This window comes from Saccoglossus kowalevskii, chromosome 15 (genome assembly GCF_978046115.1).
Source record: "Saccoglossus kowalevskii chromosome 15, keSacKowa6.1, whole genome shotgun sequence".
Taxonomy (NCBI): domain Eukaryota; kingdom Metazoa; phylum Hemichordata; class Enteropneusta; family Harrimaniidae; genus Saccoglossus; species Saccoglossus kowalevskii.
Window position 1 is genome coordinate 9,957,868 of NC_140655.1, and position 144,179 is coordinate 10,102,046.

General features: G+C 35.7%; 7 protein-coding genes across 11 annotated transcripts; 2 read left to right on the forward strand and 5 right to left on the reverse strand.

Moving 5' to 3' along the window:
- Nucleotides 1–317: 317 nt before the first annotated feature.
- LOC100375588 (MORN repeat-containing protein 1-like) lies at nt 318–26,655 on the reverse strand. Of its 5 annotated transcripts, XM_085508689.1 has the most exons (14): nt 26,518–26,655; nt 24,546–24,617; nt 22,923–23,132; nt 22,099–22,189; nt 20,861–20,948; nt 19,062–19,269; nt 16,817–16,931; nt 15,983–16,152; nt 15,483–15,575; nt 13,835–13,950; nt 12,531–12,657; nt 5,970–6,017; nt 3,759–3,875; nt 318–1,692 (listed from the first exon to the last, which is right to left on the reverse strand). In XM_085508689.1, the coding sequence occupies exons 1-14, from the start codon at nt 26,579–26,581 to the stop codon at nt 1,529–1,531; spliced, it is 1,683 nt and encodes a 560-aa protein (XP_085364815.1). In that variant the 5' UTR covers nt 26,582–26,655; the 3' UTR covers nt 318–1,528. The 5 variants fall into 5 exon arrangements, 4 of the variants coding, with proteins under 4 accessions (XP_085364815.1, XP_085364817.1, XP_085364816.1 ...); XM_085508691.1 differs by lacking the exons at nt 5,970–6,017; nt 12,531–12,657 and adding an exon at nt 11,750–11,897 and having other exon boundaries at nt 3,759–3,860; XM_085508690.1 differs by lacking the exons at nt 5,970–6,017; nt 12,531–12,657 and adding an exon at nt 11,750–11,897.
- Nucleotides 26,656–30,297: 3,642 nt separating this feature from the next.
- LOC100375437 (translocation protein SEC62-like) lies at nt 30,298–46,845 on the forward strand. Its single transcript, XM_002737953.4, has 8 exons — nt 30,298–30,369; nt 38,223–38,340; nt 38,722–38,827; nt 40,856–40,994; nt 41,300–41,398; nt 42,043–42,103; nt 42,625–42,744; nt 43,584–46,845. The coding sequence occupies exons 1-8, from the start codon at nt 30,334–30,336 to the stop codon at nt 44,021–44,023; spliced, it is 1,119 nt and encodes a 372-aa protein (XP_002737999.3). The 5' UTR covers nt 30,298–30,333; the 3' UTR covers nt 44,024–46,845.
- Nucleotides 46,846–47,991: 1,146 nt separating this feature from the next.
- On the reverse strand, nt 47,992–69,639 carry LOC100375285 (pleckstrin homology domain-containing family M member 2-like). Its single transcript, XM_002737952.4, has 17 exons — nt 69,437–69,639; nt 66,194–66,300; nt 65,512–65,621; nt 64,071–64,170; nt 63,429–63,516; nt 62,103–63,307; nt 59,637–59,706; nt 58,538–58,628; nt 57,391–57,455; nt 56,958–57,046; nt 56,500–56,632; nt 55,400–55,578; nt 54,878–54,943; nt 54,563–54,722; nt 53,864–54,046; nt 53,017–53,139; nt 47,992–52,119 (listed from the first exon to the last, which is right to left on the reverse strand). Exons 1-17 carry the CDS (start codon nt 69,500–69,502, stop codon nt 51,985–51,987), a joined length of 2,970 nt encoding a protein of 989 aa, XP_002737998.2. The 5' UTR covers nt 69,503–69,639; the 3' UTR covers nt 47,992–51,984.
- A 16,610-nt stretch (nt 69,640–86,249) lies between these two features.
- Nucleotides 86,250–91,714, reverse strand: LOC100374992 (uncharacterized). Its single transcript, XM_002737950.4, has 8 exons — nt 91,629–91,714; nt 90,702–90,846; nt 88,687–88,749; nt 88,479–88,596; nt 88,164–88,326; nt 87,476–87,744; nt 86,935–87,166; nt 86,250–86,583 (listed from the first exon to the last, which is right to left on the reverse strand). Exons 1-8 carry the CDS (start codon nt 91,712–91,714, stop codon nt 86,373–86,375), a joined length of 1,287 nt encoding a protein of 428 aa, XP_002737996.2. The 3' UTR covers nt 86,250–86,372.
- Nucleotides 91,715–106,259: 14,545 nt separating this feature from the next.
- LOC100374842 (solute carrier family 25 member 35-like) lies at nt 106,260–111,426 on the reverse strand. Its single transcript, XM_002737949.4, has 3 exons — nt 110,829–111,426; nt 108,757–108,975; nt 106,260–108,605 (listed from the first exon to the last, which is right to left on the reverse strand). The coding sequence occupies exons 1-3, from the start codon at nt 111,204–111,206 to the stop codon at nt 108,291–108,293; spliced, it is 912 nt and encodes a 303-aa protein (XP_002737995.1). The 5' UTR covers nt 111,207–111,426; the 3' UTR covers nt 106,260–108,290.
- A 2,744-nt stretch (nt 111,427–114,170) lies between these two features.
- On the forward strand, nt 114,171–131,865 carry LOC100374693 (receptor-transporting protein 3-like). The gene is made up of 4 exons (XM_002737948.4): nt 114,171–114,449; nt 128,342–128,486; nt 128,586–128,789; nt 129,389–131,865. The coding sequence occupies exons 1-4, from the start codon at nt 114,211–114,213 to the stop codon at nt 129,551–129,553; spliced, it is 753 nt and encodes a 250-aa protein (XP_002737994.1). The 5' UTR covers nt 114,171–114,210; the 3' UTR covers nt 129,554–131,865.
- A 4,924-nt stretch (nt 131,866–136,789) lies between these two features.
- LOC100374540 (beta-1,3-galactosyltransferase 5-like) lies at nt 136,790–138,142 on the reverse strand. Its single transcript, XM_002737947.2, has one exon. It carries the CDS (start codon nt 138,140–138,142, stop codon nt 136,790–136,792), a length of 1,353 nt encoding a protein of 450 aa, XP_002737993.2.
- Nucleotides 138,143–144,179: the final 6,037 nt, after the last annotated feature.

Below are 144,179 nucleotides of genomic sequence, written 5' to 3' on the forward strand. Positions count from 1 at the left end.
CATTTAATTATAATTATTCACACTGGAAAATCACAACGTGTGATTTATTGTCAGCATTGTGTGTTAAAATGTTATGGGTGAATAAGTAAAACAGAGTATCACAGAATGAACCAAGGCAGGATCTTTCAACAACAAACTTCACCTTTCCTGGGACTATCAGAGAAAAAGGTTCAATTTCATCACAACAGTGACTAGACAATCACACACATTTAACAAAATGGTCAGCAATGAGAAAAATCTTCTAGAATTAAAGTCACACTGTATGTTTGTAATTTATAATTGTAAGACAGAATAAAAATAAATTATATCAGGTATAATTTCTTTGACAAACCAATTTGACAGTTTATTACTCAGATCCAATACCTCAAATAACATATCTAAAAAGTCCACCAGAGTTTTAATCATTAAAGTCACATTTATATTTATAACATGTGTGAACAGGGCCTCTCTCTCTCTCTCTCTAACAACAATATTAAAATACAATTTTATAATTTTCAAATATATTTTATATGACAATATATAGTTACAAGGAATATACAATAATCTCATTCAACATTATTCAACGTTTAATGATAAAAAGGAAAATGATGGAAATAAAACTTTTTAGATATTACAGTTCAATGACATACTAATTGTTTGCAAAATGTTATATACATATCTGTAAACAATCCTCCCAGACGTATGTCATGGGGATTCTTAAAATATAATACAGGTGCTGTATTCATTTGTTTTTACTTTTATAATATACAAGTAACCACAACTGTGGGCACATACAACCTTTGCAAGGAGACGAGTGCTGTACTTGTACAAACATAATCTCACATATTTTAGATGTCATGCTTAACTGTCAATGTAAGGTGGTAATAATCATAACAATTTTTGGAGGAATTGGGATGTCTAATATCAACTGTATCACAAAAACTGTAAGGGTCTTTTTATACTGCAGTTTCACCATCTGGATTAGACATATAGTCATGCCCAGAAGTGAGTGCCATTTGAAGTTGAAGAAACATGATATCCTGTCCAGACAGCGATAGATAATAAATAATTATCAAGGAATTATAAATATTTGTGTGTACATGTTCACCAAAAAAAAGTGGAGTATTTTTGGACGGATAACCAAAGCAATATATATGTAGCACTACATCATTACCGTGTGTTTATATGAAAGCATCATTTTAACATTTTCAACTGTGAAATTCATCATGTATAGTATTATTTTTATGTATTTATTTTTTCTCGTTGTAAAGAGATGTGCTCAACATAATTTCTTTATACTTTTGTAACAAACGGTCTTAATTTGCCATGGTAAATGGGTTTTCAAAGTGGCAAGATTTAATGACCACAAGATTTGAAAAACGACTGAGATTGTCATTTCTACATTGAGGTGGTTTTCAGTTTCCAAATAAACTAATTTCAAAGTTCATGCATGTACTAGGTTTTTCTCACATTTTGATTCAAATAAAAAACAAAAAAGTTGCAAGTCAGATCACTGGGGTCATGTAGTGCCAGTTTAATACACATTTTGTTATGTCTTGTCTTGAGGTTTATTTCGTTTGGTTGAGCTCCTTGCTTTCTTTGCTGGTTTCTTCTCCAGGGCATTGGTTATTCTGACAAGCATAAATGCTGGTGTAAGAGTCTTGCCAAGAAAAGGTGGTGTAGTCACATCCTGTACCATGATCACATACTCCCCTACATCAAATAGTGAAAGAGATAGAAAGAGAGTTTATTTTAATTTTTTGGTGAATTTAATGTTAATGTATTTTTAATACTATAAAATGAAGTACAAAATTGTTGAATGAAGTGCTCTAATTTTGCACACTTTGTGAGTCTGAAAAAACATTTTGCAACAATGAAATGATGTTTCATTTGAATTCTTGATCAAAACAGTGAAATGCAGTGATTTTTTACTGAGGGGTCACGGTGACTTTCACTGAATCCTAGGGAGTTGCATTAACTATCGTAAAATGTTGCCTTCAAATTATAAATTCATGAAATTAAAAACAAAAGACATAGATAAATAAATAGTTCACATAAATCTTTTTTTTTTATCAGATTTACTCCACTGATAAGAAAAATATTTGAAATATACGGTACTAAAACAATTTTATCATTTTACAAACAAATAATCAAAATACAAACAAACAAGATGAACATGAGGCAATAGAGCAGCCTGTCGCTACAAAACAGGTTAAATTCACCTTGAATACAACATTGCCATTACCATATGGTATTGAGATGAAACAATAATAAATCAGAAACTAATTTAAAAATAAAGCAAACAAGATGTCATGTGTGTGGAGCAAGTAGTAAATCATGTATAAAATTATTACTACAGTGTAACCTTGACAGTGATCATAACCTTGGTATAAAATTAACACATATCCATGGTCCAAAAACGTATTTTTACTAAGGCCTTGGACGTGGAGTGATTTTTGTACATAAACCAACTTATTCCACACTACAGAGATGGTGCAGTGAAGAGTAAATCAAATGAATTGCTAAAATTTTGAAAAAAAGTTCAATGAAAATTGTCAAGTGGGATTTTGGTGACAAATATAACATATTTTTAAGTTATATGAACAATTTAGAACAGGTTAAGTTGTTAATGTTTAGATTTCAGGACAGTACTTTTTAATGTATATGGCAACTGAGGAAGTTTACTTCCAACGTGATTTCAACAATAGACCTAAGATGCAAATGGCCACTGGAATTACCAAGTATGTTGAAAGCAAGAAAGCCATTCCCTCTCGTCATCGTGTTCAGCATTCCAAATGCTATGGCTATATAGCTCAGGAAAACAGCAGACACAATAATGAGAGAGAATGGAAGACTATTTTAGTAACAAAAATAAGTCTTGAGGTTCTTTTGCTCTCTATGACATCGCGACGGCCATTTGTATTCAAGGGTTTTATTATACATCTGTCACTGTAACGCCATAAGTTACAGCGTGCTGTAATTTTGCAGTGTTTTATGGGGTATTTTCATCCTACCATATCAGGAAATGTGAATTCCAAATATACATTAAGCTTTCTCTAATAATAAAAACAAACATGGCTGCCACCAGGGTTTGACCGGACTCCACACAAAGAAGTTTGCTGATTCTGTTATAGAGTTTTTGGATTTCGGCATTCCAATGATGTATCCTTGGAAGGAAAAGATTTATAACATTAAGGTTATTACAAGAGTACCTCAAAGTATGTACTCAGACAGTACACAGTTGCATCGACCTCTGCTGCACTGGCTTCGTGCATACTTTGAGGTATCCTCGTAATAACCTCATATTATTCAAACTTTCTGAGTTACATTTTCTGAACACTATAATTATTCCAGTCAAAATTTGAATAGAATATTTAGCATATTTAGAACCCAAAAAAAAAATAATTTCCAATTACCTACAGCTATTGATCAACAGTTTTGAAAACAAATAGGAGAAACATTTTTGGGGTTTACTTTGTGAAAGAAAATAAAAATTAACTTTTGAGACTGAAGGGTTATACTGTGTTCAGAATACACAAATATATAATTCATAATTTCCCAGTAGCTTGATAAAGTATGAATACTGTATGTCTCACAATGTGGCATATTCATACTGTAAAATATGTTATTCACTGGTCTCAAAATTCTGATAAATTTACACAGGGTTAATATATTGTAACCTTCAAATTATGAGAAACCAAAAACTTATAGTCTACACAGAAACTGCATATGGTCCTGGATTGCGATAAAAGTGAATGTGGTGTAATAACAAATCTTACCCGGTCTTGCAAATCTCTCATCACCGTATAGTTTTTCTCGTCTTTGTTTGGCTAGTCTGGCATCAGCTTTAGCAGTCTCTTTGTTCTCAAGCTTTGAAGGGTCTATATTATCAGTATCTAACATTCATAAAAAACAAAACAAAAAGTATTATAACATAAACATTTAGTTGATAGCTTATGTTTCTGTGCATTGATACTAGATGTTTTAAAAGTACAAATAGCTAGGAAAACTGAATGAGCTTGGATCAACAATCAGATTTGTTTTTACAGAAAAATAATTCAACAAGGAGTCCTTGAATATGTGAAACCACCAACACTTTTAACTCCATAGATATGGTTCAATTAACATACTGACATTTTCAGAAGATTTGGATTATTTTATCAAAACTATAGTTTTGTTTAAAGTTTTTATTTTATCAACTTTTCCAGAAATGCTGACTATGCTTCTAATAAAGTGCATAGAAAAAATAAAGATTTTATTTGTGTCAGAAAACCAAAGTTTCACACAATTTATAAATGTTTTTATCATTTGTAAAAAACATTATTGTTGGCTGACAATACTTTGTAATTGGTTAAAAGTGAATGAATGAGCTGCATTAATTTAAATTTTTTTAAAGTATTTTTAACCCATGTACTACAAAACCAAATGAGGAAACATGGGCCACAAGATCTATATACTTATGTAAAAGGTAGGAAAACAGCTGTGAATTAATTTAATTCAAAACAAAATTAAACTTCTCACTTTCAAAGTGTTGTTTACATGTGTAACATCTGCACATCATAAAAATTTACATTTATTATAAAATTATAATATTAATGTCAAATTTAAGTAATATTTAGAAATCTGTGCCATGTAACATTTCAATCAACTACAAGATTAGGTACCACAAGGTTCATTTTTGAAACGCACAACTATGTCATGGACCAAAAAACATGCAAATATTGGTAACAAATTCAGTTCATGTATTATATTAGAAAACAAACATCTAGTATCAATGCCTGTAGATAACATCACATTTAGATAATTAAATTACTACTTAGACAGTAATATTTGCTATTTACATATCTATTATACCGTTTATACCATTTAAATACAATACCTTTACCACCATAAATATATTAGTTGAACTATTACTAGTGCTATTTGGTAATGATGGTAACATAACAGATACGTGATATATAGATATACATAGTGTATTAGGATTGATGGGATAGTGATGATTTGTTTACAGATACTCCATATGGATTAGTAGCAAGGGGAAGATACAGATGAACAAATTCTCCCTGTCAACTGGTAACCAATATGGCAATGAAGCTCAAAAACATGATGTATTGTCAAAACAGCTATTAAAATTAGTGACAACTTGTTTTTGAAGTCAAGGTATCCGACAGTATGGCATGATATTTTACGACCGTACTTTGCATACTCATTTAGAGGTTTAATTTAATGGAATCTGCTAAACAGATTTTCAGTTTTTTGTTTTTTTTTAAATAAGCACATCCAATTAACGAAAAACAACAAAGTTATAAATCGAGTGGAAACGTTTAACGAGACAATATGGATAACTGAATTTTTTCGAGCATATTTTGAATATTGAACAATAAAATATGATTTATCGTAAAATAAAAAAAATGAATGATTCTGCTGCAAACGCAGTACAATACACTGAATTAATGTGAATGCAATATCGTCTCATTGTATCAAATACAGCACTGACTGCTGTCAAAACATACCAATAAAGTCAGCCACGTTAGGTAGAATGAAGAAATGCCTGTTTTATGTTTTGTTGAATGATCTAAATCAACCTTTAATGCATTTGTTTAAAATCATTATTTAATTAATGTTAAACACTGATAAACATAAATCTAGTGGTGATATCGAATGATCTTATTAAATACAAAAACACAAATATTCAAACAAAAATCTTCAAACATACTCAAAAATATGTAAAAGTTATCCATTTTTTCTTCATTAAAGAGAATTTATAATTGTGGTAAGTACAGCTAGGTTTTTATAACCGTTATATTTTAAATCAGAAAATATTTTAAATTACATGGATTGCTCTACAATAATGTTCTCATCATGTTTTTGACAGAATTCATTTGAAAGGAAATCAGTTGAACAAAGATTATCTTTTCTTCATCTGTTTAGGTGAGCTTTATGTAGCTTTTGGGTTTAGAGGCTGGAGATGAGGTCACATGACCGGTTACCTTGGCTACAGTCATCTATGGAATCGATAGATTCAGTATCGTCTGACACTATGAGAAGATGATGATGTCACGACAGAATAGAAAGAATGTGAGAAAAAAGAAATGAAACAGAACAATGAATGATTGAATTTAAATTATTTTTCATGCACTGAAATGAAAGTGAACAGTCACACCATGCACTGAAAGAGAATTAACAGAAAATGAGAACACTGCTGATAATGACACTGGAAAACTGTTAAGACACACAATCTAGAGATACAACTGACAATAAGAAGGGATGGGGGAAGCCAGGATTTCAGTTTGGTCAAGTAGTTGTTTAGAATTCATGCACATCATGCATTTATTTTCGGAAATTTGGCTCAATGTATGAATTAATGACATAATAAATTTAGCTATGTTAATACTAGTAGACCTTTCACTGACTAAACCTCAGATGTAAATGGCCACTACGACGTTGTTGAGAACAAGAGAACCACACTTAAATATTCTCTTAAATAGTTTTCCATCCTCTCCTGTTGTCACATCTACCATTTCAAAGTGTTATAGCTACAGAGATCAGGGAAACAGGGGGCATGATGACGTGAGAGATTGGAACACTTATTTGTTGGAGTCACATGGTTTTCTTATTCTCTCAACATAAACTTGGTGGCTATTTACATCTAAGATCTATTAATAACTACCGGGTATATTGAATTACTGAAAATCCTACAACATGCTACCAAACACTATTTACTCTTGAAGACAGTCATACTAGACAGCAGCATCAAACTATACTAAGTGTAGTTTTTTGGTATTTTATAAACATTTTCTTTTCTAATTTTAGGTGAAAAATAGTTCACCATTGGGTTGACAATTTTGATCGAAATGTAATAGAAAATAAAACACAATGAATATCTAAAAAGATGAATTGATGGAAGGAGGGAGATGATGTCACAGTTAAGTGGAGTTCCATGGTATAAAAATGTCAGCCGATGCATAGTAGGTTATACTGAGGACATTTATAAATCAACACATGCAGTGAAATAGGTTACAACACACACACATAGAAATGACAACAGCAAGTTGATGGCAAGCGTACAAATGAGAGTGTATAACTCTTACCATCCCCCATGTGGTGGTTACATGGTCCAAGCAATCGATTCGATCAATAGGTTAGGAGACATGCATACATGCAAATGAGTGTAAACATTCAATAAAAAGAAAATACAATGACATCATACATGCAATGGGTTATATATACATGAATACATTATTCACACCACCCAGTGAAATATGGCAGTGGGTTAGGATGGATGTGATGAACGTACTGGGCAATGGGAGGCATGGACGACTAAATATTGTACTAATCCCAATTGCAAGTAGTTCTTTATTTACAATCAAACGTATGGTAAAATGTACTAAATGTTCAAGCCACTCTATGTAAGTAAAACTACAGTAGCCACCTTTAGGATAGTTCAAAAGATGGTTGCAGGCAATGGGAACTGTGAGAATGGTTTCCGATGCCTACTTATAACAACATCTAGGGGGGTGAAATTTGACTAGTGACAAATAAATATTAGTCCAGAATATAAACCATAAACAATTACAGACAAATATACTAGAATAACGAACAATTTGAACAATTATTGTTTTATTTTCAGCATAAGCATTAATATGCGCAATGATGATCGCTTTATTCAATCCAAATGAGATTATATTTCGGAGGCAGTTTGGTAAATTTACGAAAAATAACTTCATGACTAACCAGTAGTAACTGTAAATTCTGATAACAATTTTCATAGGTTTGATGAACCTTAATACCGAAATGAGTAGTCCAGTAATAAAATCTAATGTTTGGAGAGCTTGGACTAGAGTATTTTTAACTATTGATATCCCTACACAGATATAAATGACAGATAATAGGACCAGTTTTGATAAATCTATATACGTATAGTGCTGGGATTTGAACTGCAATGGATGCACACACCCCCAGAATACTGTATTTCCATGGTAAGTGTTGTTAAACACCAATGAAACATAACCACTCTTAATAATAGAAGCTGTACTTAAGCACAGTTATCAACGCCATCAACGCAGACAACCACCATTTCAAGCTGTCCATGTGTTAATATGAAAGGCAATATAAGTAATGGCAATTTTCCAAATGATATCAGTAGGAAGTGGGACTTAGTTCAGTTTTATAATAGTTATCTCAAAGGCAAATATTGATCATCATAATTTTCAATTAATAATCATTGTGACAGTACAGCTTCCACAAATAAAATTATTATCAATAACATCAGACACAAAAGCACATGAACTGCAATGACATGAAGTGCTGTTAAATGAATGATGGGTAAAATGAATGAATGGGGTAATTGGGATGAGAATGTGGTAACACAAACTGACAGGTCATATCAGGTCAGGTCAGGTCAGCCACAGGCAGGAGAATGAAATCATCCACAGAACCAACATTTATAATAACCATCATCACTGTATAATCATTATTAGGGACAATAACATAGTGCTGGGGTGAGGGTCACTATGACATCAAATCAGTGCAGTTACGTATATATATATACACAGGACATACAAAGACCACACCCACAACCAAATATGGTATCACCTCATGCATTATCTACATATCTCCATGGTTACATGCATTAGTTTACCATATAAGGAGACAAGAGTAGGTGGAGGCGTGCAAGGCATGCAGCACACCACTCAGAGGGGCAATGTAAGCGGTCCATCATCTGACTGTATAGGTACCACTAGCATGAGAGTCACTTGGTCATCTACAATATTTTTAAAATAACATTTTTTCTCAAGTATTTTTTACTTCAAAATAATTTAGTCACAGTTGTTAGTGGTTTAACAAACTTAACTGTGCATTGACAATAAACCTTGGTGTCAACTATCATCACATTTAAAGTATGGCAGTGAGAAATACAAATCACAGAATAAACAATTTGTTAGTAGATCTAAGAGCACATTTCTCCAATTGAAATGTAACTTGCTGAATAGTTACAGGGACGTTTCTTCAGAATTATGGAATATATCATTCACACTACATACACTTTGGATTTACTAAATAGTATTTGCCACAAAATCAAAAGTTATAGAAAAGGGTGCTCTTGGATATAGTCCAAAAATAAATGAGGCATGGAAACACACAAGTGTGATATTTCTGTTAATCATAAATTTTCTCACTACCGTCCTTCTCCATTATTTAACAATTTAGTGAGACTTAAACATTTTCCAGATTACTAATATTATAAAGTTATTTATTTGTGATTTATAATTTTTTAGTTTATACCTCATTTATTGAACAAACTTGACCCCATTATGGTAATTGTACAACTCTTTTGGTGCTTGAACATTTTTAAACACTATCACCTAGGAGCCTGAGATGGCTGCATCTAAACCAACATGTACTATCAGAAAATGATATTACTCGAGGCAAACATTTTCATTACATTCATCAAAACTATGAAAGACATTTCTGATTACACGTGGAGCTCGAGACAATCAAGCAGAAGTTAGCATGTACCAGTTTCACTGCTTCATATAGCTACTTTCACCATGTTGTACAACAGAATTACAGCAGTCGAGCATGTAAATCTTATCAATATACTAGGTGTTTTCACTTAAAGTTGAAATGATGTTGATAAATCATAATCTTGATAGTTTCATTATTATACAAGTTTCTATGGTGAGATATTTTACTCAGTGACATGAGATGAAAAAGTTGTATATTATTATTTATATGAATCAAAATATTGTCAAAACATTTAATTTAGTGAGCTTTCAGTCATAATATTTGTTCTTTTACATATAGTACATATTTTTCTCCCATAATGCATTGAATATATGTGCAGTAACATGCACAGTAGGTAAAATTTAAATTTTGCTAAAAACGACTTAAAAGACATGTATATATTAGTAAGGTCCGTTCTCTCATCAACTCGTATATACAGATGAAGAATAAATGACAAATTGGCTAAATATAAATAGTTTGAGGCAGATTTCTAAAATTCAGAAAATGACTGTGGGATTGTCCATCAACACACAAGAGTCATACACATTACTATGGAAACCACAAACATATACAGCTATATTATGCGTGCATTATACTTATATCACTACCATATTTGCTCTATTAGAAGCTGCCTCTTATAAGTTGATTATAGTTAGTTTTTCATCATCCACCCCAAACTCAACATTCTATGGAGTAGATGTATATAGTAAGGGGATGCTATCTTCACAGATTTGTAGAGTATGAAGTCGTAAAGAAGAATGCCGACCAGAAAGCATAATTTCATATTTGTGAGTACATTTGGGTCACAATAACCTTCACAGAATTTCATCAGTTCAGATCAAAATTGTGTTTTGAAAAGTACTGTAAAGTTACTTAATTTTCACTTGGGATTTATTCTCACTAAAAGGGGTAAATCTATGGAAAAAAATCAAGTGAAAATACCTTTTTTTTATTTTTTATATTCAACTCATCAAATTTCAGTAAAAATAAAAAAGCCAAAAACTGTTTTTTTTTTGCGAAAATTAATTCCAGCTAAAATAAAGTATTTTACAGTATTGAAGCAGGGAATTTACATGCAGTCTAATAGAGCCAATATAGTACAAGACCATTCTCAAGTTATATCCCTAATTTAAAGGTAAACACATTTCTCCCACTTCACTCAATGGTTTAAATGTAATAAAATGTACCACCCTGTGTTATGATATATAGAAGATAATATTTGGTAATCGTAGTCCTAAATAACTATTAAAAATAGCTAGACGTTTCGAGCAATGGCTCTTTATCAATAACATAAACTCAATTAATTATTTATTGGTGCAGTTTTTCTTCTATGCTATCGATAAAGAGCCATTGCTCAAAACGTCTATTTTTAATAGTTATTTAGGACTACAATTACCAAATATTATCTTCAATATATCATATTTATCAGTCCGAGCAGCGTTTATTAATTTATATACCACCCTGTGTTATACTTACAGTATTTTGTGCACAATACATTCCAATTGATGGGCACTCAACATGACAACTATGATACAGGCATAAAGGAATCCTCAAATTTCATGGTTAGATCCGAATGAATTGTGAATAACAAAATGTTATTGTTATTTTCAAAGTGGGTGTGAAAAGACCAACAGAAACAAAGAACACTACCCTTTATGTGTCTGTCTTTTAACTTCATTATTAGAGGTCTATTTTCAAAAAGGGATACTTTTTATCATTTTAAAATAGAATTCCAATACTCATGCATAGAACATTTTTTTCAGATAATTAGTACTACATACCGTTTAGAAGTACTATCTAAACTGGAATTGAAACGCATTCATTCATCTTTGGTCTATGATCATAAATTATCACTTGAGTGCACACATTGGAACTAGGTAATGAGAATTTACACAATAAACAAGTTGGCCATTACTGAAATATGTAATTCCCATGCAGTTTAAAATATTCATTATTTATAATGTTATATAGTGCAGGCAAATACATTCAATGTGCAGTCATTAATATAGAATCAAAATGGAAGAGATTTATAATATATTTTTTATAAATGTCAGACTCCAGAAAAGAAAATTTAAGATGACATCCAATGCAGTCTAAAATAATTTATAAAAAATATCAGTTCTTGAACGATGTACAAGCTGCATTCTATGAACAAACCTAGCCAGTTGGCGTGACAACCATGCAACCCTCATGCAGTGTCCCTAGACTAATATATGCCAGAGAGGGCGCCATTTACATGGCTCCATAGGGGTGACTACTTCACCTATACTTCGGCCCGTTTTGGCTCCCAGCTTGAGTGCAGCCACCAAGTTGGTGGTTTTTCCGCGGGTTATATTACGATTTTCTTCTTCAAGTTGATCCATAATTGTGAAGGGGATGTATCCCTGGGGTGCAGGAGGGAGTACTAAATCCTAGAGAGGATGCAAGGTATAGTAAAGTAATAACAAATATTAATATCAGCACACTACGCAATAATTCAGTATTATGATAAATGATTTGCATAGGACCCCTTAACTTTGCACAATTTAGTAACATACACAATGTAGGAAGGAAACGTATATGGACTCCAATTTAAATATGAACCGAAACTCTATGAATAAAACCAGTAGGAAAACTTCACTGGTATCAGTCAGAAAAAGTAATATTACTCTCTACACAAGTAAGGAAATACCTATCAAATCAATTTACAGGTTAGGTAGGCTTTTGTTGGAGATGTAGTCAAAAGAATAATATTTTCCAAGTATCATATTTACTCTAATAGAAGCGCATGAACTTAAATACATAAACGACCTGTAACAAAAATGTGAATAAACGAATCAGTGCTAGGGTGGTAAACTTCAAATCCCACCAGTATAAAATTTGTTTTCCTACATACGACTATCGGTATATTACGCTTCTAATTGAGAAAACATGATACGTTGCCTCCATTACAACGTCCTCAGTGGAATTTACACACCAGATAGTAACAAGTTGTACAATGATAAGTGTCCTATGGTTTCATTTATCATATCTTTCACATTCATTCACACTGATGACTACCCCACCTTCGCCTAAGCTCCTTGTGCTCTTTTTGCGTTTGAGTTTACTTTTAGATGCTTTCTGTAAATTTTCTTCTTCCTCCATGATAGAGAATGGTCGATAACTCGTTGGTGGACCTGGTAATACAAGGTCCTAGAAGAAGAGTGTAATGCAAATATAACCAGGGTTCTACCCAGATCATTAAAAAGCAGAAGTTCCAATAGAGCTTAATCATCATAACAATGAATATGCAATTTACATATTCCATTATTATGCAAATCAGTAGGTATGATACACCATGCTATTTTTCTGGAGAGAAAACATTGATAACAACATCAACAAAAATAATTATCATGACTAGTGTCCCCTCCAAAATACAGTTGCAAAATAGAGAACTGAGTCACTCTTAGACTCTTTTTGTTCTTCTTAAACAATGGTATCGCCAAGTTTATGTTAGTAACATTTTGATATGAAATTTACAACACTTACTGTAGACAACTGATGAGGCCAGGAGTTCAAATCTGTATCAAACAAATCTTAAATCAGTATCTGATAACTACACAATTGACTTATGTCATTGACAAAATAAAAATACTACCGGTAAATTATTTTGAAGATTTTTATCAACTTCATCAAAGTCCAAGAAAAATATAAAAAGAATTTCAATTTGTTTGTTTTTTTACTATAAAATTGTCATAAAAACTTTGCTTTTATTAGATTTTTTTTTTTTTTTTTTTTAAAGTTCTGACAAAAAATGATAAAGAAGCTGTGATGCACACATATTGCATATTGCTGGCTATTTCAAAACTACATTAGCGAGTCACTGTTTCCTTGAAAATAATTTTGTGTACCGGGATACCCATTACCTTATTTGTTTTTTTTTAAATTTACTATAAAAACAGTTATTTTCACCGACATTTAATTACACTATTTTGATGTTTTAAACATATTCACTGGGTTTTAGGTTCCTGAATTTGTCAAGAAAACAATGTTCTATTGTTATTCTATATATGGTCATGTGCATTTCATTTTTCTTAATAGCGAAAGTAATTGCAACCCAGTGAATAATCAATAGACATGTATGTAACCTTACATACTCAGCAAAATATGGAGAATTTATAGTGTTTTTAAACTTTCTGAATGTTAACATGCTAGTCGCTTACATCCTTGCGAATCGGGAAAAACAATGTGATCAGGATTAAGAGAAAGACTGATAGTTACTTATGATAACCTTGGCTAATGTAAAATGTAAAAAAATAAGTTGAAAATATCCTATCAGTAAAATGACATAGTGCAATTTGAATTTTAGCACAGTAATTATTTTACTTACCTTAAAGTCCACTTTACCATCTTCACTTCTAAGTGTGTTGACTGGAGGTGGCACCGGTGTCTCTTGCTCTGGCAGCTCCAACTGCTGACGAGGAGATGTTGCTTTTTCTTCATCACCTGGCGGTTGAAATAAAAATTATCATACATCTGATATCAAAAACATTAGAATTTTACCTGTCCATAAAATACCGCCATGTTCGAAAGTGTTACAGACGCGTTAATTAATATCTACCCTTTTTGGAAATTCCACATCACGTTTACGTTTTACACTTTTGATTTTGTTTACTTCAGACGAAGAAGCAATAGATGGAAATAGAATCTTGTCACTGACTGAATCACATATTCATGCAGCGCAAAACGTTCTTCATTGCCAGTTCGGGCTGGTATCTTGAATTGAATTATTACAACAATCAGGGAAAAGAATGTATAACAATAAATATATCGCAAGTATACCGCAAAGTATACATAAAGGCAGTATGGAATCACATTGACTTTGTCTATGCTTCAAGTCGATGCAATCACAATACTGCCTTCATGCATACATTGTTTGTACTTGGCAGCATTCTTGTAATAACCTCATAATATACATCACAAAGGTGATAAGTTGTTATACATGTCATGGTTATTAAAGCACAATTCGTGAAAATCATTAGGGTTGTAAAACTAAGTTTATAGTATGGCCACCGCAATAAGTATGCTAATTCAAAACAAGCCGCTCACATCGTGACGGGAGCTCCGGGAAATGTGCCATTTATTATGTTTAGAGATCAAGCTGTGATTCCAAATACATTTCCACGGGGGCATTATTATGTACGCTAGCGATTACCCTCATCTGGTTGGGCTTTTGATACATAAATGTTGAGTTTTTCGGCAACATCAACAGATTGACTTCAAACTAATACTGAAGGTCATATTGAGTATCAATAGAAGAAACATATCCCTTTTAATTTATTTCATCCTATTATATGTTAAAGGTTAGTATTGCTTGGTCGAGATATAAATAAATGATTTAGTAAAACGCTTATCGTCAAAAGGGGACGTGGTTTGGTAGAAAAAGAAGAGAGGTAATAACTTTCGTCATGCCCATCGGAAATTATGGCAAGAATGACAGACTTCCATTGAATCTGTGAAATAATTCTGATGTCTAATGAACTGAACTTTCATTTGTTTGTTATGTTTTTGACATTGGAAATGTTTCATTTTACAAATAGTTTTTCTGTAATATTTTGAATATTTCTTGTATAAAATACCGTACATGCATGGATAGTTGTAATTTGTTGAATTCCTGTGTTAAAGGTGGTTTCTTGACTGAAACGAGGTGTTTGTTTTTTAGTGTGGGTCAACAAATGTGGTAATTTTTAATTGGTCACCTTGCAAGATCAATATTGCAAATGTGCAAAGTTCACGCCTTCTTGAGTGAGTTCCAATGAATATTCATTTTGCTGGTCATGCTAACACCGTGCGGAGGGCGCAACTCACATTATATCAACAAATAAACTGCCATGAATGGTTACTCTTTGATGGCTGTCACTATCTGACGTTACTGCAATTTGATTGGCACCGACAACAAATTGTTGGGGAAGTGAAAAACTACATTGTTCTGTCAGGCGTGCGTTTGGTTTGAACTGGTGAGGTATAAATATACATACCTTCAGTCGGTATAGAAACATCTATTTCACCTCCTTCTCCTTCAGTCATGGTTGCTGCCACTGTCTCCTCAGTTTTCTCTTCTACAATGTTTTCTGTATAACAAATTAATTCAGATTATTGTTGTGATTTTGTAATGATCCAGCATACAATAAATGCAATTGTTGGTGTAGAGCAAACCAGTAGTATGTTTGCCACATGGACCATATTTGGTGTTTGAATAAACATGACACGACTGCATGATATATCATAATGGCATCATGATTATTCAGTATGCTATCCCTGTGTTCAAAGAAGTCCAGTCCATTCTTAAGCATAAACTTTGATACATCTTAGAAATCAATTATTAAAATGTAGCAAAAAATAATGCTTTTAATTATACGTTTCAGTTTATATAGTGACATTTCAGTTTATATAGTGACATTCCAGGTTATTATAGTGACATTCCAGGTTATTATAATGACATTTCAGGTTTTTAAATTAATAATCTATAAATACATACCTGTTGGCTTTTCTTCCACCTCACCATTCTCTGCAACCTCTTCTTCAACTGCAGTTGAACTCTCACCTAGATTTGAAGCTGATTTGGTAACAGCACCGGGTGATAGAGGGCGCTCATCCAATTTCATGCTTCCCAACTCAGTCAGTGGATAGTTGACAATATTATAATCACTGTATGAATTTTAAAATATATTATAGACAAATACTGGTACAGTGTACACTAATATTAATATTGTATGGACATAAAACTGGATTTTTTACAGAGAACTGAAAAATGGGACGAGTTCAATTTTTGTTTACATATTGATTGTTTTCATCTATTATAATATTCTTTATTAATTGGTATGTTATGATTTAACTTTATTGTCATATTCATAAACTTGATGAACAATTCTTAGCAATTTACTGTTGTGCATTTAACCTTCTGTAGTGAATTGAATTTTTGCAGTGACTGGTAAGTATCATTTGTTCCACCATCGGCCAATTGGGAATACATCACCTTCAGATTCACACCAATGTTGAGTTTCAAGTAAAATGGTGTTGGCTCCACAAATATCTACACTTTCTACAATTTGAGGTTACAATATTTCTAATATCTTTTATAAAAGGTGCAAGTGTCATTTATAAATATATATTTATACTCCTTTCTGTTCTGATTTTTTCATGATCCAACTGTCAAGTCTAAACCGCACATACACATCTCAAAACACAAACCATGTAAATATGTAGAACTTTTCTGTGGTGTGCATGGATGGTATGTGCAGGGATGAACAAACAGATCATTCCATAGCATTCCCATATAAAGGATTGTGACATTCCATGTTGTGGTACTTACTAAGGTGTTGCTACTGGTTTTTCTTCAATGTCTTCTATGAGGTTAAACAATGGTGTTCCTTCACTTGGTGTATAATGTCTGAAACCAGCTGAGATCTGAATCTCTCTTCCGTGATCTAAAATAAGGAAAAAACATTGAAACATTACAGTATAAATTCTAGGTAAAAAGATTTGAATGAAAAGTGGATTACAACAACAATGATGCTGCATGCAGTATTTAATGTCTTCTCATCAACAAACAAATTTACAAACAAACTGAACTGAAAATATTTTATCTACTATAAAAGCAAAAGCACACTCAAAAAAATGTTCTTATTCTTGGGGGCGGACATCCGGGCATTATCTACCGCCTGGCAACCCTCGCGGTGAAAACAAAAGTAAAAACACGCAGAAACGGTACTTTGCGATGGTTGTTGAGACTCCCCTGAATAGTGTAACAAGATTAGCTCTGCGTGTGTAACATATATAAATTTGGTTGTTCAGGATTACTTTAAAGTTGAGTTTGTGTTGTTTTCTCAAATTATCACTGGCTCGACCGACGTTCCACAGCAGCGCGCACAGAGCCCATAGAAATGCATGTACAGTGGTGGAATGACTTGTGACGTAGCTCCGCCCACGAGGATAGGGATGATAAAATACAATTAGTTAAGACACTGAAGAACAGAAAAGCATGTCTGCTGCATGTATGCCATGAAATTGGAAACACAAGAATACACAGGTATCAGTATCAGTCATTGTGTTGCCATGCTAAGGTGGGTTTAACATGACCCTTTCTCATTTTATTGTACAGAGGAATTTCCAGTATCTTTCCGACCAATGATTCCTATCTTACAGCAATTGTCATTCAAATTCTTTTGATGTGCCATTGATTTTGTCTAATCCAATGCTCTATATGCAAAATGTACTTAACTGCATTTTGTTATTTGAATTCTTTCTGGCATCCATTGTTTTTTTTTCTATGTCACATACAATATTTTAGTTATAAATCTTTCTTCTGAGATGCATACATGGGATAATTTTTTCAATATCTGTCCACATAGGCTGTATTCATTGCAAATATTCCGATCAGTGGGCTAAACCTGTGTTCTGTTCATACATGTACATCTCAGGGTTTATATTTAATTATCACATCTCACTGCTGTTACGCATGCTATGATTGGTTGAGACTCGGTCACATGACATGGAATAAAAATGGATATTACATGGTATATTGCCCGCCAAGTGGATTTTACATGAGTATATCACATGATGACGTCACTGAAACTACTGCGCAACAATACTGCGCATAACAAATTGTCGTTCGCTGCACTGGTGCTGCTCTGGCCGCTGTTGCTTTAGGGGTTGCTTTCAGGGTTTTGAAAGAACTTTAGCCATCCGAAATAGACAGTGAACGTGCCAGAATGGATATTAAGTAAGATACTCTGTTTTGATGTATAGGGTATTTTTTTATATGGAGCGAAAATGTACGACAAAGCCGCCACTGAAACGTCGCAGCCGGGGTCGCTGCAGCGCGTTCTACGCTGTGAGCATTTCTACGCGTTCCACGCCGATGCTAACCAAAAACACTCTAAAGCTGTGTTGGCTTGTGAATAGGTGTGGTACGTTCGTGAGAAAGTAATTTCAGTCACTTCCACGGCACTCTGACATTTTTATCTGTATAGTGATCAAATAACTTGCGTTTAAGAATTTCTCAATTCATTTCAAAAATGTTATTCTTGATAATTTGAGTGATCCACACTGCTGAAACACGGTTCAAGTGGCTGAAAATAACATTTACTGAGTGTATTTCGTTGTTTTTCAGCAAACAATGTATGTATGTTATTGAGTAATGTGAAACTTGTTATAATAGATAAAATAAAATATTGCATACTTCAATATAAGTGTTGTTATTTTGTGGGAGAGCGGCTCTGGCATCATCAATACTATGGTCATGACCATCATCCCTTGGGCAGGCAACAAATCGTGATATTACCCTCACAAGCATGTGTTATTATTTAACTCATCATTCACATCTGTTCATCTACTAATGGGTCATCACAAGATAGAGTAACCCTGAAACCTTGCTCACACATTCTCATCTCAGGATTAAACATCAAACTTAGGGTCAATAAAAGCCCTCTGACTCTGAGCTAAACTATTCACACATGCTTTTCAACGATAGGCTACAATTAACTTGAATTTTGCTACATGTGTCAACACTGTTGCAGGTGCAAGTAATCTGTAAGATATCTTGTAACAAATCTTACCTTCAACAAGTTCACCATCAGGACTTTGCATCTCAATTTCTATCGTGAACGGAGTCCCTTGTACCATTTCACGTACAGGATCACCAAGAATAACAATGTGATCAGCTTCCACAGCGGGGCGGCCATTGATCCACAGACCTTCATATGTCATACCAGAAGAATGAATGTAAGTTCCTTCACCGTTAAACATGTCATTTCTCCACTGACCCTGTAAAGTAGAGAAGCAATACCTGACAATTAAAATCTCTGTATCATTGGAGCATGTGTGATTCTAATATTATTGCCATACATAACTTCACCAGATACAGTGATCAAGGGTGTGTGTACTAGCACAAAATTTCAGAAAACATTTTTGAATTTTTCCACCATTTTTGTTATGCCAGTATACCCATACTGAAATGAATTTCTCAATAGAAATATTTCCAATTGCTCATGAACGTTTTTCTTAGTGAAAAAACAACAACTGATGTTGCCAGATTTTATGAAACAAATTGACATCGTGATTAGAAGTCTGATTAGAATTAGTGGAATTACACACAGAAGTTAAACCTTTCAAAATCTGCACTGAGCTGTGATTATTATGATATACTGTGGAATACTTTATTTTCGCTGGAATTAATTTTCGTTGAAAAGGCTTTTTGGGCATCTTTTATGGAATTTATTTTCACTGATTTTTGATGAGTTAAATGTGAAATATAGGAAAAAGAGTATATTCACTGGATATTATTTTCACGAAATCATTCCCTTCAGCGAAAATAGCGAAAATAAATTCAAAGCGAAAATAATGTATTCTACAGTATTTGATGACCAGAATATGTGTGAATTGCAGGGAATATAAACAATTATTAAATGCAACTGAAGGTACGTGTACATGTATGAACATTTGTCTCCCTGGCACAGCTGTCATCAGGAAAACTAATCTTCATACAATGTATACCTTGCACCTTGGTGAATAATTGACACATTTGGAAGACAAGTCTTCATATACCCTGCAGATTATAGTTATAAATTGTTTTGTCATCTTGAATTTGGGAGTTGTCAAAATTGTGTACTTGGTCTCAGCTGAAAGAACGTCAACAACCTGGCACAAGAGTTCTGAGACAGCAGTAAGGTACAAGAAGATATTATCCTGTTTTCAGTGTGTTCATTGACAAAAGATATTTTGGATGTCATGTAGTCATCTGCCGACCCTGTTGCACTTGTTTACATATTCAAATTGTATACTTCATTTGTGTTACCGGCGATTACAGGGGACATGATTTTGTTAGCTGCTCATGTTTCAGAAGTAGAAAATCAGCATCAGTATTGACAATATTGTTTTGATTGTCGAGTAAGAGTTCTATCTGTACTTGGTTGGACTTTCAACATTTCTCATTTTGAAATCAAAATTTGCTCCAAATTTGGCAACTAGCTTGGTGTGATTGAGTGATTTATCCTATGTACAGATGCAATGTCGGCATGATTTGCGTATTGAGGAGTATATTTTGATTTATTCCCCCAATGAGAATAAGAGATGACAATGAGAATTAGTTAAGATTTATAGTCGCTGTAATTTGAATCAGAGGTGAATTTTTCATGAAAATGAATTTAGAAAAAAGGTGCCTTCAGGCAATGTATCAACATAGAAATTCAAAGAAGCAATCAAATAGCAAGGCGAAATGATTAGCAGCTTTCAGACACATTGAGTGATAAAAAAAATTTGAAATGTTCAGTGAATAGTCACAAGTTTTTGGAATGATCTCAACTTTACTTTCACAGTATATATTTAATAACATTATGTGAACTGATAATGTACTTACATCATAAATTGTTTTATCTGCAAAAGTTATTTCTCCACTTCCTTGCCTGTAACCATTAATCCAGTCACCTATGTATCTGTCACCATTGCTGTAAAGTCAGAAAGAATGTAAGAAAAAATTCAGTGAGAAATAATAAGAATGATGCACTTACTGTAAAATACTTTATTTTCACTGAAGGAATGATACAGTGAAAATAAAATCCAGCAAATATACTTTTTTATCTATATTTTACAGTCAGCTCTTTAAAAATCAGTGAAAATAAAATCCACACAAAACACCCAAAAAGTTTTTTCAGCGAAAATTAATTCCAGCTAAAATAAAGTATTTCACAGTATGAGAAAACATACCCTATACTACTGAAAAAGTATAGCAAAGTATAGATCCTTTTTAGACCAGTCTTAAAACAGCTAATGTTTGACGTGTGAATTAATTACTTCAATCTCATTTATAATGTTTTGCACAAAAAAGTGGGTGAAGGTGGTTCCATAAACAAGCATGTAAAACAATTACTAACATGGCCGAGGGAGAAGATGTGCTTTAACTTGTAGCCAGGTTATTAGGTGCAGTATGTAAGAGTCAGTTTGAGTCACACACACAGTACATGTTTACTTTGATTCAACATAGTATTTACATTGCCATTTATTCGGTGTTATTTACTTGTTGTTATTAAATCAGTGTTTGAATAATTGAAGTGAGTTTAATATATGGCAGTGAATTCTTATGTTTTTCCTTTTAAAATCTGTCATCAAACCATTAATGGTTGATTACAGTGACAGTAGCATCTTCTGTGCAGCGTTATTGATACTCACAAATACTATATGAAAAGTGAAATGTGGTTTATTTGAAGACTCAAAATAAGTCATATTTCAATTATGATCCAATATAAAATAAATTTTCAATTTTTGGTTTATGTGCTATTCTATTGGACACAAACTTACAGTAAATGCAGTAGTAGGCAAATTGACTACAAACTCTTGTGCCAGTGTATTAGCCCAACTTGACTAGTAATTATTTTACCCAAGTTACCACTATGTTCGAACAAACTTGGAACAGCAATGAGTGACAGGAACCATTGTAGCAAAGCGACCAATAATAACTTAGTTGATGTGCAATACACCAGCTTTCAATCAGCGCAATTCGATAGTTACAAGAAATGATTTTCATAATATATTGGTGTCCTACATAAAGCAAGTACCGGTAACAGTTGTGGGTAAAATATTAAATGTCAGGTTACTTACACGTATGTTTGTTGACCCTCACCATGTCTTTGGTTACTGTGAAATGAGCCTTCATACATGCTACCATCTATCTCTATAAGAACACCATGTCCTGTGAATATGAAGGTTGAATAGATTGACAATCACTACACAAATACATGTATACACAAAAGTTTGTGTATTAATAACACTCTCAGTCCCTGGCTGAAAAACATTTTCAATATTTAGTGGGTCTTTACGTCATTGGATAGGGTTTGGTAATAAAAGTACCTGTTCCAGACAATGAAACCGTAGATGAGTCTGATGAGAGATCACTTCATTCGTAATTATCCTTAAATTGAACACTGTAGAACAAATTTGTTTTACAGCATTTGCAACTAGTAACTTTTCTTCATCTTAAAAAGGCATGAGTTGAGCCAATACTTTTTTTCAAATTTTTTTTAATTCATTCAAATACTGAGCTAAAATGCACACATGCAGTAAAATTTTAGGAAGTTCATGCTAAACATATGCAAACAGAACCCTGACGCAGCTGTAAATTGAGTTTTTGGTTGACCATAAATATAATATCATAAATAAATGCAATATTATGTGTTACCTCACTTGCTACAACAAAGATAATACAATAAGCAAATAACACCGAATAAATGACAAGGTAAATACTAAGTCAAATTATAGTAAACATGTACTGCGTGCAAGACTCAAACCGACGCTCGCGTACGGCACCTAATCGTCTAGCTTCACGCCACTACACATCTTCCCCTCGGTCAGCGGGCATCCTCCAAAAAGGATGCTTAGTTAATACAATTATACTTTAAATAATCTGCACAAATTTTAATAAATACCTTCTTTTTTATTACTTTGAAATTCGCCTCTGTATTCCATACCATTAGCATATCGCATAACGCCATGGCCATGCAATTCTCCATTGAGAAAGTGACCAGAGTAAACATTACCATTATGTGACCAATATCTTGTACCATGACCTTCTATTTCACCATGGATAAACTCACCCTCATAATATGAACCATCTTTCATTACTAACTTCCCGTGTCCTGTTGAGAAACAAAAACATTTTTTCAACACTGTCTCTATGTGCTCAATATGGGTAAGACAAAGCAAAGAAAAACATAAAAACAAGGTGAAAGTAAAGCAACTTGAGGTGCATGTCTATGGACTTGATAAAAATGTTTAAAATGTACTTAAAGTATGTTTGAGAGATGATGAATTGTTGGCGATTTGTGTTTTGTTTTTGTCATTATATCAAGTCATTACATATCATCATGAATTGTTTAGCCTCTTTATTGGCACAGATGTATCTTGGTATTCTATCGATGTACTTAATAAAATCATTGCATTCAAAAGTAACGGACATGTACACCATATAGATATAGAAAATAGCCAATAATCAACAATATTTGGTCAAATCACAAAAAACAAAACAATGTGCATCTGTAACCCAATATAAATGATTATTATACCAACTTTGATTAAAATTGGCCAGTTATCTCTGAGAAACAGCTCTGGACATGTAAAAATGATGATTTAAAATTTGTACATAAATTGGCTGCCATATTGAATCAATCACAACAATAATGTTGGAAACGATGTATCTCTCGGTCTTCTATTTATGTACTAAGATTAATATTAAACAGAAAAAGTAATTGCAGAAATAGAGAATAGAGAAAATGGCATGGAAACCATAAAAAAAAATGGCCACCAGCCTGCAATATTTGATCAAATCACAAAAAAAAAAAAGTTGATTATTCAAGAAACAATTTCATGCAACTGCAGAAGAAAGCAATGACCTAATAAAATGTGTCATTTGGTAGATTATATCAATACATTGATGTTACTGTTCTTGCTTGTTGCATGTTGGCAGATACAAGACATTTATGCCTTTACCTTTACTATCTAGTATGACTGACACTCATATGATAGATGGGATATAAACTGAATCCAGTATATTTGTGTTGAATGAGATCGGTCAAGGAATGTCAGAGATATGGCCCTGGAAATTTGTTAAAACAAAATGGCCACCAGTCAGCCATTTAGCCATTTTTAATCCATTCTAGAGAAAAAAAATGATGCGCATCAAGGATAAATTATGTTCAATTAACATGCCATGTTTGAATGAAATATGCCCATGTATGACTGAGATCCGAAATGTCAGAATGCTTGATTTTGATGAATTTTTAACACTAAAATGACTGCCATTCGGCCATCTTGAATTGCGTCATGAAACAAATATACATGCATATGTACATTTGTATGATATGATGTGTGTGTGTCAAGCATAGAAGGCTCTCTCACTCTTTATAAGATCTCAACGGCCATTTATGTCATGTCTATTGCATCATGGCTGATCTTAAATTAGTGGTAAGGTCATCTATTCTACCGGTAATTTAAAATGGTCACAAACAAGTCTTGATTTGATTTTTGTACAGCCATTAGCAATCATTACTTACCATGTTTTCTGCCGTCTTTCCATTCACCTTCATATCTATAGAATGAATTAGGATAATTATATACACCATATCCTACAAAAAAGAGATTGTATATAATTTAGCAATGATTAAAACACAGAAACATCAGCATCATTGAGACAATACGATTTTTTCAGCACAAACTATCTGAAACACCCAAATAATTAATAGTGTTTTTTTTTCAAGAGCTCAAATTGAAATACAAATAGAAATTATTTTTTGGGTCCATTCAATAAATAGTGACTGGCAGCTAGTTAATACCTACTAGAAATATAAAATGATTTGGATTGATTTGAAATCTGAGGGAATAGTTCATGCTTACAGCACAGTGACTGGCAGCTTTTTAAAGTTGATACCCATTAGAAATATTAAGAATTTAGGGTTATCGATTTGAAATCTGAAGGAATTGAAAGAATTTGTGGGTTATTTTACATTTTATTCACATATGCCTAACAACAATTTTTTCTTTTCAGGTTTTTCACAGTTATTATTGTTATATTTTTTTTCTCTTCACTCGTGACAATTTTCTTGTCAGAATGTTCCCCAGGGTGGTCAGTCAGTTCGCCCCAATGCACATTCGCCCCAGACCAGTTCGCCCCAAAGTCAGTTCGCCCCAAAGTCGGTTCGCCCCAAGTTTACTGGTGTTCGTTTTCGCGGTTATGCGTGCAAGGAAATGTGGTTTTGAAATATTTTAAAAATTATACTTAAGTAAAAACCACATCGAAGGAGGCTGGTCGCCGCGATTGTAGCATATCGCCCGAAGAGTCGAACCGGTGTCGTGCCATATGCGTCGTGATAGCGATACTTTGCCTCTTTTTTGCCATGCGCTGTGATAGCGATTTTTTGCCCTATTTTAAAGTCGTTACCTGTTCGTTATTTTAAGAACTTCGATGTTATGTATTTTATAGTCGTTACCTGTTCGTTATTTTAAGAACTTCGATGTTATGTATTTTATAATCGTTACAATAAGAACTTCGATGTTATGTATTATCGTAAATTTAAAGAACTTCGATGTTATGTATTTTATAGTCGTTACCTGTTCGTTATTTTAAGAACTTCGATGTTATGTATTTTATAGTCGCTCCCTGTTCGTTATTGTAAGAACTTCGGTGTTATGTATTTTATAATCGTTACATTATCGTACACTTAAGAACTTCGATGTTATGTATTCTCGTACTTTCATCGAAGCCTGAACGGAAAGATTGCTGGCTGCTTTGACCTGTGAACGCCAATTATAAAATCTATCGGGTCGGAGAGTGTCGTACGGACTATTAGGTCAAACGAGTCTGCGATCATAGCACACGGCACAGCACGGGTTCGGGCGATATGCTACAATCATGAATCGCGGCGATCAGCGTCCTTCGATGTGGCTTTACTTTAGTATAATTTTTAAAATATTTCAAAACCACATTTCCTTGCACGCATAACCGCGAAAACGAACACCAGTAAACTTGGGGCGAACTGACTGTGGGGGCGAACTGACTGTGGGGCGAACTGGTCTGGGGCGAATGTGCATTGGGGCGAACTGACTGTGAATCTTCCCCAGCACACTTGACCCAGCACACTTGGTTGGTTGCTGAAGTCAATACATGAATGACTATGCTGAAGTCAATACATGAATGACTATGCTGAAGTCAATACATGAATGACTATGCTGAAGTCAATACATGAATGAGTCAGGGTCTTATGATCTCTCTTCATGTTGCTGCAGTTTAGCAGCTCTTATTGGCCTATTCTGACATTACGTTATCTGGTCGCCCCGCAACGTATACCACGACCAAGAGAGCTGCATGAACTGCAGCAACTCTTCGTGCTATTTTTTAAAATGTAAACAAACCACACTTACCCAGTCAGAACACTGACACTATTACATACAATGTCAGCCTAGTCATTCAATGTGTTCGAACGTTCAAAATAGTGTATTTAACGCAACATTTCCGAAAGAAAATCTTACCGTCTCGTAGCTGTTTTTTTGTTTCTCCAATATAGTTGCTCGGTCTTGTCACCTTCGCCGCCATTTTACATTTTTAATCAGTCAGTATGTTACAGGCAATTTGATTGGAACGCTATTTTCTTTTGTCCAATCAAAATGATCGTTTCTCGAGCTGGTCTGCACTACGAGCTTGGCAACCAAAGGCGTCAATTTCAATTTTCGATCGAGTGGTGGCGCTACTATTACAAACGCTGAAAATAACTTCCGAACGCACGGTTTCGTATTATCGGTTCTGAATTTTCTCTCTTCACCAACGTATTAGCTGGAAAATTATATCATGAAAAATCAAGACAAAAAGAACGAAAATTGTTTGGATTGTAGAAAGCATCGTGTATGTCCTCAAAATAGCTTGATACTAATGCCGATACAGAGAACGACTGACACCTTGGGTACTTATAAACGTATTACATATGTGAGAGTATTTTCAGATAGATTTAGAACTGTATTTCTACTGTTGGTGAATATTTTACGCTGTTTACGCCCTCGTCGTTGAAAATATGAGAATGAAGAAAAGGGTGATATATGTGTGAATATTTTGAGATAGATTTAAAAACTTTCCTCCCAATGGTCTATTTTCTGAATTTCTAAAGCTGTTTACGCATTCGTCGTTAAAATTGTAATACGTACAATAATAAAGTGTACAACTAGAATTATTTCCGGAAATCCATTATGTGTAGAAGTATATTTTGAGGCAGGGTTTAGAATTGTGTGACAACTGGAAACTTTAAAAGGCCGATGAAATCTGTGTCGATGTTTTAGGTAAAGCCATGGACTTGAAGATCGTGAGTGGTTTATGGTTGAACAAGACTATGCGCACATGTACACGTGCATCTAACTCGTTACAATTGCACTGCAATATGGGGAACACATAAATCTTACGATATAGAAAATGTTCATCATAAATTTTGTAAATTTGTTTTAGGGGTACACCCAAAGGCCACAAACTCTGTTGTGAGGGGGGAGTTGGGAAGACATATAATTAGAACACATGTGAACAAAGAAATAATTCGGTATTGGTTAAAATGTATAGGTGGTGATTCCTCTGTTTTAGTAAAAGAATGTTATGGCTATCAATATGACAGGGTAGAAAGGGGATTTAATTGTTGGGAAACATATGTTAAGGATTTGTTATGTAATTTTGGTTTTGCACACGTATGGGAAAGCCAGTATGTGAATAACCCAAATTGTTTTCTGCTACAGTTTAACCAACGGTGTCTAGATATTTCCCAGCAACAGTGGCATGATCAGATTGGTAATAGTTCAAAATTATGCACTTATTCTAAATTTAAAAAAATATTAGCCAGGGAAAAATATCTGGATTCTATTACTATAAGTGTTTTAAGAAAATCTCTCACTTGTTTTAGGATATCTGCTCATGATCTCATGACTGAAAAGGGTAGGGCATTGGGAATACCACTTGACTAAAGACTGTGTCCTCTTGGTTGTAATCACATTAAAAACGAATTCCACTTTCTATTACAATGTCCCAAATTTGAGGAAATTAGAACTCGTTTTATACACAAGTTTTACTATTGCCCAGCGCTTGAAAGGACATTTATTTTGCTACTGCAATCTGAAAATACACATACAATACAAAATCTTGCAAAATACGTATTCTACTCTTTACAAAAACGTCATGTTTTGTTGGTATTCATAGGTGAAGTATAAGTTTGTAATATTCAGACAAGTAGTAGCAGTGGTTATTTGTGTCAAACGATCTATTTATTTATTTGTGTTACATTTAAAGGGGCACCTTCCAGCTAAGCCTAATCTCACAACAAATTTACTTTCTGGATTAAAATAACACTGGATAACAAAAGATAGATTAACATTGTAAACAACATAAACAATAGTGTCCCATGATTCTTTGGTGCAATCCATGGGATTGAGCGGTTCCCCTTTAAGTGTGTACATTATGGCCTATGGCCAATGGTACTGAAATATAAAAAAATAAAATAAAATAATATCAACTCGTTACAATTGGATACTAACTTGCTATAACAAGATTCTAATTCGTTACAATTGGATACTAACTCGCTATAACGAGATTCTAATTCGTTACAATGGGATACTAACTCGCTATAACGAGATTCTAATTCGTTACAATGGGATACTAACTCGTCATAACGAGATAATTACACGTTACAATGGGATACTAACTCGTCATAACGAGATAATTACACGTTACAATGGGATACTAATTCGTTACAATGGGATACTAACTCGTCATAACGAGATAATTACACGTTACAATGGGATACTAACTCGTCATAACGAGATAATTACACGTTACAATGGGATACTAATTCGTTACAATGGGATACTAACTCGCTATAACGAGATTCTAATTCGTTACAATGGGATACTAACTCGTCATAACGAGATAATTACACGTTACAATGGGATACTAACTCGTCAGAACGAGATAATTACACGTTACAATGGGATACCAATTAGTTACAATGGGATACTAATTCGTTACAATGGGATACTAACTCGCTATAACGAGATTCTAATTCGTTACAATTGGATACTAACTCGCCATAACGAGATACTTACTCGTTACAGTGGGATACTAATTCGTTACAATGGGATATTAACTCGTCATAACGAGATACTTGCTCGTTACAATGGGATACTAATTCGTTACAATGGAATACTAACCCGTCATAACGAGATAATTACTCGTTACAATATGATACTAATTAGTTACAATGGGATACTAACTCGCCATAACGACATACTTACTCGTTACAGTGGGATACTAATTCGTTACAATGGGATACTAACCCGTTAAAATGGGATACTAATTCGTTACAATGGGATACTAACCCGTTAAAATGGGATACTAATTCGTTACAATGTGATATTAACTCGTTATAACGAGATACTACTAGTAACTGTTTTAATGAGGTCGTCGTATTTAACTCGTAATGAACAGGATACCTCCTCGTTACAACGAGTTATTTAGTCGTAATAATAAGATTATAATAATTCGTAATGCATTCTGACACGTAAATGGACACAGCTATCAAAATATTACTGTAATAATAATATATAACAATAATAATAATAATAATAATAATAATAATAATAATAATAATAATAATAATAATAATAATAAATAGAGGCGTGTTTGGTAATTATGATCAGGGATGTGTCAAAATTGTTTATTCCACATACGAAGGAGTAAAAAAATGTTATTGTGTTAATTTGCATGTGAACAGAATACGTGTTTAGGACCACGATTTAACAAAACTACTGTAAAACATTGCTAGTGAAGCAATAAATGGGTCAAGTATTGTGCACGAGTAAATTGCCACAGACCCCCTACTGTGGAATACTTTATTTTCGATTGGAATTAATTTTCAATATTTTCGCTGAAAGAATGATTCAGTGAAAATAAAATCCAGTGAATATGCTTTTTTCCTATATTTTACATTCAACTCGTCAAAAATTAGTGAAAATAAATTCCATACAAAACACCTAAAAAGTCTATTAAGCGAAAAATAATTCCAGCTAAAATAAAGTATTTTAAATCGGCTCTGAGCCCACATGATAAACTTAAAATAATATGTATGACTCTAAACGAGAATAGATAGTTGTTTGCTTGTTTTGTTTTTACACATAAACCACATGTTTATATAATAGTATAGTCAATGTGTAAACAAATCATTTATTCGCGTTCACAGACGTATTTGATTCAAGTGCCTGTGAACTCGAGAGAAGAAAATTATTATCATACAGTTAGAGGGCCCAAATACGTGTATCACCAAAATGGCGGCCAGAAGACCCAAGCAGAAGAAACGCAACGTGAGTTTTTCAACTCATCTTTCTCTTCTCGTTAGGTTTAAAGTTTACCCTTGATGTATTTTGATGAAAGTACGACCAACAGATTCGTTTTCCCATCAATTCAGTTTCCGAAACGGTATGAGGCAGGGATAGTCTGATATAATATGGTATGGCCAGCCGACACAAATTTTGTTCATAGACGTTGTTGTGATCGTAGACATACAGCTCATTTCAGTCAATATTCTCGTAACTGTTAACTTCCCTGATAGATTCGTTTGTTTGATATCGTGTATTGAGACGTCTTCTATGGTAGAGTTTGACTTTTACGCTTGTATATGTGGATTATATCAATGTTCACCTTAGTGTAACAGTATTATATTTCATCATTTTATCGCGTTACCCTGCCTCTAGTGCCACTGTCATTCTCGAAAATAAATAATATAGACCCTTGTCTGTAATTCTTTAATCCGAGCAGTCAGTAATTGTATAAAGTACGCATGTCTAGAGTTGATATCATTGTTTATCATTTCTGTAACTATCCAGGCCGCTAACCAGTGTTGGTACGCATCACACAATATGCGTGAATATAAGGTCCGGTTAAATAATGCCACTACGGTCTATGTGTATTTGAATAAAAGTACGCATTGGACTAGTTTCTACTGAATCTAATTGAAATCTTTTGTAAATTTGTGGAAATTTAAAATCTTGGTGGTGTAATCGCTGTAATCTGCTATTATCCAGTGGCTATGTCTTCTCCTACAGTACAGTACAGTATTATTTAGTTCACACAATGTAAAAAAAAAGATCACCAGTATTTGTTCACACTGTGTAATATAGCATTGCAACACCTGTGATCCTGGTTAGTTGTTCGTCGACTCAAAACAGATTTATGAACATCTGTCAAAGTGCAAATCCCCTTGGCCTCTATTTCAAATGATGCTAGTAGCTGAAGGGGCATTGCTGCTTTGTGTTTTATATGTGTAGTATACAACATGTTTGTGAAACATTGTTTGTTTACATGAATTTTGAACACACAGGTACTGTAAACTGTTTATGGTAGCAATAGGGGTAAAATGAGTTACAAATTTATCTGTGATTCAGACATGTTTTGAAGAATGCTAATATAACAGCCTATATACATCATGTGTTACTGGTAGCTTGGTGTACGACATTTTGTTAACACCAAAAAACTCAAGAGAAGCCTGAGAACAAGAATGATGTACAAAATACCTAGAGATTCTTGGAACATGAATGCAAAATAATAGTAATTTAATCTGTGCATAAAATATAGACTGTGGTGTATTTTGTACCTTTTATTGGAGTGGATAAATATCAAACGTTTCCCAAACATTTGCAGAAGTTCTATTAACAATATATTGCCATTGTATTAGCATTGGACACGCTATGAAAACTATGATGTATCTTTCACCCCCCAAATTCGTCCCCCTTTCAGGTCCCCCTTTCAGAAATATAGTTCTAGTCACAAAAAAATTATCTCAAAAATATGGTCCGTAATCCATTTTTTTCACATACATATATGTAATATAATTAATAGATAAGTTTGGTTGATTATGCGTCATACAATGAGAGGGTTTGTCAATCCTCGGGGGCGGACATCCAGGCATTTTCTACCGCCTGGCAACCCTCGCGGTGAAAACAAAGACCCCAAACCCGCAGAAAACGGTACTTTGCGGTGGTTGTTGAGAGTCCCCTGAACAGTGTAACAAGATTAACCCTACGTGTGTAACATATATGAATTTGGTTGTTCAGGATTACTTCAAAGTTGAGTTTGTGTTGTTTTCTCGAGTTTTCACCGGCTCCACCGACGTTCCTGGGCAGCACGCACAAAGCCCATAGAAATACGTGGTACAGTGGTGCGCGTCTTAGCAACGTAGAACGTCCGTGACGTAGCTCCGCCCGAGGATATGGAATAATGTAGTACCGGTACTTCTCTCATTGGTACATACACTCTCTAAGTACATCAGATATAGAAACATTAGAAAAATTGCTGAGAACTGGGTAAATTTATTTTGAGATCCCGGTGGAATATTGCAAATGAAGCAGTCCTTGGTGACCTTGACCTTGTTTGGAACGCAATTAAAAGTAGGTTAGATATAGTGAAAGTAAAATATTACAAACGAGTATAAGAAATGTATGATTCCAGGTGGGCAGAAGTTATTTTAATCACTTAAATCAAGATGGACTATACTGGAGTTGGCTTATATAAAAGACACTAGAAAAAGGGACATGCAACTCGGTCATTTCTTTTCCAATTAGGTTGAATCACATCTTATCTCAGATTGTTTATTTGCACGAAATCTCCTGATTTTTGTGATTTGTGTTAACGAGATTAATTTGAGAATATGCAAATTAGGCCACTTCTCATGAACTTACCTATCTTTGCTGTGTGGCCTGTTTGTTATTATGTAAATCGGTGGTACAGCTTGTTTTCAAGATGGCTTCCTCGCATGTTATTGAATATCCAGAAAGTTACAACAGCGAATTTGCAGATGTTTTTGAAAATTTAGAACAAATTTATGACGATGATTGGACAAGTGAAGATGGGGATGACAGTGATTTTGATTTAGGTGAACCTAGTTCAAATAACACAAAAGCAAAGAAGATGGGAAGATGCGACCTCAAACATTTAGAGAGTACATCGACATAACTACGACCAGTACATTTATTAAACTAAATATACTTTTGAAAGTTAAAATTTTATGAGCTACCTTAATTAAAAAATTAAATAGAATAGTAATTAGGTTGAAAAAAGTATTCACAGCCAAGACACTATGGATCTCACTGTTTAGTTTACATTTCTTTTCAACTCAGAGAAACTAAGAATCACAATTTTTGCTTGTTGTATTTTAAATAAAAAAACACGACATCATGATTAAAAATAACAGAAAAGTTAATTAAAAGGAAAATTTGGTCCCACCCTCACAAAAACCTTTGACAAAGTCGATTGCTGGTTCGCCATCTTGAAACAAACTAATTATTTACGCTTTCCTATTCGTCGGAGTAATTAGGAGTTACACTTATTGCAAGTAGAATTTTAAATAAAAAATACGATATCAGCAAATTTAATGAACTATACAAATGGAAAACTTTAAATTGAACATTCGTTAAAAGGAAAATTTGGCTGAAAAAAGGACCCACAGAAACATAGAAAGTCGATCGATGGTTCACCATCTTGAAACCAGTTCATTGTTTGTGCTTTCCAATTCATCAGAGAAATTAGGAATCACACTTTTTGCAAACTGAAAAAAAAGCCAAAAAGTCATGTTCTATAACGATGATACTATAGAAGAGTCTAATTCAGTTTCTGCAGGGAGCTAGGGTCAGTTTGTTTTGAATTATATGGAAATATTCTAATTTCATACCATTTACAAATTCATGATGTTATCATTCCCTCTATCTTTGTGGGAATAAACTTTGTTGCTAAAAAGTTGCAGATTTTTTGAGGAATTTGTTGTATGCTAATTGTGTGATTGAATCACAGCTTATAATTTCTTGCAAATCCTAGATTGGCCAAAAAGTCTAGCTGTGTAATAAATTTTAAAAAAATATTAAAAAAATCCAAAGACTTTTATAAAACTGTATTGAGTAGCCTTTATTAAGCATTGCATTGCTTTGGGTATATATATTTAAATTCTTTTTATTATTTTTAAACCTACATCTACATAATGGTCTACCATCAACTTTGGGATATCTATTTACATGCAAAAAACATTGACATACATATTTATGCATTGAGGTGATCACTGTAGATTCAAAATAATTTTTTTACCAAATTGTTGTACATAGGTTAAGTTTGTCAGTTCAATGGTAAAAAACTGTAATATATAAAGCAAATTTTGTTTTGTCCACTGTCAGAAAAATTAGCCATCAGTAAGTGGGCAGGGCAAACTCTGGTGATGAATAACCCAGATTTTCTCAAATAGGAAAACACCATATATCGTTAGGGATAGGAACTATTTATTGCAGTATTCCCCATGAACAGGGCACCGGGGAAACATCCCCCCTCCCTCTCGCCCCTCCTCTCTCCAACTTTTGCAATATCTTGAAAAATTGTGTTATTACTTGTGTTTTCTAAAATAAAACTAGAAATTAAAATATCATAATTCTTGTATTTTGTAATGAAAGCAAACTGTCTCAAGTGTAAATATCATCAAATGTATATCTGTATTGCGTCTTGTTAAGTAAATACTGTTAATAACAAGTAACCTGTAGAATGCTGTGTGGGTAATATTTTCATATTGATTTTTGTTGCATTTGCAGCAAATAGTTACCAAACAATGATAAATCTATAGGATTGGATATACCTCTCAGCTGGCTTCACATGCATAGTTCAAGACTGCCTAACCGGTGCTTATACCAGGATTTAGTTGCAGCACTGTGGTCTGTGGTTACAGCTTCATTTTCCGAGTAATCACAAGAAATTGACATTACAATAGAAAATAAAAGACTGGCACTCCCATACAATTAATAGCAAGTGAATTTCCTGGAATTGAAACATAGATTTTGAAGTCACTGGTGTAGGCATTGAATAACTTCAAGTTGGCATAAAGACGAGGTAGTTTATTTAATCAGTGCTGAACTAGAGGTTGAAATTAAGTTCGTTGTCATATAATTTGTTTATTTAAATTTCTCCTGAATTCAAATAGAATACACTGGTGAAAGGATGTTTTTGAGGTGTGGTTACATTGTGTATGGAGTGGTAGGGTTGGGTGTCATATATTTTTTTCATTTTCAACTCTCATGAAATCACACAGAATTTCACTTAATTTATTTTCGATGAAAAGTTTTCAAGCATACGGTGTGAATCAAATTTTCACTGTGCTGTGTCAAGTCTCAATAGAGTATGAGGGAAATGGCATTTTCACTGGAATTTATTTTAGCGGAAAAATGTTCACAGTGAAAGGAAGTATTCCACATTATTACATATATACTGCAGTTTATTTTGATTCGTCCCTGAAATCAAAATCGGTACTTCCACACCCCATATGCAAATGAGGTCTGAGAGCGAATAAAGTAGTCCGTTCAAGAGTAGCGTTTTTCGAAACATAGCAGAAATAAACAATATTTAGAAGTACGATACTTTACGTTTGGGTACATGAATATATTTGCCGAGTGAAATGAAATTTGAACAACAGTAATGGTACTTCTAAGCAGTAACTTATTTTGACTAAAACTAATTTGCATATCACCCATGCAGTGATGTTTTTGGTATTTTCACGGTCAATATGCAAATGAACATGGTATTGGCGATTCGCTCCACTTGGATTGCCCTTAAAATCACTTTAATTTTGTGTATCTGTGTGTGTGTGTGATTTCTAGTGTTTTCACGAATTAATTCTTCTGTGATTTGTTTGGCTTGGCCGATTTCGCTCAAACTTATCAGGTAGGTCACACCTTCACCCTAGTTATCAGGAAATGTATCTCCTACAAATTTTGGATACAACACTTCAGACATAGCTCATTTTGCTCAGCTTGAGTTTGGGCACAAAGTTACTATTGGTAAAATCTGAAAACAAATTCTGACCACCGTTTCTATGGAAACAGCCAACAACTGAATTTTTAGGAGGAGAGGGGAAGCATAAAGCCAAAAAACGACTACAGAAAAGGCTGCAGGAAGTAGGGAAATTTATGCTGCTAAAGATAGTAAATAAAAACAAAGCTGTGGAGTACTCACTTGATAAACGCCCTTATAAGATAGGAAAAGAGGATTTGAATCTAGGCGGTTTGAAAACTAATTTGGATTTAATATATCTTTCATATCTTATAGACCAGGAAAACTTTACACCTGAAGCACAGTCTGTGCTTATGAAAACAAAGGACACTTTGATTTTTGTATAAATTTGTGTTGGATTTTGGTATTTTACAGAGCAAAATATGCATATTTAAAAGTTAAAAAAACAAAAAAACTATTTATTTATATACATGAATCCATTTAACTTTTTTGATTTGCTGAACAAAAACTGTCACTGCTCTTTGTACTAATTGCTGTGTTTTTCCGTCTCCAGCTACAATTGGATAAATCCAGTAAATATCTTATACAATGGTGACTTCAGGCTTTAAATAAAATAATCTGATATCACATGGACTTTGGATGTGTTCAAAACTTAACTGTATAATTGCATGGGGCTCTGCCGCATTGCATAATCTGTTAGTTATTTGTCAACTTCAACCCCAAAATATTTAGCCTATAACATTTTTTGCATCAACAAATTTATAGGCAATATGGGTAATAGTTATTATTAAGAACACATTTGTATGATTAACTTTTTAATCTATTGTTCTGAAATAAAATTTAAAAATATATATGCATAAGCGCGTGTGTGAACTGTGGAAAACAGGGTGACCCCCCCCCCCCCATTCGCAAAATCAAAAACAGGGTAACCCCCCTACTGATCCACCCCCAGGCCGAAGTAACTGACCAATCCCTAACAACAGCATACGTCCTAGCAATAAAATAAAATGACTTCTAAGGACTGAATGTTTTTTTGCGAACTTTGTATACGGTGCCCGGTTTTAGTTATAAACCAACGTTTAGCTTCACGTTCATGTCCTACCATGGCAACAGCCGAAAACATATTGCTAGTTTTTTTTTAGTGGAGTGGATCTCCAACCGGCTTGTTTTGATTGGCAAACACGTTCAGCAACATGTTTGGCATATTAGGTGTACATCACATGGACTACTACGATTGAGAGAACTTTAAACCCTGAAGGGCTCTTGGAAGATCCACCTGCAGTAAAATTAGCGATTGCCATGGAGGCGCAACCACCAACATCAAAATCCCAGGAGGTTTCTGCTGGCGACGTTACCCAGTTCCAAATAAAGATCACCAACGCCAAATAAGCAACATTTTAACCAGTAATCAAGATTAATTCAATCCACGGCTAACAAGCAACATCACAAGTGAAGTTGTAGCGTGAAGCTGAGCGACTACTGCTGACGACGTAAGTCATGCTTGCGTGCCTTCACCATTGTATTCAAACGAATCACGTGGTGTGCCGTTCCCTTTCAAACCCGGGATTCGATCAATAGGGGAGTTTCAGTAAAAAAACACATTGCAAATCATGTAAATTCAACATTTTCAAACCAGTATACTAAAACAGAAATGCTCAGCGATGCAAAAGAAGGATATATGTTACTTTTCATTATACACATCTCTGTTGATACAATGCCTCACATATTCTATTCCCAGTTATACCTGCGTAAATGGATTAGCCTCTTTTGATGTTGACATTCAGACTAAAATCACGTGACAGGCTGTTAAAATTGGCTGTTGCATACACTTTCGCCGGTCTGGAAAATGTGTTTAGTTAGCTCTCATTCAAGTAACAATGCAGATTTCCCAGTGGGAGTGAAACTATTCGACTCTGCCATTAAAAAATAGGGGTGTTTTGAGCAAAAAACGAATAACCCTGGAGTGCACACAACACACTGAATTTCGGAACAAATCTTGCATTATTTACAGCAGCAGAATACCACAGAAATATCAGACGAAACGTGGAAACACTATATATATGTATTTCGGCCTGAACCCTCTCTATTGCAATTCCAGGAATTACCCCCATATGTGCAACCATTTTCCACCTTGGTACCACCCAAGCCTGAAAACAAAATCTTAATACCACGCTGAAGCGTTTGGTAAAAATACTCTCATAGAACAGCCAATCATTACATATTCATTCAGAAAGATGTTTTTGATACTGTGTCGATGTCGCCTCTTGCAGGGCTTGACGTTTACTTTTACTTGTTCAAAATAGATGTTTCCTATATATATACTTACTATAGTCTGTAGTTGTCCGAACAACAATTTTAAACCTGTAGTACCTGGACTATATTGAATAATTTCTATTCTTAGAATGAGCCCCAGAAGGAGGAACTGACAAAGGAAGAGACGGCTGTTGCCAAACATATCCGATTTAACCTATCTACCAAGAAGACCACCATTATGGGCCAACAAGGAGAATATTTTACCGGTAAGTTGTACTTATTAATTTTATTTGTATTTATACGATATGACAAGGACTGTGAGGTCAGCCTGACTGCATTATGTCCTCTGAAACTGGTACAATTCTTCCATATAAGGATATTGCTTGATTGGCAAGTAGGTAGAATGTAACGATTTATCTGATTGGACGCTTGATGCTCGGCAAAACACTACACACCTGGTTATTGTGTCACTGCAAATTATTCATGAAGATACTTGAATATCTTTGTAAAAACCTGACTGACTGATTTAATTACTTTGTTTGTGAAACCCTGAACTGGGAGAATTACTGGAACTTTTTTTCTATGAAATTTTTTATTGAATCATACTTATCATGTTGAATGCTGATAATTCTTGTCCTTTTTTGCAGCTGCTAAAGCTGTGGATATGCTGTTGGACTCAAAATGGGCCAGCGGAAAAACCAATGAAACAGAGTTATTTACCACAAGGCAGACCGTTGTAGATTACCTCGATGGGTGAGTTGATACCTGGGATTTATTTATTTATTTATTTCCGTGATGAAATTATGAAAAATTAATGTTATTGCAGGTTTAAAGTACCATGGCAGGCAACCAAATCAGTAATCTTTTTTATTTAGTTTCTTTGTGGTGTATTTACTGTTCTTGTATTTTGACTTTTCATGGACAAAACTCCACTTATTATCATAATTGTGGCATAAAACCATTGCCAATGTGGAGATATAAAGCAATGACTATTTGACCAGGACTTGATGTGAAGGGTTTACAACAACCAGACTTAAAAGAAACTGAGTTTCATCATTCATGAGCATCTATTAAGCCCCGTATGGGATTTATGGAAGCTGACTTTCATTGGGGATCACATGCAGTCACTTTCTTGGGATCTTAGAGAGGCACCGTGACTTTCACTGGGGTCCTAGAGATCTTCAGTGATTTTCTCAGGGTGCTGGAGAGGCACCATGACTTTCACTGGGGTCCTAGGGAGTCACAGTGATTTTCTCAGGGTGCTGGAGAGTCACTGCAACTTTCATTGGGGTCATAGGGAGTCACAGTGATTTTTATTGGGGTCCTAAGGAGTCATTGATTTTCACTGGGGTTTTAGGACTTTCAATAGCACCCTAGGGAGTCACAAACTTTTACTGGGGTCCTATGGAGCTATGCTTACTCTCACTGGGTCCTGGAGAGTCACATTGACTTTCATTGGGATCCTAGGGAGTAATATTCATACACATTTGCAAACCTACCAATAAAATCTTAACAAACAACAAGATGTCAGATAATCAATATAAGCACTCCTATGAATTGGGTGCCAAACTTCAAGATCTGAAGCCAATAGAAAATCTGTTTAGTCCAAATTTATCAAAATGAAAACAATGCAAAAATACATCAAAAGCAAAATGTTGCATCCACATTTTGAAAGGAAAATTGTACTCAAAAATATGTATTCTGTATTTGACAAACAGTTCATTAGACAAAACATTTTTTTGTTGAAGTATATAAATTTTGAAAAAAAAACAACTTAGGAATTTGTTTCAGCTATTAGAACAGAATTATAGAGCTTTTATAATACTAATTTAAAAACGCAATTCAAAAACAAAGATTGCAGTGTTTGAAGATGTAGATTCTCAGGAGGCAACAGTACTGTTCACTTCTCTCTCCACTGGACATCAACTAACTATTTGAGTTGATTTGCATACAAAGCAGAGCTTGCAACATGATAGTTATTCCTAGAGGACGTTTTTTTTACTTTTCAAATAATACAGTAGTCACACAATGAATATAATAAGACAGTTCATATTTGTCTCAGTAAATCATTAATTTTTGACAGACACCTGTACAAAATACTTGGGCAAAAGCCAGCTAAGATTTTCCGTTATCTTGCATGGTTTATGAATCTATTCACATCTAAATGCAGCACTTTTTTTCTGAGATGAGGCATTTGTTTTTATACTAAAATATCTGAATAATTTTGAATAAAGCTAGAAATTATGTCCCTTAAAATAACTAAACAAATTAGGGACCAATGTTTTTGTAAGATATTTACATCAATCAATCGATAGACTGCTTTCTCACTGCAGTTTCAATTCTAAAACTTGTTTGTATTCAAAAATAATTATAACAATGCATATTCATATTGAAACAAACTATGATAAAAAGAAATAATATTAAATAACAAAGGGCAAGGTCACCAGAGTTCAACTATGTTTATGATTTTTTCCCACACATTTTGATTAACACCTGTTACCAATGGTAATGTCTATTCATTTAGACCAGAGCTTGATGTAGTTGTAGGAAATGCATAAAAATGGGAAAACTATTGCACCATTGTTTTGGCAGGATAATAATGTATTTCAAAGGGGCATATGACGTCACCATGTCATTTTTGCAACATATAAAACAAATGTAAAATACTGTGTTTTTTTTCACAAAAATTTGAACTAGCGCGACTTGCCGCTGGGTTTTAATTGTCTCTGCCCCATTGGAACATCGTTTGCTTACAGTTTGCAGTTCATTTTTTTTTTACAGATTGCTACAGAAAGGATTATTCTATCGAGCCGTTAAAGTATTCAAAGAGAAGAAGGAGAAAGATAAAGAGAAAAAGGAAGCAAAGGAGAAAGGAGATGCTGGTGAGAAAAAAATAAAGAAAAAGAAAAAAGAAAGAAAGGTGAGAACTGATGTGTTTTGCAGGAGGGACTTATTACTACTTTTCCCTGGATGCTTTAGTTGTCAGTATGACAATTGTAAATTTGTAGGTCTTGATAAAATAGTTTTGTTTGTAAACATTAACAAAATTTCCATAAAAAACCATAAATAGGAAAAGTTCGGTCGATTTTTGGTGATCACATTTGTAAAACTTGTTCCTACACAATTAATACACATACTTCAACATACGTTACTGAGCAGTAAGTTGATACAACATCAAATGATTTTTCCATATTAGCTTAGACAATCTATTCCCATATTTTGCAGGAAAATGAAGACACTCCTACAGGAAAGAAATTAAAAGAAGTTAAACGAAAATTTAAATTAGAACCACATGATGAACAGATATTTATCGATGGCAGTGATGTAAGTGGGAATCTCAATTCTTTGTGTTTACTTTTTAAGAAATAAAGTTACGTGAAGTAAACATTATGCATATGAAAAGCTGTACATAACTTGTTTCCATGGAAACAAAGACAGTAATTTCCCTGTCACTTTAAATCTATGGTGGCCATTTTGAATTGAAAACTGATCAGAATAAGAAAAATTTAAAAACTAGTTTAGGTATTCCTCAGAATTTAATTTTTTAGTGGTTAGCAAGACATGATGCTCATCTCAACGATAACAGTGAGAATATTTGTAGCTTTTAAATGGTTTTAGTCAGCAGTAACGCGATTGTTAGAACTAAAGATAAAGTGTGGAACCTATAACTGATAGATGGTACAGCAGTTTGCATGTTCTCTTGCACCAGGGATATTCTTGGTTCTATTGTCGACCCTACCTATTCAGTCACTGAAAAACAAATAGGTGTAACTGTAAAATACTTTTTTTTGCTTGGAATGTATTTTCCTTATTTTCGCTAATTCAGTGAATATACCTTTGTTCTGTATTTTACATTCAACTCTTCGAAAATTAGTTGAAATAAATTCCATACAAATACCCAAAAAATAATTGAAAGTATTTTACAGTATTTTACAATGTCTTCATCTATTGATGCTTTTTTTTTACAGGCATATGTATGGGTATATGATCCTACTCATCCAAAAACGTTTATAATGGGACTTCTACTTGGTATGTCAATTTCATTCATAGAAGCTTTTCTGATTTCTTGTACATTGAAATGATTTTATGGTAATCTTTAAGAAGTGTGCATAAAATCCATGTGGGGACCTAAGCATAGTGTTAGAGTTTAATTCTGAGTGCATATGAATTTAAAACATTATTACAGAATGTTTTGTACAGAAACCACATAATTATATAGAGTACAACAAATTTTGAACCAGTGAATATATCGGCATTCAATACTAAATAAATATACTACAAGGTTATTATGAGAATTTATAGAGGAGATCTGTGTGATTGTTTTAGATGCATGATTTGTCGTAGTCTTCTAATAAACGTATTAGGTAAACAGAAACATTTTTCTGACTTCAGAATTCACCTGTACTCGTATAAAAATCTTTAAATTTTTTATTGAAGTCCTAGATTCCTTCAGTCAGCAAGCTAATCCAATATTTTGGAATTCCATTTTGACTCAAGATCTCTACAAAATCTGTTCTTTCAATTTGTTTGTGTTTGTTTTTATTACACAGTGATTGGTGCTGCAGCCGTGTGTTTATTCCCCTTATGGCCGTGGTGGATGAGACTTGGTACCTACTATATCAGCTTAGTGGCAGCATGTCTTGTTGGCGGTATACTTGTCTTAGCTTTGTGTAAGTGCCACTAGAAATCTCATTAAAAGAAGTATCATTTTGATATGATGACATTTCTTGATAATAACTTTGCTACATATTGTGTCAGTTTGGTTTGGAAGTGAGCAAAACAAAAAAAATGGGTCATTTATTCCGCCATTTTCAGTTACACCAACGGCACTACTTTACATATCAATACACTCGGGTGATCAGATGACATATAACATCATTACAAAATTATGTATTCTGCAAGCATGCAATAAAGTAGTCCCAAAAACGTCACAGGCAAATTAAAGGAATATGCATTCGGTTTCAGTGTTAACAAAATTATTAGCCATAATTCAGTTAATTGTGAAATATTGAAAAGGGTGACATGCTATGGTTGGTATAGCAATGGTTCCGCATTATTTTGGTTCGAATAGGGCTTTGTCTATCAGTATACATGGTAGTGTTGATGTACTGGCTGAACCCTAACGCTGCGGTGCAAATCTCTTTGCAAAATGAGTCAAATCAATTAGTTTGCTAATTAGGTAGCAAATTTGATGGCCATGTTGCGAAACTGTAGTTCCATGCACACATGGCCCACCAAGAATTGTTATTTTATAAAATCGGTATGGGCAGCTTTTTATTTTTATTCTGATATTGTCATTAGATTTGTGATTTTTGATGAAAACTTTATTTTTATATAATATTTTTTTTGACAAAAAATCCATAATAATCTATATCAGATGTAATACACATACCTCTAACAAATGCACAGTGACCACAAATGTGAAAACAAATTCTCTTGATCTTAGAGCATTAATGATGCCATTTACTTGAATTAAACTAAATATTTTGCATATGATTTCCTTCTACAGTCAGATGTATTTTGTTTGTGTTCATATGGATCTTCACGATGGGAAAGCATCACTTCTGGCTCCTACCAAACCTTATGGCGGATGTTGGAATTTTAGAATCATTTAAACCGTTCTACACCCACGAAGTTTCCACCACAGAAAAAAATAAAGACGACACTGATGCCAAAAATAAAAAAGAAGAAAAACAGAATGAGGAAAATCAAGAAGAGGAAGAAAAAGAAAGCGGGCAAGATTCTGACGATGAAGCTGAGCAAAAAGACGAAGATGACGACGATGCAGATAAAGATGTTTCTGAAAAAGAAGAAACAGACACAGCCTCAAAAAATGAAAAAGAGAATATCAATGGAAGTAAAAACGGGGAAGGTTTTGAAGTTATTCACCAAGAAGAGATTTCAGCAGCTACAGAAGACATGGAGGAATCAGACTCTCAGCAATCGTGATAAAATTAATGATCTAGTTTGCATTCACATTAAAGTCGTCTTGTTTGTCGACAGAAAACTTGTTGGTTATTTTACAAGTACATTATTACATTGCTCTTTATTTAATAACCCTTTAAATGTCAGTCAACTTTAATCACTTTTCATAATATAAAAACAATATTTTTCACAAAATTCTGATCATGATCTGATCAAAAAATACATAAAAAAATGCACCAACAAAATTTCAATAGGAAAACGTGTGGCTTCCATGGAAACAAAGACGATAGAGATGTGGCTTTTATTCACATTTTATGTACTATCTTGCATTCCAGGTTTCTTTTATTTCCTACACACTTTCACATAATGTTGAATAATTCTGCATTTACAGATCATCAAGCTCATCATTTGCCAATGCTAACCTTGTGGCAGTGCGCCTCTACAGGTGGAATTATAAGTAACTGGCATTTGGAGAGTGATTCCTTCCAGGACATCTCACTGTACATTTTGTATTTTTCTTTTAATATTTGACCTTTGACCACCACCCCCCCCCCCCTTCACTGCCAAATATTTACCCTATGTCAAGGAATGCAATTTTTTTTTTCTGCAATGTCAGTGTTGAATTTTGACAATTTGGAAAATATTGATTAACATTTGTGATGGAATACTTTCATGTTTATTTGTTACGAAAGTGTGATCTTCAGAATATGATACAAGAAAATTTGTCAACTGTATTTTTTCTTGTGTATACTTTAATGATAAGTTGATTTGAAAATAAGACAACAACACGAAAAGAAAGCTTATTTACAGTATGTTGTAAACTTGAGAATCATTTTTTTTGTTTGAAAGTTGAGTATAGTGGTTAAAGGGATAAGGTAGAAATGTACTATTTGGGGGACAATGTGGAAATCACAATATTTGTAGTTCTAGCTATAGTGTAACTGTTTATTATGGTGAGTGAGCGTTACATTCTGTTGTATGATTACAGAAAAGAAACTATGAGAACTATTATAAAGCTTTATTTTATTTGAAAACACAGATTTTAAATGTAATTAGGAATGGTGATGGTTTGTAATTTGTTCTGCCAACAAATTCTATGACTTGAGATTACGTGATTTGAAACCTGAATGATAGAACCCTAACAAAATGACTGCTATTACTGTATTGCAATTACTTTGTTAGTTATGCATGTGTTTACGTAAATGACAGTGTATCTGTGGTTAAAATTAGTCATATTTTAATGATTCAGTAATAATTAAATAAATGTAGTTTTTGTATTGGAGATGCAGTTAATGCAAATAACGTAATTCTAAACTGATCATTTTCTCAAAAAAAATATTATGGTGACTTCATTATGTTTATGCCAACATATTTTTCTATTGGATGATACACATGTGATCTTTCAGGCTGCATATCAGCTGTTGACTGGTTGGAAAGAAACTGCCGATCACATCTTAATGCATTCTGGTTGAGGTTGATTAACCAAGTTTCATGAAAATCTTAAATTGTTAATGCTTTATGAATAGATTTATTGCTATAAAAAGTCATCTAGAAGGGGAAAAATGGGGTTATAAACCATATTACCAGGAAATTGTGTTATTTTACTTTGAGTAATACACAGAAGTTATGAAATTTTTGAAACTCACTACAAAACATTTATAAAATGGGGGGGGGGTGCATAGACACGATTTAATGACACCGGTATCCGGTACTTCTGTTAGTTGTTTGTTGTATGGTAATACATTGGTGATTGAACCTTACCTTGCGTGAAAATTGCTGCATGTCCACTTAAAACCTCATTCATCACACAGATTCTTTTTACGTATTTAAAATTTCAAAAATGAATCAAGTTTACCGGTAATGCTACTTTGACTGTAAAAAGCAAAAATGAAACATTACTGTAAAATACTTAATTTTCACTTGGAATTTATTTTTGCTATTTCTGTTGAAAGGATAAATCAGTAAAAATAAAGTCAAGTGAAAATACTTCTTTTCCTATGCTCTATACTCAGCAAAAATCAGTGAAAATAAACTTCCTCAAAACAACTAAAACGTCTTTTCAGCAAAAATTAATTCCAGCTAATTAAAGTGTTTTACAGTAAAACATCTTTGGTAAAAACAAAAGTGGGAAATGTTACACTAGAGGTCGCTACTTACATGAGGTGTACTATATTAGGTCTAATAGAAGAGCATTTCATTGGATCCAACGATCATTAAAATATGACTTATGTCAACCATTGATACACCTCTGTTATTTACTAAAGTGCATGCTCTACTAATATAGCAAATACAGTATTGCGATTGTGAAATGTTGGATTGAAATATCTTCAATGAACTAATTGTAGACATATTTAACCATAGACAGACGTACCATGCTGTTAAAAGCTTTTATGAGATGTATTTATGGGATATTCAAACAAACGTTGTCAGGAAACATCTTATTTACTGATACAAGTTTTAAATTTCAGCTTGTACATACAAATTTGTAATTTCTCCCATTTCAATTTAAAAAATGTGGAAATCAATTCTTGGTCAATTTTTTTCACTTCTGTCCATGCATAGCAGTACAAACAAGATGCACTTTAAATATGTTCTGTACATAGCACTGTGAGAGTTTATAAAGTGCACGTGTTATAACCCTCTGACATTATTTCATCCGTAGAATTGACCAAATTGACGAGAGAGAGAAAGAGACTATGATGCCAACAAATGCTGTAATATGATTTAATTATTAGTGAATAGGTGCATCAAATATGTTTTATTGATATTCAAGAAGGTTAAGTTTACTACATTGTTTTAAATATTTCTTTTAAGTATTAAAGCAGAAAAAACATACTACAATACAATTGTGCCTTGTTTTTGACTCCTGTGTGCGAAGCACACAATGGGAGTCTTTGCAGTTACTCTATGTGCGTGCTGGTACATAGATATTGCGCAGACCTTATTAGTTTTACACTCCAATCTGTTCTTATTAGTTACCTGATTTGCATAATTAGTTTACAGCTTTTCCACCAATATCTCAAGTACAAGTAAATTTGAATTAATTTTTAATGTGTCTCCAATTCTCTCAGCACACTTGAGTTCTTTCTAAGCTTTCTTTGACTATTGAATGGGATGTGTAGTAGGGATATCCAAGGCTGGGATGTGTACAAGATAAGTATTCAAGGCATTTAAAATAATCTAGTGATGAGTGGCATATCAATAGTGTTAAATCATTTCTCTCCCAAGAATAAGAGTTTAACTCAAAACACTGGTAATTTTTTGAGGGATGTTAGTTTTCAAAGGTCCCGGGACCGATAGACTAGGGAGCTGGTCTACTAGGGGAAGGGGTTCCATATGATAGGAGAATGTGACAGTTATCACACTGCATTAAATACAAAATGGATTTTTCCGTTGATTGAATATTTATTGTTTTGGTTTGTATAAGTATCAACATTCCTTGATTTACTTTTAAAATTATTATGATTTTCATTATGGCTACACAGGTCACAAAATAACTAGACACTCTGTCTACCTCACAATTTCACATTTTTTACTGTTAGTATGTGGCAGTGAATAGAACTTGGACACAAATAAATGGCTGCTGATTTCTTGAGAGCAAAAGCCCAAGACTTGGTTTGCCCACAAATAGTGTTTCATTTTCTTGTGCATTTTCACATTCACTGAATACTATGGTTACATAGGTCAGCGTGACAGTGGATATGATAACAGAATAGAATAGAACACAGGGGGAAAGTTTGGTGGCTTTCTCATTTCCAACAAGATTTTAGCAGCTATTAGCATCCAAGGACTAGTACCAAATATACCCAGTATTCTGTGAAATTTAGTTGTTTATTCTGTAAAGTTTGCAAAAAAGCAGATTTCATAGAGGGGACCTGTTCTACAGATGTATCTGTCTTTCTCGCCAAACGCAGCATGAAAACAGATCCAAGATCTGGAGAGGAGGGAATTATGTTCCCTAAATCTACAAAATAGACTACAAAAGTCAGTAATGAGAATTGCATGTTTCCAATTGTTTCATTGCATGAAATGTGTGAACAGAAAGCTAAATATTCTTCTGAAAACCACTTAGTACAACAAAACTGACAACAAATGAAGAGTTGTGTCTAATTTATAAAACAGAGTACCATACATCAATAATCAATAGCAGTAAGGGTTGGTTTTTTGAAACCTTTGCATTTTTTTACAGTTTCACATACCTATGAAGGGCGCCACATATGGTAGAATAGAGAGATGTTTGTTTTCTGTTTGAGTACTGTAGAATACTTTATTTTCGCTTGGAATTTATTTTCGCTATTTTCGCTGAAAGGATGATTCCGTGAAAATAAAATCCAGCGAATATACATTTTTTCCTATATTTCTATATAAACTCATCAAAAATCAGTGAAAATAAATTCCATACAAAACGTTCAAAAAGCCTTTTCAGCGAAAATTAATTCCAGCGAAAATAAAGTATTCCACAGTATATTTTTTGTTGAATGATGCAAATACATGTATTTGAATGCATTATTTAATCTTGTGTTAACAAATAATCTTAATACAAAGAAAATTAAAAATAAATCATCTTTCAATTCACTCTGGGATACAACGTTTTTTTGACAGACTACAGCAGACGCCGTGTATTATCATGAGACTGGTGAATCGGTCTGTGGATAGGCCTTGCGTATATAAATGATTTATGTAGCAATTTACCAGACCATTCTTGAGTGCACTGGCAGTGAGGGTTTAATATATCAATTGTACTTGAGTCACTGATATATAGAAAACATGAGCCGGGCTGAGGAGCTACCCTCTACAGACGAGTTATTCTGCTATTTTTGAACAAATCTAAATTCTCATAACCAAAATTAACATTTGTTTGCATTGTTATAAAGTTAGTGTATTTAACATGTACAGTATTTACTGTCCTATACTGATATATGAATCACAATAATGCTATACTGTAAAATACTTTATTTTTGCTTGGAATTCATTTTTGCTATTTTTGCTGAAGGAATGATTCAGTGAAAATATAATCTAGCAAATATATCTTTTTTTATATTTTACATTTAACCAAACCTTTGATTTAATTTGATTGGAAAAATATTTCATATAAACACCCGAAAAGCCTTTTTAACGAAAATCAATTCCAGCTAAAATAAAGTATTTTACAGTAATATATTCAAATTATATTTTCCTCTGTGAGAATCTCTCTACCGCAATGCATTGCACATATGCTCAGTAACATGCTTAAAAATAATTTATATCCCACAATGCAATGTAAATGTGTTCAGCAACATGCTCAGTAGATAAACTTGAATTTATCTCCCATAATGCATTGCACATATGCTCAGTGACCTGCTCAGTAGATTCAAAACTAGAATTTCTTTCCCACAATGCATTGTAAATATGCTCAGTATCATGCGATGCTATATAAATTATTGTAAAAGCGTTTTTGCAATGCAAAAAATAGTTTTTATTTGACAAAGAATGAAAAACACTAACATGCATGCAGTGTAATCGATGCAAACAAAAAAATAATTTGCATGTTCGCATATATTGTATATACATACAAAAACCTATGAATACCTGTGCATTAGAGTATTTCATTGTTTTGTAAAATTCATCTATGCATACTGTACCAAACCACTATACATATACTCTTCCAATGGTGTTCATATATTTGATAACATTGTTTGAAATATATGAATGAATCTTTAGGGGGAAAAAAAAATTGTTCAAAAAATAAAAAAGAATTGCAGGTGCTCATGTGCATGCAAAATACTGTAGAATACTTTATTTTTGCTTGGAATTTATTTTCGCTGAAGGATGATTCTGTGAAAATAAAATCCAGCGAATATACTTTTGTTCCTATATTTCACATTAAACTCATCAAAAAATCAGTGAAAATAAATTCCATACAAAACACCGAAAAATCCTTTTCAGCAAAAATTAATTGCAGCGAAAATAAAGTATACCATAATAACCTTGTTTTCTTACTGTGGTGTAAACCCTACAAGCCATTTTGACCTCGACTATTGAATCTTACTAGTAATTTGCATTATGCATGAATCTTAAAGGTCACACATCCTGGTACTTTCTGAGGGAGTTGTTGCCCTATAATAAACAATAACCATTTCCAATATTGCACTTCAATTTTTTTCATGTGAAATAAATTGTCTCTGAGATTGCATGTTAGCCTGAAATTATTTGAGAAAATTCTAATTGGTAGTGAATTTGCACCTCCAGAAAATACCAGGATGTGTGACCTTTAAGGGTCATGTATAAGGCGTTGACAAGTACCATTCAATAAATACAAATTTCAGAGCACCTTGAATATAAAAAGTGTAAATGGAAGCCTGGTTACGATTTAAAATATTCACATAAAAAAATACATTATACAACACTGCTTGGTTACAACGATTGAAGCAACACTGTTATCGGAACTCTGCATGTACTGGTACACACAGGCTTTTTAACCTTTTCACCACAAATTCACAAAATATTCCCCTTTATAGTCTGCACTTTCCTTCAAAAGATTTGGACAAAAATAGCCAAATTTGTTGAGTAAAAACTGAAAATTGACTCAAATTTTGTCTGTTGGCTCCAAAATTAGGGTTCATTTCCAGAAATATTGAAGAATATAAGTAAAAAGTGCAAAAAAATTCAGGCGAGAAATTCCGGTAGTGAAAAGGTTAATATTAATTTCACATATTGATTGATTTTAGAGATATGCTGAAATCCAGTTGCACATTTTTAGGAAACCTTGTAAATTCAGACAATTATGTGTCAAATTTAGTCATAATTAAATGTTTTTCTGTGTTGATAAAGTACTATAATAGTCACGGCAATGAGCAATGTTTTGAACTGGGTATAGTGTGTAGCAAAATAATTTGAATAGAAGAATTCACAATGCATAGTTCTGGCAACAGTGTCTCTTTAAATATCTGGCAAAATATCATGTAATGGTATGACATGGATACTCGGGAATTCTAAATAGAATATTATCGACAGCACAAGTCATGTGGTGTTGAATCAGCCAATCAGCCGCTCTGGTTCACTTTAGGATAATTACAGACATTTACATTTTAACAGCAATGCCTGTGTACATTACATGTACATGGACCATACACAGTACAGCTATCATCAAAACTGTCACACAGACTTGTGTATTTATCACACTCACCACATATTCCTAGATTTTCAGTACACTCATTAGGGTGGGTGTTGTGGTCAAATAAACTGACTTATGGTAAGTGTATTTTTATTACATAATTTCCAAAAAATGAAATTAGCTTTCAGACATTGGTACATGTACAAGCTATGGGTGAAAGTTGTGTTTTGTCAGATTAAGTTTAGTGTGGTCGTCAAGCATGATGGGAATGCAATAAAAGCTCATCCTAAATGCAATCAATGGGTTGAGCAAGAGTGATAAATGCTATATGAAAGCTGCACTGTTTCAACATTGTTATCCTCTTACTACCAGGACCCATTGTGAAAACGATAAAGCATTGGGTTATTTATAATGCTGAGAAATCAATGTAATATCAAACATTACAATTGTTGTGTTAGCTGAATGACACAAATATATACACATACATATTGACCAAACAATTGCACAAATAGAGTTTTCACAATCATTTCAAAATTGCATAATTTAATTATGCAAATCTCATGGATGCCTCCTCCAATTAGACTGCAACAACACAGGTGCACATGCAGATTCTTCACCAGGTGTCACAAAGTCAAATCTACATAATTTATCCATTTATGCAAATCTCATGGATGCCTCCTCCAATTAAACTGCAGCCACACAGGGGCACATGCAGATTTTTCACCAGGTGTCACATGGTCAAATCTACATAATCTATTTATTTATGCAAATCTCATGGATGCCTCCCTCCAATTAGACTGCAGCCACACAGGTGCACATGCAGACTCTTCACCAGGTGTCACATGGACAAATCTACATAATTTATTCATTTATGTATCCTTCAATTAGACTGCTACCAAACAGGTGTGGACTCTTTCCCAGGTGTCACATGATCAGATTTTGTCCAAGCTGATTGGAGAGAGCTTTGTTGTTCTCTACATCTCTGCTTTATTGTTTTATTGTCTATAACATAAACTGGAAGATCAACCTGGTGGATTGAAAGTAAAGAAATAAATATAGTTATATAGCACATCCTCAAGCAGGAGAATCCTCAAAAACTCTTTTTCAGTTTTTATATTTTATTTAACGTATAATGAAGGATTTTGCAATGAACAGAAAATGGTCTGTTCAGCATATATCAAGCTCATACATATCTTTGTTTAAACTTTGAATCAAAATCAAGATCAGGTTTTAGAAAGCGTGTTGGGTTGGAGTTCTTAGAGTGTTTTTGAAACCTTGGAAGATAATTTTTTTTGTTCTTGTGTCACATTTTAAAATTGTATTATTGGATGTATTTTGTTTGTAGCCTCTGACATAGGTTGAAAGAAATGTAAACAAATAATGTCATGGTATGACGATCTAAATACCCAAGAGATGATCTTCTTTAGGGTCTATACTCTGACATGCAAACCATGATACCACACATAAAGTAAGATGGTATTTTTATACATCTGTCACCGTAACGCCATAAGGTACAACCTGCTGTAATTTTTTTTGCGGTATTTTGCAGGGTATTTTCATCCTACCATATTAGGAAATGTGAACTCCAAATATGGAATTAATATGCGCATAAGCGTCCTCTATTAATAAAAATAAACATGGCTGCCACCAGAGTTTGACCAAACTCCACACAAAGAAGTTTGTTGATTCTGTTCTAAACATTTTAGATTTCGGCATTCCCATGATGTATCCTTGCAAGGAAAAAATGTATAAATAATAGATACCTCAAAGTATGCACTCAGACAGTACGTCATCGCATCGACCTCCGCTGCACGTCAGTCGATACTCCTGCTGTACTGTCTTTGTGCATACTTTGAGGGATACTCGTAATAACCTCATATTATCAGACGCATCTTGGTATCACGGTATGATAAATGATAATTACCTGAAATATATTTTTCCAGGCTTTACACATGGCAGTCTCAAATTTATTCTCTTCACTGGGACTATTGAAATACAACACCCAGGGCTGTTCATGATCAGAACTAACTTCTGATGGCTCAAATTCCTGAAATATCAAATGACAGCATTAGCATTTAGATGATTAAATTCAGTACTGATGTAAATATACAGGTGAAATGTTACACATGAAGCAGATCAGCCTACAGGATACTGATGTTTTCAACTACAAATGCATTTGTTACATCTATTGAGTGAATTGCTGTGAATGCCACAAAGGTTTAGTGCCTAAAACACAAACTTTACAAAATCAGTTATAACCATTATATTCTGATTGTTGTTTATATAAATGCTAAATGGTAAAACAGTTGTACATTTTGTGCTACACAGTTTCTGATATTGAATGTCAATGTTAACTCCCTATTTTTTTGTACATGTAAAATTACAAGTGAAATTCCTAGATAGATACAGTCCATTTGCCGCAGAAACCATTATCCATATATGGAATTACATGACAGGGCTGTGGATTATAAAATGGATTATGGCAATTTAGTGCAATAACCAGGTGTTTTCCAGGTCCAGTTTAAACAGGTACCAGCGAACCTTAAACAGTAAATGAATCCAAGCCTGTGACTTTGGCCTTCCTAATGAGTTAGTGGCCCACTCAGCCAGGTTTAGAGGTCAACCCTATCGCTGCTGTTGACCTACCCTGGGCATGATTTGATTTATTTGATTTGATTTAGTCCATGAGGCCGGATACAACATCACAAAGGTGAATGGTATCATATGTATATTTCAAATTAGATAGACAATTCAACGTGATATGTACTTACTACTATGCAGTAATATCTATTGTCAGGATCTACAGTAATTCCACCAATGTCTTCTATTTTACAACTAGCCAGACATCTAAAGAAACCAGTCTGGAAATCTTCATGGCAGGTAATAAACTTCTGATCAGTTAAAATAAGACAACATGCAATGCATGGCGAGGCATTGGGAGAACATTGATCCATCTGTAAAAAAATATTTATATATAACTGCAGTCATCCTAATACCACATTCAATCCTCTCCAATCTGACTCAATCATAAGCAAAATTCAAAATGTACTTTTCATGTTGTAAATGTAAATAGAAAGTGAATTATCAATGTCAAAGAACGATTTGTCAGAATTGATTTTGGAGAAAAAACGGCATGAATTTTTTTGAAAAACTGGTAATTTGCAATTTTGAAAGATAAACTGAATATGGAATGAAAAATTCACCACCTTTCACTTTTATTAACAGGTCGTTGTTTTATGGTTTTATGATTAGGCAACCAAATTAGGGGCATTTTGGAGGGGATTGTGCTTAGCCGAACATGAACCTGAAAATATAAATGTCCCATAAGTGGGTGGGGTACACTTAGCCGAGCATGGGTGCTAAGTTGGATGCGTACAATAGTTACGATACTAATAATTCTTGTAATACTAACCCCCACAACAAAGACAGACACACCGACAAATAAATCTGAGTTATATTTGAAGACTTACCCCTAGAGCCACAGATGAGCAAATAGCATGCAGCCATTCCGAGGCTTCTGAGTCATCTTTAGCAGCTAGTTCTAGTGATGTTTTATCTGGTAGTATCAACTCAAAAGAATAAGGTCTCTCTCCACTCCTAATACGACGACATCCGCCAAAGTCAGTACTCCTAGTGATGAAATGAGAAGGTTTATGCCAGGATGTGTGACAATTAGGTACTGGGATATTTGTGATCTATTGACCTCAGTGCCCGATCAGCAAAACATGTACGTCTAGTATTATTAATTAGAGATGAATTAAAATGATTCAAATCTAAGTACTTACTTTAAAGAAATTGACAACTGTGGTATTGGGTCATGCCTTTGTAGTAGTCTGTAAAATACTCCATTTCTGAAAGATAAAAACAATAAACATAACAAAATCAGTGGGGGGGGGGGGGGGGACAGATGGAGCATGCAGTCAATGTTTTAATAAAATAATGGTTATTTGTTGAACTTGTCACCCTGTCATTTCTGATTTTATTTTTATAGGCACAAACTGAATTATGAATGTTAAACTCTTTGAGCACAAACTTCAAGTCAAGACAACTTCAGGCACCATCCGCAAAATACTTTAATACAGTATGCTCTCTTATATATAAAATATTGCAAGATTTGATTAAAAAACTAGAAGTACCGGTAATGTCACATTTTGTCTGTTTGGTCTAAAATTAAGATTGAATTCAGTGAAAATTACAGAAAATTTGAACAAATTATGAGTGGAAAAAATATTGCACTATCCAGAGTGCTCCAAAGTGGCCGGGATTTCATGTTCCACAAAGAGACCGGGGTTTGATGATGCACTGACCTTAGTAGAAAGTATCCAGGTTTCCAAGTGATGCCACCAAATAAATAACTATCCCAGGTTTTATACAACAATGTTCCTTGTTTATAGGTAGATGGTTTTTGAACATTAGGACTGCTTGACTTTACAGTTAGGTCTTCCCAGTGTACTAGTCCATAGTGATGAATGGTGACATCATTTAGCTACAAAAACAAAAAAGCAAGTCGTTAACTTGTTAAATTGTCAAAACTGAGAATTTTTGCAAATTTCAAACTTTGAAGATATGACAATACTGCAAAATACTTTATTTTAGCTGGAATTAATTTTCGCTGAAAAGACCTTTGGATGTATGTAGGGAATTTATTTTTGCTGATTTTTAAAGAGTTGAATGTAAAATATATATATATATAGGTATATTCGCTGAATTTTATTTTCACTGAATCATGCCTTCAGCGAAAATAGCAAAAATTAATTCCAAGTGAAAATAAAGTACTAGTATTTTACAGTAGTCACCTGGAATGTTGTACTGCAGAACAAACCAGTGGAAACATACAAGTACATAGCAAGGCCATACACAAGGGATGTAATATAAGGATCTAACCTAGGCACAGTTGTTGTTTTTTCATGTCAAAATGTTGGTGCATATATTTTTATGTGTTTGCCTAAAAATTATTGTTTACTGTAAAAGCATTATTTTTCATTGATGTTTAATTTCACTACTTTTACATTTGTAATATTCACTGGGTTTTAAATTCACAGATTTTCAGTGTAACAATAAGTTCTCTTGTAATTTTACACGCAGATTTAATTTTGCAGATTTTATTTAACATAATAATTAATGACTTTACATTATTTTGAATGAGACAGGTTTTTTAAAGCGTAGGTGACGCATGCGTCATGTGGCCATAGCGTGTCATTGTTCACAAAAAGCGGCTACCCATAGCCTTTGCATTGTTAGCGTGTATTGTTATCATCGCTTGAGACTCAATTCTCGCGCGTGCGCAGGTGATGACCCTCCCGCTTTAAAATAAGGAAGATGTTCGTAAGACTTTCAAACACATTTGTAATCCTTTTTACAGACTGAATTTTATTCTTACTGTCAGACATATACTAATATACATTACCTCACATCGACATTCTACAGATGCAAATTTCTTCATAGCAATAAGCTGTGTAGTTGCATCTCGTAAAATACTTGGTAACTCGCGCGTACGACTGCCTTCCTCCATTACTTTCATCAAAACCGATAAGAAATACCTAAATAAATAAACACAATGAAGTCTTACTGGCAATATTACTTTTTTCACAACTGAATGCATTTCTCACCTAGTTACTGTTACTGAGATTTTAGAGTGAATCATTCATCAGTTTATATCATTCAGCAAACATTTTGTAAAATTCAAAATAGAACAGGAAACAGAGTGAAAACCGTCGCACACTGTCTACTGTTGATGTTCTAATGTGCGATTGTGAAAAGGGGAATTAGCAACTGTAATAGAAAAATGATGGAAATATGAATTTAAAGTAATTAACAATAGAAAGCATGAATCCACATTGTGAGATCAAATGTGTTTGTTTGTACCTTGTCAGTTGCTCATCTCCAGTGGATAGGCAATACTGATTTCTTCGGTTTGCACACACTAGCGTCACAGACTGATAATTTACATTCACCTGTAGAAAACAAAAACAGGGATTTGTATTCAAGAATCTTGAAATCAGAATATAAGAAAAATGTTACTACAGTAAAATCTGTATTAGAAGCCGCATCTCTAACAGAAGTCGCACCCATTTTTTTTTACAGTACTGGTATATATATAGATATAATATAAAGCCCTTTTACTTTGCCCAATGATAGTATGTATGACTGAATCTATCCAAGTCTTATATTTCATAAATATGTAAATATGAATATTTAAATATCTGAAGATTCCATAAAAGGTAGGTAGTACAATTGTGCGGTTGGGTTGGGGTACCCACCCAAAAACGTATTTAGGATAACCCTGAATTGTACTTACAGACAGGAAGTCAATGTCATTGTATGTAATCATTGATTCAGTCTGATACAACACATCACCATCACCTGTGGAAAAAAAAAATTTTCAGAGAATGCAGTGCTAGTAATTTTTCTCTTGAAATTTGTGTGCAACAAGTTGCTTATTTTTTGATACCAGTAATTTAGGATGAGAAAGACATAATTTCCTCTTGATCAAAGTTTAAAAAAAACAATTTTGATTTTATTTTTTGAAAGGTATCAAAAGTTGACTTTTGCGGCCAAAGAGATCTTTCAAAGACCTTGTCATCATTTTTTCATATTTTTCTAATAATTTTGCAAAAATGTTGATAAGACCTGTAGACAATGATCCAAAAATAACAAATAAGTCTAAAAAAAAAAAAAAACAGAAATTTGACAGAAAAAATGTAGCATTGAAAGAAAGCTGAAATTTATCCATTCAGTTTTTTGTAAATCGCAATTTACAAATTACTGTTACAAGTACTACTGTAAAATCTGTATTAGAAGCCCCATTCCTAATAGAAGTCGCACTCATTCTTTTTAAACAATTGAATAGAATAGAATAGAAGCTTCATCCCTTCTGTTGCATTGTACCATTTTGATAGAAATCACTTCTAACACAGATTTTACAATAGTACCCAGTACTGTACATGTTGAATAACTGACATATTTATACATGTATATACAAATATGCACTGTAAACCGCTTAAGGTTGTTTGTGGGTTTTCAACCTGTTAACCTTTTCACCACCAGTTCCCCCTTTTCATCACAAAATAGTCCAGTTTATAGTCTGCACTTTCCTTCAGAAAAATGGGACAAAAACAGCCATATTTTTTGAGAAAAAACTGAAAATATACCTAAATTTTGTCTGTTGGCTCCAAAATTTTCAGAAATATTGATGAAAATAAGATAAAAAGTACAGATTGAAACATTTGGGTGAGAAAGTCTGGTGGTGAAAAGGTTAAACAAGGTCAAACAAATCTATTAATTTATATAAATTCCTGAGTCTTTCAACTGGTCTTTCATGATATTAAAGTGGTTTACAATATTTCAGTGTACATTTAACTTACACAAAATACTGAGATGTCTGAGTGTTTAGGTCAAAGGTTATACTGAGCTGTCTGAGTGTTTAGGTCAAAGGTTATACCTACCTTTTCGTAATAAGTAGATAGCCTGGTCTGTTAGGAGGATAAACACTGGTTTGACATCACCTTCCATATAACCAGTACTCATACGAATCATCTGTTAAAATAGATAGAATTACAGTCACTAACTTGTGAGCTTAATGAAAAACATTTAATAGATCTAACAAAGCGTGATATTTTTGTGAAACCTTACAACAATACCTTTATGTCCAGTCATTGTACTTAATATTAAAGACACGACCTTACCTTTATGCCCAGCACTTCTAGACACTCAATATTAAAGGCACAGTCTTACACTCATGCCCAGTATTTGAAACACTCATTATTAAAGACACAGTCTTACATTCATGCCAAGTACTTCAAACACTCAATATTAAAGGCACAGTCTTACCCTCATGCCCAGTATTTGATACACTCAATATTAAAGGCACAGTCTTACACTCATGCTCAGTACTTGATACACTCAATATTATAGGCACAGTCTTACCCTCATGCCCAGTATTTGAAACACTCAATATTAAAGGCACAGTCTTACCCTCATGCCCAGTATTTGAAACACTCAATATTAAAGGCACAGTCTTACCTTCATGCCCATTATTTGAAACACTCAATATTAAAGGCAGTCTTACACTCATGCCCAGTACTTGAAACACTCAATATTAAAGGCACAGTCTTACCCTCATGCCCAGTATTTGAAACACTCAATATTAAAGGCACAGTCTTACGTTCATGCCCATTATTTGAAAGACTCAATATTAAAGGCACAGTCTTACCCTCATGCCAAGTACTTCAAACACTCAATATTAAAGGCACAGTCTTACCCTCATGCCCAGTATTTGATACACTCAATATTAAAGGCACAGTCTTACCCTCATGCCCAGTATTTGAAACACTCAATATTAAAGGCACAGTCTTACCTTCATGCCCATTATTTGAAACACTCAATATTAAAGGCACAGTCTTACCCTCATGCCCAGTATTTGAAACACTCAATATTGAAGGCAGTCTTTGCCTCATGCCCAGTATTTGAAACACTCAATATTAAAGGCACAGTCTTACCCTCACGACCAGTACTTAATATACTCAATAGTAAAGGCAGCCTTACCTTCATAAATTCCTCACTTTCATTTTTGAAAATTTCTAGCATCAAATATAGTTTAGTATTATTGTCAATTCTGTAAAACAAAATGATAAAATGCATTATGATTAAAAATGCACAAAATGATTAAAATGCACATACATTAGTGTGCTATGACCAGTTAAGGCATTTTGTGAGATATTTGAGATACAGCAGACACATGGATGGGCACACACACATGTAAATCTAACAAGCAGCCTGTCGGCTGAGATAGCTCCGCTGTTAGCAATGCACATTTCAATTAAAGAACAGAAGATATCATTAGAAAATGAACAATATGCATAGTACATTGTATCAAAGCATCAGACTTGCTGTTCTCAACAAGAAGTGGAAAATATCACTTTTTACCAAAAACTACAAAAATATTCACTAAAATTAGAGAATTGAAGATATCATCACGAAATGAACAAATTTGAGAGAGATCCACGTGTAGTAACTATATATGTAATATCAAAGTAATTGGACTTGCGGTTTTCAACAAGAAGTCGAAAATATCACTTTTTACCAAAAATGACAAAAATATTCACCAAAATTAGAGAATTAAAGATATCATTACAAAATGAACAAATCTGAGAGAGGTCCACATGTAGTACCTATATATGTAATATCAAAGCAATTGGACTTGAGTTTTTTAACAAGAAGTCGAAAATATCACTTTTACCAAAAATGACAAAAATATTCACCAAAATTAGAGAATTGAAGATATCATTTTAAAAATGAACAAATCTGAGAAAGGTTCACATGTAGTACCTATATATGTAATATCAAAGCAATTGGACTTGCGGTTTTCAACAAGAAGTCGAAAATATCACTTTTTACCAAAAATGAAAAAAATATTCACCAAAATTAGAGAATTGAAGATATCATCATGAAATGAACAAATCTGAAAGAGGTCCACATGTAGTACCTATATATGAAATATCAAAGCAATTGGACATGCGCTTTTTAACAAGAAGTTGAAAATATCACTTTTTACCAAAATTGACAAAAATATTCACCAAAATTAGAGAATTGAAGATATCATCATGAAATGAACAAATCTAAGAGAGGTCTACCCAAGGTACATATACACCAAGTATCAAAGCATTCAGGCTTGTAGTTTTCAAGAAGAAGTCGAAAAAGTAAAACATTGACACGGACGACAACGGACAATCACTCATATGATAAGCTCCGCTCGACAAAGTCGACAGCGGAGCTAAAAAGATGAACAAGTCATATCCCTTGTGTACAATCTTCCTCCTATCTTTTTCAATGGGGTTTAAATTTCATCTTCTAAGCATTTTCAGATCACTGTAAAACTACACATATTTTCGTAGACTGTAGTATCAAGGAAGATTCCCTAATTAAAATATAGATATAAATTGACAGCCGGGGCTGCCCTGACAGGAATTATGCTGCAGATCTGTATCCATATTCATGTGCCTGATCTGTTGGTCTGATATGAACATGGCACAGGCCTGTTGCAGATCTGATCAACATTAATTGTGTGAGACTACAAATTTAGATTCATTGTTGTCAACAACTAAACACGACCGTCCTCGGACGACCAGTTCAATGTATTGAGCTAACCAATCACATCTTATATTTGATGCACTTATCGATAAATCACTAAACATGTTTGTGATCTTTGTCCTTCAAACACAAATAATAAAGAAACAACAGGTCCTGTAATATCAAGCGACTGAAAACATCAATCGCTCGAAAAACAAATTGTTCTGTAATGCAAATGAAACAAAATGTGTATGGTACTCATGTTCTACTATACTGTAAAATACTTTATTTTCGCTGGAATTTAATTTCGCTCAAGAGATTTTTTGCTGTTTTGTTTGGAATTTCTTTTCACTGATTTTTGACGAGTTGAATGTAAAATATAGTGAAAAAATTATATTGGCTGGATTTTATTTTCACTGAATCATTCCTTCAGCGAAAATAGCGAAAATTAATTCCTAGCGAAAATTAAGTATTTTACAGTACTATAAAAGACAAAGCACAAGTCTTTTCAGAGCCTAGTTTTATTTTCCAAAGTGGTGCCAACCACAGAGATGATTCAAACACACTTGCTGTGACGCATACATGATAAAACTATAAATATAACAGAAATAGCTTAAAATTCACACATTATTATGCAGATGAGCTCATTAATATGCATGGATGTCAACCAAAAACTAATCAAATCTGCGCATTGCTCCAGACAAGCTATATACCAAGTTTCATTGAAATCCGAACATTGGTTTTTGAGATATCAATGGGACACACACACACACACACACACACACACACACACAGACACACACACGCACACACAGACACACTAACTGCAAAGACTCCCTTTTTGTGCTTCGCACACGGGAGTCAAATATTGTTATAAATATTGTTTTCACACAGACCAGAGCCAAACAAAGCATGCTACAAAGTAATTACTCATGTGCTTACCTCATATCAGCTTCATGGACCAAAACTAAACTCTCGTATTTTTCAAGCATAGCAGCTTCCAGCGGCGGAGTCTCCCCTTTGCTGTCACTGTTTTCTGTGACTGACCCATCTTCTACAATAGCAGTTTCCCCACTCCCTTCAATATGATTGTCAGAAATGTCATGGGTAACTGAAAGATTATCATTGTCTTTTTGTAAAACATCTGCCTCATCTATATCCATAGCAACCGTATTTGCTGTCATGACAACATCTGTAGCTTCATCCACTGTGCCATTAGCAGTGGAAATGGTTTGTGCAATACTATCATCAAGGGAATCACTGTTAACTGTTTTTTGACTTTGTAAATTATCTACAAAGATCGATTCCTGATTCTGACTCACAGGTTTAACTTTTTCATCACAGTTTTCTACTGTTGGTGAGATTTGATCCTGCGACTGTGCAGCTCGATTTGCAAGTCGTTTCTTAACATTAAGAACATGAAGATCTAAAGAAGACACTGGATTTGCCAGCTGAGGCACAGAGTCTTCAATCACTGCAATCTGATCGGCCAGTTGCGTTTGATTGGCATCCAAAGGAGGAAACTGATTAGTTGATTTCACTGCATCCTGACCGATTGTCATGGCATCACCCCAGACAACCGCCTCCTCCATCACTACTTTCATTTCATTAAATTTAGTGAGTGAATCAACAGCCGGGCTAATTTTCCCACTCGGAGACTTCTTCTTTTTGTTCAATTTCTTTGTACGCTTTCCATTTATATGAATGACTTCAAAATCCTCCTCCTTTGCATTGGTATCAATTCGAACACTTCGAAAAGTGTGCCCGAGCGATGTTGGTCTCTGGGGACGATTTTTTTTCTCTAGTGTATCATTATCAACAATATCAACAATACTTTTAACTTCATCCACCATTTTTGCATCTTTACTGGCAACCCAATCTCCGGCTCCCCTGGTTACAGAGCTGGAGGACGAATCGCCACTGTCTTGTCGATAATACTCAAGACTATGAATGCCTTGATCAGATTGGCCATCCTTGTAGGTGTACGAAGAGATATCACTGGGAGTACCGCAATCTTCAAGTATTCCACTCGTGTATGAACTCATTGACATTGTATCAATGCTATGATGAGATATCCTATCTTCTTCATCTTCTTTGGGCGGTTTTTTAGATGGCAGGTAACTCGTCAAGTCTAAGAACGGAACAGTCTGCAAGAAAATAAAAACCAGAAAAATAAGCTGACCCGATTATTTCATAAATATGATAAAGAAAACAGAATTCAGGTGATTTAGATTTCAGTCATCATGTTGAGATACCGTAACTTCCTACCAGGTCAAGGTCAAACGTCGCGAAATCCAAACCAGCTGTCAGAGTTTGCAAGAGCAGCAACCGCTGGTCGTCCCTCATGATAGAATGCCTGCAAAGAGCGGGTATAAGGTTTAATATGATGCAATTGCCCATATTCGGGCATGATACACAGCTGAATAAAGAAAAATAAAGATATTATTATCGCATCCACAGCTATGTGTGTATTGATTTCTGAAAACGACTTTATGAAATCAAACATCTGTGTTTTGTAAAACAATGTTAGTTCAATAAAACTAACATTATACATCAAAAACAATAGAATTTGCAATTACGTAAAACTGTATCAGCACTGATTTGAACATTCAAATTATCCCTCATATAGGGTAAACTACATCACCTGAATTGACAAGTTATTGATGTTGCACACTCAAACACTTTAGCGAGTGAGGGAAATAGAATGCGGTCACTGAACACAAATGTCGCACAACCAAATTTTACATTGCCATTTTGGGACATAATCTCTCATTAACCTTCGCTACATGTCAATCAATACGATCGCTGTGCGGACTTCCCGCAAACAATTATTCTTTTAATAACCTTATATTACATTTATGAAGCTTTAAAGTGCATTATATTAGTCTGCATTGTGCTCTGTGTACTTACTCAACATAGTACTTCCGAACAACTTTGACATTTTCAGCAAAACATCGTAGATAACTTTCTATAAGATTTTCATTCAGTGCCATATATAACCATGCACGACCTGAAAGATAATAGATGTAAATAATACCTAGAAAAGATGTCTTTATAGTTTCATTTCAACCTCATGTTCCTACTTCATTTTTCAAGCTGTTTGAAGCACCTCACATTTCTAGCAAAGAAAGGTGTTTATAGCAAGGCACTTATATAGTACGACATACTGCCCTCTAAAGTACGACATACTGCCCACCATAGTATGACATACTGCCCACCATAGTATGACATACTGCCCACCATAGTATGACATACTTCCCTCTATAGTACGACATACTGCCCTCTATAGTACGACATACTGCCCACTATAGTACGACATACTGCCCTCTATAGTACGACATACTTCCCTCTATAGTACAACATACTTCCCTCTATTCTTGGGGATGGGCATCCAAGAATTTCCACCGCCTGGCAACCATCTTGGTGAAAACAAAAGCCAAAAACTCAGAAAACGGTACTTTGAGCTGGTTGTTGAGACTTCCCTTAACAAAACGTGTGCAACATATATACATTTAATTGTTCAGGATTACTTTAAAGTTGAGTTTGTATTGTTTTCTTGAATTTAGCTGTTATCATCGGCTCTTCGACCGCCGCTCCGCAGCAGCTTGCGCAGTCTTTTACAGTATGACACATACTGCCCTTTATAGTATGACAAACTGTTCTCTATAGTATGGCATACATTGTATTGTTTAGTTAGCCTAGCGCAGTTGGGGCGATTAATTTGTTTTTGTAGTTTAAATAAAATTAAATAAATTGCGAAATGGAGGTGTAACTGTGAAATCACCCCGACTGGTTTATTCTGCATGGCCCTCTATCGACACTGCAGGAACCCGTCGATTTTTCAACAGGTAATTATGTTAATGAGTGTTCTAATTGACAATCATCTGAGCCAATCACAGCGTCTCTTCAACTGACCTCTGACCGAGAAGACATCGGCTGATTGTAGCAGTCAATATTTTTTTTAATTCTACGACTAGTACGAGTTACGTTTTTACACATTGTGATGAATTAGAAACGACGAGTACGACAAACTCGAATTTCAACGTGCCGCCATGTTGGGTCTGCAGTGTGACCTTTACCATGTTGACCTCATTATGCACGTATTTCCGCGCACACCTCATTATAATATGTGCATCATGAATATTTAATAGCAATGAATTTCCTGCAGAATAAACCAGTCGGGGTGATTTCGCGCTAACACCTCCATTTCGCGATTTTTTTTTAAATTTTATTTTAACTACAAAAACAAATTAATCGCCCCGACTGTGCCAGTCTATTGTTTAGTATGACATACTGTTCTCTATAGTATGACACATACTTTCTATTTTATTCACTACAGAATATAACTCACCTCGTCCTAGATCTGTTGTGATATTATTCAACATATTAATTTGTTTAATAACATCTTTTCTAGTGAACTGTGGAACAATGACCCAGTAACCGCATGTCACATGTCTCAATCTGCAGAGTAGAAACACATAATAGGGTAAAACTAACCTGTCTCACGGCGGTCTCAACCCAGTAATTTCTAAATTCGAAACACATTACTAAATAATGCAAGGTCCAGGATGGGTTCAAACAGCAGGGACAAAAAGAGTGCATAAACAGCTCACTTGCCAGGCTCGAGCATTATAGATTGGGAAAATAGCATCCACTCGGAAGGGACTTCTGACATTTCCGTTCTCAGTGCTAGTATAAATTTCACCGTAATCTTATAACAAAAAAACGGATTACCCCAGGATAGCAGAATCTTTCCATTACACAAAAACCCAATACCAGGTACATGTATGTCAATTTAAGTTACTTGGAGTCACTATTACGGTAACAACAACCTTGACTGGAATACACTGAAAACATAAATCATACTAAACTATTTTTACTATCACGTATTGAAAAATTTTCTTCACCTTCATACAGGTAAGTTGTTTTATTATTGTTTTATATCATCACATATCAATCATTGTCAAATTTAGCTTGGAATATTTTGTCAAAATACCAACTAGTGTCATTGCACATTTTCAATTATTACCTACCCATGTAGAAATGCATGATCTAAATTTTCCACCAACTTCTGAACTGGTCTTCGTTCATTGGTTAGTACAATTGGTTGACTGCCAGCACACGAGGATAAACCTTGAATCTGAGAAATGAACAAATAAATAAATAAATAAGAAAGAAAATATACCGTATTCGACCATGTTAGTGCCCATGCTCAGTCGACTTTTTCTGATGTTTTCTCTTCTAAAAAATATATATGTTTACAATGTTTACAATGTCAGTCATGCAAAAAGTACATGAATATTTGTACAGTACCGGTAGTTCTCTTTTTTGAGGATATGTTGGCCCTGAAAATGGCCATTTGGTTTGTGCTGGAGAGCATATTCCAGCTAAAATAAAGTATTTTACAGTACTGGATTTAATTTAGAGGATTTAATGTTTCAGAAATATTCACTTATTTGCTGATTTGTGAAGAAAATTATATACATTCATTAAATTATTAGAATATTCACTGGGTTTTAATTTAGCCCATTTAATGATCAGCAAAATTAAAGAAAATAAAACCCAACAATAATTTAGCCTTAGGTATATTTCAGCGATTGGCAGCCATTTTGTCAGCACTTTTTTTTATTCTCCCATTGGTTCCTATGGTGGAGATATTATTATTGTGATACGGAGTGGGGTTTTGAAAAGTTCACTTTAACATTGTCTTCTATGAAATTGTTCTAAAAATATCAAATTTTTAATAATGTTTAGCCCATTTTCTAAAATACTGGGCACTGTAGTATACCTCTATGATTGCACATAATATACAGGTACCAATGAACATTGTCACAAAGTAAAATCAAAGAAAGCTTAGAAAGAACTCCCGTGTGCTGAGAGTTTTGGAGACACATTAAAAATTAATTCAAAATTACTTATACTTGAGATATTGATGGAATAGCTGAAAACTAATTATGCAAATAAGGTAACTAATATGAACAGATTTAAGTGTAAAACTAAAGGTCTGCACAATGTACCAAGTTTCATTGAAATGTGATTAGAACCAAAAAAATATTAATTATTATGCTAATTAGAGAATTAATATGAACAGATTTTAACCCAAAATTAATCAGGCTGTCTATTGTCCTAGAGCATTTATGTACCAAGTTTTATTCAAATGCGATGATCAATGAGATATCAGTATTAATTAATTATGTTAATTAGGTGATTAAGAAGCATAAATATTTACCAAAAACTAATATGGTGCATAGTCTGAGGTTCATTGAAATGTGATGGGTACTCTTTAAAAGTTTCATTGAAATCCAATGAGTGATTTTTAGACATCAGTGCAACAGCCATAGAACAGCAAAAAATTAACTAATTATGCAAATTAGGTAATTAATAGGCACAATTATTTATCCCAAAATTAATCAGGTCTCTGCATAGTCCTAGAAAAAATGTCGCAATTCTCATTGAAATGTGATGATTAGTACTTAAGATATCAGGTGAAAAGCTGAAAATTAACTAATTATGCTAATAAGGTGATTAATATGCACAAATATTTTACCCAAAAACTAATTAGGTCTCTGCACAGTCCTCAAGTAACTATGTACCAAGTTTCATTGAAACATGATTATTACTACTCGAAATATCAAAAGCTGAAAATTAATTAATTATGCAAATTAGGTAATTAATATGTACTGATATTACCCTAAAAACTATCAGGTCTGTGCAGTGTCATATGACACCTATGTACCAAGTTTTATTGAAATGTTATGATTAGTACTTGAGATATCACTGGAAAAACCGAAAATTGATTAATCATTATGTAAATTAGGTAATTAATAATATTAACAGATTTTTACCCAAAACTAATCAAATCTGTGCATTAGTTCAGAGCATCCATGTGCCAAGTTTCATTGAAATCCAATGAGTGGTTCTTCAAAAATCAGTGGAACTGTCATAGAACAGCTTAAAATCAGTTAATTATCATGCAAATTAGATAATTAATATTCATAGATTTTTATCCAAAACTAATCAAATCTGCGCACTAGTTCAGAGCATCCATGTGCCAAATTTCATCAAAATCCAATTAATGGTTCTTCAGATATCAGTGGAACAGTCTTGAAACAGCTAAAAATCAGCTAATTATCATGCAAATTAGGTAATTAATATTCATAAATTTTTACCAAAACCTAATCAACTCTGCGCATTATCCCAGAGTATCTATTTACCAAGTTTCACCAAAATTTGATTAGTGGTTCTTGAGATAACGGTGGAACAAAAAAAGTGACATACATACATACATAAAGACATACAGACAGGGTAACTGCAAAGATTCCCTTTTGTGCTTCGCACACGGGAGTCAACAAATAAATCATTACATAACTGCAATCTAAGATAAATCAGAGTGATTGTAACTTGATAAATTGGGAAAAATTAATAGAATAACACAATCGGGGTTTGAACCAAATGAATGCTTACAGTAAAGTGCTGACTGCAGTACCCTAAACATCTAATGTACTAGTATGCAATCTTCCACTCATTAAACGAAATGTTACTTGTGTCTAGATTTAATTACCGGGTAGTAGAATATAAATGTTTTGTAAATTGTAGCTAGGCAATAGTGGAGTGCCTTATGAGTTATTGTGTTCACTGGCAAGCCTAGTTGTTAAAACAAGGAGATGAAAAGAGGATCACTTAACACAGGTACACTGTATACGCTCATGTATTACACAACTATGTACATGTCTGATCAAGGGAGTTATCCATTCGAAATCTAGGGACAGAAACATTTTGGTTGATTTTGCAAATATTTTTTTCACACATTTCTCAAGTAACTTTTTTTTCTTCATTCACTACAATTACAGTTTTCAAATGGGAACCCCTATGTAATGCGTGAAAGGTATGAAAACACATAACAAAGGGTGGTCACATGATTCAAGGATAATTTGTCCAAAACAATAACAATTATTCAATACTAAACCCAGGAGACAGGTCATTTTTTCGCATTATTTGTTACAATACAAATAATATGCGGGCATATTTGTTAATAAGATGACCTAACCAAATGAACACTTGTGAGTCATACAGAATAAGGCGCTACCGCATCTTAAATCATAACATTTTTCGATACAGCGATATTTTTAAGGCACGTACTAGTAGTCTAGATCACCATATACTTAAAACAAGACATCGAGTGACAGGATATAAATCAGAGGCGTATTCTGAAGAAACAACAAAGACTGGATATCCGGTCGCGGTCACAGCGACAGAAACCCGAATAATAAACATACCTCCTTGATAGCCTTGGCTATCCGATCCAAAATTCTATCCTTGAGTCTCAGTCGTTCATTTGACATTGCTCCTGTTATTATTCTTGCATTCTGAAATAAATACGACCACGGTAATTTGATAATTGAAGCCTAATGCGTCAATAACTCACGTCATATCAATAAGAAGGGATAGAGATTATTCATCTGGACGCCATTTTGGTAAATGAACTGTGGGAGTTGTTGGCGCCCTCATCAGAATAATTCGAAAAATACTTTGTTTTTTGTTTTATTTGGTGCACCTCACCGGAAGTGGCCGTAGACGCTTACAACAAAAATGAGACGTGTATATTAAAAACTGTTCAATCGTGTGTATATTGATCAATAATCTATGTGGACGGTCTATAATTAATAACAATACCAAAATAAATAAGATAAGAGATTAACATTGAAAATACATCTGACATCAGTAGATGAGGCTGACTTGATTCGAAACTATTTTTTTATATATTGACCAGAGGAGTTCTTGACAAAACTCCGTTATTTAATATAAAGCAATGTTGAATTGGTAAATACAATCATGTTAGTCTACTGTTTATTTAAGAGATAAATTTGTCCCAATATTTTACACTTTTAACAAAAGTCAGTGAAAAGTGGTACACTGCGCATGCGCGAGCACGTGACGCATGCACTAAATATTTATAAAAATTGATCCAAATGAATAGAATGTGTGTTCATACGTATTCTTCGGTTTAACACGTCACAGGTGTACGTGACACACTGAGGTTTGGGTCCATACTACCGACCGACTGTAACGCTGCAATAGGCACTGTTTAAGCAATATATATCGATGTAATTTGTGATATATGCATAAGCAGAATGACTTGGTAAACTTTAGCACGTAATATTGTACTGACCTTAAAAATCAAATATTAACTCTTTGTCAATTGCAGTTTTTTTTTTCAAACTACAGGTAGGTGAGTACCACTGCTATATTGTTAAAAGTTGTTTTGTAAATGTTGGTCATCCCTATCTCGAAGTAGTGCCCAACATAATGGGCGGATGTGGGCTTCGGGTGGAGTTGAGATCGTGCTTGACATAGCACTGAATTCGTGACATTTTACCAAAGAGAGCCCAAAAACTATAATCAACTGTATACCGAGCCTGTATGCTAAGTGATTCATGACTCAGCTCTGGCTAATTAAGAGTGCTCAGCATAGTTTTGTGTTCCATTAGAAAAATATACTTATAGAAAATGATGGATTGCATCGTGATTTTTACCATCGATCAATTTCAGCTTGCGCCATGAATTTTTCTTCATGTCTCATTCTAGCGACGAACTACTACGTGACGTAACTGTTGAAAGCAAAGCCATTCACTGCGTCTATATTGTTTTGATCCGAAACCGTCTCTGATCTATATTTCTATTTTCTAAATAAAAAACAATCTCACAACCAAACACAGTTGTCCCTATGAACAACGTTGTTTTCATACAACTACGCCATTCTACGTCACATGAACGTCTCGTCGATAGAGGGCGCGAATCACGGAAATTACTCGTACTAGTATGTGGAAGAGAACTAGATTATTCATCATTCTGTCTTGTGTGTATACTTTGATCGATGTATATTATATTGTAATTAGTCTCGATTTCAAATATGTTTTAACATTGATCGGGATAATTTTATGTATCGGTAATTGAGTGGTACTTGTGTGATACTTTTGCCAACAGTATCCTTCGGGGCGGAGCTACGTCACGGACGTTCTACGTTGCTAAGACGCGCACCACTGTACCACGTATTTCTATGGGCTTTGTGCGCGCTGCTGTGGAACGCCGGTGGAGCCGGTGAAAACTCGAGAAAACAACACAAACTCAACTTTGAAGTAATCCTGAACAACCAAATTCATATATGTTACACACGTAGGGCTAATCTTGTTACACTGTTCAGGGGACTCTCAACCAGGGTTGCCAGGCGGTAGAAAATGCCCGGATGTCCGCCCCCGAGGTTTCCGGAGCAAGGTACGGGTCTGGAGAAACTACTGGCGCAAATGGGTTGTAACACGATAATTTTGGAAAATAAATATAAACGCCCTAAAAATTTTAAAACTTTACGATTTAGTATCTTTTTATCGGTTATTATAATATGTACATTTTCCAATCTAAGGCAAAATACCGAAGAACGTATAATTGTTCACATTAGGCTGCATTGTGTACATATTATTATTCCCAACCATATAGAGCGAAGGTACTCATGTCACGCTACGCCCTGGTGACTGGTTCCACGTCTGGTATTGGACTGGCTATCGCTCGCTCCCTTGCCAGAAACGGGTGTGCCATACTTTTTAATGGATTTGCTGAGGAAAGCCACATTGCCAAACTAAAACATGAGTTTGAAAATAAATACGACGTGAGGGCGCACTACCTTGGCGCCGACCTTACAAATGAGGATGATGTACTAAATATGTGTGAAGATATTAAGAAAGTCACGAAATCGGGAGTGGACATACTTGTCAACAACGCCGGTGAGTGCAAGACAGTCTTCAGGCGAATTCCGTGTAAATTACATTAGATGTATAATTCGCGTATACGCAATTTGTGGCAAGCTACATAATGCTTGAGAAACGGAAATCGGTGTCACTCAGACACCCCCCCCCCAACCAGTCATTACATGAATGCGTAATACACGTGGGGCTCGGATTCCGCCATGTCTTGTGTCTAATTAGTGTTTGGGCCAAAGTTTGATCACATGACTAAGATTAATTCTCATAATTTTTATAGGTTTTCAGTACGTTTCTCCCGTTCAAGATTTTTCCCTCGATAAATGGAATGACATGATTCATATTATGTTGACGACACCGTTTATTTTGACCAAACACCTCCTACCAGGGATGCTTCAAAAGGGTGAGTTAAACAATATCGTGGTCACGTGTTCTGATGACGTAAAGTAACACGTAACCTTAATTCACTAACATTGAAGCACTTTTATCTTACATATACAATGCATACAGGCATGTGCATATTTGTGTTTTTTTCACTTAGTAACGATTTACTTTCGCATTTGTCGTCTGGAAATGGCTCATTATGTATTTTACCGCGGCCAACGATTTTATAGTTTACTAAATTTTAAATGTACTATTTGCTAAGAATCGAGTCTGAAGTTCAAGTTCTCTACCACTACGTGACGCCAGCAGTATCTTCAATAAAATAATGAGTCTCATCATGATAGAAACAAAATCATACTAGTTGACTAATTTCTTTTTTCTTTCCATATTATGAACTAAACACGTGGTATCACATAACCCATTGACCTTTCTATAATTATGCATATTCACACTGTTTTAGAAATCGGACTTTTGTTAAAACTGGCTATATCCGTCACAATCAGTCAACAGTTATTCAAATTTCATAATCCGATCCAAAACTCCAGCAACGACTTGCCTAATGATGCTTTCACAGTTAATGTATTATGCGGTAATAAAGTTTAAAAAACAGGGTTAACACATGTTACAGGAGCACAAAAGGCAAAAGTGTTCAGTGGAGTTCTTCTTAATCCTAACACATTATTTTCCCATGAAGCACAGTAGCTCTGTAAGCGCATGGGAAAAAGACAGCCAAACCTCTTGTAGTTTTGTTTCCTTCAGTCAAGTTTGTTTCTCTTTATTTTTATTTTTTTTTCGTTTGTTTTTCACTTTTTTTTCTAATTTTTGTTTTATATTGTTTAACTATTTCCCTCCCTCTGAGAATTAAGTTAATGTGTTATTAAATATTGACTGAATTATAATAGGGTTGTAATATTCGTAAAGTGGAGATATGAAATTTACAATATTGTTTTATTTTACTAGGGTGGGGCAGAGTAATAAATATATCATCGGTTCATGGCCTAGTCGCTTCTAAAGAAAAATCAGCATATGTCTCGGCTAAACACGGAGTGCTTGGATTAACAAAGGTGAGTTTATTCTGTATTGTTGGGGACAGTCAATGTCAACGGTCATCACCATTAGAAATGGGACATATAAAATGGCTTAGTATACAGTGTCATTCTTCTTCGTCATTCCGTGCAAAATCGTTCACTGTGGTAAATTCTATTTATTTAATTTAAGCAGACTCGCACTCCGTGACTGGCATGGCTGTTCGACGGACATTTTCATGTACATAATACCGTCTAACGATACCTTTGAATGGAGAAACCTACGCAATCAGTTTTTATTGTTTTTTGCTTTTTTTTTTACACACTGGCACGTAGATTGTCGTAAACTAGCATGCTGATTTTGCGGTTTAATGATATGCGCATGCGTTATGAATTATTGATACGTACAACAATTAGTTTAGGGAGCACGCGCATTTGCACTGTTTGCATTATTTAATAAAGTATGTTTGAGTTCATGTTGCTCTAGGTGGTGGCGTTAGAAACCGCTGGTACTGGGGTCACATGCAACGCGATCTGTCCAGGATGGGTGGCAACAGAATGTATGTTATGACATTTACTATGTTTTACAGTTCGACATATATTTCTATTATACTACCAATCTTTTAACCGCACCGTGAATACTGGTTTGATTTTTTTTTCAGTATTTTGGAAACAGGTCAAAACAATAGCAGAAAATACTGGCGTATCTGTAGAGGAAGCAACGGTAAATTAAATTATAAATATGTAAATTTGATTAAAAAAAATAATAAAAATAAGACGCATATTTTTGTATCTACTACATATTTCTGATTGGGAAAGATAACATCTGTCCGATATTGCGTGTTTGTTGATATTTGAACTGCAGTACTGCGCATGCGCTCTGACTCGCTGGTGTGAACTATTAATTCTGCAAACGAGTATTTGGTAAATATACAAAAAGAGGCCCGTGGCGTAACGGCTCTTGCGGTAACGCGGTTGGCTCCCTCTTGTTGGCGCGAGCGTCTGAGCATGACTTCAGTGCCCAGTACAATGTGACGAAGAACACAACCACAAACCACATTTTACCCTGTAGTGTATACGCTCTCGTAAATGAGCTACAGTTGTTTACGAAAATGCTTAAAGTATTAATGAACATTTCGTATGTCTTCTCGGAGAGTTATAAATAAATGTTAGGCAAATTAGGTTTTTGATGAAAAAAAACAATTTAGGCTCAAATCCAAAGTGAATGAATTTCAAAAAGAAGCATCAAAAAGTAAAACTTAAAATCAGTTTACTATAAAAGTAGTTTCGGACTTTTCTTGTTCACAAGGCTTGAACTCCCAACATTCTTATTTCAATTTCAAGTTTAAATCCCTTAGACTGATTGAAATTGCCAAGAGCATAATTTGAATATTTTAAAGGTGCCAAGGGATTCAGGTAGTGTATTCTAGACTTCTACAGCCTCTGTAGATTACGGAGCAGGATAACAAATGTCAATACCTGTACATCATTACAACAAATACCGCGTAATTCGTAACTAGAGTCATGCAGTGAGTCATTGGTTTTGTCTACACTCTCGTTTTCAACTACAGCTACACATACTAGTAAGTTATACAACGGAATTACTACTAATCTACAAGCGGACAAACAATGCTCATAATATAGGACAATGCATGAAATACACAACACATTATTAATCTCTGATATGCAACTTTCACAGCGAAAACTTGCTGGTGAAAAACAGCCATCTGGACAAGACGTCCAAAAAGAACATGTAAGTAGAAAACGCTTGTGACGTAATTACGGATCGAATTTGTTACTAGTATTCAGCTGATATTATTCACTCGTATTTGTTACTACGAGTTGCACATTCCCGAAGCCAAATGAACACTGTCGTACACAGTGGCATAGATTCATGAAAATACATCTTTTTCTATGAGTGTTTCTATTATAAGACTAGGTTAAATAAATATACGAGGATCGTATAGATATTTTCTTTTGATGGTGTGTCCTATAATATTACGTAATCAGAGTTGTGTCATGAATTTGTTTTCGCGTATCTGTTGACCGACTTAGTTAACTGATTATTAGCCGAATTGCTGTGTTATGTCTGTCATCGTTAAGGTCTATTTGAAGTTTTGGACGGAACTTGGCTCAGTGGTTTAGAACTAATTACAAGATACCGTCGCTATTCTGACATCCGTAGTTATTAATGTAGTGAACGATTAATCAAAAGATATGACGTATTCAGTACTTAGTGTGATTGGCTTTATGATTGAAGGTTACGCCCTAGAGTCTTTTACTGTTTTGTAATTGGTTAGAGTTTTGAAAATGAATAAAGAGAGTTTGAGTTGGTCTTGGCGAATACTCCACGACAGACGCAGTCCTGGAGAGACTTGGGGCGAGCCTTGACGCAGTCTAAGAGAGTCTTGGGTCAGCCTTGGATAGTCTTGGGGACTTTTCCCCAGGGCGCTGTGTCTTATAGAGTGCTCCAAAAGATCGACTAAGACGAGAGCTGAAACGTATTTCGTTGTGTGTGCCTTATTTGACTGTAAAGTTAAAGTGACTTTCCCGATCCCGTACCTCAAGGGGACGAGATAGAGAGACGAGACGAGTTTTCCCCCTGACAAGTGTGGAGAACCCCAGAGAAAAGAGATTTCCCCCTGATACGTGGTGGAGAACCCGGGCATTGCGTCTTACGCACATTGACATCCTGTGAAGAGAAGTGAATGGCGAAGGTGTGTCTTTCTTGCGAACCGAACTAACTGGCTCGATGGCAGAGACGAAACCGCGCTCGACGACTAACACCGTTAACAGTATGGCACCGATGTACAACGCTGAAGAGATGAAGACCTCTGAACCCCTTATGAAGGATGAGTACCGGATAGGACTGTATAATTAAGAATTGAGCGACATTAAAGACAAGAAGATGACAAAGAACGACCTGGACTAACGCGACAAGAGAAGAGACGCTTATAGACTTTGACTTTAGCTATCTTTGTATTGCTTAGAGAACCGCTCGTTGGACACTGAAACTGACACTGTGTAACTCAAGACGTTGAACTCTCTTTTCCAGAATCCTAACCCTATTGCTCAGTAATGTAATGTATTGCTGGTTTTTTCTATCGTTTTTACCGTTTCTTTGAGTGATGTCGAATTGTATGTTATGTAAGCGCCCAGATCTTTGTTTTGAAATGATATTTAGTGACGTGCGAGGTCCTTTATAACGATTTAAGCGCGCTTCAGTGGACAAGTATTTGCAACACAGTGTTTTGAGTTTTGTGAAGTTTCATGGAGTTTTTATGAGTTTATGAGTACGTATTATGATGGGGAAAGTAATGCCCCAATGAGTTTTTTCAGAGTTTTGAGATTTGTCGAGTACAGAGATATCGACGTTTTAAGAGTTGTTTTTGTTTATGTGTTGTTCCGGAATACTTCTGACGCTTTTTGAGTGGAGAGCACCTTTGTAACGTTTTTTAATGTCTTTTTGAGATAGGAGTTTGGTGCGCCTATATATGTATTGTTTGATAACGCAAGCTTTTGTTCATGATTGACAGGTTTATGTGATTCAGTAGTTTCTATCGTTTTAGTCTTTTTCCCGTCTTTATTGCCAGAGGAGTTATGTGTTATGAAAGCGAATTTGTCTTTGCATTCTGTTTCCACGCCGTATGACTTTTGTTTAGATTAACGACTTTTGAGTTCAGTTGAAGTTTATAAGCGTATGTGACAGGAGTTTGATTAATAGCTTTTTATTCATTGTTTATTAGTTACCGCTTTGCAATGCTTTAACCGAGAGACGCATCCCTGGTAATCACGTGATCATGCTGTCGACTGCAGCGATTGGCTGATCGCTTGGTTACACCGCCACGCCTTAGTTTTTTTTGACCTTTTGATATAGAGTTTGTAACTTTAGTAACGGAGACAGTGCAGCGAAGGGTTTCCCTCGGCGACCTGTTTGAGAAAAGCGAGTCGATTGGTAGCCTTTCCCTTGTTTTTGATTTATAACCGTTGATATTTGTGACTTTATAACCATTGTATTTAGACTTTATAATCATTGTACTTAATTAGTGTGTTTTACTCTTTTGATTTATACCTTTTATTAGTATTGTATTTAACCCTATGACGATGAGTGGCTGACGGTATCTTTGATTAATGAACGTGCAATGCCAAGAGGCATATCTCAGTTTGGGTGAAGGGATGTGTCATGAATTTGTTTTCGCGTATCTGTTGACCGACTTAGTTAACTGATTATTAGCCGAATTGCTGTGTTATGTCTGTCATCGTTAAGGTCTATTTGAAGTTTTGGACGGAACTTGGCTCAGTGGTTTAGAACTAATTACAAGATACCGTCGCTATTCTGACATCCGTAGTTATTAATGTAGTGAACGATTAATCAAAAGATATGACGTATTCAGTACTTAGTGTGATTGGCTTTATGATTGAAGGTTACGCCCTAGAGTCTTTTACTGTTTTGTAATTGGTTAGAGTTTTGAAAATGAATAAAGAGAGTTTGAGTTGGTCTTGGCGAATACTCCACGACAGACGCAGTCCTGGAGAGACTTGGGGCGAGCCTTGACGCAGTCTAAGAGAGTCTTGGGTCAGCCTTGGATAGTCTTGGGGACTTTTCCCCAGGGCGCTGTGTCTTATAGAGTGCTCCAAAAGATCGACTAAGACGAGAGCTGAAACGTATTTCGTTGTGTGTGCCTTATTTGACTGTAAAGTTAAAGTGACTTTCCCGATCCCGTACCTCAAGGGGACGAGATAGAGAGACGAGACGAGTTTTCCCCCTGACAAGTGTGGAGAACCCCAGAGAAAAGAGATTTCCCCCTGATAGTTGCACTCGACAGTGCTTTTGCCGGGTTTTACGGTTGTTTTGGTGCGTAATTCGGCGATTGAAATTGGCGAGTTGATTAGCGACTAATATGAAGTGCTCAAGACACGTTGCAATTTTCTCCTCGCAGATTGGCGATGTTGTGAATTTCCTTTGCTCTGAAGCCGCCAATCAGATGACTGGTTCCACAGTGACGATGGATGGCGGATGGACAGCGCAATAGTATGACGTCATGAGGTCTACGTAGATGACAGCAACTATTGAATCAATGCATAATAATGACGAACCGGATTAATAATTGAAATAATTTCAAAGATATTAAGTTTTCAGACTCAATCATGTTCATTGGACTGTATCCTAATAGTCGAGTTTCGTGCGCCGTGGCATGTTCTCTGGCTGCTCAGTTACCGAGCGCGTTTGTGACAGAAAAGGGTCGATTTTACAACCAGTCATGTCGCCTGTGAGTTCGTTTGCTTCAGTTTTCCACAAGTTGAATACATTGAATAAACTGAAACTGGTGTAGTAAAATATCTGCCTAATACTGCCCATTTCTTCTGACCAAAATACGTCGATTCGACCATTATCGCTTGAAGTAGCTGAACAGCACAGGAGCCCGAAACTCATCTATAAAAGTGCGATATTACAAATTCTGAAAATGAGGATAATATTAATCATATTGGGAAAATGCCACCTTGGTCCGATACTTTGAAATTGATTGTTTTCCAGTGAGTATTATATTTTATCCACCAAAAACAATTGTAATTCAAGTTGTATCACATTATCATGCGGCAAACATCATTACTCGTGCACTAATTAGTCTTAACCCTTGCTTTCGGATACCCCCCCCCCCAACGATACGATGCGTGATAATCTTTGTGAAGATTAGGACATGAAAGGCGATTTTACATGGTCACAATTCCGTGTTCTAAACGAAATCTAACATGGCTGAAATATCAAATTCGAGTGTATTACTATCGATTTCGTCACTGATATTGTTGTTTTCAGTTCGGTGTTAATTCCGATGGCAAAATTGACATATAATCAACGTGACTTTCAGTAAAAAGTTTGGAAGGTGTGCGATATCGTAAAATAATTTGGGAAATGTGAATAAAATATTGGCAAAACCTCCCAGTTACATAAGAGTTCAAATGTTTAAACCTTCATTGACCTGGAAAGTTGTATTACTAAATACTGTGAACAAACCGAAAGGTTGGTCGAAGTGCACATGACTACTTCAGAAATTCTTCAGAAATTCACCCAGCAAAGTTTCATGTGGGATTGTTTTTCATGTAGAAAAAGAGAATTGCATATTGCATAATAGATTGTACAAATTCTCACACGTGACACAATATGGTATTTTGAACAACGTTGCGTAAACAATGTGTTACATATGTTGTATTATCGTTCGGAAATCATATTTAAAGCGGGGGAGTCGTCACTTGCGCATGCGCCAGATTGTCATAGCGTGTCATTGTTTACAAACAAGTGTCTACTCATGAGCCTTTGCGTTTTAGCGTGTGTTATCGTCGATTGGGACTCAATTCCCGCTTTAAGTGACATTTTATGTCATATTCGTGACATGTAATAATAACGAAAACAAAAGGGAAAACGATAAATATATTATGCTGATATATAATATAATAAATGACAAGAAGAACTCGTCCCCGTTACCAGCTCTCCCAATTAATAGAATTTGTGTTCATACGTATTTTTCGGTTTAACGCGTCACAGGTGCACGTAACGCACTGGGTCCATACTACTGACCAATTGTAACGCAACAATATGCACTGTTTAAACAATATATACACGTATCGGTATAGTGATATATGTACCAACAGAATGACTTGGTAAACTTTAATCAATTGTCACGTGATATTACACTGACCTTTAGCTGTGACGCTAGAAAATAATCATAGAGTAAACGAAGTCTACTATCAAACTTTTCGCCGGGCTAAAGGTCGCCCGGCGTTAACACTGACGCGATTACGTTTTTTTTTTTTCAAACTACAGGTAGGTGAGTACCACTGTTATATTGTTAAAAGTTGTTTTGCAAATGCTGGTCATCCCTATCTCGAAGTAGTGCCCAACATATTGGGTGGATGTGGGCTCCGAGTGGAGTTGAGACCGTGCTTGGCATAGCACTGAATTCATGACATTTTACCAAAGAGAGCCCAAAAACTATAATCAACTGTACACCGAGCCTGTATGCTAAGTGATTCATGACTCAGCTCTGTCTAATTAAGAGTGCTTAACACAGTGTTGTGTTTCATTTGAAAAATATTTAGAAATGATGGATTGCATTGTGATTTCCACCATCGATCAATTTCACCTTTTCTACACATCGCCCCTCTAGCGACGAACTACAACGTGACGTAACAGGTTAAAGCAAAGCCATTCACTGCGGCTATATTGGTTCAATCCGAAAACATTTGGCAACACAAAATGAAGAATTGTTGATAGATTTATATTCTCTTAATGAGGAACAACTACACACACGAACACGGACAACAATGTTTTCATTCAACTACGCCATTCTACGTCACATAAACGTTTTGACGCTAGAGGGCGCGACGTGTTGATAATTATGTATTATCGAAACAAGTCATTTATTGTTCATTTGTACGAACCTGTGTACCATTTTAAAACTCGTTGATAATTTGGGGCATGTATACAGGCAATAATCATGTACATTATGTCGTAACAAGACTTGATTTAAAATGCGTTTTAACACTATGCTTTATGTATCGGTGTTTGAGAGGTACTCGTGTGATACTTTTGCCAATAGTATACCTTGATTTCCGGGGCAAAGTACAATACACATTACTGGCGCAAATGGACTGTAACACGATTATTTTGAAGAATATATATATTAACGCCCTAAAAATCGAATATGAGTTAGTATTTTTTATCAGCTATTATAATATGTACATTTTCCAATCTAAGGCAAAATACCGAACAACGTATAATTGTTCTCACTCAACCATATAGAGCGAAAGTACTCATGTCACGTTACGCCCTGGTAACTGGTTCTACGTCTGGTATTGGACTGGCTGTCGCTCGCTCCCTTGCCAAAAACGGATGTGCCATACTTTATAATGGATTTGCTGAGGAACACCACATCGCCAAACTAAAACAAGAGTTTGAAAATGAATACGACGTGAGGGCGCACTACCTTGGCGCAGACCTTACAAACGAGGATGACGTACTAAATATGTGTGAAGATATTAAGAAAGTCACGAAATCGGGAGTGGACATACTTGTCAACAACGCCGGTGAGTGCAAGATACAACGCCACAGTTGTCGGGTGGCGCTTTTGACTTTCGTGAACAGAAACAATGCATTTTACCAGGGATGTATGGGTCAACATTTTGAACGCTTTACAGAAATATATAGTTCAACAAATTCGTTATCGCGGCGCGCTTCACAATGCTCGGAAAACAAAAACCTCTGTCACTTTCTCCCCCGCAAATACATGATACACGTGATTTTGTCACGTGTCCATGTTAGATCACACGACTAAGATAAAATCTCATAATTTTTACAGGTTTCCAGTACGTCTCTTCCGTTCAAGATTTCTCCCTCGATAAATGGAATGACATGATTCATATTATGCTGACGACGCCGTTTATTTTGACTAAACACCTCCTACCAGGGATGCTTCAAAAGGGTGAGTTAAACAATAACGTGGTCACGTGTTCTGATGACGTAAAGTAACACGTAGCCGTTATCCGTTAAAGCTTGGAAGTCGTCACTTGCACATGCGTCAGATGGCCATATTGTGTCATTGTTTACAAACAAGCGTCTACCCATGAGTCTTTGCGTTTTTAGCGTGTGTTGTTATCGTCGCTTGGGACTCAATTCCCGCGCGTGTGCAGGTGACTACCCTCCCGCTTTAATATTAAAGTACCTTTGTTTTGTAGATGTTTATCGTACATATACAATGAATACAGGCATTTGTAACCGTGTGTTATTTCACTTAGTTGTGGTTTACTTGTGAAATTCGCATTTGTCATCTGGAAGTGGCTGATTATCTATTTTACCGCGGCCAACGATTTTACAATTTACAACTATTTTTTAAAACTACTAATCAATCTGATTAAAATGCGATGTAGGTATAGACTCTTTTTTAGTATTCATATTTTATTAAATATTCATTAATAAACAAAAATAACAATAACAAATTTGTAGAAAAATTTCATTTTCATTTATTCTTTGTCCAGTGTATCTTAATGAAAAGTAACAGTCTCATGGTAGAAACAAAATTATATTAGTTGACTTGTTTCTTTCGTTTTTATAGCAGACGTGTAATATAAACTAAATCACGTGGTACCACATAACCCATAGTGGAAATATGAATTTATAGTGCCAATATCATTTTATTTTACTAGGGTGGGGCAGAGTAATAAATATATCATCGATTCATGGCCTAGTCGCGTCTAAAGAAAAATCAGCTTATGTCTCGGCTAAACACGGTGTGTTGGGATTTACAAAGGTGAGTTTAGTCTGTGTTGTGGGGGACAGTCAATGTCAAAGGTCATCACCATTAGAAATGGGACATATGAAAATGGCTTAGTGTACAGAGGCAAACAATTTGAAAAGTGTTGCTTGTTTTATCATTCTTCTCCGTCATGCCGTGCGAGAATTGTTCACTGTGGTAAATTCTATTTATTTAATCTAAGCAGACTCACACTCTTTGACTGGCATGGCTTTTCGACGGACATTTTCAAAAAATAAACATGCTCATAATACCATCGAACGATATCATTGAAAAGGGGGAACCTAGTATGCAAATACAGTTTTTTTATTGTGTTTTTTTACACACTGGAACGTAGATTGTTGTAAACTAGCACGCTGATTTTAAAGATCTACGCAAATGCGCATGCGTTATGAATTATTGATACGTACAACAATTAGTTTAGGGAGCACGCGCATTTGCACTGTTTGCATTATTTAATAAAGTATGTTTGAGTTCATGTTGCTCTAGGTGGTGGCGTTAGAAACCGCTGGTACTGGGGTCACGTGCAACGCGATCTGTCCAGGATGGGTGGCAACAGAATGTAAGTTATGACATTTACTATGTTTTACAACTGTTACAAATATGAAACCTCCAATCTTTTACCCGCACCGTGAATACTGTTTTGTCTTATTTTCAGTATTTTGGAAACAGGTGAAATCAATAGCAGAAAATACTGGCGTGTCTGAAGAAGAAGCAAAGGTAAATTATATTATAAATTTGATAAAAAAACACAATAAAGGCGCATTTCATCAGGTATATAATAAGTTTACTTATCTATGATTGGGAAAGATAGCATTCGCTTGATATTGCGTGTTTGCCGAACTGCGGCACTGCGCATGCGCTCTGAATCGCTGGTGCATATTATTAATTCTGCAAACGAGTATTTGGAACTTAGGATCTGTTTTATATACAAATATGAGCGAATGGCATTTCGTTTTCAACTATACCTACACGTATTAATAAGTTATACGACACAATTAGTGAAACTGAAGGAAGTTCACCCTGTGTATTGCGCCCTCTAACGGTAAAGTCTTCCGGTGACGTACTAGTAAATGGTTGAAGGCGCGACATCGGCACCGTGGAATATACTTGTCTAGCGTTGTTGCTGTAGAAGGGGCTTCTGAAAATGCTACTGTCGTTTAGTTGGGGGTTTTAAACAGAGATAACTACGTAAAGAAAATAAGACTGGAATTTGAATAATCCAGAGTGACAACCAATTTACCATTAGTAGAAGACATAAGTGTAAATTATTCGTATTTAGTGCTACGACAGATTCTGTCAGTTTTTTCCCTGTAGAAGACGTTTTTCTTTAGCCCCAATAGGAAACGAGAATTGAGGAAATCACGCGAGAAACTGTATGACATCACAAGATGCTAATCTACAAGCGGACACACAATGCTCATTACACAGGACATGCTGTTGTGTTTAAACAAATTCTTAACATGATGACAATGCATGAAATACACAACACATTATTAATCTCTGATATGCAACTTTCACAGCGAAAGCTTGTTGGTGAAAAACAGCCATCTGGACAAACTGTCGAAGAAAAACATGTAAGTAGAAAACGCTTGTGGCGTAATTACGGATCGAATTTGTTATACAGATGATATTATTCACTCGTATTTGTTAATATATACGAGTCGTATATTTCCAAAGCCAAGTATAGTAGTTTTTTGATGAAAAAACACAATTTAGGCTCAAATCCAAAAAGGAATTGACTTCAAAAAGAAGCGTCAAATGTTCATGTAAAACGTATTCAGTTATTATAAGCATAATTTCGAACTTTTCACTTCCATAATGCCAAATGGACACTGTTGTTCATGATACATTCTTTTACGAGTGTTTATTGTATGTCTAGATTAAAAAATTGTATAGACAGCGCCCCCTCTGTCGACAGAATAATAAATATACAATGCTGCGTAACCAGTTGCACTCTACTGTTTACGGTTGTATTGATGCGTATTTCGGCGATTGAAATTGGCGAGTTGATTAGCGACTAATATGAAGTGCTCAAGACACGTTGCAATTTTCTCCTCGCAGATTGGCGATTTTGTGAATTTCCTTTGCTCTGAAGCCGCCAATCAGATGACTGGTTCCACAGTGACGATGGATGGCGGATGGACAGCGCAATAGTATGACGTCATGACAACTATTGAAATCAGGCCTAATAATTACGAACCAAATAATTGAAACAATTTAAAGATATTGAGTTTCCAGACTCAATCCTGGTCATTGGACTGTATTCTAATTTTCCGGAGTCGGACATCCGGGCATTTTCTCCGCCAGGCAACCATCACGGTGAAAACTCTCAGAGAACTGTACTTTGGGATAGTTGTTGTGACTCTCCTGAACAATGTAACAAGATTACCCCTACATGTGCAACCGATATAAAGCCACAAGCGCAAGTAACTGCAAACCCATGTAGGGGCGTCCAAATTTCTAACCGAAATCTAACACGGCTGCAATATCAAAGTCGAGTGTATCCGTTTAGTATCGGTGTTGACTCTGATAGCGAAATCGACATGTGATCAACGCGACTTTTAGAATAAATTTCCAGGCAGCTCTAAGCGTCCTCTTCAAATGAATAGCGATCGTGAATTCTGATACATGATTAGTGGAAACGGCCCAGCCATGTTCTGAATAAATCTCATAGCGTTTAGAAAGTCAGAGAATCGGACTGGTTTGTTAATCCTGCTATCCGATTGGTGGAAACGATTGACGACTACAAATCAAGTAACCGGATTCACGAAACATGACAGTCGTCATCTGGAGCGAACGCATGGAACTGCCAAGAGCTCTGTAATAATTGGAGCTTCAAGTTTTCTAAATGACCAGGGCTATACTCAGTGAATCCACTTCATGCCGCATGGTCGAAACACCATTGAAATTCAACATGAAATTCGACGGAACAAAAAGCAAACAGCTGCAAAAGGCCCCCAACCTTCGGACGCGCTGAAATTTGAAATCTGGGAAATTATATTCATGAAATCAACCATGAAAAACCAAAAACAACAATAATAACAACAAATTTAACAATACCAAATCCGAGTGCACCTTTAATATACCTATGATTTAAAATTACAGATGATGTCCTTCTTGATGGTATTTATACATATATATATAAATTTATTTCAGAGGAGTATAGGAATTCAAACGCACATGTTTGGCGAGGCCGTGAACGAAATTTCAGCGTGGAAATTGTGTAATATAAATTTAATACCTCGAAATGTACGCTAGTTTGCTTCGTAAAACTTGAATGAGAACTCCTTTGACGTCGCCATTCATGCAAATCTTGTAAAAGTGACATTAAACACGGGTACTGGTCAATGTAATCTTATTTTTTTAAATGTTTTTTTCTATCTTTTTACTTATTAAAACTCTACAGTCGTCGCGCATCGAGCGTCCGTATTCTGTGTAAACACTGTATATTACATGCGTTGTAACGTCGCTATGGGTCCCCTATCGAACAGGGCGTGGCGCGACAACTGTAGGGGTTCAACTACAGATTGCTTAACCATGACATAACTCACGATAAATAAATATTCAAATAAGGTTATTAAAAGTCGAAAATTTGCGTAATAAAATAAAACAAAACAAAACATATTTCAGTATTTATGCTCACAATACACAATATTTCTTCAAAAAATGACAAAGTTTGTCAATATAATACCCTGTAATGTAAATAACCTCTTGAAACCGTCCCTGCCAGGATACATATATCGATCATCTAACCCAGATAGCGATTTTATTGTTCACGACTTGGAGTTCCGATCTCAAAAATCCGTACTGAGAATGGCTGTCGCTCCACTTGAAGTGCCCACCATTAGCCGTCGCATAATGACTTTTCAGCATCACCTCGTTCTGGTCTGTTGATATGTGACATGGTTTCCCGCCGTAAGCTGGACTACCCATATGTAAACCTTCGTCAAAATATCTGTTGAAGGTAATAACAAAAAAAAATATGCAAGACTGGAGGCTGTAAACAGCGTTTGTTATTATTGCGTAATCATATTATAATCATTATTGCTGACGTAATCATATGACGTGGTACAGCTCGCGAAAGAAAACTCTATTGCTAAATTATTTGAACGTTATAAACACGAATGTCTCGATATACATTTTTGGACGTATGTGTTTATCTGCATCAAACGTCTTTATGAATAATTAATCACATGACATAATGCTTAGTGACATCATCTGTCTTCATAAATAATTCATCATATGACGTCATGCTTAGTGTCGCCATTTTTTTCTATGCTCACGACAACCCCTCCCCAATGCTTACCTGTATGGCTCACCAGCGTTGATGCCCCAGCATATGAGACCGCCCGTGAATTTCGTATTTCTTGTGTGCCTAATGATATTCCAGGTATAGTCAGCCCTGTGCTTATCATATGCCGCCCATGTATTGTTCAAAAACAGCGTGTTCTCCTTGTGCCTTGGAAAACTGGCATATCCGTCCTCGGTTGCCCTCCAGTCAGCGTTACCGTAAAACGTAAAACGGACTTGTTGTCGACCTGGAATAGCGAAAATGACCACCAGGTTATGAATATGCATGAATAGTTCTCAGTACAGTTTCATGCTAGTATTTAGTTTGGGTTTACCTGCAACTTATTGCCCAGGTGTTGTGTAAATTGCTTTGCTCATTGGAGCAGAGTGTTCGTTTTGATGAAATAACGCGCGCGCTTGCAATTGTTGGTACGTACTAGTAAGTACATGCGCAGGCACAATGGTTGACAACAAATACTATGCTGTATGCTTCGAAAACAAATATATGTATGCAATTCGTGACTTAAATTCAAGCTTAAATAAACTGGCTGGCTCACCGGCAACGAATATTCTCCTTATCATACTATTCTGTAAGTGTACGCCAGTTTCAGCCCCTGTACCCGACTCTAGCAGCACTTCATCTCGTTCGTGTATATCATGGAATAAACTAGCCTCCCGTGGATCCACATCAGATCCCGCACACGTTTTACCGTTCTTTTCTGGGCATATCCACGCGTAGTCGTCGGTCACTTTAGCGGACAAAGTCCAGCCACCTCCAGAGGTTGTCATATCGCAGTACACTTGGATGGCGTTATGTCGGTCATCACTGTGAATACGCAGAGAATGAATTATCAACTATTTTTCTTATTCAGGAAAAAATGCAAAAATAAGCCTTTTTGGAACTAGTTAGATTTTAAAGCATTTTTTTTATAAAACATATTAAAACAGTCGTAATAAAAGAAAGTCATAATAATTCGATGTTGTCGATTTTACATTTTGGAATATTTAAAAAGTAAATGTGTATTTTTGTGCAAAAAGTAGATCAAAGTAAATATATATCTTTTTTATCTTGACTGTGAAAAGAATCATAAAATAATGTACTTAAGACATGGATATTTGGTGGCATTTGTTAATTATAGTCAACTGCCTTAAACATAAGGGTAACACTTCAGTGTTTTTTATTTTTACCAACATAATGTCCTTTTCGATCAGAAATCACGCTCCTCCAATTCTCGCGTTACTTACCCGTCAGTTGGGTTTATCCAGTACATGCCATCGCCTTTGTTTTCTTTGCCACTGAACAGTATATCGAGGCACGTTTTGGGAAGGTTGCCAACACTATCGCTGTCTATCTTCCCGCTATTCAACGGCTGCCATCGGTTACCAGTGCATATTTCTAAAATATTCCCTAAATAGTAGAGAGAAAAAACAATGTGCCACACATTGCATGGTTTCAATTGCCAATGAGAATTTCTCAGAAAAATCAGAAACGATATAATGTGACTGCAAAAATGGGAATGCAACCGATAGAAACATACAGACGCACAGACAGACAGTTACCTGAATGGTGGAGTCGCACCGTCCCTGTGTTATCCGTATGGCACTTTTCATTAGATGTCGCAAATCTCACCGTTTGAGGGCGGTCGACCGAACAACTTCCAGGTTCACCGGCTTCTCCCTGCAACGAATAACAAATGCATGTCGATGAAAACCCCGACATTCATTTACTATATTTTACTATCCTGGGTATGTTAGGGTTAAACTTTACCTTTGGTCCTTGCAGTCCCGGGGAACCTCTTCTTCCGGTCCCTCCAGCTGGACCAGGATCTCCCTGTTGAGACAAAATAGAAATGGTCAGTCCATACCAGAGAAGACACAACGTTCGATATTATTATTTCATCAACATTAAGTTATTTAATTAAATAACAATTAAATCACGTGACTAGACTGCGTATATAATATGTTAGCTGCCTATTGGAACATTGAATGTAAGGGTTTAGACGAACACGCGCTTGGTTCTACCGGGAGGTCGCATCAATATTTGGTCCACACAAGCATGACTTAAGTCTACTTATAATTTTTGAAAAGATTTTCATAAATCACATTACTATGTTCATTGGTTTATTGTGTAAAATAATAAAGCTATTGTCCCATGGTACCATGAATTAGCATTATTTTATGTTACAGTGACGTATTTTGAGAAACCTGTTTGTCTTAATATTTCTCAAAAATCGCTATATTTAGAACAATTCCATAGAACGCGGAGTTTAAAAAATGCATTGTTGTCAATTTTAAAAACCCTGATTTGTTAAAACTAATTCAGGAGAGCAAAAAGTACTTCATCCTGTAACCAGTCGACAATTTAAGATACGGCATAATATTATTGCCATTATAGGAACATATGGTAAAATCTTTATAACACTGAAGAAATGGCCACTAAGTTCAACTATCATTATCCCGAAAATAAGGCTGGTGATCCTATATCCTTATATTGCCCAGGAATACATTTCATTGCAGAATAAATACATTCTGGGTGTTTATTTATGAGTAGTCCTCTACATTAATAAAGCTATGACACTGTCATATATATTCTGCTTGATACATATGATTATAAATTTTTGTGGCAGACTCCCACTACTTTGATGTAGGTATATGTTGTTAAGTTCGGTGTCTGTAACATGTTACTATGAACGGACTTTCAATTGCAAGAATTAGTGGCAGGTTAGCCGCGATTTGTCGCTGGATTGATATTGCAACATTTTATTGAAAAGATCCCTTTCATCACGGTTACTAGAAGAAAATAGCTCGTGACGTCAGCAAGCGTACATTCCAAATGTCTGTCGGGAAAGCCACAATACTAGTACGCAGTGAGAAGAAAGGAAAAATGACAAAGAAACTTTCTCATGGTAATCATAACCGAGATCTTATACACACAGAAAGTACAAAACACTCCCTGTGTCAACTACCTCAACAACGCCATGTTGTACATTCAACTTTTCCACATACAATGTATCTATTTTGTGTTAAAGTTTAATATATACGCAGCATTTACCAGGCGCTACAAAAATCCTGGCCTCAGGTTGATTGCTTAAGTACATTATTAGTAAAGAAAGGGAATAAGAAATAAACGTTTTCCATATAAATTTTAATTTTGGACAAAATATCAATATACTACATTTAGTACTGACAGATAGAACTGTACTGAGAATAGAAACTACTGTTGTCCACGTGGTGTTTGTCAACAACTAAACTCGAGACTCCACATGTATTAATGTGTTGAGCCGAGCGATCTGGAACATACTCGAAACAGGCACAATTATACTAATATTGATTTGAGAATTTATCTTGGTTCTTGTCATGTTTGAACAGTTTGGCCACGCACGTATTAATGTTCAAAAGGATAACATTTAGAAACTGGTCATTTTATATATGTAAAGGGGTGGGTAGGAACGGGCCTGCTTGGGTGCCCTGTGTACACACGTCTGTTGTTCCAGCCTCTATACCACACACACTTGTATGTAGAGTGATGTACACGGAAAGTATTTATTGGTAGAGAGAAATGGTTTGAAACTGGTTTCTCTAGATACAGATATATTTTTCATTATTTCACCGTTTTTATGAGAATAATCATTTTTCAAACGTGTAATAATTCGAAATATTAATTCCAAACAACTTAAGTTTTGATCATATGAATATTGGTGTCATGTCCATCGAGGTCTTGGATGTGACGTCATACTTTTATATATTATATACTTGAGTTGACATTCAACGGGAGTCACATACCCGATCGCCTCTGATTTGAAAGTCTCCAGTCGTTGTGAAGGTGACCGTCCCTAGCTTGATGTGACCATCCACAGGTTTAAAAACCATTTCAGCGTCTTGTTCTGGCTGTAGTGTCAAACCATCAGCTTCAGTAGTGGCACCATTTCTAGAGAAAATGAAAAATTTGTTTTACACGGGTGGCTGAATTTCAAGCACTCAATTCGTGAGGAGGCGTAACTAGATCATTAGAAACGGCCAATTTTGTTCTGCCTCGTTATATTCCGACAGCGTGTCAAACGGTCACGTTTTCGTTACCATTGTCATACGCGGTTGTTGACCTTCCATGTTTATTATTTGAAGTTTTTCACACTATGAATACTGTATCTAGTCTAAATAACTGTCAAATGATATTTTCCTCGTATTTATCTAACGAAGTTTTTTTTTTATTTAATGTAATCGTTGTACACGCCTTTTTGCTTATTTGCCTACAATACCCTTACACAATATCCTTCAGTACAGAAGACGAATTGTCAAACGGGAACCTCTTACAAAACTGATCCGATTCGTTAAACTGATTGCATCACCCACTACGTCACAATGGATTAATGCCGCCAAACTGCAACGATTCAAAAACTACCATATTCTAGTAAATAATCTTTCAAACATGGCACGGTTACAATTGAATGTCAGAAACTTGGCGAGCGTATTAATTGCACATGCCCAGTATTCTGACGAAACCCTACACTAGATATTGTGAAGCGTATTCAATATTCAATAATTTGAAACGTTTTATTTTTAATTTCGATGTTACCACTGGATCATAAGTAGATGGACAAATCGCGAAAACATTCTGGATATTTATCTCCAACCGAAATAATACCCCACTGATTTGAAAATGGACTCGGAGATGTGATTAGTTTATCGTCTTGTAGAGTATTTTTTACTAACCTGTTAACGGGTATTCCGGCATAAACCAACGATGCACAGGTGAGAGATAGCATATAGCAACTCAGGAAACTGACTAGTCCGGACATTTTGCTTCTGTGATATGGATGATCTACAGCGACCGACGACACGTTGGAAGTGTGAGTACTAACTATCTGCACGAGCAAAGCGAACACGAGTCTGACTGGTGGGGTGCAGTCGGGCAACGCATGGCATTGCATGTGGTTTTGTATACACATTTTAACATTTTAATGACAAAAAAGCCCGCAAAAAGCACGATCTCAGGGGCGTGATCCCCCCTAACCAAAAAAACGCCGGGAGAATGTTCAATATACACTGTCACATGGACGGGAGGATTCCCGGTTAGACCATTAATACCCAGGGGTGTGACCTAGTTTGTTGCTTTGCCTGAAAGCCATATCATGTCACGTACAATGACACCAGAGATAACTCAGCCAATTTAAGTAATGTTCACAAATCCATGGAAATAATTTAAACAAAAATAAGTCTTCAAAAATAAAAATTATTTTGCATCGACGCGTCGTGGGAATATACCTAATTTTAATCGTTTGGCCCATGCTTGACCAGACTCTTTGGCGCCGCGCGGGTACACGTGAAAGTTTCGTGTCCGGTTCGTGCATGAACTTTCACTCTCGCTACGCATGATCCGAGAACGTGACTCAATTCATGCATAGGTCGGACTAGGTCATTCAGTGGTCTATGACGACTTCCTGGCAAGGCATTCAGCACTTCCAATTTTTGCTGTGACGTCATAACGATGGACGCGTCCAACCCAGTTTGACAATCCAAGTGCACCCGAGCGTAAAAACGGTTTTACCTTGAGGCCTTCTACCTGCAGGACAACGACAGCAAAGTAACTGGGAGTGGTAGGAGGATATTTGTTCGTCAAATATAATTCCCATCTCACGGCAATAGTGAAAAATTTCTTAAATAGTCTCCCGATCTTTTTGTCATTTGACAACGACTGTGCATTATGTTTTTTTTTTCTTTCTCCTTAAACTTATTCCAGATACAAAATGCATTTCTAAATGATATTAAATGCGTTATTACTTAGACATTGTTTAAATTAAATGTATTATACCAGCTCCGTTCTCATCCTACAATTGATTCTCGGGGTGAGGTCCCGATGCGCTTACTGGTTGCGAAAGTGTGAGCTGGGTGTTTTTATTCCGCGTCCGATGACAATTGTAGTATTTCATGTCATTGTCAGTGTATACACACCCCTACCCACTTCAGATGGAAGTACCCCCAGGGGGTCCCAAAATAGATGATAATTATCCACTGCAAGCGTGCCAATAGAACAAGTCCCGTTTTAAAGATTTTAGATTTATTTATTGCTTGAAGCGCGACAGTCGTCGTACCGCGTCCTGTTCGATATGGGACTCATAACGACGTATACAACGCGTGTAAAATACGTTGTTTATTTACATGAAATTCGAACACGCGCTGCGCGACGACCACCGCGCTTTAAGTTATATACATTTATTCAACTTAGAAGGAAAACCAATTGTTAATTAATTTGTTTTGTAATGCTCACGAGAGTCCCTGAAGTATGAATGTGACCAATTTGGGAAACTTAATCCATGAAGTGAACCAACAAAAAACATGGGTTCGAATATTAATTAATTATTATTAATATAAAAAAAATTAACTGAGTTGAACAGCTTTTCAAGTGACTCATGTTAATACATGCCATCATTGAGTACAAAGGGTAAATAGTCATCTGAGTAGAAATAACATCATATATAAGTAATATCATTACGTAGTAATGATTTCTTAAATCAAGTGACACAAAACAGTCCATACACTTTTGAATATTTTATTCTCGGTTAAATAATCAGATAACATTGTCTAGTTTAAATACAAACGAAATCATATATCAGTAAGTATAAAACATAACGTGTACAAAATATAACGTGTATAATATAAAACATAATATAAAAATATAAAACATAATATAACGTGTACAAAGTATCGATATAAAAAAACGAGGTATAAATTAACAGTACAGGTAAACATTAGTCATTCGAGTAAATATAGCAAAATATACAAACGGTGAGTAGAATTATAATCGAATATATACAGAAAAACGATTTCGAGAACAAATCAAATGTCTGATTTTATTATGAAAATAAACTCATTGTTTATTACATATATTAAAAAATTCTAAAAAAACAGCTGAAAATTATTGTCCATTTAAGTCAAAATTGGCGATATTATAAGTTTGTCTTGATCAATGGTAGCTAGGACATCATTGGTGCACCACTGGGCGATAAATACTTTGAGCGAGTGACATAGGAGATGGTACTTATATTCAGCTCTTATTCTTCCTTTCAGTCTATGCTTGAAACACTGTACGACATCAGTTTCAGGTAGGTCTTTCATTTTTTTGACACGGGTAACATAAATGGCTGCTTTGAGTGTTGCCAAAATAAAACATAATAGACCATGTTCTTTTGTTATAGCTTTTCGCCTTGCGGACCAAGTACAAAATGAGCTAAGGAGATTTGTTCATAATCAAATAAATTTGACAACATATTTTTTACCATATGTAATACACACAAGACGGATAATTACACCCCTTTCACCCCTTAATTACACGAAGAAATGCAGTCAGATGTTGATAAGTCGTTACAATTGGTCAGTCAGTTTGTTTTGAAATTTACTTCATCTGTTCAAAATGTTGGCAACAACCCGGTAATTATCAAAGGCGTGATTGACAGGTCAACAACAACAAAATTAAAATGTAGCAAGGCTTGTTCATTTCGATAGACACCATGGCGACGCTACTAAAATTTAAAACTTCCGTCAGTTGAGTTTCATGTCAGTATCGAGGCAACTATTATAGGTCGTTGCAATGGATAAGCAAGGTGTGGAAAAACCCGCTGTAATAAGAGAGAGGGTAGTTCAGCTTTATTTGGGAGCAATGTCTTATTCAATATTTAAAAAACTGTTTTAATACAAGACAGCAGCACCTACATAAACTAAGCCAGTAACACATTCCTTGTATACAAATTTTTATCTTTTTTTAATGCTTTTTTGTTTCCTTACTTTTTGTGTAGTTATTTTTCTTTTACTAATATCTGATTTGTAACCTTTTTCATCCCCTCCGGGGGATGTTGTGTGTTAATAAATAAATAAAATTCCGAGATCGGTCGACAGAGCGGTGTTTCGAAAAAAAACAGATCACACTATTGTGAAGCGATACATCGCAACTGGTAGCATTCTTCCTGGGAAACGTGGTGCTTGTCAAGTCGTCCACAATACATGTAGCCTGGACAAGCTTCATATACACACACTGCTTTTTTTGATTTTCTGCTTCCTTGTGTCCTCTATGGTGGCAATGTGCACACGTTGCTTCGACAACGTTTAATCCCGGTAAAGCTAACGGGGGTAGCGGCGGGGGTGGCGACTTTAAGTCAGTCAATTCGCGTTCAACCGAGATCTTTACTTGTGAAAGTGTGTCCAACTTGTCAGTTAATTCATTCTCCCGATCCTGTAACAATGGGGCTTTGTACGTCAGAATTTTTGCGGGTGTTACCCTGTTGGAATTATCGGTGACAAAGTCAAGTCTACGCTTTCGCGACATCGAAGTGTCGTTGTCGGTGTCTACGTATTCTTTGGTCTCAGAGGACTTTATCGCTGGGGATTTCCCGTCCACCGCGTGTATTTGTAAGTTCAGTGTCCCACTTTTTGAGCGCACTATGTTGTCAGTGAGTAGAAGTTTAAATCGATCATTCCGTGGTAAATCCAGCTTTTGGGTTTCATCATCGAGTACTTAAATGCGTGTTGCTCCCATCCGACCGAGGTATTTGATTTCTCTGGTGATTAGCCCAACAAAATCTTCGAAAGACATCTGCTGTAACCGAGTTTCAGTGATGTAAATTGGGGTGATTCGTACACTTCCATAGTACATATAATGTACTTTGATTAACATCTCCGGCTTGTGAATTTCCATCATCTTTAATTTGTCTGGCACAACTGGCAACCTACGTTCCGCATGTGTGGGAACGAACTGGGAATATTTGTTCTGTTATGCAAATTAGCAATAATGCTAAAGATATTGGCCAATCAGTTTATTTGTACTGAGCCGCCATGGTGTCTATCGAAATGAACAAGCCTTGCTACATTTTAATTTTGTTGTTGTTGACCTGTCAATCACGCCTTTGATAATTACCGGGTTGTTGCCAACATTTTGAACAGATGAAGTAAATTTCAAAACAAACTGCCTGACCAATTGTAACGACTTATCAACATCTGACTACAGTTCTTCGTGTAATCATGGAGGTAGAAAAGATCTCTTTTCTACCTTCATGGTGTAATCAAGGGGTGAAAGGGGTGTAACTCGCTTGTTTAGTTAAATATTTATGAAGCTTCAAATTGTTCATTAATCAGAAATAACAAAAATCAGAACTATTGGGAAGCATTAAAAACATGTAAACCACGAATACTTATGCAAATTAGACAAACTTAAAATAGGTCTAAATAGGTTTCGATTGTACTTAGCGCAACCAGTGGCTGTTTCAGGTTAGCCGGCGTGAGCGTTGGCAATCCGAAATAGTTTCGATTGTATCTAGCGCCACGGTGAATGGTGCAGGCTCTATATGCGTCAAGGGTACATTTTTCTCCAAAATGATGGAGTAAACGCAAAGAGAGGTTATTTTTCGCAATGTCTCATTTTTGTGTGTATCAGGATCTCCCAGACGATATCCCGATGTTAATTTGTACTCCATCATACACTACGTTGAGAATTATGGGGAATCCCTTTACAAATATTGTTTGCTTTGTTGTACATCATGATGGTTATTCCTTTTGTGCAAATGTGTTAAGAGGCTTTTTTTAAATGTTATGCTTGACTATGGGTATTCGTGTGCCCGGGTGGTGATACAATCAGGATATTTATTTGTAGAGGTATCGGATAATGATAATACATGTAGTGATAAGAACTTGGTTCCCAGGCGTTGGCTTTGCAGCCACGCCTAGAGACACACAGTCCGTGAAACCTCAGTTCCCTCATCATGCTCCCTCTATTTATAAGTGAAACCACTATATATCGTGACGTCACTACGACGCCTAGTATAAGTCTACGTGGTTGGTCAGAATTTTATAACATGCCAAATAAGGAGTGCTAAACATTCGTGATGACATTTGACATGGCGCGCATGAAAGTGTGAAAATGGTCCAGGCTTAAACAATACATTAGAAAATTACATACCGTGTGTTGGACTGTAGAGTAAGAAAGTTAACACGTACTGACATACATAATTGAATGCAATTGTCATGTCATACGTACATACGGGTAGCACAGCAGATTGGTGACACTATTGAAATGGCCATTCCTATCGTACGTGAGATGGATCGGGTATCTCCGTCCCACCCAAAAATTTACAAAAGGGTGGGACTTACAGAGGAAGGACAGTTCCGCGTCGGTTTAATACGTGGCGTAATATCGGCGACGTCAATGTCTGTAAAAAGAATACGTGTAGGAATTTAAACGAGAAAATGAATCATTTTAAAACCATAATTTTTTTATTATTATAACAACATTCATGATTATATGAATCAATAAACCCTCATTCCGAGGTTATAAACACAGAAACATTATTCAATGTGTACTCGAAAAATCTCAAGTTCAGAAGAAATAATCGAATCAGTAACTCTGCGTCATACAGTGTGCTGCACACAAGGACAAGTACATTGGACCATGTTGATGATGACATAGTCGAAAATAATTCAACTAACGTGGATTTGAACGATGGTTGTTTTTATAGGTAGATTTCAAGACTTTCTTGACACATACACGACCTCGACCCAATTTCTTGTTCAGTGCTGAAATGAACTGACGTACAATGGGTCAAATTAAGGACACTGTACAGCTTAGATCCAGGAATTTGAACTTTGAACCCGACCCAATAACACGATTTCGTCCGAGAGAGGGTGTAGCTCCGGGTTCATAGCTCTACTTGTGACCATTCTCGTATTTTTGGCCGTTTTCCTGCGAGATTTGGAATTCGACACGAGCTGTGTTACGAATGATGAAAAAGTCCCATATCTTGCAACTGACGGACATGAAAGTAGTTGTATGTCCATAGCTTTTTTGTTCCGGTCTTTAGTTTTTGTGATAGTATTTTAGCTAATTCTGATATATTTGGTGTCATTAAATTTGTTATTTTTGGAAATTAGGATTTTGATCGACACAAAAGAGCTATGAGTCCTCCTATAGACTTGTGTAACACAAACGTGCGACGTCAAATGGCGTATTAGACTGCCCACTTTGTAAGACATTTTTCTAACAATTGTTATCAAAAAATTACAGAAAAGTACACGTGACGCCAAAATGTAGTCATGTAAACATAAACAGCACAATCACAAACAAGCCAATGAACAACGTTAACGATGCATTCAGGCCAATATTCTTGAACGCCTCTTAGTGTCGCATAAAGTCGTGACACTTTCGTGAAGTCGCGGCCCAGTTACTTGACAGCTTTCTCTGCCACTGGATTCTTATTAATATTTGCAACATTTCCAACCTGTAAACGTATACGTCATTTGAGTGTAAGGCCATTGGTTATGGCAACCAAGCCTGGGCCAGATTCTCTACAGATGAAGATATCCTCATCACCCAAAGATCGAACCTCAGCACAGAGAGCCAATATGACATTTTGAACATCATCATGCTTCTCGCTCTCCATCATAGCAGTTAGGGTGAAGGAGGATACTGTTCAACGAACAAAAACTCACTGGCGCTGTCAGCGCATAATATCAGCACCAAATGATCTGAAATGTAGTTTGGTGGGGCTAATGTTGACTGAAGACGCAACTGCGTTGGTACCAGAGATAGACAGTGGTGACATGAGCCACATACCGCTTCAATGACACTGTCCAGGTCTATGGCAGAGAAATATCTGCTAAACAGGCATTTCATTTGGTGTTTGAAAGGACGACGACTGAAGCGAAGATTAACTTATGTGAGCAAGTCATCAATTAAAATGACAACAATATGTTCTCTGGCTGGCTGGCTGGAAATGTTTAGTATTTCGAACTATAAGTCCATCATTAGCCACAGTAACATCTCCCAGGTAAAGTTTTACATCTTTAATTTTAACCAATTTCTTTGGTTAAGATGTGAATGAACATGTATAAGGCTAGAATGACTTATGAAAGGCATATTCACTGACCCCCCCCCCCAACTCACCTACTTAGATTACTAACTACGCAACTCTACAACCAAGTTACAAATTTGACAAGATTGATCCAAACATTCTGAAGGATGTCGACTTGCAAAGCCAGTAGTTACATTTGAAACTCCTGCTATATGTTGAACATCTATCATGTAACAGCTCAATGCGAACAGGAGTAACTCTGGAACTAGCAGAACTCACCCGTCTCAATTTCTCGTAAGCCTGGACACAAGGGTGACTATCTGTCAAAAGCTGTGTGTTATGTTTAGATTGTATTATATGTGGATCTAAGTGCTTTACTGCTGCCCCTATGCACAAGGATTACACTTCACATGGCAACCATACAATTTGATGTTTCATCAATTTAGCATTAAAGAAGCCTGATAGATGTAATTTGCCATTTTGTTGAGAGGAGTATAATGTAGCAGCAATTCCTTTATTTTTCCCAGAAGCATCTGTGAATATCCACAATAGGTCATTTGGCTCAGCTACTGTAATCTCTTGACAATTTTTGAGTGCATTTTGGAGTCTATTAGATTCTTGGACCAGTTGATTTTGCTAGCTGATTGTTGTCCAGCTGTTGCCTGCGCCAAAGGATCAATGAGATCTGCATAACTTTTAAGGACACGATTGATAATTGTTATGCTCCAATAAATGATTGCAACCCTTAGACAGTTTTAGGCGGTTCAATTGATGAGAGGGTGGCTAGCTTTGATTGTGCCATTTGACCAAATCCAACCCAAAATATTTGTAGATTTGGGACAAACTATGGTCTTTCTAGCTGATAGATGTAGATTATTATTGTGCAGTGCTTCAAGTGTGCGACTGTCAGGGGTGCCACCTAAATATAGAGATCATCAGCTATTTTTGAAGCACAGCCTTTTTGAATGAGATCCAAGAACTCTACACATAACTTCTTTCAAACTGGTTTCGGATCCTGACTCCTTTAAATGGAGTCGCCACTCCACAATATATCATGGACTTGGATGCTAGCGGGATTTGATAATAGGCCTGATTCAAATCTGTTTTAATAATGTACTTCCATCCGGCAATGTCACGTAATACATTATCCACACTTGGCATTAAGGATGGTTGAGGCGTACTGTATTGGGCAACTTCACCAAATGATGTTAGTAGACGACTTCCGCCATTTGGTTTTCTTTACTAAGGATGACAGGTTGAGATATTCTACTGTAACATTGACGTGTTCTGGTTTAGCGAATACGCATGCAGATTCAAGTTTATCTAATATATTTTGTAATTCAATCATTGTAGCATGATTATATCTGCCCTTTGTGGGCATAATACTGGGCCCATGGTTACTTCATCATATTGTAAATGTAAATCCCCAAAGCTGCCATTTGGAACTACACTCATCTTGTATATCATATTCCATATTGTCGAGTGACAGTTGACAGTCGTCTTCAATTTCCAGTTTGACCAGACGAGAAGAACTGATAGCACACTTGCCCCAGACACGTACCTACAGTTTATCAGTGTGTGAGAGAAATGCCCAGGTCTCCCAGCTACAAAGAACATATATTTTAAAGGCTTATTTCATGCAGCGTACATATGAGCACAATAATTAACTTCCTTACTGGCTGGTTGAATGCACCTGTACGAAACACCTGTGTATCTTCATAACTGCGAAACTCGTTCAATAGAGATGACATAGCCTGCGAAATTGTGGGTGTCAAGGAGTCCAAGGACTTATTACGTAGTTCTGCACCATATTTCTTCTGCTGGGTTAATGAGATGTAATCACAGAAACACAATGGTGTTTTCAAGGGTTGGGGTCAAGTCTTCATCATCTGAAACCTGGTCACTGTGATGTGTAATACCGCCATCTTTGATCAATAAATTATATTCATAAAATGCCATAATGGGCTGATATAAATCTCCAGGATTTTCATCTGATTGTAGGTGAATTTTAAATATATATAATATATAATTTTCTGCTAAATATCACTGAGCGAGGTACATTGATTGAGTTATGTGATATAACTGTGCAGTGATTTGCTATCTGACATTTTACCGGGCTACAGTTCTCCTCAAATCAATGGGAGGAGGCTTCCATCATCCTGTAAACTTCTAGTTGGGTTTGCAGTATATTTTTTCTTCCATTCAATTCCATTAACAAGAAATACCGAGAAACTGTTTCCAGTTTTCAAATGAAATACTAGTTTTTAGTGAGTTACCATTGTTTTGGAGAGTGAACGAATGCCATAATCGTTTGAATTAGCCAAATCACGGGTTAAATTTGTCTGGGAAAATATGAAAAATAGTCTGGAAAGTCGAAAAAGGTTGCCTTGGAAGACTGAAAGTTGTGTGATGAGGTGGAAAAGTTGTTTGAAGAACTGGCCTAGAAAGTCATAATATTGATAGAAACCGGTAAACGTGCCTGAAAAGTCAAAAAGTTACCTGGGGTCCGAAGTCCTAAATGTTGAATAAAATGTTGGTGAAATTGCACAAAAAAGTGATAGTTGGTATATTAGTCGAGAAATTTAAAGACCGAAAGGTTGTTTGGGGATGTGGAAAAGTATATGAAAAGTCGAAACTTGTTAGTATAGTTTCAATAGTTGTCTGAAAAGTTGTATAGCAGGTCTGAAAAGTAAGAAAAAAATTGGAAATGTTGTATGTGATAGCAGGGAAGTCAGAAAAGTTGTATAAAAGTCATACAAGTTGTATAAAAAGTCGGAAATTAGTCGGTAATTGGGAAGTCAGTAAATTTGTTTTTAAAAGTCTGAACAGTTACGTGGAAAGTCGAAAACGTTCCCCGGAAAAAAGAGAAAAAAAGTACCTATAAATGCAGAAAAGTTACTTTGAAAATTATAAATGTTGTATAGAAAGTCAGGAATGTAACATGAAATGTTGAAAAATTTGTCTTGAAATGTGGTCTGGGAAGTTTGTAACGGCAGCCACGTTGCCATGATAAGCGAATAAAGTTGAAAGTCGTAAATGTTGCCTGATAATTTTGAAAAGTTGTCTAAAAAGATAAATAATTGCATGGGAAGTCAGAAATGGCATATGGAAAGACTGAAAGTGGTTTTGAAAGTCGGAAATGTCGTCTGGAAAGTTGAGAGATTGTTTTAAAAGTCAGAAATATTGTTGGTAACACACGGTCGGAATAGCTTCGCTGTCCTGCAACAGCATTGAGGTAGCCAAGTCAGGCAGGCAACCCATACCCATAAGACAAAACATTGGTTCTGGCTATTGAGAATTTAACATAGTCAAACAAATTGTTCCCAAAAATGAATGTACACCTCAAATATCAAAGCAATCGTGTTCAACATACCAAGTATCAAAACAATTGAGCTGGTAGTTTTCAAGGAGATGGAAATGTAATTGTTGACGGGTGATGGACAAATGATGATGGACAATCACTTATATGAACAGCTCCGCTCTGTCATCTACAATGACAGCTTCGCTAAAAAGCTGCATTAAAAGTCGGAAAACTAACCTTGATAGTAATAGATGTTGTCTGCAAAGTGTTGTGTAACGTCAGAAAAGATACCTAGAAAGTTGCCTAGAAAAGCAGAAAAAGTTGTTTTGTAAGTCAAATAATGTTGCTAAAGGTTCAGAAATGTATTGAATTCGAAAAAGAATGACTAGAAAATTAAAAAACGTTGCCTAGAATGTCTGAAAATTTGTCAGGAAAGTTGTCTGCGAAGGGAAATTCGTCTGGAAAGTTAGAAAGCGTTGCCGGGAAAGTCAAAACATGTTACCTGAAAGTCTGGAAAGTTGCGTAGAATCCCAAAAAAGTTGGTTTAAGACCTTGGAAGATTGCCTGAAAAATCATAAAAATTGTCTAAAAAGTTGCCTAGAAAATCATAAAAGTTGTATGTAACATGGGAAAGTTCCTTGGAAAGTCGGAAAAGTTGTCTGGAAATACATAAAAATTGTATGGAAAGTCTAAAACCTGGGAATACGACAGGTAGATAGGCCAGGATAAATCAGACAATGTCTGAAAGTCAGAAATATTATCTGGAAGGTCAGTAAAATTGTCTTGAAAGTTGAAAAAGTTACCTCCTTAAAGTCACAAAGGGTTGTTTTGATAGTCGGAAAAGTTGTCTGAAACGTTACCTAAAAAGTCAAATCAAATAAACCTCAGAAAGAACTCCTATGTGCTGAGAGTATTGGAGACACATTAATTCAAAATTTAACATCTGCTTTTCAAACGAGAAGGTTGGTAACTAATATTTGAGATGCACAACATGAAAACAATGTGATTCACATCATCAAAATTTATAACACATACAGAAAATACATTTAATTTTTCATCCATGCTTTTTAGTTTAATCCCTCTGTGATGGATTCAATTTAAATCCATTTTTTTAGATGTCAGAAATGGGCTAATAGATTATCAATATGCATGTTTATAAACTTTAAACTAATCATGTATGTGGACTACCTCAATGAACCAAATGAATTATTAAACAAATTAAGCAATTATGCACATGTACAAAGTTTCACTATAATGTAATGATTAATTGTAACTAAATTAGTGGAAAGCTGAAAAGTAATTATGCAAATTAGATAATTATTATAGACACCTTGTGTTAGAGTACATATGTACCAAGATTCATTGAATTAAGATAAGTACTGTCACAGACCATCTATGTATGAAGATTCATTAAAATGTGATTAGAACCAAAAAAATTATAAATTATTATGCAAATTAGGTAATTAATATGATCTGATTTTAATCCAAAGCTGAACGAGTCTGTGTATTGTCCTAGAACATCAATGTACCAAGTTTCATTGAAATGGAATAATTATAATTAGTACATGTGATATCAGTGTGAAAGCTGAAAATTTTATAATTATGCAAATTAGGTATTTAATATGCACTGATTTTAATCCAAAACTAATCAGGTATGTGCATTGTTCTAAAACATCTATGTACCAAGATTCATTGAAATGGAATAATTAGTACATGTGATATCAGTGTAAACGCTGAAAATTGGATAATTATGCAAATTAGTTGATTAATATGCACACATTTTACCCAAAATTAATCAGGTCTCTGCATTGTTCTAGAGCATCTATGTAACAAGTTTCATTAAAAAGTAATGTAGTAATAGTACTTAAAATATCAAAAGCTGAAAAAAAATTATGCAAATTAGGTAATTAATATTTCTTACATATATCTGTGCATTGTCCTATGTATCTATGCAAGTTTCATTGAAATGTGATTAGTACACGAGATATCAGTGGAAAAGCAACAAATTGACTAATCATTATGCAAATTAGGTTAGTTATATGCATGGATTTTTACCCAAAACTAATCAAATCTACGCACAAGTCCAGAGCATCTATGTATCAAGTTTCATCAAAATCCAATGAATGGCTCTTTAAATACGAGTGGAACAGTCATAGAACAGCTACAAATTAGCTAATTATCATACAAATTAGGTAATTAATATGCAAGGGTTTCAACCAAAACCTAATTAAATTAGCCCAGAGCAACTAAACACCAAGTTTTATTAAAAACCAACATACGGTTCTTTAGATATCAGTGAAATGGAGACACACATAACATACACACATACAGACAGGGTAACTGCAAAGACTCCCCTTGTGTGCTTCGCACACGGCAGTCAAAAAGTTGTATGCGACATCAAGTCAAAAGTCAAAAGCGTTGTCTTGATAGTCGGATTTGTCAGGAAAGTTGGGAAATATGCCTGGAAAGTCAGAAAAGTTACCTGGGATTCAGTAAAGTTGTCTGAAATTTTGAAAGTTGCACAAAAGTGATTGAAATTGTAAAGAAATTCGGAAATGTTAACTTAGAAAGTCAGAAAAACTTTCTGCAAAGTTGAAAAATGCGTCTTGAAAGAAATTTGCCTTGAGAATTTGATTGAAAAGTTTGATGAAAAGTTGGACAGTTGTTTAAAAGATGTATAGAAAGTCGGTAGTGGTACATGGAACGTCAGTTAGTTTGTTTGAAAAGGTGGGAAAATCGGAAAATTTGTGTGGAAAGTCTGTCTGGCAAATCAGGAGAGGTGCCTGGAAAATCAGAAAAGTTGTCTGGGATGACTTGTCTGGAGAGGTAGACAACTTGTATAGTAAGTGGGAAATGTTACCTGAAAAGTATGTCTGGGAAGTCGCAAAATTTGTCTGGAATGAAAATTAGCCTGAAAAGTTGATTAATTATGATAGTGACCATGAATTTGGTAATGTATCTATATACCTTTAGTTGTATAGCCAACCTAAACCTGAATTGAGTAATACGTCTGATTTTCCAACAACAGTTAGCATGACTGTCTCTTGATAAGATTGAGAGAAAAATATGCAACTTTCAACCAAGTGAAAAAAACGCAATAACACTAGAATCTTACAATCATTATATAATTGATCATGTTACATCTGTGCTGAGTGGAAATGAGAATGGGGGAGCATTTTTTTTCCTAGTCTTGAAATGATTTTAACATGAGAAGACTACACTGACAAATATATCGGGAACATTGTCATACATCTATAATTCAGCAGCATTATAGAAAGTGTCAAAGTGTTGGATGTAGTGGGTCTGAAATTTTCGTTGCTCATTTTCATTTTTACTACTAAAGTGTCCAATCTCAGATATCATTTTGAGGTACTGCAGTGTTTTGATTGTTGCAATATAGAAATCTGTATTATAGTATAGTTGAGAATGGCAGCCAAGATCTTGCTGAGAATAAGAATGCCATGAATTTGCTCATCAAATAACATTACATTCACTGCGGCCATGATACCCAGTTTCAGATACCATACCATGGTGGTTTTCATGTGCATTGAACATGGTCACAGAGAATTGAACACTACATTCAAATTAGATCTATTGCTTTCAGCGTAATCTATTATAAAGATATGACATTACGAGTATAAATTTAGAGATCTTGAATCATTACATCAGATGATTTGGTAGTACTGTGAAATTTTCCTGTGAAATTAATTTTCGCTGAAAAGACATTTTGGGTGTTTTGTATGGAATATATTTTCACTGATTTTTGATGAGTTGAATATGAAATATAGAAAAAAGTATATTCGCTGGATTTTATTTTTACGGAATCATCCCTTTAGTGAAAATAAATTCCAAGCGAAAAAAAAGTATTCTACAGTATATCAAATTAATGGGTACACAACAATGACTACAATCTCACCATCTCAAGTAGTTAGTGTTCTATAACAGACAAGAATAATTCTATTGCATTTTACAAAAAATGTTACATTGTTACCATGGTAACTTGATTACAAGTTACCATGGTAACAATGTGCATATTGAAATGAGTACTGCTCCTTCTTTTGATATCCAATAAAAAGCAAGATAAAATTATCTTTTACTGGTCCTATGGACTTGATAAATATAGTTGGCGTACCAAACACCATTGGCAAACCAAACATGGTTGGCACACCAAAAAACGTTTATTGAAAAATCATACAATGAGACATTCAATATTCTACAAGTCCAAATTTAATTACACAGACTTTCCAATTCATTATTAAAATACAGCAAACTGTGGCATATGTTGTGAGATTTCAGGAAAATATAACAAACACAGGTATATAAGGCAAGAATTACAGACAGAAACTGATATATTTGAGTACGGTAATGTGCGTATAAAGTTGAGTACGGTAATGTGCGTATAAAGTTGAGTACGGTAATGTGCGTATAAAGTTGAGTACGGTAATGTGCGTATAAAGTTGAGTACGGTAATATGCATATAAGTGTATTCAACAAATCTTGTTAAGACTTGATTTAGGTTCCACTATACATTAGTACTGTACAGTGAATAAATTATTAGGTAAGCCTTTGCTTGTTTAAAAAAATGATCTGTGTAGACCTTGATCGCATGAAAATAATAATTGAGAAATTCACTCAGACTTGTGACTGGACTCCCTCCCCCAAAGTCTGTACCATAATTAAACTAAACATTTTAAATTTCATTGCTAGAAATTCTTTGCAATTTCATCAATTAATGATTTCGTGGAGAATCCCTGTACAAATTTCATTGATTTTTCTTGATTTGTGAAAATGTTTTCATCGCAAAATTAGAGCACATCATCAGCATGAGCACAATTGGATTTCAGTGTTGATATTTTAATGGCTTTGTGATAACGAAATTTTCATAAAAGTTAGTCATTTAAAGAACCCATGTTTTTTTCAGCTTTTTTTGGTGCAGTGGGACAATTTTATGTGGATTATTTTAATGTAAGGAATATTTGCTGCAATATTTAAAGATTGTAACCTGCATTCAATTGTCTGTTCTCACAATGTTTTCACAAGCAGGAAAAATAAATGCAACTTTGTGTCGCATACGACTTATTTACCACTTCCGTGTCACTGAGAATGTTCTAGAACCGTACTGTGTCTGGGTGGAATATTCTAGATTTTTTTTAGAAACTGGTTGAATAGGTAATAGAACACTGTAGGAGGCAATAGAAGGTAATGGAACATTCTAGAAATTGGTAGTAAGTTCCAGACTCATTATGTATGCTGATGTAATGGTCTATTTATAGACAGTGTGGGTATATATAGGGAAGTTGTTGAGCACTGAGTCAGATCAGAGATCTCGTTGAATTGTATTGGAGTTTAAGTATCCAGTTATTGGAAGTTTGGAGTTTTACCGCATTATTGTACTTGATGTTTGCAGAGTATAATACCAGTACCAGTTGAAACCTCATCTGCTGGCTCCGTGTTCGTATGCTATCATCGCCGCCAGGGATGTCTTTCTGTTACTGTTGCCATTTTGGTATTTGAACCATCACACCTGTACTATACCAATTACGGTAATATTACGTTGCGTGTGACACTTTGGTTGTACATTTTTTTAATTCTGGTCGTGACAAATGTTAATGAGACAAGGTGTTGTTCCAGTTGAAAACTGACCACACCCACTTTCGCAAAATCACAGTTAATCAAACTTTGAATTACGAGCAACATAGATTTGGTCATTGATTAATGGCGTAGTTAGTAACTTTAACTTTAATTGACAGTTAACCAGTTAATCAAGCAACTAGTTACTAGCAATATAAATTTACTATTGTTGTTTAATTTCTACAAACACTCCCAGTGACTAAACCAAAATTTACCAAAATGTAGATGATTAAACAACTACAAAAATTTAGGTTGGCTGTAACTTGATATTGAGTTACCGGTAACTGTTTATTAAATTTTGAGTTATAAAATATGGACATTAAAAAACAACAATTACTCGTAACTTAAAATTCAGTTAACTGTTAATTACACATGCAAAAGTGGGCATGGTCATTTTTGTATGTTTTCATAACTTTGATGATCGTAATTCAAAAAAACTCTGCATCTCACACAGAACAGGAGATCAAGTGCATGTATGCTGACACGCATTTTGTACAGGAAATACAGGACTAGTCGAATTTGAAACAAAAGGTAACCTGAGATGCATCATGTTTCAAGGGTTCCACATAATTCACTTTGCTTAATTTGAAGCCAATCTGAACCCTAGTGTTAATTTTGTAAGTGTATTTTTGTGTAAAAATGTCGTAATTTATCCCAGAATACAAGACTCAAAATACTGTGTGGTCCAAGGCGAAAAAAAGAGGCTGTCCACCCTTTGTAGAAGCCAAGAGGACCTTCTTTTCTAAGAATTTTCAGAAAACAATCAAAAAATCCAGTGTAGAAAATTCCTTTCCCACGAGCATCAGTTCCTTGGTTGTACAAACGGGTACTGACAACGTCAAATGGTGTCATGAATGCAGTAACAACGACAGCGCTGACGCAACTTGACGTAATTGGGATGAACCAACTTTCATGTTTAAATATCTGTAAGAAAAAAGATGTGCTGTTAAAAATTCAATTAAATGAGAGATTTTGATTTTATGCACCAATATTAGTGATGTGACAGAAATTTGCATAACCTGACGTATCCATGGTTACAGTCTATAGTGTGTTGTGTAAAGAGTATAAAGCGTACCTTAGACTTTTCCACCATATCTTTGATAGTTGAAAATGTAGATAACTGAGCTCCTGAGCCAACCATCACCCGAGGGACAGCACCACTAACTCCCCTCCATAAACCAATTACACCATGTTCTTTATATATAGTTCTTAATGCACTTGTCATCCCATTGTGAGTATGTTGGTGTCCTACTGCGATCTCAACATTGGACTGTGACTGTAAATGCGTTTTAACCTACGTGGAAACATTTACATGCATTAGAAATCAGATCAAATATAATTAATCTGGAATTCTGAGAAATGCTAATTAATACCTAGATTTGAATACATTTGCATGACTAATAAGAAAAAAACAGCCATAGTTTTTAGGTATTTATTAGAGGTCCTGTAGACCCAGAAAGAGCTGGCGTTCTAGACCAAATTGGATCCAGGCATGATTTTTTTTTTCAACTTTTCATTCAAGATTTATTTGTAGACATATTAATTGTAGATATGTTAACCATACATGTGTGATTGGGTGTTAGCATGGTATGTATAGAGTTATGGAATAAATAATAAATTTCAAATAAATATCATTATCAAAACAAATATTTTTCCTGAATTGAGTGACCTTCAGAGAGACAACATGGATGCATGGACAAAACATTCTGAATCTCACCAGAGCCATTGCTCGAAACGTCTAGCTATTTTTAATAGTTATTTAGGACTATGATTACCAAATATTATCTTCTATATATCATATTTATCAGTCCGAGCAGCGTTTATTTATTTATAAACTACTATTCTGAATCTCACCAGGATTTCTTGCCAAAATTTTCCTGCACTTTTTTTTCTATATTTTTTAATATTTTTGGAAATGAACTATAATTTTGGAGCCAACAGACAAAATTTGAATCAATTTTCAAGTTTTATTCAAATATTTTGTCCCCATCTTCTGAATGAAGACTATAAAACAGAACTATTTTGTGATGAAAAGAAGATACTGGTGGTGAAAAGGTTAAATTAATAAAAAAAGTCATCCTGTAAACTGTTTACTTTTTACTGCATAGAAATTTCTAGATTTGACGAATTTATGGCATTTGTATTGCATCATCCTTCGCTGGTAATAAATTATACGAAGCAACTGCGATAAAACATTCAGTCAACCTTTGTAACAATGAAAACAAGTATTGTTTATATTAAGACATCGATGACGAGAAAAAAAATGAACAGATCACATCAAGTCTGGACCTTTGTAGGGCAAGATACGTATAGGCTCCATTCTATTTAAACCTAGATACAAAAAAAAGCTCTGGCTTGTGCTTTTATTCTTCTATCAGAGGCTTAGTGCATTAAAAATATTCTTCATTATTATTATTACTGGTATTAACAAAAGAAATTTTCACTGCTACAAAATTTCATAATTTTTTTTTTTTGATTCACAAACATTTATTACAGTACAGTAAAATTTACAGTATTTGATGGTCGAAATATGAGCAAAATATGGAAAATATTTATCCAGTTTTCAATGATTTAATTAACCATTTCTAAGCAGGGATATGTCTCTGTTACACGTTTGATAGAATATTTCAAATTTTATTTTCTAATACTTTGTTTTTAAGGTTCATGCTTTCACAAATAGATGCTTCTGTTGTGAACTACTATAGTCTTGCAGTGATTCCAAACATGTTCAAAACAATAGCAAATCGCAAAATATTGTTGACAATTTGCACATATTAATATTAATAAATAATTTGTAGTATAATAGTCCTCATATCTCAAATTTAAGTGACAAGCATGTGACTGGTATTTAAAATCATTTTGTGAGATAAAGTTGATTGGTTACAAGAACAATGTTCACACGTTTTAAATGATTTAAGGGACCACCCTTTAAAATCATGGGGGTGGTTAGAATGGTGTGACCAGTGCAATCCTTTTTCACAGTGTCTTATCTGTAAATTTTTATTTTTGTTGAACATTTTCCCTGCAACACCTTGCATATAATTTAGGTTCTTTTTTGTAACTAGCTTGCACACTTTTTTAAACGAATCTTCTATCCAATCTCTCCCCGTGATATCAAATGGTTGACCCCTAACAGCAGAACCTTACCAGATACATTGGACTGCCCACTATCGCACCACAGCTACCGGAAAAAGCGCCAGCTACGACGCTTTGCCAAAATACAACATCGCCGTTCTTGTCCGTAATGAGGCCAGCATTTTTGAGACACTGAAACGTCCCAAGGCGAGTTCCGTTCATGAGTAGTTGGTAAAACAGAGCGGGCACAAGTCCTTTCTGGAGAGCCAACAATCCATCAACTTTGCCGACGGTGTAAAATCCATGAAAGGCGTTTTTGTAAGACCTTACATACGTTCCCCTGGCTTGCAGTTCCCCTTGAAGTTGCATGCGTATTTTAACAACTTCCAGTGGGTTGCTGAAAAGACATGCCCCGCATGCTGCCAATCCCCCGAGTATAAATTCGGTCATACTCTCACTGTGTCAATGCAGAACGTCGCCCACGTTCACTTTAAGGAAAAAAAAATCGTCCGTGGTTTGTGGTTCCATGCAAAGAAAACACGATACGATCAGTGCATTGTTGTTGTTCTGTATGGCCGCGAATTACCTACGTACAAGTGAACTGCCGTGCCCTGGTTTTACACCTGCCCGATCTGTGTCCGATTATGTTTTCACTGTCACGCCCGCTAGTTTGTGTAGGTAGCCATATTTAATTTATGCAACATTGACCTTTGAGTGTGGTCGTTTGAGGGCGTTATACAAATAAACCATTTCAAAAATGTTACCCCGCTGGTTCCCGGCGTCTTGGTTCGCCGTGACACTTGAGGCGGGAACCAGCCAAAATGTTACGTGAAGTAAACAAAAATCGTTTGATAAAATAACGAAAAAATATGCATTCACGCAGAATCATATCTGAGTTTACGATGAATAATAATCCAATATGGAATATTAGAACAGAAATTGACGAAAAATATCAAAAACCTTAAAAAAAATATTCAAGAGCTTCAGTTTATGAGGACGAAACCTAGTCAATTATAAATAAAAAAAATAACCAGAATTTATTAATTTTAGAAAACTTAAAAAAGTTCTGGCAACCGGCCTTATTTTTGAACAAAAATATGATTGTATTTTAGTGGATACTTGACATTTTGAAAGTATTATAACGCTTTTTTTCATAGGTTTCTATGGCACAAATATTATGCCATATCTCGACTTGGTGAAATAGGCTGGAAAAATCATATATCGTGAATGGTGGGGTACTTTTTCTAAATGACAATGTTCTAAAAATAACGATTTTTGAAAAAATATTTGGACAAAAACGTCACTGTAACGCATAGAATAATGCTCAGTGTACTTTGGGACAAAACCTTCATGATTTTACATAATAGACCAATGAACACTATACTATTTAAGACTAACTTTCTAAAAAAAGTGAGTACGCCTCTAGCTAAATCCTTTTAAGGTAGAAGCCTAATCATAAAATGACGATACCCAGAATTTGTTTATTTAACAGTAAATTGAATTCTCGGTAAATACAAGAAATTTTTCTAGAACACATAACAACACGCGCTGCGACGACTCGAACTGTTCAAGACTTGTCTCATACTGCGCCCTCTATCGGAGGCACCGCATTTTTGTGCGGGTTTTGAAACATGCAGTTTCATGGGGGGGGGGGGGGGGCTGGTACAAGTCGAATTTATTCGAACAGGATACGAATCGCTTTGAGTTCACGCGCGTTGGAGCACTGTTTAGCAAATGAAATTCCAGCAATCAACTGATGATCGTCAAAATTCAAACACACTAAAACATTATTTAAAAAGTGTATTTTGTATCTATTTCCTTGGTTACTCATAAATAATTGTCATCACTTAGTTCAAATAATTCTTCCCAAGACTCAAAAAAAAAACGCTAGACATGATCTCAGAGCCTGGGCAAGGAGATACTACTTGTGTCATTTGACCGGCGCCAGACTCACTCACTAGTGGGCACTCACTGCAGACTTGCTATATAGTTTAATTAAGTGGACAAATGCGGTGTGAAGACGACATAGACAATGTAAAAGATGGAAATCATATTTCACACAGAGGGTAATGAGCTCAGTCACTGACAATTTAAAAAAAAAAAAAAAAATGTGTTTATTTTTTTAAATCAAGTAAGACAGTATCACCATACACACCCACAATCTGAAAGGAGGTCGACGCTGCTGGGGACTGGTAATATTGCAAAAGTTGACAGACCGGAGTAACCACTCTAAATGTATCAGTCCGCCTTTTCAAAACTGGTTGGTTTTTGATAAAGTTCCTCCCACACATCATCTGAGGGTTGCTTCTTCTGGTGTCACAATACACGGGTTAAAAGACAAGTATCCTATTCCTGCTGTTGGTGTCACTTAAAACGGTTAATATTCAAATTACGATCTACATGTCACAAATAATGTAAGGGGAACAAGTAGTCCTATTGGCTATTAAAGGGCGGTGGTAGTCGCTCCGCGTATGTGCGACATTTGTGTTGATAAACATTGATTTTTTCCAATAAAATCACGAGTACGATTTTTTTCCCTGACCGCGACTTGCACCAATTACAATCGGCGACTCCTCCGATACCTTCCAATCACTAACCTTACCTACTCATTGGTCTGCGCATGGAATGTACTAGGGGTGAAAGTCGCCTTCTTTGTTTATATGAGACCCATATTTCGCGCATGCGTAGCGCGACGGCCACACATTTTAATTACTAGTATATGAACTGGAGAACCAAGTTTACTTAACAACTTCAATGTCACGGTGTCAGTCATTTTGTCCCCAGTTTTCAGGATGGGGACAAAGGTTCGTCATTTTCGTCACAGTTCGCGTACATATAGTCCGTCACACTCTATTTCCAATAACCCCCAATTTAGAATAGTCCCCTTCTATTACCCACCTCTAAGTTCGTAGCCAAAATTAAAACAAAATCCTGGGAAAAAAAAACATTATGAAGAGTCTCAAATACGGCCGAAAACTACACAAGATGAAAAAGAAGACAAATAGGGTTATTGACCCCGCAGTCAAGTGACTACCTGGCGGACCCCTTAAACAAATTGTGGTATGACACCGTGAAACAACAACATGCGATATAGCTAATTAGCATAAATTCAATAGAAGCCGTTTTTCTTTTCATATTCAAACATGTGTGTGTTATTTACTTGCATAAGACTGGGAATTACATACAAATAAGGCAGCGTTGAACCGTGACGACAAACGGATTTTGACCTATGTTTTAGCAGAGATCCGATAATAACAATCCATAGTTGTATTTGTGTAAAATAAATAGGACATAACAAATATAATATTTTCGAGATTATTTTTGATTTGCGTTTAAATAAAAGGGGGTTCCCCTGAAATAAACCCGGAAGTAGCACGTTTTATTTGAAGCGCGCCATCCAGTGGTGTTTATTATTAAAATCCTGATACATGTTCGCGAAGTTTCACTTTTCCAAATGCCTGAGTACAGATCCTCGCCGGTTTCGCTGCCAAAGAGCCACCGACTGTCGAAGAATTCGGTCAAGCCTCTGCAACTCAGTCCGATGCTCCCAGAGAAGCTCACCTCTGTAGCAACGGCGACGCCGTACTCGCCAGTGCTGTTGTCACCCGTTCCTACTCCATTGCCACCACCCCCGCTGACTCCAGTCACAACGTACACTATGTTACCACAGGACACCACACATGATATGAATTCGTGAGTACCCAAATTGATATTTTAGAATATATTTATTGTGTATGATTTTTGCAATAATAGACACGCAGTACAGTCGTTACCAAATACGGTCCTCGATACGTGTTCTCGACTTTCAACCGCTGCGGCCACTTGTTAACACACGTCCAAAAACGAAACAAGGAAATAGCAAGAATAAAATATCTTCTGTAACCCAAAACAACAACGAACAACAATTTGGAACCTCCTGTGTGACGATTATTTAGCCAACCAACTATCAAAGTGAAAATCTCAGTGACCACACCATAAGTAAACAAATAAATTAGCCAGCGAATACATAATTTATTTATTTCCTCGTTGTTTCCGCGTTTCGCTGGTCCCCTTTGTTGTGGTGGTGACGTAGACTATTCCACGAAAAGCGCCTTTATATAACCTTTCCAATGCGTTTAGGCCAAGTGCATAAACACAGCAAAATCCTAATATTAAAATTGAAGTCGGAAGTCCAAGGGGCGGATACTTTAAACTTTCACCTACAATCAATATCGGAATATTTATGGCGTGTACCAAGACGACGAGTAACTCAGTTTAGATCTGAAAATTATATATATACACAAAAATATCAGGACAATTCGATAACTCTTAATTTACGCTTATTCTATTATTTGGAGTAATCTCTATGCAGGACGGTGTAAACATGAACTTTTATACAGCTCCAGGTACCACTCGGTACCTCCGGGGGTGAAATACGGACCTGTAAAGTGAGCGTAAATTCGATTCTTTATTATTCATGTGAATGGTACTCCCTCTCTATTTGTTTCCACACACGATAACGTGCGGAATTTCGCTCAGACAATGTTTTCATGCGTTGTTCACGTAACATTGGACCCGCATCGAACATATCGAGGTGCGAAAACTGTGACGCGTTTAAATATAATTCGACTGTCCAAGAATGTTTACAATTTTATTATTTATTATTAAATAGTTAATTAATTAATTGATATACACGTTGAAATCGCCGACATCCTCGCGTTGACACGACCACAACTTTCCGCTTAAGCATATTAACTGGGCCCTCGCCTTATTATTTATTACATGTCACAGTTAAGATGATGACTTAATTTTCTGAATTTTTTTTTTCATGAATGTCCAATAAATCGGAAAATAGATATGAAGTCAGCCACAGAATTATTTTTTTCGAATTCCTTTCAAGTTTGTGGTCACTACAGCCAAATAAATGTCGCCATTCGCTACAATTCTTTTATCAGTTTCTGACCGAGGTGTCAATAATTCAATGCCTATACGAGAAGTTGAGTATGCTCGAATTATAATCATTTGCGATATTTCAATAAGGTAATTTCATTTGTTGTTCATTAATATCAGCCAGAAAATTAACTGGCGGATGTGTGAGATGCCTCCTGGGAGTGGGTTAACTTAAGCGTTAAGCGTTAATTTGTGATTGTATTTTGTTATATCAAACCCATGATGGATAATATAATAATATAAACGTGTACATGCCATTACCGACGAACGGATCGCCAGTCATGCAAGCTAGCATATTATTTTCTTTCTTCAATTATATGCTGTCGTGAATAGGGTCGAAATAAAAATACTAGAAAATACAGCGTTCGAATATAAAAAGAACGTACCTGATTGTGCATTCGGAAAATGGAATCCTAATCCCGTTTTTGACTTTTTGAAAAGTTGCTATAGGGTGATTGTTTTTTATTTCAACCTTTTTAATGTTCGATGTTCAACGATGCAGTTTTCCTGTTGTATAAACTGCAAGCAACTTCTGAATGACTAGTTTAGAAGGGAACACAGTGGACTCGCACCCCTTAAAGCCGTCGTTACTCTTATATATGCATCCCTAAATGCATTGCGGTAATGACGTCATTGTAACGGACATCATGTTTCCAGTTGCAAAGGAACGTGTCTGAAGCCATTTCGTAATAAAAGCCAGATAACAGATTATGGCAGAAAAGAATGAAAATTGAACGGAAAATGGTTAATAGCGTCATGGTCCATCTTGAATAGACCATTTTCCGTACACTGCGAGAATCACGCGTTATGCGTGAAATCGAACGTAAAAACAGGACAAACAAAGGTCATAGCGTCGTAGTCGCGTCAAACATCGCGTGGGATTCGACAAACGCGAAAGTATTTCGGGGACATTTCCATGCTTAATAATGTGCTGTCCACATTTGATGATAGGCAATTTCGATTAAGTAAGGGTATTCGGAAGCAATATTCCTCTGTCGAAGATCGGCCGGTCAATGTAAGCTACGAAATAAAGAAATTCTAGTTCAAAATCAAATCGTTCGATTTTTGCGGCAGACGTTCGACGCGCGTCTTTCATGCATCTCGCGAGATCTCGCAAGTGTACGGAAAATCACCTATTGGGAGTCTAAATCAGCGTTTCTTTTTTTTTTAAATAATCGTGAAATTAGAGACTCATGGATTGACGTATACAATTATATTTTACAAGTTATTATATATGTCTGAATTTAAACCTCGTTATGGTTTCACCAGTTGAAAGGTTAAACATAATAGTGACTTCCTCATTTTATGTTTGATTGTTCTCGTTGTTGTCCTTTATGCTATTGGCGTTTCGAAGGGTGTGAATGGGATTTTGTTTCTTTTCTCAATTTCTTAGAAGCTGTTTTATATTATGCATTTTATTTTTCCATTCTCAGTTACTGCCGCTTTCTGTGTGGTCCAGGGTGTAAGATACTCAGTAATGTTATTCTTGGAATACACAGTCGAATGACAGATCAAATGTTTTTATATCCCCGTATTCAAGTCTAACATCGGTTAGATGGTCCATAATATTGTGTATCAGCAAAATACTAGACTGTCAACTGATAGTCATTACGTATGTATATCGAAGAAAACAACAAATAAAATAAATATTTTATACATATACTGCCATAGAATGCATATTTTTAAAAGTAAGCAAATAACACCGAATAAACGGCAAGGTAAATACTACGTCTAATTATAGTAAACACGTACTGCGAACGTAGTAGATGTAGATGTTTTGGATGGCATCAAGACAATTTTTCTAACAACTTGATAACTCGGGAATCGTTCTTGATATGATATTCTACCAAAGAAACACTACGTCATTTATCACCCCACCCCATCCATACCCGGAAACATTGACGATGACAGATGTGTTTATACTTGGTGTAGCATACACTTACTCTATTTCTCAGATTATGGGAATCTGCACTGTGTGTACTGCCCACAGTGCAATGTCTTCGCTATAAGTGTAGTTTGGGTGGGTAGGGTGACAGGTGGGGGCATTCCGAGTGTATACCCGCAATGTTGTCGGTCACCCAGTACAACGGTTGTTTTGTGATGTATGTGCCATTCGTGACTGTACCATAATGAAACTCCAACATATACACAAAGAATTTCTGTGAATTCTATGAAATAGTTGGAATACAAATGTAGGCGAGCGATATTGCTTGTATAATTTTCACACCCTAAATACAATCCGTGAAAAAAAAATATAAAAAAAATAAAATAAAATAAAAATAAAATAAAATAAAATAAAATAAAATAAAATAAAATAAAATAAAATAAAATAAAATAAAATAAAATAAAATAAAATAAAATAAAATAAAATAAAATAAAATAAAATTATTAACTCTTGTTTGTGAAGGAAATAATTTATTGTTGAATTTGAATACTCACTGGACTTTAATTTAGCTGTCAGAGAAAAAAAAGTTAAAATGAAACCCATGGAATAATTAAGCATGATGCAGCTCTTGTTTCTATCACGTGTTTGCAGCGGTGACGCATGCGTGAATACGTTTTTTGTTGTTTTGTGTGTATGTGTGTTGAGGTACTGATTTTGTAGCGTATCTACTTCACGAGTAAATGCAAAAATATCCTAGCATGGGCCATATGATCAAAGCATTTGCAGCAGATTTCAGCCCTTTAGTTATATTACGATCACCTTCGACTCGCTTTGATCATAGATCTATACAAATCTGTTAATAGGCCCTTGCTTAGATTAAAATCAGTTATTTATACAGATTGTCCCAGGCATGTTTGTCGGTTATTTTCATGTACTCGGGTTGATGATATTTTCCTGGCTGTTGTTCGGCTTCGTTAGTCTACAAATTTCCGTTGTTGACGTCATAACACACAGTGTACATCAATCTGATTAAAATATGACGTAGGTATAAGGCTTGTAGCAATTTATATATATTTGTTATTATTATTTTTCCCCCTCCATATTGTATTTATAGATTTTTGTTAAGCGTTCACGTCTTCAACTCCGCCGTGTAACCATGAACTAGCATTACATTGCACGACACGGGTGCCACAAACTATATCAAATCTGAATTTAAAAAGTAGAGTACGAATATTGTTTCCTTTCCGCTTCAGCATCAATAAACCATCGTCGCTGGTCGTATGACTGCCAACACTTAAGTGAATCATATTTGAAATTCACAAGGAAATCTCCAGTCTATGTTCAATTTTAACAAATTAAGAGGCCGTTTCTTTTGTCCCCTCTCCTACCAAAAAAAAAAAAACGTGCAAAAATCTTCATAATTGTTGGTTTCTTGTGTATGTAATATTCTGTCCGGGTACGGCATCATTGTAAGAGCGTTCTTTGAAACTGGTTCATGACACCGCCGCGCACAGTCACTGTATCGTGCGTACACAAATGAGTCGTATGCATGCGACTTTTTCATGATTTTACTCTGTTTCATATAGCGCATTTACATGTCATGCAGTGGTGCGGCAGATGGATATTTGGAGATCGATTTGTTTCGAACGAGGCAGCAATTATGATGGCGTACTGGGACAAACGTATCACGTGCCATTGAAACCCACAATTCGTTTGTTCTCGGCTCCAGCGAACAACAATAATCGCAGCGTCGTAATGATGGTACCACGCCCTGATTTATAATGCTTTACCCAGACGTCTCAACGCGGAAAGTAATTAAAGCGAAAAGTGTTGGACATTGCTGGTCTAAAGGTCACCTGGATTGTGTCATCTGACCTCTTCAACAATGGGTATTCATTGCAGAGTACTAAAACCCCGGTACTGCCAGGTTCGTGTTGTGTCACTTCAGAATAGAAAAGAAATGAGAAGAATGCGATTTTAGTTGCACTTTAAGTAGCTCCACACTAAGCTTGCTCAAATACCTTCTACGTGTCGATGATACACAGCGTGACTGACGTGTTAACAGCGCAGTATATTCCCGCCTCGGCGCGACCATTGCTATATTGTAAGTCAGTCGCGATATTTCCGTCAGATTAATTGTCATGTGTATATGAACGGTAATTAAATAAATACAATAAGTTGCACCCAGCACGCTGGGTGATCAAAGCGCATCGTGTATCACTGACCTATAGCACCGTCCCTCGAGACGGTGTCTATAGGGAAGAAATGTGTTAACTCCATATTTTATTTTGCAAAGGATTGTGGGATAGCAAATTGAACTGTAGAGGGCGTAGGCGTGGGGGGGGGGGCTCACAACTTTTTCATAAATCGCTATGTTAAAATCAGCTTTCAAGTAACGCGTTAGTTTTTGTTTTAATTTATGGTTATATTTTTAAAAATAAAGAAATCAAATATCATCATTATGCAGAACTTTATTAGAATTCAGATGAGCTCAATCACATTCAGTTACATTCTTGTTATAGTCAACGTCTCTTTCGACAAGATCTGGAATTCGAAATAATGGTTCGAAATCCAGTGGCAAATAAATATATCTGAATGTTTCATAAACGTGGTTAGATGTTTAATTTCGTATATTTGTAGAAATCACTTGCATCATTATAACGCTGCTAAAGTTTGCAAATTGTATATCATTGTCAGAATGCCAATCAACGGGCTACTACTAAGTAGAGGCATCAACACATTATTGTTGCTAGGCAACAGGCCCATATGACTAAATCATATAATAATATACTAGTATAACACATGGCACATAACTAATTTCTTGAATTTCATGCGAAGGTTTATGAGCACTGTTGGATGTCATTCAATTTTTTTTTAATTTGTCACGAGTAAGGGTTTCAATGTGGTCTTAGCGTGAGTTATAAGGGGCACGTGAGAATGAAATGGAATTTGTTGTGGTTTTTCTTTTGTTTTTCTATAACAAAGTGACCCAAAAGAAAAAAAAAACGCTTTTCTGGGGCTGAATATAAACCAGGATGTGTTTCGCTTGAAAAACAAATCTATAATCATGGGTACATGACGATGTGAGTACTCTCGGTGATTTGCTTGCATTTCCTTGTATTTAGTATGATTACTCAGGTGCAGTCATGTTGTCGTGACATTCATTACGTCATGTTATGTGATGTGTAATGTGAAACTGGATTTTACCGGTGTACATCGTGCGAATTTAGGATCCTGTTCACACCCGGATGGGGTTTCCCGTGGTCATAATACAACTAATGACGGTCGTTTTTGTTTGTTTTTTTTTGAAAATGAAAAATTGTATTTGTCGCAATAGTCCCATATCGCAACAAAATCACCCATAAATTATGAAATTAAATCTCCTATGTAACTGACATTTCACCGCCGAAGCAAATAATTATCGAATGTGCTGCCCAGTATTTGAACGCGTCCCCTTTTCCTGGACGAGGAAACGTTTCTATCGAACTGCGAATTCACTGCGTACTCTACTAAATAGTACTTAATATTGTTAATATGGTATACCATCAGTTAGATCTACAACGATGGTGTATATTTTGTTTTGCGATCCAATCCACCGGCGCGACAGTGTGATGTGCCAGTGTAGAATGCCTCATTAGCCCTGGAACATGCATGCGTGTATCTCTCCCTGCACTGGGACACGCCCTGGAACATGTATGCGTGTATGTGTGGTTTGTAAAACGTGATTTGTTTGTTTCATTGTAGTTCGTTCATAGTATAAGTTATTTAAATTTTAGCTCTTCCGTAACATCAGAAATATTGGATGATTTTCCATTAACGACTTTGGCACGAAAATGTTATGCAGATTCAGGGCCGCAAACAAATATCAAGCAAAATGATATTTTTAAAACACTCAACAACTTGCTGAACAATGCGTTCATTCCGCGTGATAACAATTAGATCATCAGGTATTAGTATCCAGGTTATATCACGACCACGTGATATTATGTAGATTGTAACGCGTGACATCATTTAGACCATATCACGTGACGTTATATAAATCATGTCACGCGATATAACATTTTCGCTTAAAGTGTAGATATCACACAACACACTACACACTACTAGTATTGTGATTGAGGTCTTTTAAAAACACCGACGGTTAAACACTCAGAGAGTAAATCACCGCTTAGCGTCATTTTGTAGCAAACACTTCACTCCGCACACCCATTGTGGAGTGAATGTTTAACGACGATGATGCAATGGACGAAAATAACTGCCGATAGAGTCGTTAACACAAAACATGTTTGTGGGGCTTCCAGTAAAATGTATAATCAACACTTCAACATTTTGTGTATTCGATCCTAAGTCACGTGGTCATTGTTATTTTATTTATTTTTTAGTTAAAATTTGGCATACCTATTTTAATCTTGCTGTTGTAAATAATTTTGTTAATGATAAGTATAATGTGGTTGAGAAGAATGGACATCTCTAAAAAAGTTTGTTTGCTTGTTAATTTATATCTCCATAAAATCTGGACTGCTTCACATTCAATGTTTCTGGAGTATTAAGACAAAAATATATATATTGGAGAAATATGAACCGGAAATGAGTGACACCTGAGTTTAAAGCATTTCCCATTATGCCTTGCAGATTACTGTATACATTTCACTGTGTGTTTTGTTTTTGTGGTGAAACAAACACTTCTGTGTATATGTTTTACAACTAGACACTCATGATACTAGTATATTACTCCCCATACAGCTACCGATGTTGTACAAGTAAGATATTTCAGGGTCTGATTATTGACTGCTGCCTTGAGTGACAAGTAAACAATGGCTACAGTGCTCACATGCACATGTATACACACTTTCTCTAACAGACGCGATCAAGGTTGCTTTTCATATCTCAGAGTTGATCAATTGTTGAAATCCAACTGCAGAATTTTCAATATAACTTCCTTGAATACATACACACAACAATAGGTTTTCAGGCAATGTCCTGTTAAGTATATATCACACTAAGTAAGAAGACATTACCCCCAGGTAAAGTGTGCTGTCGTTGTCGTTTATGTGGGCGTGTCATAGTTAGCAAATCAATTCTATCAATCTAACTGTTCACTCAGTGGTAACGGCATATTAATGTATATATGGTACATAATTTCGCAAAAAAATGAAATATGGTAGCGTATGCTTATTGCAGTTGTTTGTATTGCACACTAACAACGCATACTGTTATTATCGAGCTGTATTATACGTTTATTTATTACTCTAAATGATTGCCGCATAATTTTACGCGGTGGTAATTTAAGTGGACGTCAATTGACTTTCTGAAAAATACAATGTAGGTGGTAACAGTAGACCTTACACGCAAATGGCCGCCTTACACGCAAATGGCCGCCAAAATCTCGTTGCGAGCGGGAGTGTCACGAGACTTGTCTTGCTTCTCAAATAGTACTCCATTCTGTATCGTCGTCTCATCCACTGTCGCCCTGACACGCGATAACGAGAGACAATGGAACAGTATTTAAAAGGGGGAAATCAAGTCTCGTTATTGGTCGAGAGTCTCGTTTTCAACGAGATCTCGGCGACTATATTTTGTTATCTGCGGTCTGTTTATAATATCATAGCATCACGTGGTCTCAAATTAACTCCGACCACGGCCTTTAAGGTAGACTCCAATACAATAGGTAACGATCGATTTTCTTAGTTACACTTACGACTTTCACCGTCTCAAATTGGAAATAATCAAGAAAATGTGACTTTTAAGAGTAAACTGGCATCACGTCTAATCTATGTATAGATAAATACAGATTTAAACGTTGAAAAATAAAAACCATAACATTCATGTAAGTACACATAGCATGTATCACCATAGAACACTTGACTCTCTCCATATTTCAGCAAGAGCAGTTCTTGAGGAAATTTCACACGTTAAAGGGCACTGGTCGTCGTGTTACGCGTGTTCGAATTTAATGTAAATAAACAATGTATTTTACACGCGTTGTATACATCTATGAATTCCATATCGAACAGGACGCGACGACCACCGCCCTTTAACGTAACAACACCTTCTGACACAGAGAACGTCCGCTCAGCGTCAACGTGAAATCCCGGCACGTGACGGTATTATAGCGAGAAGTAGCACGCAGCTAGGCTTTCTTTAGTTATTTTACGCTATTGTCATAGCTTGCTTCAACGATATTTGGTCTAAATCAAATGGCAAAGAGTCTGAACATATAACACGATGCGCTGAGATGACGTCATCAAGGTATGACGTGGCTAGCTTGTGGTATATGAAGAAATTTCAAAATGCTAGGAGAGAACTTCTGTCACGTAAATGATAAAAAACAAAAACAAAAACAACCAAGATTACAGTACCCAAACTTGATGTCATGCAAACAATGCTTTTGCGAATTTCCCTAACAGCATTAGGCCATTTTTGTCATTTAGGTATGGTACTTGATCTTGAAAATGAGCAAAATGCATATAATTTATTTAAAACAGCCGATATTGATATTCTATGAACTAATAACACATTTATTTGTCGTCAAACCACTTGTTGATTATGATATTTTATACAATACACTCACTATGCAGTAAAAGGTTCACTTTGAGTTCACGTGACCATCCACTATGGCTGGGCGTCTGAGTACTGAACTTTTGGCAGGGTTTAACAGGAAACGGTTTGCAATTATTTTAACGGTAGCATGCAGCTTATAACTCATCATATTCTGAGACAGTTCACATATTTTTGTCTAACCACTCTTCCGAGACAAGCAGTGTTTTGTATCAAACGTAAGTCTCTTAATAACATAATTAATCAGGGTTGGACAATTCTTTCTGTCAATGAGGGGGGGGGGACTAATCTACTAAGTAAAATAAATGAATTTATTATGTTCGTGAAAAATCAACTGTTCTCCCAATCATCCACGCAGAAAAGTTCATTCCCTATTTGGATCACGTGATGCACAGTAGATAGTGTGGCGCCATACCATGTTCCGTTGTGTTTGCTCTGTGACGTGTACTCGCAGAGAACACTAATTATATTTAAGCCAACAAAATCGCACAGCCACCGCGAACTTGTAACGAGAAAGAAAAAGGCCCGAAAGTTGATTAAACTGTCGTCGTTATTCTATAATTTATCACCTGTTGTTACTTATTGTTTTATTCTTTGCAAATATTTGAGGTACTTAGTACCACCCACCATAAAAATATGATTTTCTTGATATAATGTAATGACTTATATATGCTACCAGCTCCAAACCAACCGCACACGAATTGAAATATTAAAACACGTTTATATCACGTGTGTTCTCAAATCTTGTGCATAGACTCGAGACTTTGCATCCTCAGAACCCCCAAAACGTTTTCATCAAAAACCAGAAGCAGTCTGTTTCACGTGTATTTTGGGTAACACGAAATCCGAACTTCGCAGACTGTTGGTCGTCATCATATAGGTGTGTCAAAAATGGAATGTTTAGTAGCCCTTCTCATGTCGGCTTATCAACACTGATTGACGCAGGCAAATGTCACTGTGTATATTTAGTCTCAATGGCTGTATTTCACCTGTTAATTTGATTAAATTTAAGACCTCTGTAAGTATGTTATCGATTTTGACTGTTGCACGCCCTAAATTGCCGTAAGTCTCGTGTTTATTCCCGCGATATATATGTTTGATTTTAAACTCAGAGAGGAGATACTAATTCGATGGCTACGTACGTACATTATGTACACAGAATTTGACGTCCCCCTGCCCGACACCATCACGACCCCCTGCCCGTGTACCGCAGCAGTTATACAAATATAACTATGGCCATATATCAGTTGAATTCTGTACTTTTCAATGTATGCATGAAAAAACATCATGGACAAAGTTTTTTCGTAATCCTACTCACAACTGTGCTTTGAACCAATTTTAACTTGGAACACATACCTGGCCCACCGCACGTGAATGTACATGTGTACCCTTTCGGTGTTCCCGACTATGCATTAATCGTTTAGCTTTAGGTGCTTTAGCAGTATTATAATTCGATCAACAATATAAACATTGTAGACATTGCTGTCCAGGAAAGAAAAAAACATTGTTGGTTCTACAACAGTGAAGCAGTTAGTGTGATTTAAAAATATTCAACTTGTTGACAAGCGGTCGATACGTTCGTACCGCGACCCAGTTGTACCGAGTGTAGTAGGTACGCTGCCGAAGGGTGGATGGCGACTGTCGTTGTTTTTTTGTTCTAGTCATTGCGTACTACCCAGATCTACCGAGTTTCTACATCGGCCCTGCAGTGAACCACGGTTACCAGAACCGCGAGTGAACCGATATTACCTTCCTAGATGACCCCCGGCCCCGGATGAACCCCTAAATTGTCTCATAAATCAGCCAAAAAAATGACTGACCCGCATCAACAGAATCTTTTCGCGCCACGCGCCGATGGCGGCCATTATTGAGTAATTACGTGAGTGCAAAATACCAGACGAGAAAATATACGGAGTATACGGGTCATGGAGCTTGCGACGAGTGAGTAAACAAAGCGACAAGTAGATTCGCAAAGCTCGTTGTATATAATCACATACTTCATTGAATGTGACAGTATTGGATCAGAGGTTAATAATGCAGCTGTAATAATGTCAAGGTTGTGGAAACTGTAGTACAAGCTGAAAGTACAACCGCCGCTGTGTTCTCTTAATTTGGAGCACGGTCCGTACAACTTGAATACTCAGACAAATATATCAGTGCGACATTTAATTCAGTCATATGTTGATATAAATACAATATATTTGTGCAGACACGCAATATATACTAATCAATAGAAACAGTTGCAGTAAATGAAAACACAATTCAAACACAAATATTTGTGTAGTATTAACATGTAACATGGCACTCGGAATGAATGGGAGGGGGGGGGGGGGCATTTGACGCAAGTCTACCGCTCAAATTCAAAACTTCGCCCCTGTTCTGGGGAACTTGGTTCCAAAAAATAACCGTAAATTTTTGTTGGAGAGGGTCATTATTTGGATAAAAATTACCTAGACAAAAAAATCATTATTTTACGTCGTTGAGTCATTTTAAAATGTTTTCTGATATTTACAAAACGAAATGTTCCATCAAATAAAAAAAAACAATGAGCAAATAAAAGTGTAACAGTGGCCATTTTGAACTGAAAACTGGTCAAAATAGGGTATCGGTACTTGATCTTAAGTCTCACGAGACTAACTTCAAGTTGGACGGTATCCCGTGCAGTTACAGATCATCAGTGACGTATTTGTTTATTGAGCAAAAGTGCAAAATAAAATTTTTGCTCTAATTAAAGACAATGTCTATCATTAAATCACATTAAAAAAAAACAAGCCACTCACTGCCTTTTCAGTATCTACACGAATAGTGCTTCATGCTGCACACAACTCCCAAAATAATTTAATTTAATGAACTACCCAGCCCTGTTCTGTACACATACAGTAGTGGGGAGATGTGTTCAAAGATATTAGACATTAAAACATATTCGCATTATAACGTACATAATAGAGAAAATATCAAAATATAAAGTGAAGTAAGAGCATCATGGGTATTCTCTAGTTAACTGTGCACAAACTCCAGAATGATGAGTGGATAAGCCACTTTAAAATCGCCTTCCATCGACCATTCAACATAAACTTCTACAATTAATAACACATTATGCAAAGAGCATACCTTCATTCACAATTCTAATTAAGTATAACAATGCAAAATGTTACAGTTTGGTTGTATTTGAAGACTGAGTGTTACTTTTCTGTGACTATTAAAATGAAAAATTTTGAGCTTAACCCCATGCGCATGAACATGCAGAGAAGCAAAATGATTTCACATTTTGCTCTGTTTTTTAGAGTAAATGAACATATCACCTTGTCCGCACGCGTATAGCAGTGTGTGTTCTTTAGTGGAAAGTGAGTCAGCATTTTAGGGGTTATGTACTGACTGATTGAAGGCTCACTCGTTTGTTTGTTCGTGGTGTTATAATGCTGGACATTGCATTTAAGGTAGTATTACAAAGTAAACATGATTCACAAATACAAGAAAAAGAAACGTTCATAACAATGGCTACGTACATTTAAATTAAACAAACTCGCAGATACTAGGGAAATGATACCAAAACATACAAGAAAAGTAGTTTACACAAAATTAGAATATTCATATAGTCAAGAATGACAAAAACAATTACGTAAGGATGACAGCAAAAACATCAATAACAAAGAAGATTAATATCTACACGTCATTGCTGAACGTACAGGGAACTTTCCTTTAAAATAATCAGCTTCCCGGAGTTTGAGAAATTAGATCAACTTGAAGTTTGTAAGTTTCTAGTATGTATATTTCATTATGAAAATAGCAGATGATAACAATAATATTAACTGCTGTACTGTTTCTTGTCAGTGTTGTGTCAAAAAAAATATGTATAAAAAACTTCACAAAATATTTCGGAACTTGTCAGAGTCAGAAGTGCTTACCCTATTGTTGAACAATTTAACTGCGTACTAGGGAGCCCTATATCACGGGTTACGAGTGGGCAAGTCGTTACGCACTAGATCCCGTACTGATAGCTGATAGTCAGTTCACATACGGTCAATGTACGAGCCCTGGACGTCTGATTTATTGTTGCGCATCATAAACGAAAGTCAAAACAAGCGTGAACATGTGAGGGCGCTCGTATAATTGGTTCGTGTTGTCTACCTGCAGATTTGCCTGTTTCAATGCTAACATATTCACTTTAAACTATTTAATTAATGGGTCGTTTTTTTGTTTTGTTTTTATGCAGCATCGAAGCATTGTGGCACGGTGAATTTAGCAAATTATTCGTCAATTACATGCCGCACGTGTGGTACATATCACCAATAGAACGTGAACCAAATCGACAATGGAAAAGATTTAGAGACAGTGCCAAAGTGAGATTTTGTTGCCAGGTATGTTAAATTATTAATACAATATTACATATGTTCGTACTGTCGTTTATTTCCTACTGTTGCAACGAGGGGCCGACGAAATATTGAATTTTGTTTTAGAAATGTGGTCATGGCTGGACGTCGATGAAAGGTCGTATCATGTTCTGGTTCACACTAAATCAAGTACGTGGTGAAGGGATCTTACATTTCAAACTGTACGGCCAACAGTGTCAAAGATGCCAGAATGGTGATTACGAGTTCGCTATGTGGTACCCGGAGGAAGTTTACAAAGTGCTCTGCAACGTTTACAACCGAGTTGGACAGGTCAGTTACCAGGCTGTCTGAATACTACACCATCCTTTCTGCCACTGTGCGCCCTCTAGCGACGCAGCTAACTGTGACGTATTAATGGGACATTCACAGTGTCGCTATTGTTTTGATTTACCGTCGGCTGTCAATGAATAATTATATTGAGAGATTTGGCATATTATAAATATGATTAATAATGACACAGCACGCAGCTGTCACCTTTCCCAACTAATATTTACCATTTGTAAGGGCGCTTCACCTATAGGAGGGCGCAACGTAAACTTTTTTGCGCAAATACCAATTGAATTTACCGTAAAAACGAAATTTGAGATTATTTACAAAGGCTTTGTTTTGAATGAATGGTATCATTTTTCCCTGCAAAACATTAGTGTAATATTTTGAACATTTTCATTGTTTTTCTGTAACATCTTAATGTAACGTGTTTATTTTGTACAACGTGAGTATAATTTGGCTGTAGGCTTTGATCATAATTTTGTATTATGCGGGACAACCTGAGAGCGATTCTGCTCTCGTTAATTTGTCGAAATAGTGTACAACATTAAGTTGAATTTTCATTTTGAAAAAAAAAATACAATTCTTATTAATCTTTACAGAACTTTTATGGATTTCCCCAGCAACCATATCGCGTAGACCGCCGTATAGGGAAGCCCAGAAGACAGCACAACGCAGATCTCTGCCAGGCATGCCGGGACGGGGAGTGCGACACAATGCGTCATCTCCAACACGGTCTGGAACAGCTACAGATAAAACAAGCTTAAAACAAGATGGCGTCAAAGGGAACATCACAAAGAGGCTGAGACTCAAACGACCATTTCAGTATTGAGTCATTATTATACATGCATGTCCGCCAGTGTGTCAGTGAACGCTGGTGGTCGTTGTGAAGCGCTATATTCGGTATGGGTCCCATGCGACAATGTATACAACGCTTTGTAAAATACACTGTTTGTTTACACGAAATTTGAACACGCGCTGCACAATGGGCACTGTTTTTTAATGTCAAAATATAGCTGCACACAACTGTGCTTTTTCATCCATTTGAGCATTATGGTTAAAGCGGAGGAGTCGTCACCTGCGCACGCGTCAGATGGCCATAGCGTGTCATTGTTTACAAACAAGCGTCTACCAATGAGCCTTTGCGTTTTTTAGCGCGTGTTGTTATTGTCCCTTGGGACTCAATTCCAGCGCGTGCGCAGTTGACGACCCTCCCGCTTTAACAAATCGCCTGCTTACGCCGTTATTTATCATTTGTATCGGTTATCCATAGAGGCTGTAAGTAGGGATATGTTAACCTTGCGAAATAAACTGACCAATTTAAATTGCATGTGAAATGCCCCTTAATAAATAAAAGCATTTTTAGTTGCAAAATCGTATCAAAATAATTTAGCGCCATTTTATCATTGCCAGCAAGTCGATTCATTCTCTGCAACATTCCACTAAATCAATCTTGTCAAAAATTAAATTATTTTATAAAAACAAGCAGATTTTGAAATGAACTATCAGTATGATAAAGTTTAAAAATTATGCATAATTACGAAGGCAGCTTAGCCTTTTCACCACCAGTCCCCTCTTTTCTTCCCGAATTTACAAAAGAATCCTGTTTATTGTCTGCGCTTTCCTTCAGAAGACTGGGACAAAAATAGCCAAACTTTTTGAGTAAAAAATGAACATTTTTGTCTGCTGGCTCTAACATTCGTCATTTCCGGAAATATTGAAGAACATAAAAAAAAGTGCAGAAAAAATTGTGCGAGAAAGTCTGGTGGTGAAAAGTTTAAATTCGACCCTGATAGTGTTTTGAGAGCCTCATTAAATAAAAAACATTACCCATGATGATTCTCTTGATAAGTCTGTTATTACATTGCGTTTTTTTTTTTTTTTTGGAGTTGAACTCACGAATATTCTCAAACAATTGGATAATTGATCTTTGTTAACATATCATTAATTAGTTAATATATAACGTTAAGTTTGTCACATTGCAAATGTGCATTTGGCTTATCTCAAAGACGGGCGGGCGGACGGACGGACGGACGGACGGACGGATGAACAGACTGGAACTGACTCACATTGGAAGTGGTACATGCACAGCGGGACTGTGTCATGTCGACGAGTGGCACTGACCTTATTTATACGAATTACCAACCGAGTTGGAACAATCTCTTAATTTATATAATATTATCCAGGAAAGGGGTAGGATAAGGGACACCGTCTAGAATGTAAACAACTCATTTGCATATTCGTAGCACGTGACCTGATGTTGAGCTGACCAGGTTACTGATAGCCCTGAATAGGCCTTAGACGGAATGGCCGCCGAAATCGCAATGAGAGCGAGACCTACGAGATTTGTTTTTCGGGGGAAAATCAAGTCCGTTGCTGTCTCGCTCACAACAACATCTGAACAGCCATTGCGTCTTACCGTCTATTAATAGTTTCGATTTCTCTAGCTGCTAGACTGTTGGAGCAGAACAAAATATCTAGTTTGGTCGTTTTGATATCAATACGTTTATTGTAGGATTTTTCAAGTTTATGGAAGAACGTGGTCACTAGGTAGAGCGCATTAGGTAATGAGTAAATCACTGTTTTTCAACACAAATCGCGCGCATGCGTAGTTTAACGACCAGTTCCCTTAAAACGCGTGACAAACGTAGCAGCCAAAGAATTGGAACTCGAAAGATTGTGTCAAAATACTACATTATATATTGTTTCTTCAAGTTACTTTACTGTATAGGTCACTATTTACTAACCTTTGTAAAAGTCTGAGGTATGTGACAATAAGCTTGAAATGATATACTAAATTATTTTCATGTCGTAATTGGAACTACTTCCTGCTATCATACCATATTGCCATGAACAGATGAGCACATGTTTGACGTAACTTTTCTTCAGATTTTGATTTTTAAGCGATGTATTTGTTTTAAATAACATTTTTTTTAAATATTACTTTGACTAATAATTAAATTTTTTATATGTACAAAATATGAATTGTGTTTTTTGTGGTACATATTGGGTATTTTCATTTTAAAAATTGCTGTACGAATCAAATGCAATAAATAAATAAAATTGAATTATTCTAAAACGTGTCCAAGTGTAATATACTGTTTAGAGCTCCTACATTTAAATAACAACATTTATTTTGACCAGACTAAGCTCAAAATAAAACTCCTCGATGGTAATGATCCCTGAAATACTAGTAAACGTCACAGCGTTCTAAATATGATATGCCCTGAAAAATGTTTATGATTGGAGGAGCAGTGACTAGGCTGAAATATGTTAATGATTGGATGAGCAGTTTGTAACTACACGTGATATGCCCTGAAAAATGTTTGTGATTGGATGAGCAGTTTGTAACTACACGTGATATGCCCTGAAAAATGTTAATGATTGAATAAGCAGTTTGCGACTACACGAGATATGACCTGAAAAATGTTAATGATTGAATAAGCAGTTTGAGACTACACGTGATATGACCTGAAAAATGTTCATGATTGGAGGAGCAATTTGCGACTACACGTGATATGACCTGAAAAATTGTTTGTGATTGGATGAGCAGTTTGTAACTACACGTGATATGACCTGAACAATGTTTATGATTTGATAAGCAGTTTGTAACTACACGTGATATGCCCTGAAGTATGTTTATGATTGGATGAGCAGTTTGTAACTACACCTGATATGACCTGAAAAATGTTAATGATTGAATGAGCATTTTGGGACTACACGTGATATGACCTGAAAAATGTTCATGATTGGAGGAGAAGTTTGCGACTACACGTGATATGACCTGAAAAATGTTCAAGATTGGATGAGCAGTTTGCGACTACACGTGATACCCCTGAATTAATGCGTCTTGAAATAGTGTTCTGATTGGCTAACCAGTGAACATTTCAGGTCATAGCTAATCTTGCCAGTTTGTAAATCACTTTATATTTGATACTTCGGATAATACCAAAGAATTAAAAATGGTATGATATTGTAGAATTACAGCTGTATAAGATACGAGGGGCGTTTCGAGGGAAAAGTTGGCATACACATTTTTTATCACTATAGGAGAGCGCTAAATCTGGTATTGACAGAAAACAAAATGGCCGCCGGTTAACACAAAACAACACAGAATAAAGAACTTGAGGGCAGTAAATTTCAATCTGCCGTAGTTATAATTCCAACCAATACACACGTTAAATTTCGTTTACCTTTTTAACTTTCGGACACTGAAAACCACCTTGATTTGTCATCTTCAAAAATCAAACTGTTGACTAACTTTCACGAAGTTTCACCAGCATTTACGACTTTTCAGTCAACTATCATAACCTGTCAACCAAATATGTTGACTCTCCTACTACTTACGTGTATCCAGAACATTTTCGAATTTCCAACCAATTCCCAATTCCACATATGTTCACTCACAATTGTCGAAATGCTATCAAACATTTGCTTTTCATGACATTCCATTCAACTGTTACGACTTTCTAGCCATCTCATCACAACCTCAGAACTTTTATGCAAATATTACATTCCACCCGAATTTTTCAAATTCCTATTCAGCTTTTATAACCAGCCTTTACGAAATTTCGTTCAACCTTTACGAAATTCTAACCAACTTGTTTTATTTGGCACTAACCAGCCCACACAACTACGATACTTTGTAATGCTTACGCAAATTGTTAATAACGATTACCGTACTTTTTAAAATTGACGCAAATTTTAATTACGTTACCTTTAATTACTGGCGCAAATTATCATAACGGTTACGGTACTTTGTAATGGCTGTCACAACCCGTAATAACAATTATGGTACTTAGTAATGACTGAGAAAATTGTAATTATAATGAGTAACATAATTGTAATAACGATTACGTTACTTTTAATTGCTGACGCAAATTATAATAACGGTTACGATTCTTTGTAATGACTGACAAAAATTGTTAATAACGATTACGGTACTTTGTATGGTCGACACAAATTGTAATAACAATTAAGGTACTTAGTATTGACTGAGAAAATCGTAATAACGGCTATAGTATAGTAATGACTGACATAATTACGCAAACTGTAATAACAATAACGATAACGGTACTTTGTAATGGTCTACGCAAACTGTAATAACGATAACGGTACTTTGTAATGGTCTACGCAAACTGTAATAACGATAACGGTACTTTGTAATGGTCTACGCAAACTGTAATAACGATAACGATACTTTGTAATGGTCTACGCAAACTGTAATAACGATAACGATACTTTGTAATGGTCTACGCAAACTATAATAACGATAACGATACTTTGTAATGGTCTACGCAAACTATAATAACGATAACGATACTTTGTAATGGTCTACGCAAACTGTAATAACGATAACGATACTTTGTAATGGTCTACGCAAACTGTAATAACGATAACGATACTTTGTAATGGTCTACGCAAACTGTAATAACGATAACGATACTTTGTAATGGTCTACGCAAACTGTAATAACGATAACGATACTTTGTAATGGTCTACGCAAACTGTAATAACGATAACGACTGAGCAAATTGTAATAACGGTTGCTGTACTTTGTAATGACTGGCATATATTGTTACGATTACAGTTCTTTGTAATGAATGGCACAAATTACAATAACAATTACGATACTTTGTAATGGCTGACGCAACTTGTAATAACAATTATGGTACTTTGTTGTACTATGGGAGTGTGGTGGTAAATTGCCCGTAGAATGAGGTGCGTCTATGCACGGCGTTACAGTGTACGTACGTTTATGGACGTGCTAATATATCCTTCAACTCATAACAAATGGTATCGACTGGTTGCATTACAATGTTTATTTACTTTTTATAACGCTCACAGTTGACTTTATATTTTATTTATGGCTGATTTTTACATTAACGATTGGTATTACTGTAAAATACTGGAATTATTTTGTTCTGAAAAGACATTTTGGGTGTTTTGTATGGAATTTATTTTCACTGATTTGTGATGAGTTGAATGTGAAATATAAGAACAAAGGTATATTCACTGAATTATTCCTTCAGCGAAAATTGCGAAAAATTAATTCCAAGCGACAATAATGTATTTTACAGTATACAAACAGCTGGTCATTGTATTAATAGTTACCATGCACGTGACATGCGCGTATTAGACCAGCCTTGAACGAGCCTAACATTTTGTGACGTCGTCTACCACGCAGCAGCAATTCGAAAAAAAAAAATCTGGTCCTTCGTGCCAACAATGCAATATAGACTGTGAGTAGACAGGGCTAGATCAATGTTTATTTTAAGTTAGGTGATTCATGCATAAAGTGTGTGCTAAATATGTCCGTGGTAATTCGCTTGCAAAGAGTAAACGTTGGGGAATATGCAAGCAATTTGTGGTACGTACTACGAACTTCTGATATTGTGTTGAGCTAAAGCTCACAGCGCAGTGAATGTCAAAAAACAAATAAAGAGCTGGTTACCTCAACATGTTTTCAAGAAAACAATGTGATTTCCTCCCATAGCGTTAACCCTAGTCTGGCGGCCACTTTGAATTTGAAAATTAGTCAAAATACAACTGCGCTTCATAAATCAGGAATTAATTAGGTTACCGCAAGTTTTTCTTTGAACTTTCGAATAGTTAGGCAAATTTAAAACAGATACTTTTGCACATGTGTTAGCCATGGCAACGCTGTTTTGGACTCCATCTGAATGCGGGTGATTGTATGATTTTAATTATTATTATAATTATATGCAAATTAAACAAAATACAAATATATCCACATCGTTCCAATAAACGAAGCTTTGTGTACACAGATGTACATGGTGTCGTATCTTACTTACGTAAACACATGGCGGTGCTCAATATTTTAGGGTGGTGTTTCACAAAACAAAGTTGGGCACATGAACCATAAAAGTTCACCAACCAGCACTTCTAATACTCCCAATATAAGGCTAAGTTGGACAGAAATTTGTCAGTTTTTACGTCCTTACTGTTTAGTCCATTTGTTCAAAATGCACTATCGCACAACAATGGAACTTTGAAGTGAATGCTTTCCTTCTCATTCACTGGCCTTGCTCATCACTCACTCACTCACTCACTCACTCACTCACTCACTCACTCACTCACTCACTCACTCACTCACTCACTCACTCACTCACTCACTCACTCACTCACACACACACACACACACACATACATGTCTTACTATCGTTGTGACGCCACACATTGGATTAACTTTTAATATAGTTGAATTAACTTTTAATATAGTTGCGACATGAACTCGATTAAAACGCGTTCCTATATAGGGTTGCGTTTTAATTGGAGTTTAATTAAACTCAATTACAATGCAATACAATGGAGAATTGCATTTTAATTAAGTTTAATTAAACAAGAGTTGAATATCCCGTGACTGAACATAGAAATGTTTGCGAAGCTTAGGTTTAGTATCGGGGTAAGGTATGGTATAATTATATTAATATTAATATTAATATAACGTGAACCATACCTTCCCCCGATACTAAACCTAAGCTACGCAAAACGTATTAATAATCGAATTAACTATTAATATAAATTATGTTTTCCGAGGACTATGTAAAAGGTCCTCGGAAGGTGTGTATGTCCTCGGAAGTAGCTATATATCTGTATTTTTGTCCTCGCACCATATAGCAATCCAAGTACACAGACTCGCCCACCCACTCACTCACTCACTTACTCACTCACAGACTCGCTCACTTACTCACTCATCACTCACTCACAGACTCACAGACTCGCCCACCCACCCACTCACTCACAGACTCACTCACTCACTCACACACACACACTCACAGACACACTCACTCACTCACTCACTCACTCACTCACTCACTCACCCACTCACTCACTCACTCACTCACTCACTCACTCACTCACTCACTCACTCACTCACTCACTCACTCACTCACTCACTCACTCACTCACTCACTCACTCACTCACTCACTCACACCTACATTCTCATATATAAAAATAATTGTTTTCAAATGTTTCGTGTTCAGCATTTGCTGGCGTCCGTGTCTATCAGGCGACGTATTGTCCGGCATTGAACAGCATAGCCGTGCTTGTGTAAAGAGTATGCCCCAAATTTCACTGTATTCGCCTCTTTAATGTGACATGGGTTGCCGGTATCGTGATAAACTGAATACCAAGCCACGTCGTAATACCAACCCTGGCGGGGTTTTACTCCTATTTTCTTCAACACGAGCCCAAAAAACACATCCTCCCATGGGATGTACCGCACAAATTGTGACGCCACGTAAGCTTGCTTAGCAACATCTGATGACATCACGTAAGCCGGTCCCTCCAGGTACGGCGGATACGTACTTTCTGGGTACAGGTCTTCTGGCGTATACCATTTGGAATTCAGCATTCTGATTGGCTTTTCCCTACTCAGACGATTTCCCTCCGCAAAACCGGTTTGAACCGGTTGCTTTGACAATCGATCGACAACGTTTTCGCGCACAACAAAAATGTCTCTCCCATCTGCCTTCATGATGTATTTGGCGGTGGGGCAAAATAGACTTGCCCATCGTAATCCCATTATTGTCTTCAACGTGAGATTGTTGTAGCTATCAACGAAATCCTCTTGCACAATATCGTTATATATCGAATTTTCAAATTCGATTTCTCGCTGCATGCGCGTACTGTTAGTTGTTCCGAGTAAAAACATCGTCATTGTTTTATAACCGTGAATAATTCGTTTTCCGCCCCAATACCGGCGAATTGCCTTTCGGTTTTCTTGTTCTTTGTGCGTATTAAACACTAATATCAATAGAAAAACATTTGGACCAAAATTATCACACGCGTCCTTGTTATCAATAATAAATTGGTATTGATGCGGATTGATTTTGGTTGTATTGCTGTAAACAGGTAGTGTCTTATTTCCGGTCTTGTTATCTATAGGAATGTGATGATTGACAGTACTGTTTTGTTTTTCAGTATTCCACTGTGAATCGTACTCGTTGTGATAGTAGAATGCATCCTCCGGCAAAGCCGGTGCCACCCCGGCTGATTTACCCCAAGTCGGCAGTTCGCCATCATAGTAGATCGGCACGCCGTCGCCTCTTAATTCCGACTCTTTTGCAGTACGATTATTTCGTGTTGACAAATCATGGCGATGTTGCCCTCCGTCGAAATATGTCACATTGCTAAAAAAAGGCGCTTTTTTGGTAACCTCCCCACGTGTAGCGTTGTCAACATATACACACGAGCGTTTCAAACAAAGAGAATATCGCTGGACCAGACGCGACTGACTGGTTTGCAAATATAGGAATACAGCACCTGCGAAAACGAAACTATACAGAATATAAACTTTGCGAAGATGACGAGGCACGAGAAACCACAACATTTCTTGGACGGTAAAACTAATGTATGTACTTGGTATTATCACAACGCTGTGGCTGTAGTTCTTATAAACGTGTTTTCTAGTCAGTTGACACTTGGTGGCGCGTTCTGTAAATCAAACAGACAATAATATTGAGTCACGCGACAAAGCTTCATGTTTTTAAAGCGCGGTGGTCGTCGCGCAGCGCATGTTCGAATTTCATGTAAATAAACAATGTATTTTACACGCGTTGTATACGTCGCTATGAGTCCCATATCGAACAGGACGCGGCACGACGACTGCCGCCCTTTAACAGTTGGTTACGTTTACGGTTAAAAGGCGAAATGAAATTCGAACACGCGATGCGCGACGATCACCGCGCTTTAATAACCGTTTTATGTTGAAATCTTATTTTTTACAAATAAAACTGTTCGTTTCAATGGTTTTCATTGCCCATGAACTCTTCTGTTGGTTAGTATACAAATCATTTCACTACTAACAAAAGTGCGCTAGTACCGACCGTTACGAACAGCGTAATTAGTAACAAAATATTGCACAATCCAACGTCATCTAATGTTTTAAAGGCCACACATCACATCAGTAAATGCACTAATATATTGCTATAAATAGACGAAATAACGAAAACGAAACGCTGTATTGACCTTTGCCAAGTTCCTCAAACGTCCAATTCTGCTGTGTGATGGCGCTTCCTTCAAGTTCTTTACAAAGAACATGGAAATCAATTAGTATGCCGGATAGCAATGGCTGCGCACGTCTCGAATGAGCTAGTGACGTCATGACATAAACCTACACATGATTGACATGTGAAGGAACAGTTTTAACAGCGTTGTTCAGAATTTCCTTTGTGACAAGCGTACGTTATGTGCTGTACTATCAAATAACACGCTTGGACTCTCCTTTAATGTATTTCAGAGAAATCCAACTGCAACGGTATCCTTTAACAGTAGAAATCTTACCAATGAAAAATTATGCTTATCGCTTAATTTAAAATCATATCGACATTGTATTTTTTAAAACGCAAATTGTATCGTGATTTTAGAGAATCCATTTTTTTAAGGAAGTGTGATAAAAACTACAGTACTGATGTCATGATGTTAAAATATTCGTCTACCGCGGGTAGACTTACATTTTGCATGCATGTATATTCAGTGTATTGCGCGCAAGTGCGAAAATATGCTGATAGACTGTGTTCGGATTGTATCCATAATCCCTCATTTCAATAACAAGTTTTGAGGCAGTTACGCGAGAAAGGCAGTGCTGACTCCTTTACGCTGTCATCATTACGATGTGGGTTCATCCCCGGGTTCATCCATAGCAATATTAAAAATGCCAGAGCCATGTCGGTCTTATACAAATTAAGTTCGACATAATGTCACTATCAGTGGCTGGGCTCGATCGATGAGGGACATGACTTTCAGTCACAGGGCATTCTCGTTAAATAATAATTTCGAATAGAAACGGCGCACGAATGCACTGAGAAAATATAATAGAGCAGAGTTACAATTTCTATACTTGTGAAAAACAGAAAAATACAAAGTTTTTCAACTTGCAAAAGAATCTGATTCGCTGTGAACCCTGTATCCTAGCATTTTGTTTCTTTTCGATCTGAGGTCAAATACAAAGCATTGTGAATATATACCGATGTTTCATGTTAGGCCACACTGATTAAATTTTATGGATGACATCCTCTGGAGACCCCAAAACTAATGCGAAAGGGCGAGAAAAAAAATCCTGCACAAAAAAAAAATGCTGCTAAAACCACAGGACTACGGAGCTGGTATTACGAATTGAACCACATAACACAGTGTATAAAAAAAGATTTGGTCGACTTCAATGCGGACAAAGCAACCGAACTGACTTGTCACCTGACCGACTTTTAGGCCACCATATACATCCACTCCTCTCCCATTTATCTCATCGTTGCAGAAGAAACGCGGGACAGCCAATCTGGACAATATGTCTTTAAAGTTGTCTGGGCGAAACTCGCTTGCCGCTACCAATCTCTCGTATAGCTGTGTAAACGTCACATCTCCCTGGCCGACGTCAATTGCGTATCTGTCTACAACAATCCCTCCGTTTTTCCTCTGAACTTTTATGCTCACGTATTTTGGTGGCGTGGTCGCCATGTTGGAATTCCCGGCAACGCAATACGCGTGTGCAGAAGATCATTTACGACAAAATTGGCACGTTTTGAGGTAGTCCAAAACGAGTTTTACGACAAGCCGGTGCTTTGCGACAATATGACTCGGCAAGTTCCGGACAGGCGAAAACTAATGCGCGCGCGGATGTCATCCATAAAAATAAGTCGGTGTGGCCTTATTTAGTGTAACAGCGTTGATTGGTTGAAAGTCAGCTGGTTAGAACATAAACCGGGTTACAGAACCATATTTGCGAGTGGGTCACCATTAAAAACTGAAGTCGCCAAAAAATGTCGGAAAACGAATTTTACGGGTTTAAATAAAATAAAGTTAGAAATTAGTAAGGATAATTATTAATATATCACTAGACTGGTCCAGCTGTGGTGATTATTGAAAAAAAAAATTGGAAAAAATAGTTTTGCGAAAGGTGGGGTGAACGCGAAACCACCATATGGGTCATTTTGCGGTTAAAGGGGATTTCGCGTTAACACCTCCATTTCGCTATTTTATTTTTTTATTTTATAATTTTAAATTTAAAAAGAAATAAATCACCCAGACTGTGCCAGTCTAATATATCACAATGCTTTGGGAATTTTTATTTTTATATTTCAAGTAAGAAATGAATATTTGAAATTGGCCAATGAATGCATTAGTTTCATCAAGGCGACCATGTTTCACTGTCACAACTTCGAGTTCTTCAGTTTAGTTCCATGACAAAAAATCACTAACACTAACACTGTCATACCACACATACGTAAAGATAATATAATATTTATTGGCTGTACATGCACCCAGGTCACGGGGGCATATAATATAGTATCAATGTGAGCACTCAATTGACGACGAAGCCGACAAGGAAGGCTACGTTCGTTCAACAATCTTCGATAAAACGTGATCACGTGACACAGAAGTTACTGGGGTCTCAAAGTTTCTCATTTTCAGGATACGTGTCCGGCAAAAAAAACAAAAAAACATTGAGCACTTCGCCGTGAGTCACAATTACCTCTGTCGAGACTGAGGGATAGGGTACGTCGAATTGATCCGAGCTATACCGAAAGTTACCGAGCTAAACCGAACAAACTTCCTTGCAATGTATCTGAACCGCATTCTCGTGCTGTTCCGTCCATTTCACGGTATATGAACACCAATGAATCACCCAACTTTAAAATAATCGACTGATATATATCTTGCATCGTCTTTAATAAGAGTAGTTGACTCGCTGGTTTAAAAGCCGAAACAAGGTTTAATCGCATAATCTTGTGGCATTTTTTCTCGTTTGTCTTACACTATGAATTTCACAGAAATACTAGGAATCATATAAAGACGGTATAATAATAAATATTACAAATATACCTACCGCGAACGGGTTTATAGTATGCCACACACATCAAAATAGTATATCACACGGACGTTTCTGAGAAAACTAAAAAAATCCATCGCATTCGTTAATATTTTTTACGGAGATCAGCCCTGTTTTGATTTTCCTGAATGTGTACCGAAGTCAGCAGTGAATAGGTCGGCTCCGACGACGTATCTTTGTTCAGAATCCAGACAATGAATGCTGCATTACTGCGCTACACGGAGACGAACAATAGTTATGATATTTATGACAGGGCGGTGACCTATCGACAGAACAGCCATACTTACTGTTACACCCGCCGGGTGAACAGAACAGCGTAATTTAAACATCGCGTCCATTATAATTAGTAGTAGACTGCTGTCCCAGGCGTGAGAACCAATTAACGCCCCAGACAGCATTTTGCGTAATCTCAATCACAATATACACTGAGATAGTGGGTCTTCAAATTCAGAGCGGAGTGTATGTAGTCTTTGTCATATCATACATACTCTAGGATAGGGGGTCTTCAGCTGCAATTTCCTATATTTCTTACGCTCCATCATAAGTACTTTATTCAGCCAATATCACACTAATGCTCCCTGAAAAATTAATTCCTTTGTATGAAAAGACTCGTTCGCGCCAAGGGTATCGATTTCCTCAATATGCTGTCTAGTTGTGTAACGTTTCTGTCCTAAATATTATATTTAATTGGGGTCGATAATTTTAGCACACCGTAACTTAAGATATGAAACATGTGGTATTTTATAGTAACTGCTGTTGTTTTTTCACACACATTTGCTTTATTGCATGGAGTTAGATCTGGTATAGTTCACATTACACACCATTAATTAATGTATGATATTTTACACCGTATTTCACGTCGAAAAATACATAAATTTTGCAGCGCCGATTTGATAAAATAGAGACTATCCGTGCATTACATAAATTACTACCATTGTTAAAATTACTACATAACGCGGTGAAATATGGCCCAGCTTATAATTACGCAGGGGTCAAAGGTTAGACTTTAACGTTGTCGGGAAGATTATAGAGCGATATTTTAAATTTTTGAAAAATGCAACTATAAATACACATTAAATTGAGAATTTCTCTCTCCGCAATTTTTTTGCCCGTCATTTTTAATTGAAGTAAATCTAGATCATATCATTTACAGTTATTCTAAGAGTGTGGATGTATATCAGATGTTATTTAATGTGATGCGTACATGAATCATGTCACCGAATGTATACATGCATCGAACGCATAACATGGAATAAATAGTCCCACTTTTATACTGTACATTTTGAAATAACATTCAATGTTAAGTTCTAATAATTTTTAAAACAAAAAAGAATCCATCGAAAACCACTCTTGTACACAAAACCAGAAGTGCCCACAAACATGAGCAGACGATTAAAACAAATGAGAACAGACACATTGGTAAAGGCTGTGTTATGTCACGTGACTAACTGAAAATAAATCGTGCAGTAACTTGGCTCCCTTAACCTGAAATTCAGAAAAGGAGCATTTTCTGACTCGCTTTTCATTTTTTTCCTGGGGAGGGGGGGGGGTCGTCGTCTGCTGAACACGTTTCCTTCGTGTATTTATTCTATGCTTTCAGTACCCCTTCGAAAGATATAATGATTCTTGTTTTACGAACAGAGAGAGTTAGCAATGTGTGACAGCATAGAGCAGCGGGAAATCGATCACCGCATAACATCATTTGATCGCAGCCGTCTATTTTTGTCTTTGCCTGTACCGGATTCCAGTCTAAGTGCGCATCGCCCTCTGCGCATATTATAGGCCTTACGCCACCATTGTAGAATTTATGTATACATGCGATTCAAACTAGTTGCTGCTTTGATGACTTCATTTACTTTTCTGCTTACGTTTTACATAAATACCGTAATTTATTAGCATGTTGTTACGTTTGACAATATTCGGTGTGATTCTGTGTAACGGGGTCAAAGTAGTGATTCTTGTCAAATTCGGTACGATTAAAACCTTACCATTTAAAAGTCGGTTGTCGTCGCGCTGCGCATGTGCGACGATTGTGCTGATAAACATTGATTTACCCACAATTTTATGCGCTCTTCAAATGGAAATCACAAATATCAGGTTTGATTACCGCTGGTGACTCCTTTGATACTATCAGGGGGAAATTTCTGTACTCTCTCGGGGTCTCCACACTTGCCAGGGGGGAAACTCGTCTCGTCTCTCTATCTCGTCCCCTTGAGGTACGGGATCGGGAAAGTCACTTTAACTTTACAGTCAAAAAAGGCACACACAACGAAATACGTTTCAGCTCTCGTCCAAGTCGATCTTTTGGAGCACTCTATAAAACACAGCGCCCTGGGGAAAAGTCCCCAACACTCTCACAAGGCTGAACCAAGACTCGCCCAAGACTGGACTGCCTCAAGGCTCGCCCCTGGACTGGACTGCCTCAAGGCTCGCCCCTGGACTGGACTCTCGTCTGCGTCTGTCGTGGAGTATTCGCCAAGACCAACTCAAACTCTCTTTATTCATTTTCAAAACTCTAACCAATTACAAAACAGTAAAAGAC

Bases quoted from the DNA above. Each gene is read 5' to 3' on its own strand.
- LOC100375588 (XM_085508689.1), bottom strand. From the start codon at position 26,581: ATGGCGGCGAAGGTGACAAGACCGAGCAACTATATTGGAGAAACAAAA. The intron at 24,618-26,517 runs GTAAGATTTTCT...TCTTTTTTGTAG, and splicing joins AAAAAAACAGCTACGAGACG to GATATGGTGTATATAATTAT. The intron at 3,876-5,969 runs GTAACCGGTCAT...TATGAATGTTAG, and splicing joins CATAGATGACTGTAGCCAAG to ATACTGATAATATAGACCCT.
- LOC100375437 (XM_002737953.4), top strand. From the start codon at position 30,334: ATGGCGGCCAGAAGACCCAAGCAGAAGAAACGCAAC. The intron at 38,341-38,721 runs GTAAGTTGTACT...CCTTTTTTGCAG, and splicing joins ACAAGGAGAATATTTTACCG to CTGCTAAAGCTGTGGATATG. The intron at 42,104-42,624 runs GTATGTCAATTT...TTTATTACACAG, and splicing joins TATAATGGGACTTCTACTTG to TGATTGGTGCTGCAGCCGTG.
- LOC100375285 (XM_002737952.4), bottom strand. From the start codon at position 69,502: ATGTCAAATGAACGACTGAGACTCAAGGATAGAATTTTGGATCGGATA. The intron at 58,629-59,636 runs GTAAGGCTGCCT...CTATTTTAACAG, and splicing joins AAAGTGAGGAATTTATGAAG to ATGATTCGTATGAGTACTGG. The intron at 54,944-55,399 runs GTCAGTGCATCA...TTTATCTTTCAG, and splicing joins CCTGGATACTTTCTACTAAG to AAATGGAGTATTTTACAGAC.
- LOC100374992 (XM_002737950.4), bottom strand. From the start codon at position 91,714: ATGTCCGGACTAGTCAGTTTCCTGAGTTGCTATATGCTATCTCTCACC. The intron at 90,847-91,628 runs GTTAGTAAAAAA...CATTTTCTCTAG, and splicing joins GCCGGAATACCCGTTAACAG to AAATGGTGCCACTACTGAAG. The intron at 87,167-87,475 runs GTGAGCCAGCCA...TCGCTATTCCAG, and splicing joins AAGGAGAATATTCGTTGCCG to GTCGACAACAAGTCCGTTTT.
- LOC100374842 (XM_002737949.4), bottom strand. From the start codon at position 111,206: ATGACCGAATTTATACTCGGGGGATTGGCAGCATGCGGGGCATGTCTT. The intron at 108,976-110,828 runs GTAAGGTTCTGC...GTTTCCACGTAG, and splicing joins TGGGCAGTCCAATGTATCTG to GTTAAAACGCATTTACAGTC. The intron at 108,606-108,756 runs GTACGCTTTATA...TTTTTCTTACAG, and splicing joins ATATGGTGGAAAAGTCTAAG to ATATTTAAACATGAAAGTTG.
- LOC100374693 (XM_002737948.4), top strand. From the start codon at position 114,211: ATGCCTGAGTACAGATCCTCGCCGGTTTCGCTGCCAAAGAGCCACCGA. The intron at 114,450-128,341 runs GTGAGTACCCAA...GTTTTTATGCAG, and splicing joins ACCACACATGATATGAATTC to CATCGAAGCATTGTGGCACG. The intron at 128,487-128,585 runs GTATGTTAAATT...ATTTTGTTTTAG, and splicing joins AAGTGAGATTTTGTTGCCAG to AAATGTGGTCATGGCTGGAC.
- LOC100374540 (XM_002737947.2), bottom strand. From the start codon at position 138,142: ATGTTGTGGTTTCTCGTGCCTCGTCATCTTCGCAAAGTTTATATTCTG.